This window comes from Argopecten irradians, chromosome 8 (genome assembly GCF_041381155.1).
Source record: "Argopecten irradians isolate NY chromosome 8, Ai_NY, whole genome shotgun sequence".
Classification (NCBI taxonomy): domain Eukaryota; kingdom Metazoa; phylum Mollusca; class Bivalvia; order Pectinida; family Pectinidae; genus Argopecten; species Argopecten irradians.
In genome coordinates this window covers 39,879,282-39,993,138 of record NC_091141.1, presented here as the reverse complement: position 1 = coordinate 39,993,138, position 113,857 = coordinate 39,879,282, and the positions used below count along the sequence as shown (strand labels likewise).

The window sequence follows — 113,857 nt, the reverse complement described above, 5'->3', positions numbered from 1 at the left end:
ATTCGAAGGGCTGTAGTCTATGCTATTTCTTTGTGGGCCAAGGGTGGGATTTTGTGGGGGATTTCGGAGGTCCTCAATTTCCTGGATGGCACCCGTACATTCTGTCTCCCCCTGTTACCTCTCCCATGTGTATATATTAGCCTCCCGCTAATTTTCATTCATTTTCCCTTCACAAATTGATTCGATGGCGGTAGTGCCTAAACACATGTTGAATAGATATGCGGTCACTTTTTCCTTTGTGCATTTATAGTCAAGCCTCTTTATACTTCGTTCCGTGGCATGCTTCAGTGTTATAGCACTATAAAAAGGGCAAGTGTTCCACTATACAAGAAGGGAACGCACAACACGATGTGTGTGTTTGATTAATTAACGTCATATTAGCAACCAGGGTCATGTAAGGACGACCTTCGATCTATGCGTTGTTTTTTGTTTGTTTGTTTGTTTGATTAATTAACGTCCTATTAACAGCTATGGTCATGTAAGGACGGCCTCCCATGTATTCAGTGTTTTGCGTGCATGTTTTGCGAGGTGCGTGTTTTGGAGCTATGCGTTGTGCAGCGTGTATGTAATGCAAGGTGCGTGATGTCATCGTATATGATTTCTGTCTCCCCAGTTATATATACAAGAACTGTTCTTGTGTCAAAAGGCAGTCTGACTAAAATATCGATCCTTATTATTAATACGTTTGATAAAAGGATCTGACAACATATCATTAGGGGTCACGTTCTGTTGAACTCTGGAAATCGCTAATCAAATCGCTGTTGCCAGAATCTTGGCTAGGGACGAAACTGTTTGAAAACGCTGTCAGAGTTATTTTTGTGAAGGTAGTCATCTTGCTCCAAGAACACAACAAAGCTTAATGTATGAGTAAACTGGGACGAATTGTCGTTAAGAATTGACGTCGCAGGGTGTAGAAGTATAGGAACGTGTCAGATCCTCTAATATTAAGTAATAAGAGTTTTAAATTTTAAGTTGCTAATTAAACAAGTAAGATTAGCATGTTATAAATCTCATATCCATGCATACAAACCATACTTAATTTAGAAGGCAAATAGGTAGTGGTTGCTCATGACATATATATTTCGAAGAATAATTAAATATCTTCAAGCGAATATGTCAATCGGCCGAGGCGGTCACACGGCTGAAAGTGAAAATAATGACGCATAATAAGGATAAAATGTTTTTATAATTGTCAACTAAATATGAACAAAACTATTTTTGTACGTAATAGGATGTTAACCATAATGAAACAAAATCAACTATTACAGATTCAACTACTGCACGTGTACCAATTTCAGCGATGTTCTAATTTTAGCGCATTTTCGATCACTTCATCAATGCAAGTCCAGCGTTAACATTTGACTGAAATGTCATTTGGTATGCATATATATTAGTAAGATGAATTGATTGCGCAAATTAAAGGCTGCGCTTATAACGAAATAGTCCTTCAGCGTGTTGATATTTGAGTGTGCTAATTGAGGTACACGAATTGTTTAATTCTACTTACATTTATTAGATTCATATAAATTCTGTATCACTAGAGCGAGCGGGAAAACGCGACGGGCGGACATTGATAATATAACTACATTTGTATGTGGAAATGAATGATAGGCGGGTCACAAAATGTTGTAAAACCCGAGGCCTTAAGAGGACTTACGATATTAAGTAACAACATTCTAATTACATAATTATATGATCATGACTTGCTTATATAACTTACAGTTTTGACAAGATGCACCTACGAAGCCTTCTGGGCATTCACAGATAAATGTATGTCCATCATTTGGGTAACAGCTGCCTCCATTTTGGCAAGGACTTGGTGCACAAGGGCTATCATAATCTGAATATAAAAAAAAAACAATATTCATTTAGATTTGGCGTGACAACAAATTTCACCTAGTACACGGTATTTATATATACCTTGATATCACCAGTTTAAAGTGATTGAACTGAACCAGTTTTAAAACATGTTATTGTAAAAATAAGAAAAAATGATCTGGCAAAAAATTATTATAACTTGTAAAAGCCCTCTCCTAACATAAAACTACCAATAGAGACAACTAAGATTCACATATGATCATGCGTGACAATTAGCCAATATATATGCATTCTCCGATAGGTTTATATCCTATTTTATTACATAATTTGTTTACACCAATCTATATATGAAGAAATATAATATTTTCAACTATTACACCGACCGTTCAATAAAAACCTTGTTATATTGCACGCTTCCATGGAAACGTTATATTGCACGGTTCGAGAGATGTTATATTGCACGGCTTTAGGAACACCTCGCTGTTGTTGTTTACTTTTGTAGAAAACTTCCGAGCAATTGCGAGTAACAGTGAGTTACGTTATTATGACGTCACAAAGGTTCACGCTCAATTTCGCGCTGGATTTATAGATCTCGAATCAAGCACGTCATGTAGACAATGTTTACTGTACCGAGTTAAAGGACGAACACGATGAATGTATTAAATCAAAAGGCTGCAAGCAGGTCTAATAATGTGAAAACAGACAATAAGACATCCAAACCGGAGTTACAACGTGACGTACGTGGGCTATACGTCAATCTTCAATAGGATATTAAGGTTTTTTTTTCCGTACGGTACGGTGTTGATGATTTTGTTAAGTGATTGTCGTATTCGTTTTTTATAAAAAAAAGATATTCAACTGAAAAACTGGTGATTATGTAATAAAACAAATATTCCATGGTTACTGTGCTCTAGTTCATAATATTTACCTCTCGGTGATGGTAATTAACAAATGTTATATTGCACTCGGCCTTTGGCCTCGTGCAATATAACATTTGTTCATTACCATCACCTCGGGTTAAATATTATGAACTAGAGCACAGTAACCCATGACATATTTGTATAATATCCGATCCCGCACTTAATTTATCGGAACAGATATATTATCCGTAGCGGGGTATATTGCAGTGACTTTATGTATCGCTCTTTTTGGGCTTAAGCTTATTTGTTTTGCGTGAACAAATCTAGGAACTAATTATGTTTTACTATAATGTTTCATAATTATGTGGCCAATTAGATGGTTACAAAGAAATATTTCATGTAGCATTTAGAATGATAAAACATACAGTAAAACGTATTTATAACAACACACCAACTAATGAATGCTTACAGCGTATAACTTCCATTCACAGTCAATGTTTCCTGTAAGATATGTCCAATATGTGTATAATAAACTATGCTTATAATGAAGTGATTTCGTTAATTGGTCCCGGAGGTTCGGTATAACCATGTTTTAGTGTATAGGATTAATGTAATATTACACGGGTCTGTCAAGTGGACAGGGATACCTAAACCTGAGTGAAAGAGTTTGGCGGCCAAAAACTTCCACGAGGGATGAGATATCCATGTCCAGCTGGCAGACCCATGTTTGATTACTTTTCTCCCATACTTTAATGAATTGTCTTTTCTCTAAAGAAACCGCGGGATAACCCTGTCAAGTATGGGAGATAATGTGTCATCTTTTGCCTACCAAATCGGAGTCCCAGAGCTGCCCCTTGTACGTCATGAATGATGGTTGGCGGGATTGCATATCCACCACATCCTCCCATGTGCATTTCGAAGAAAAGGTAAAACTCTGGTGGAAGATATCTAGACTTCGGAACAGCCGTAGCATGGGTAATCCAATCGTGCATTAGAGTTGTATCACAACATCCAGCGTAGTTGATCGGTACATTACGGTTATGGTTAAAGTAAAATGCCATGTAGCTGTTTGGGTTACTGTCACAGTTTGTAAACAGGTAGTCAACACCATTGGCTCTATAGCCTTGCTGGTTCCTATTCTGTGCTATACGCACTGGCAGGAAACCAAGATAAAGATACGGTCCCATTTGATTATGATTGTACGGCATGGCATAACCCACATTCGCGTTGTACTGGAGCGACAGAGGGAATTGCGCCTTGTATTTCGATATCTGTTCCATTCGGGTTTCCTTCTGCTCCCCATTTACATGGAGTTTTCGAACCATCACATGTTCTTTAGATGTATATAAATCGTCGATATCGATATGAACAGAAGTTGTATTGGCGATGTAGGTATAGCCGTAATCGGTGTAGAAATCACAGTACACCGTAAATGGTTCCTGTTTCCGGTTCATTATCTGATAGGTACCACTCGCGCTACTTGGATCATAAGCATAAATTTCCTTACATGATTCTGTAACATAAACATTATGCAAAAATTAATTTTCAATATTTGAAGTAAGTAATCATCTTGTGTTTACGTCAGCATTCATTGAATTTTTTGCTCTCCTTTTTCTTGTCTCTAAAATTTTGTATTTAACGTTATATAGAAAAACAATTTAAACAAGTTTTGCTAGATTACTAATTGAACAAGAACCACAAACAAAATAAACATTATATATCCTAATTAAAATCTGCATAAGAAGGCCCCAATGGGAACATTCAAATAAAATGTGACACGGATCTCTTCTGTATGTTCTTGGAAATAGCACTTCAACTACCAAAATAGATGATGGCTACATGTCAGCTACTTGCTGACTGATTGGTCCCACAATTGAATTCAATAAGCACAATTAGAGTATTGGAATTATGAGTATGAAATTGGAGGAACTGTAGATTTCTTCAGTCCATTCTGAGAACAAAAATGGTTAATGGACGGTCGGCCTAGAGGACCACGGACGAAAAGCGAGTTAAATATATAATGTACGGCTGGTCAGATTTATTTAAGGACGAGCTTCCTATTATATAATGCGTTTATGGCATACACAAAAGTCAAATTTGGTATTATACGTATAACATATTCTAAATATTAATTATACAAATACATAAATATCATATTTGCTATTTTTCAAAAAATGCCAACAGAAAAGTTTTATTTCTATAGATAATTATTATATACTCACGATAGAGACTTTGTACTGTTCCCAGAATGCAAACTGCCAATATGAGTAAAGTATGCATTGTGCTGGTCTAAAAGACAATACGATATTTGATGTATTGAAATAGTATTTTTTTTAATACCTTCATATTTCGAATATTATTGTTAATTAACAGTACGAAAACTGATGGCGTTATTAGGGTTTATAAATGACACTGGTATATCACCAGGATGTTTTAATGACTCGTACGATATGTATACACTGCCTCCTTCATTTGTCTGATGAAGGTCACAGGGTGCGCATCGTACTAGTCATTCAAATGTCACACATGCAACATTCACTGTTTGTGTAACAAATCCCAATTTCCATCATGAAAGAAAATGTTTAATTATACGATAATATCGTTTCATAGGGAATTACCGTATATCTCTGATATATAAGCATTATGATACGGCAACTTAGATGTATATATATACAAATCATAAAATATTGAATAGTCCTATGCCATGCAACCCTAAACACATCTTTACCTACTAGACCTATTCATAAATGTTATTCTTTGTAATTTTGTAACTTCAGAAACTACTATAAACACTATCTAATGGAAGACATATTTTTTTAGAAATATTTTGTATCCAGGGAAGTAAAATGTAAGGCTTATTTAACATTATTATTCCGTATAATGTATCTCGACATTTTACTTACCATTGTTTATGTAGCAACCTCTAAACCCACTAGACACACTATTCACTGTAAGCACAGGGAATAATCCAAGCTTATCTCTCAATTGATAAGCACCCTTCCGCTTCTCGGCATTGTGTGTAGATCTTTCGTATTGATTGACACTACTTTCGGGTCACTCTAGACGTGGCCACGACTTACGTCTTCCCACGTGATCCACCGCCGACAGAGCTTAAACAGCATATACCCTTTTATTGTTTTACTAAGGTATAAAGCTTTATGTCTAATTGACACCGAAATACAAATAAAATATCTAATTTTGCTTTTGGTGTCTTCAGAATTAATATATCTTTCCATATAGAACATAGTGTCATGGCTGTTTTTTTTAAAAAATTATTTCAAATACATGTACTTTCATTCTCAAATAAAATATGGTTTGGTTTATCAAATTAGCGTTCTATTAACAGCCAGGTCATACGAAAACAAAACTCAGCTTGAATTGATGTAAATCAATGGAAATTCAATATGGATTTCGCCAAGGTGGAATTTGTTTCCCTCTGCTTGAAGACAACTAAGATGTCGAAAATTTGCAAAACTATATAATATATTTTCATTATATACGGTGTAATTTTAGCAATGATTCTATAATCCGCTAATTGATTTGGTGTCTGTCCTTTGGTATACCATGAATGAAACCTATATGCTTTCCTCACCTGGGTATAATACCATATCTATTTTTCTGACTAATTTATTGAGACAATATTCCCTTTTACTGCTTCAAACAGGATAGTGACCCATAATTTTGTTTGTTTGTTTGTTTGATTTATTAACGTCCTATTAACAGCTATGGTCATGTAAGGACGGCCTCCCATGTATGCGGTGTGTTGCGTGTATGTTGTGCGAGGTGAGTGTACTGGGAGACTGCGGTATGTTCGTGTTGTGTCTTCTTGTATAGTGGAACTGTTGCCCTTTTTATAGTGCTATATCACTGAAGCATGCCGCCGAAAACACCAAGCAAGAGGCTTCTGTGAGGCAGCACTATAAACTTGCAGGATTCCACTATTTTGAATGAGAGTGTGAGTGAGAGTGAGAGTGAGAGATGGTTTGGTTTATTAAATTTACTTCATATACGCAGCCAGGGTCATGTAAATACGGAATTCAATGTATGCAGTGTATTTGAATGTATTGAGTGCGTGTGTTGGGAGAGTGCGGTATATTCGTGTTGTGTCTTCTTGTCCAGTGGAACTCTGGCCCTTTTTATAGTGCTATATCACTGAAGCATGCCGTTTCGTATATAAAACCATGATTGTAACTGTGTACAGTGTCACTCCATATTCATTAAACGTACTGAACCTTCAATTCTGCGTTTTGAGTTTTTACAGCACACCACACCAAAACTTCGACTTACAAGAGAAACTTACGGCGGCGTATTAAGGCCAATATATAATTTTGATTTATCTTGTACGTACAAGTTATTATCTTATATTTACATTTTGTGTTGCATTTGTCTATATGTCCTTAGTAAACTAAATTGTAGTTTACAAGACTATTTATTACAATTTACAGTGATGAGATCATCGTTGGAATACATCTGACCAGCTGGTCAATGTAAACAAATATGGCCGCCAGTGATCACCAGTAAAAGGAGGTGTAGCAAATGAGATTTTTGAAAATTTAATTTTCAATGAAAATTAATACAAAAATAAATTTATAAATAAATAATACATATATTATTAATATTATTTGTACAAAATGGATATTTGGCACCATTCCAGACACGAAAATACCATTTTCCTTTCAAAGAATATCGTCTGCTACTGAATTAGACGCTGTAAAAATAGTGTCACGGAAATGGAGAGCTCCGAACCAGAGGACTCCATGTCAATTCCATCTCCAGACAGGGGCGAATGCCATTTAGAAATGTCGGAGGATTTGTCACTTCTAAGTTCTGGAAGTGGTAAAGCAACTAGTATTCGTTCACGTCTTTTTAAGATGTTGAATATTTGGCAGCATCAAATGTACTGTCTGAAATGGAATCCAACAAGATGGAATTAGATTTTAATGGCTCAGCTTTGGAAGAGTTGCAGCCACAAGGAACACCCTGTTTAACGATATCCGCGACTGGATCCAGATTTTATAAGGCATCGGAGGAGAAAATGAAAAACCTGTTCGATGAACGGCAGTCAAAAACAAGAGCTGTTGGAGAACAGCAAAGCTCGCCTATTCAGAAGAAGTTGAAGCTTAAACAATTGACGAAACAGAAACTTGCTCGAAAACTTTAACGTGAAATGGGACGCCAACGCTGACGCCGGGGTGACAATATTAGCTCCCCCTATTTTACGAATAGGCGAGCTAAAAATCAAAGAACAACACTGCCTGGGGCATCAAAATCGTTAAAGGTATAGTAGTCAATATAAATGTACTAATGTTGGCTCTTGTTTGTTGTTAATAATACACAGTGTAACCGAGAGTTTTGTTTGTTTGTTTGTTTGATTTATTAACGTCCTATTAACAGCTATGGTCATGTAAGGACGGCCTCCAATGTATGCGGTGTTTGCGTGTATGTTGTGCGAGGTGAGTGTAACTCGGCTGAAACAGACAGAAAATTCACTTAATTTTACGAACAATCACATCATTCCAGCTTTACACATTATAATTAAGGACTAGAAGTAGAAGTAAATTCGAGATACCGAATAACTGAAAACTAAATCAAAATTAAAAGAGAAAAATAAACAAAACGAAAAAGGAATAAACAAATAGCAAATATGTGAAAAGATAAAAACAAGGAAAATAGACATAGGGAATGTGTGAAAGGAGACAGCGGTTTAACGTATGTGTGAAAGAAGGGAAATACCTCGATCCATTGTTTTGATTTTTAGACTGGAATATTTAGGTCAGCGGACGACCAATGGACCTAGTCAACGTTACCCTAGGTGATCTGACAGATTCCCTCAGACAATGTTATGCTGAAGCGCGGCCAAAGAAAACGGAGATGTCTGTAGATGAGAATGAGATGTACCACAAAAACACTCCGATAAACATTCGGGGGGCAATCAAAAGAAGTATGACAGACACTCACCGCGACATAAATATAATCAGGGATAAATAGTTTAAAAAGCTAACGAAGTGTTAGAGGGTCTTCTGAAACTACGTGCCAGATCTGGCACTTTAAAACCAACAAAGCACGAAGCAATCATTGATAAAATGCGCATGAAAAGAAGAAAATCCACTTACCTCTCAAATTGTTCCACAAATCAATAATACTCCACCAGAATGTCTGGTTCAATTGAGTTTCCACTTCGTCACGCGCGGAATGGAGTTCAACCATCAGCTTTCAACCAATTCGTTCACATTTCACAAAAAAATAAAACACTTGATAGTGAATACGTCACAATCAACCATTCTACACAACAGAAGAATTACCAAGGGGGGGGGGGGAGGGGGGGGAGTTACATTCTAATGAAGCACCGCAGGATATGAGAATGTATTGTACTGGTACAGCTAGATATCCTGTAAAAATGTTGAAATGGTTAATTTCAAAATCAGACACTGGTGTTGACAAAATTACACACCTCATGATCACTGCCTCCGGGCAACTGACATCCAGTTTATAAACGATCAAGGGCACGAAACACGACACATTATGCTTATGTCTTACACCGAAAATGTATGAGTTTCGTCAGCCACGAGTTTAGCTCCACCCACCATTCCATCTGAGATACCCTAATTGTAGTACTTTTTGTGTTACGGATCATCGACAACTAAGGTCATTTAGGGTCAAACTACAAGACAGCCATTAATATCAGGATATAAACAAAGACTGTATCTAAAGGATCTGGATAAGAAAAAGGCATGTAAAAACTAAAACACAAATCGTACATGTTTATTTAAAAAAAAGAAGAAATGCATGGAATAAAATAGTTTCGGCTAAAACACATGAAAAAACTCATGCACAATGTTGATGAAACGATGAGTGTTGAGTTGATATGATGATAAGTTGAGAAAAACGTTCATATTTTGTTCAAAATGCCGATCTCTTTGATTTTTGTTTGTTTGTTTGTTTGTTTAATTAACGTCCTATTAACAGCTATGGTCATGTAAGGACAGCCTCCCATGCATGCTGTGCGCTGCGTGTATGTTGTGCGAGGTGCGTGTTTTGGGAGACTGCGGTATATTCGTGTAGTGTCTTCTTGTATAGTGGAACTTTTGCCCTTTTTATAGTGCTATATCACTGAAGCATGCCGCCGAAGACACCAAGCAACACACCCCACCCGGTCACATTATATTGACAACGGGCGAACCAGTCGTCCCACTCCCTGTATGCTGAGCGCTAAGCAGGAGCAGAAACTACCACTTTTATAGACTTTGGTGTGTCTCGGCCAGGGGACAGAACCTAGAGCCTTCCTCACAGGGGCGAACGCTCAACTCAAGGCCAAAAGTGAGGCGGTGCCAAGGGAGGCATTAGGAAGGATAAAGTCAGTTAGGAAGAAGAGAAAAGATAAGATCCTAAACTTAGTCGCCTTTTACGATCATGCAATAGGGGCAGCAGGTACAATTCTTACGCCCTACCTGCAGGGTCACCGATCTCTTGGAGACAATTTAAAAATACGATTATGTCTCACGACATGGTACAAAGTGTACATGTCTGAGACATCGTAATACTCACCTCGTATGTGTTTTTAATCAATACAATGCAATAAATACAATGCAATAAAACATGCTCCACTGTGAGAGGATAATCACGTGCATGGTATGTAGGAGGATTCTCCCCTCTCAATAGATAGGAATGTGTAAAATACGTGTGTTCAATTCGGAACCGAGAGAGAACAACTGTGGTCTCTCCGACTGGACAGTTTAGGATTAAGTGTAGGTTGTTTTTTTAAACAGTTTAATGTTTGTTTCGGTAGACCACCTTTGTTGCCAATGTTGTTTGATGGCTGATTGAATTGAAGGTATGAAATCGGTGTATAGTAGCTTAAATCGTTTTACTAGATATAGAGCAGTATTAGCTACTTTATTGGCCTTTTCATTTCCCTTTATACCCACATGGCTGGGAATCCAGAAATAAGTAATTCGAATTTTAAAAGATGATTGAAATGTTCGGATCAAAAGATTTTGTGTTTCTAGGGTTTCTTGATTTTAAAGCCTGAAGAACCGAAATAGAGTCGGAACAGATGATTGCCTTTTCAATGCGGTGTTCTTCGATATGGTCAAGAGCCAGACCGATAGCAATTGCTTCTGTTGGGAAAATGGACCCAACATTTGGAAGTCAGGCAGAGGAAAAGTGATAAGATGTACAGCATGCTGCTGCAACTATATGACTAGTAGCGATTTTAAGGAAATGTTGACGGACGCCGCGCCATGGCATCAGCTCACCGGGAGCTCAGGAGAGGTGGGGTAAAAATGGTAACAGACTATACCTTTTGTTAAACAATGACATAAAAGCCAAACTAAGTTTTACACAATGCTCTTAAAAGGAGAACTATCCAAAAACAAAAATTATTCGGACCCCATTAAGAAGAAAACAATCTAAACAAGTTAAATAGACTATCCGGCTGGAAAAATGTTCTGAAATACCAGTCGGACAATTGTTGCATTGTGTCGTCGGTCACATGGTTTAGTAATATAGCACGATAAAAAGGGCAAAAGATCCACAATACACAACCCTAATACTGCAGTCTCCCAAAACAAGCACCACACGTCATATACGTTACACATCGCATACATGGGAGGCCGTCCTTATATGATACTGGCTGCTATTAAGACGTTCATTTAATCACACTAACAAAGAATTAGGAAATTAGAGTCCTGTGCTTTGTGAAACTTGTGTGTTTGTTTGTTTGTTTGTTTGATTAGTTAATGTCCGATTAACAGCTATGGTCATTAAGGACGGCCTCCAATGTATGTGGTGTGTTGCGTGTATGTTGTGCGAGGTGCATGTTTTGGGAGACTGCGGTATCTATATTCGTGTAGTGTCTTCATGTATGGTGGAATTGTTGCCCTTTTTATAGTGCTATATCACTGAAGCATGCCGCCGGAGACACCAAGCAGCACACCACACCCGGTCACATTATATTGACAACGGGTGAACCAGTCGTCTCACTCCCTGTATGCTGAGCGCTAAGCAAAAGCAGAAACTACCACTATCCATCCAATTCCTGGGCTACCTTTGATAACGAAGCTTTTGTTATGTTCCCTCATGCATTCCAACATGAGATCTGAAATTGATGTCAATAATACAGTACTAAACCCTAAATTAAATTATTCTCAAAAACTTGAAAAAATACCAATTAATCTACATGTATTTTTAATTATTCTGATAAAAGTGGAATAAATGAGTTAAAATCAACACAAATTGACTGATTATTTTTATACATATTACCAGTAAAAATAAGAAATAATTTTTATTTAATTCTAATGTAGTTTTTTCATGTGCAAACTATTTTAATACCTTCAATATACAGAAAGTCTTTAGGTGTAAGGTTTGTTTGTTTGTTTGATTATTTGAACGTCCTATTAACAGCCAGGGTCCTGTAAGGAGGGCCTCCCATGTATGCAGTGTGTAGTGTGTGTGAAGTGCGAGGTGCATGTTTCGGGATACTGCGGTATGTTCGTGTAGTGTCTTCTTGTATAGTGGAACTGTTGCCCTTTTTATAGTGCTATATTACTGAAGCATGCTGCCGAAGACACCAAGCAACACACCTCATGTGGTCACATTATACTGACAACGGGCGAACCAGTCGTCCCACTTCCTGTGACATGACAGTGATGCTTGTTATGGTCCATAACTGCCAACGGATTACGGCAGACATAACAGTGTCGTAAGAGAATTACAATCTCTTAGGACAATTACGAGGTAGCAGGTGTGAGTTGAAATTCTCCACTCTCCGTGTTTGTCTGTTGGTGGCAAAATATTTCAGGCTACCCAGCCATGTTCTATAAGATATTTCTATTTTGTCAAACGGAAAACTACAAAAAAAAATAATCAGAAGCTAATAAATAAATGCTTACCTCATATATGAGTATTGTACAATATCTAAGTTATCTTTGTATAATTTTGTTACTATTTCCATACTTGATAATTCCATAGGCTTCTGAATCGACTGTCAACGTCAATCATTTCTTGCAACAGGAAGAACAGGAAGAGGACCATGTGGGCATTCATACATTATTGACGTATGTACATTAGTAATATGTCTCAGTATTAATAACCACATAGTCCTCATTCTTTCCTTGAGTCCTCATTCTTTCCTTGCTTCCTCTACATTTTGCAAAACACCACCAGAAATGGTTGACAATTGACTTGATCCAGGGAAGGACATCCCTGCCACTGACTTTTCTGCCAGCCTCTCCAAAAACCTGCAGGATTTTCTTTGATTTGTGCCATACATCAAGACTGTGCTTGATAATGTGGTAGATGTGGATCGTGTTCAAAATAAACAACTCCTCAGATGCGTTCTACTGCCTTTATTACCCACATATCTTACAGAGATCTGTCATAAGCAACAAAACCTGTTTGCCCTATGAGGAATGATCTGGGTTCTGTCCCCAGGCCGAGACACACCAAAGTCTATAAAAGTGGTAGTTTCTGCTCCTGCTTAGCGCTCAGCATACAGGGAGTGGGACGAGTGGTTCGCCCGTTGTCAGTATAATGTGACCGAGTGGGGTGTGTTGCTTGGTGTCTTCGGCGGCATGCTTCAGTGATATAGCACTATAAAAAGGGCAACAGTTCCACTATGACTATACAAGAAGACACAACATACCGCAGTCTCCCAAAACACGCACCTCGCACAACATGCACGCAACACACCGCATACATGGGAGGCCGTCCTTACATGACCATAGCTGTTCATAGGACGTTAATTAATCAAACAAACAAACATATACAGACGAATATAAGTAAAACCATACATATAGCACTTTCATACAATATTTATTCACACACATGATAAGGGAGACAGCTCTTACAAACTTAACTTTCTCCCGGCCAGATTCACATGTGCATATAACTTTTAACATTCGAGATTTTAATCATTACAATTACCACATTCATTTGAATCCATTATCTGGATTCAAAATATTTTACAAATTACAACAATACAAAGACATAAAATAGAACATGGCATACCTGCGTGTGGCACAGAACCGTATAACAGATCTAGATATTGTAGGTACTGCAAATTATAATAAATAGACTTATAGATACAATATCATTACTCAATCAATACATATTATCAGATGAGAATATTACATAGGCTTGAAAAATACAATAAAGTTGTATGATTTTGAAGTTATTCAAAATCTTGCTCAAATATAATTATTAAAATACATACATTACGAATAATTACATTACTAGTCTAGTTTCAATATAAATTGAATGAAACTAATAAATAAAATCTCGAATATAACATACATGGTACATAAAATCAATAAGACACTTATTGTCATAAAAGTCGTCCGTCCTCTATGAGTCCACAAAGGGTACTGACGAGATAACTAGGGACAATGAAACACGCGCCAAAACTGACCACCCGGAACGGACGAATGAAATCCAATAAAACCACTTGCATAATTATAACCAATACGAATCACACCATAACGAGCAACGCAACGCATACACCTGTACACTTCGATCACAACATGGGATGCGAGCACGACAAAAAACACGGGACGGTCGGCGCGAATGACGGCATGAATATTAAAAACAAAATACAATTTATAATTTATAAATTTCATCCCTGCTACAATATCACAATATTTGTTTTTTTCTGTGTAAATCAAATGAAATAGTTTTAAAAATTATTAGAACAATACATTATTTTTTGTATTTTTCAACTGGTGTATTATTGTATAATCAACAAGTAAACAATATGTGCAGTAACTCTTCCACCAAATCAATAGCATTGGCAATAACTCCCATAACAAATCAATCTGATTAAAATATAGATCCATATAACCACTCCGTTAAATAGAGGATCTGAAAAAATCCCATAGGGGGTCACGTCCAGATGACCTTTACACCACGTGGAATTCATACCAAATCCATTTTCTACACCTTGCTACTTCAATTGAAAACGATATTTCTTACAATTAGCTTTGTTGTGCTCTTCGGGCGAGACAACTACGTAAACCAAAATTATTCTAACAATATTTTTCAAACTAGTTCGTCCCCTTAAATTCACTGTCAAAATTTTTTCAAGTAGCAATTTGATTGGCCATTTACAAAGGTCACCAGGACATGACCCCTAATGAGATTTTCTCAGATCCTCTTATCAAACGTAATGATAATGATCAGTATTTTAATCAGATTGATAACAAATACAATACCAAGGGAAATACCACATCTGTCATACGAAGGAAGTCCAGGTTATAACGAAGAAGATATGCTAATACATAATTATGTACATGTACAACTTACCAAAAAGAGAAATGACAGTTCCGACCAACCTCCCTTGAATCTTCTATTTCCATATGAATAACATCAACTCTCAAATACTCCATAAATACTGCAGTTGCTTTGTTTGCAGAAAAGTCTGTAAAACATTCAAATTTTATCTCTAAACAACAACACAAACTGGAAGACTGTTTTGTTATTTTATTTGCTGATAGATAGTATACTGAAATCTGGCATGTTAAAATAGTAGGTATATGTATACGTTAAATAAAACACCAAAACTAGATATGTCGTTCAGATAGGCAACTTATATCCCCCGTCCAACCCTCAGCCCTTTCCCTTTTTAAATAAAGGGGCATGACTCTAAGAACAAAGGAAAGCGTATCTTGTTATTATGCTATATTATGCTATACTCTATAAGGCGATGATTGGAGTAGAGTGTTTTAATCATTACAGTATTGATACCTGGTGTATTGTATCTAACATAGACGCCAACACATATTCTTCTCATGTCCTTGTATTTGTGTAATATTCCATTCATTTTTCTTTGGTTTGGTAGAATTGATCAATGCCTTGGCGATATAGTCTGATATCTGAAAACAAACTAAAAAGAAACAAACTTTTAAAAACAATAAAAACAAGAAGAGGCTTTGACGGTCACCTGAGTTCTGATACAGAAAGACCAATGCAAACATGGTTCAAATATGTAAAAAGTATTTACGAATTAGAATAAATTTTAAAGTTGAACCTTCGTAATAGAATTTTTATTTTTTGTTTTTCATTTTGATAGTTAGTGTATTATGTTACCAAACCTTATGCTTTAAATTCCAATTTGCTTTGCTAACGTTAAACAACAAAACCAAACTAGAAGTTAGTCAGTGTCAGCGATTTTATAAATTTCACTTAAATTTTATTTCTATGAAGATTATTTGGTTCCATCAAACCATTGAATTCAGAAGAAGATTTTTGAAATTTTAGCCTTTTTGATCCATTTTGGCACTGTCCCTCTGGTCCCAGGGGGTCAGTCAGGACCAATATGGATATGATGTTAAAATGCTATTCCAGGCTAATGATTCTAACCCAGTTTGACTCATTTCCTATTAACACTAAGCAAACAATATTCATTAACGTGTTTTTCCTATATAAACTATAGTAAATTTGACTCCCTCCCAAGGGAAAAATCTGAGATCCAAGGGCCATGAAATTCACATATTTTCTTAAGGGCCTAACGATCTTTCAATCTATGAAAAGTATTTGGTTCCATCGAATCTGTGAATTCAGTAGAAAGATTTTTTGATAAGTTAGCCAATTTGACACCTTTAGGCCCCGCCCCTCTGACCCCTGGGGGTCGGCCAGAACCAATATGGAAATGATGTTAAAATGTTTTCTCAGGCTAATAATTGTAACCCAGTTTGACAAATTCCCTTTAAAAACAAAGCAAATAATGTTCATGAATTGATTTTTAGGTCACCTGACCATAGGTAGCCTTTTGTCCGTTGTGCGTTAACTTTTTGTTGTGAACACGATAACTTGAGTAAATGTGAACCGAGATTGATGAAACTTTGTATGTAACTTAATATTAACAAGATCTCGGACGTGTTCGAGTTTCAGGGTTGCTGGGTCAAGTTCAAGGTCACTGCTTTTATTTTTTAGAAAATCCATATCAGCACTCTAGCGGCTTCATTCCTTGAGTGATTTTGATCACACTTCACACATAGACAAAGGATCATAATATCTCGGACAAGTTTGAGTGTGAAGATTGCTAGACTAAGGTCAAGGTCACTGTTACTATTTTTAGATAATTTCTTTGTCAGCACTCTAGCGGCTTCATTCCTTGAGTGATTTTGATCAAACTGCACACAAATACAAAGGACTGAAAAAGATAGTTTCAAGGTTTCAGGGTCAAGGTCACCGATAATATTTTTAGAAAATCCTTTCCAGTGCTCTAGCGGCTTCATTCCTTGAGTGATTTTGATCAAACTTCACACAAATTTAAAGGACCATAATATTCTCGACAAGATACAGTTTCAGGATTGTCAGGTCAAGGTCAAGGTCACTTACTATTTTAAGGTCACCTGACTATACGTCATAGTGACCTACTGCAATAGCCTATTGTCCATCGTGCGTTAACTTTCCTTTGTGAACATGACTTGAATAAATGTTAATCGAGACTGATGAATCTTTGTATGTAGCCTTATATCAACAAGATTTCGTACGAGTTCAAAAATGGGAATTATTCGACAGTAATGTACAAGTTATTGCCCTTTGTTCTAATCTTATCATTGTGCTTGTGAACAAGATAACTTTGGTAAACGTGAACTGATTTTAATGAAACTCTGTATGTAGCCTTATATCAACAAGATCTAGGATGAGTTTGAAAAAGGGATTTTTTCGACGGTAACTATATTATAGAGTTCATGTTCTTTGTAATAATGCTATTATTGGACCATGTGTTCTAAAGATATTGTGGTGCTTTATCAGAATTGTGAATTTTATAACCCTTGGCCTCTTCGAAACTACGTTGAACTTAAATTGTTCTTCGCAACTCTTTTTGGTATTTGTGATTGTCTGCGCCAATAATGTCCTGACGAATTTGCGCACGTTGAGCATTAGAAATATTAACTTGTAGCACAGGAATTTTAGACTCCAACTCCGTAAGTTTTTGCGTCATCAACATATCCAAACGTGAAAACATATCCGCTTGTGCTGAAGCCACAGCAGTCTCTATGTGATTTTGTAAATTTGGGTCAATGACTGATTGTAGAGGAGCGATAAATTAAAATAAAAAAAATCAGTGTCCGACCTGCTAGGAAGAGAGCTAGAAAATGACCCTACCCACGCAGGTACCGATATTGTACACGTGGCCCCGCTAACACGGAGCGCACGCCTACATGTAGCACGATAGTCATACGATGTTGGTTAAGACAAATAATTCCCGCTATACTGTCGAAACGCGGGCATATTTGATTCAATACGATAACGGTGACTCAGCGGACGGAGAATGCTTCTTTGACTAAGTCGGTAGAACCGCGGTTTTTCACGCTAAAGTCCCGGGTTCGATTCCTAGTAGGGACTCTAGACAAGAATGTGTATTTTCTTTGCTCTTCTAAAGTAGTATATATATGACTATAATTTACATCTTCGGTGTAGTTGAACTGAACTAAGTTGATCACACGTGTATATGCATCATACATTGTAGCTAACTAGTCTTTTAATATGTTGTGTCGACTGTACAGTTTGATAAAGGTTAGATTATAAATATGCTTATCAGGAAAAAGTCATCGAGCTGGTTAGGGATATATGCCTGTCACCAAATATCAATGTCATTGTTTACTAGTTGTCTACTAATTTGTAATTCGCTACCAAATGCACGATATCCATAGCCCAATGGGACGTAAATGAATTCACCAACCAACAACTAGGCTAACCCACCAACCAAATATATATTTTTACTTTTCTAGATAGAGACTGGTGTTGTCTAGGTACGATTCGATTATTTTATCGATAATGGGAGGCCCTGACAGAAAAAATGGAGATTTTTTAACCCTTGTGTAATTCGAGAAGATATGGGACGGACGGAACCATGTATATAATATAGTTCTAAATAATAGTGCTATAGATCATTTGTATTAATTATGACGCTGCATCCGTCTTTCACCAGGACCGGACATAAACAGGTTGTGTATCATCAGCAGAATAAAACAAATGTGGTCAGAATGACTACCCTGTGTATCAGTCGGGGAGTATAATACACAAGCTTTTAAATCATTCTTCATTTTTCCCTTTTGCTGTTTCAACAAAATTACCAGGAATACTTATGATGCGTAACATCCTCAAACAACTAAGATATTTGTTTATGATAAAGAGAAGGTTCATATAGAAATATTATCGAAATCTGCAACGAAAGACGTATTATCTAAATCTGCAACTATAGACATGTTATGTAAATCTACATCTATAGACATATTATCTCAATCTGCAACTATAGAAATTTTATCTCAATCTGCAACTATAGAAATTTTATCTAAATCTGTAACTATAGACATATTATATAAAACTACATTATATTAGCCAAACCTACGACTATACACATATTATGTGGTACAACTCTATAAAAAGAGAAATGAAATTGAATAATCTACCTCTTAATTCGATTGTTTTACTGAGGTATATGTGTGCATACAAATTTATGCATGAAAGTGTATGAAGACATCTGGAGACATGTGTATGTAAACATGCTAGTGTGGTCGGTAGGTGTATATAATGTAGATTTATGTATATGTGACTATATGTTTGTATGTCTGCTGTTTAGATATGTATGTATGTACGATGATACGTATATAAATGTTATCTGCAATAGATACATGAATAGTATAGGTAAGAATGGATATATTCCTGGTTAGATTTTTCAAGTGTGTATATAAATGGAGGTGTAATATACATAATACTTAAAAAAATAGTTTTCCTCTTCTACATAAGATGTTGCAGAAACTACATTTTTGACTGCTAGCACATAAGGTTTAGGTGTTAAACAAAAACGAGAGACATTCTATGCATGGGCTAAATATCAGAAAGGTAACATATTCCTGCCACAAGAAACACATTTTACAGCAACTAATGCCCCATTAATACAAGCAGAGTGGAATGGTGAAGTATTACATAATTTTGGCAACAGCCAGAGCTGTGGGGTAGCTATCTTTCTTACAAAACACTTTGAGTATGGGATAATTAATGTACAAAAAGACAATGATGGCAGGCTTTTGCTTGTTAATATTAAAACGTTTGCACAATAATAAATATATATGCCCCAAATGATAAAAACACGAAAATCTCTTTTTTTTTTAAATTTGAAAAAAAATACACAAGAACACAGTTTATGCCTAATTATCATATTAGTGGAGATTGGAATGAAATTCAAGACACAAAAGACTGTTGGAGAATAAAAAACAAACCACAAAACAGTTTACATGAAAGCGGAAAATTGATATAATGAGGCTAGTAAAATCGATTGTTTCCTTATACTAAATTAACTGATTAATAAAATTTCATCAACTGATATAGGACCAGTTTTATTTAAATATCCTGATCATCAAGCTGTATCACTTTATCTAAATGTTGAAAAAATAATACGTGGACCAATGTATTGGAAGTTAAACAATAATCTGCTAAATGATTATATGTAAGCATTTGATTCAATAGAATGGGGAATTATGTTTCATACTTTGAAAGACTATGGATTTAAAGAAAGTTTAATGAAATGGGTCCCAATCCTATACCGTGAGATATATTGCATAATAACAAACAATGGGTGGCTATCAGAACCAGTAAAGATTATGCGCGGAATCCGTCAAGGATGTCCTTTATCAGCTCTCGTTTTTTTTTAATAATAGTCGAGACATTATCAATGAAAATGAGACAAGATGTTAATATTCATGGAATCCAAATTAAAAATTCACAATAAAGACATTTTAAAACCTTACAACTAGCAGATGACACCACCCTCTTCTTGAAACATAAAAAGACATAACTGCTGCCCTAAATGCTATAGAAATATTTGGTAGTCTTTCCGGATGACATTATATTTTGTGCAAAATTTCATTGAAATTGCTTCAGCAGTTTTGGAGAAGAAGTCGAAAATGTAAATTGTTGACGGACATACGACGGACAACGGACGACGCACGACGAACGACGACGGACAAAAGGCGATTAGAATAGGTCACTTGAGACTTCGTCTCGGGTGACCTAAAAATCACTAGGTCTCAGATTAGGAATTAACAAAATGAACATAGAAAAATGACTTTGAAGGAATTGATTGATCACAAAGTGAAATAAAAGCACTAGGAGTATACTTTGGGTATAATGCTATTCAAAACATCTCAAATCAACTGGGAAAGTAAGATTTGGAGCAGATATGTTAATTTTTCAATGAATATAAAGCACACAAAACAACTAGAAGATTTCTAAAATACTCCACTATTCTATCAAACTATCATCAATGCTTGGGTAGATATAATGGGAGAAATGTGAACCCCCCAAAAACATAACATATTGGAAAAACATAATATGAAGCAATCAATTCATCACATATAATTATAGATCATTGATCTTTAAAAATTGGATCAAAAGTTATATCATCACTATAAAAGATCTGTTAGATGTTGAAGGATACATAAATGAAAATGTAATATTGAACATTTTACAGGATAAACACAATTGGATATCACACATATCAATACTTAAAAATGCAATGTCTAAAATATGGAAGGAAAATTTAAAAAATCAGATATATCAAAATACAACATAAATGAGAAATTTTATGAACTGTCAGTTGTTATGACACCCTCACTAAAAACAATACCTATAATTAAAGCTACAAATAAAATCATATACAACAACCTGATTGGGAAAATATCAGTTAGACCGATTGCATACATATCATGGGAAAGCACATTTATACATTTTTAAAAAAATCTGAGATAGAACACAAATTAAGAAAATCCCTTCCGTTCACTTTAAAAAGAAATTGAAGACAATAGAATAAAATGTTTAAATGAAAACTGATTAACAGAGTTCTGGCAAATAATTACCTACTTTATAAATGGAAAATAAAAGATAGTCCACTATGCAATACATGCGGAGTTGAAGAAAATTACAAACACTTCTTTGTAGAATGTAAATATGTCAAGCCATTCATTGCACATGTCAGCGATATGTTAAGTAAACTAGGTTATTGCAAAAAAAAAAAAAATACATGAAAATAAAAAATGATTGTGAAAATAATAAAAATAAATTATATAGGCTACGTCATTTACAAAGCCTACTACACAAGCAATTGTCAACAAAACGCAATAAACATAGAATATTCACTCAGACGAGAATTACAGTTAGTCATGAGAACTAAAAAAATACAATTTAACAAACCACCTCTCCCAATGTTCATAAAATCAGCTTATAAAATTCTCGGAATAAATCTTGACTCCGATATTCTGTGAAACTTTTATAGTAAATCCAGTCGGTTTTCAGTAAAATGATTTACACTCATATCTTCCTAATCCTTAGCCATAAGTTTCACTGTCCTTGATAACTTTCCAGGTAGCAGTCATTTACAGTACACTTCATCTAAAAAAAGATTAACAGAACGACACGTGTCATAATATATTTAAAATCATTTTTAATGGCATGATAATTCTGACAACATTTGACTCATTTCCTATTACAAATGACCAAATAATGCTCAAAATTGTTTTTTTTCTATATATAAACTATAGTAAACTTAACCCCCTCCCCAGGGGGAAACGAGATACCCCAGGGTCATAGAATTCACATTTGTTGTAAAGGACCTTAAGAATTTTCTATCTATGAAGAGTATTTGATTCTACAACATCTGTGAGAAGAGAAGATTTTTGAAATTTTAGTCAACTTTATCCCTTTTGGCTCCTCCCACAGCCCCCTGGGGGAGGGGACCATATAATTCACAATTTTGATTGGCCTTATGCCTTAGAAGCTTTGTGCAAAATTTCATTGAAATAACTTCAGCAGTTTTGTAGAAGAAGTCGAAAATATAAATTGTTTTCGGACATACGACGTAGGACGCACGACAGAGGACGCACAACGACGGACAAAAGGCGATTAGACAAGGTCACTTGAGACTTCTTCTCAGGTGACCTAAAAACTATGCAACTGTCGCGAAAATAAATAATATTAATTTGCTTGAAAAAATGTAAAAATAAGAAATAGATTTTGATTTTGTTGAGGTTATGAGGGTAAAATGGAGCACCTCTAAATATACGTTTGAGCTTACTTGAGCTCAGAATTATGCCTTGCTACAAAACTCGTATGCGAATTATCGAGTTGCCTTACTAACATGTATCTACATACAACTGATTTTACATAGGGAGTTTCCTACTCAAAACCTATATTACAAATATATGACTATTTACCAATATAAAACTATATCAACTGTACTAAAAAGATACAAGGAGTGATAACGCTCAGTCACAATGAGCAGTAACGCTCATCTACAATGAGTAGTAACGTTCAGTTACAATGACCAATAACGCTCAGTATTAATAAGCCGTAATGCTCAGCTTGTGATTCACTGAGCTCTATAGGGACCATATCATCCATGCGCTACTCACACATCGTGTAAAGGGGTGCAACCGCTATAGCTCTAACTCATTTACTCAGGCGAGTATTCCCGTCAGTGTCTTAAAACCCAAGCGGTGAGTCATGGCGCGTGTAACAGGTAACCTGCAGGCTGACGATAAGGCACTATTTCAGTCCTATCCCTCAACACTGCTCTCCTGCAAAACTGTATATCGTGCACGAGCTCAATGCTAACAATTATGAGCACACTTACCGATAGAGAACGTCTATTCTTGTAGACGGTCAGTGAAAAACCAGAAGTTATCTGCGCTAACTGTCCCCCTTTTACAATTTCTAAAATGGCGGAAAATTAGCCGGAAAGAAGCGCCATCTATATAATTTGGGTCGCCTAGTCACTTTCATTTTACGAATTCAACTAACGTCATAAGTCAAACACCTATTTGACATCGAGTGTAAACAAAACACAGAAGTAAAATACCATCGTAGGTAGTCTATACGTTACACTGTGGCGGTATGTCAGGTTTGCGTTACATCACGGGACGGTGTGACGGGGACTACTGTGATGGTATGCGGGGTTAGCGGTACATCAGGGGACTACTGTGGTGGTATGCGGGGTTTGCGGTACATCAGGGGACGGTATGACGGGGGACTACTGTCGGTGGTATGCGGGGTTTGCGGTACATCAGGGGACGGTATGACGGGGGACTACTGTCGGTGGTATGCGGGGTTTGCGGTGCTTCGGTTCGGTTCGGTTCTTTAATTAACGTCCTATTAACAGCTATGGTCATGTAAGGACGGCCTCCCATGTATGCGGTGTGTTGCGTGTATGTTGTGCGAGGTGTGTGTTATGGGAGACTGCGGTATATTCATGTTGTGTCTTCTTGTATAGTGGAACTATTGCCCTTTTTATAGTGCTATATCACTGAAGCATGCCGCCGAAGACACCAAGCAACACACCCCAACCGGTCACATTATACTGACAACGGGCGAACCAGTCGTCCCACTCCCTATATGCTGAGCGCTAAGCAGGAGCAGAAACTACCACTTTTATAGACTTTGGTGTGTCTCGGCCAGGGGACAGAACCCAGAGCCTTCCTCACAGGGGCGAACGCTCAACTCAAGGCCAAAAGTGAGGCGGTGCCAAGGGAGGCATTAGGAAAGATGAAGTCGGTTAGGAAGAAGAGAAAAGATAAGATCCTAAATTTAGTCGCCTTTTACGATCATGCAATAGGGGCAGCAGGTACAATTCTAACGCCCTACCTGCAGGGCCAAGGGGTTTGCGGTACATCAGGGGACGGTATAACGGGGGACTACTGTGACAGTATGTGGGATTGGCGGTACATCACGGGATAGTATAACGGAAGACTACTATGGTGGTGTGTTGGATTGGCAGTACATCATGGGACGGTATAACGGGAGACTGCTGTGACTGTATGGGGAGTTGGTGGTACATCAGGGGGCAGTATGCCGGGTTGGCGGTACATTAGGGGCCGGTATAACGGGGAACTTCTGTATTTGTCTGACTTATGAAATGGTTATTAAAATATTAAAATAAGTTTGGTATCAATTACTTCGTTCATATCGGGATATACATGAATTTTTTAAAATATTTTGTTGAGTACTGGTTCTATTGATTAGATTGTAACAAAACTTTTTTTTTACCGAAGTGTCATTATTTACACTCTTATGACGAAACATCAGGACAAGCTGTTAAAAATATCAATCGATATATATGTTACGGACCAGTAACTACTATTGTGATATTTGTTGAATATAATGAAACTTGATACATGTACATTAATTATATCCTATTTCCAGGATGAAGTAGCTTGGTTGTTTTAAGCTAATTTTAAAAATGCATAATACCGAACAAATAGCCATATCATACAGTGTTCATTTTTCACATTGTCTGCCGTGCTCCTGTTTACGGGGTATTGTTTGATGTTTCCGGCAATTAATCTTTAATTAGTTCATTCTGTTTGGTGATTGGCTTTGTGCTCAGCAAATGAAATACATGTTGTTATACCGATAGATGTTCCGACTACACTCTTTTATTTTCATTAGAAACGATTTATTTTTGATATTTGCACAGTTCAATGCATTCTTCGAATAAATTGACCCATTAAAGGGATTAATAGGGTAATGATTTGAAAAGCAGGAGATACATAGTTGTCCACCGCCGATTTTGATTTTATGCATCATATTGTGTTGGAGAATGTCAAGAACATAACGTAACCATAAACCAAATAATAATCGCGTTAAAACGAGATAACTAACGTGTGAAAACGAGATAAGACTCACATTAATAAGATATAACAAACGCACGAACACGAGGTAATAATCGCGTTAAAAAGAGATGAATAGCGCGTTAAAAAGAGATAGCCAACGCGTTGAAACGAGATAATACTCGCATTAATACGAGATAAAAACGCGTGAAAACGTAATATAATCGCGTTTAAAAAAGATAACTAACGCTTTAAAAAGAGATTAACAACGCGCTAAAAAGAGATAACTAACGCGTGAAAACGAGAAAAGTAGCGCGTAATTTTAGAAATAATTGTTATTTTTTGTTGTTCACTGGTGTATGAACGTCAATTTTGACAGATCATTTAAATGACGCGCGTCAAACACACAACGAAAATGTAAATATAACGAGATAATTAACGCATTAAAACGAGATATCTGACGCCTGAAAACAAGATGATTAACTCTTTAACTCGAGATAATTAATATATTTTTATCTTTTAAAAGGCGCCACGTGATTCTCCAATTTGCATTTAGAGTTTATTTTCTAAACCACCTCCAGAAGCGACAAAGGACCCCTTCTACATTGCGAAGCAGTTCAACATTATTTAACAACGTATACCTGTCTTAATGATCGATATTACGAAACTCCAGATATAACCAATGTTCCTTTGAAATTATGGCAGTACGTAATGGGTATTAACCTAAGAGTCGGTATGCATCGGTATACCAACCTATACACGTTTAGGTTGACCTAACGCAGAGCCGAAATATATGTATAACTTTCCTACCTGCCATTTGATTCCTCTTATACAAACATTGTGACGTGCTGAGACCGTTGCTTAACTACAGCTACATTGTAGCTGTTGGACTATGTGGCTGAATTCTGCATCCTCAATTAATGCCATTGATATCGTTAAACTTCCAAATCGTAATGGTATAACGTACGATTAAGCATGTGCAATATGTACGCTATAAGTTATAAATGCAGAGTTGATAAAGTTGAAAACGGTTTTCAAATCTACACACTCTCAGACGGGATTGTCTCTCTCACCTCAATTCAGATTATACTGGAATCTCCAAATGTACTAATGAGCTAATGAAAGTTAGAGTTGTTGGCGTAATTAGTGTCATATGGACAGAAATGTCCGCAGTGGTCACAGTGTATGAACTGTTACACGTCGTGGTCTAACGTCTTATACTGTATGCCGAACCCTGACCAGGCGCTTCTGAAGGATAAATATTCATTTCCTGCCTTAAGGGCGTAACAAAGAAACAAACATTCGGGGAAACTCATGAATCTATTCGGGTCTTGGAGGCAAACCTCAGGTTGGACGTTTATGGATCCCCGCCCCGGCCGGTTATCATTTTGTTCAGGTTGGACGTTTATGGATTTCCCCTCAGGTGATGATTTTGTTCAGGTCGGACGTTCATGAACTCCCTTCGTTGTCACACTCTCTAAGTAAAGAAAGATTATATTACTGTAAACCAACTTCTTTCGCGTGCGATTTATTTTCGCGAATTTTGTTATCAAAGTAAACTCGCGAAAAATTATCTCTGCGAAATAATGTCTTATACCATTATTCCACAGTTGAATTCAAAGACATTTTCATTCAATTTTAAATCCGCGAAACCTTATCTCCGCGAACTTCTTTTGAAATGGAAATCGCGAAATTTAGTGGCCGCGAAAGAATGTTGGTTTACAGTATTATTTTGATACATTTGACAATATCAGACAATATCTTTGCCACGCCTCTTTAGAAATAAAAAAAAAAAAAAATTAGCTGCGGGCATGTATGTGGCTATCGATTTAATTTCATAAGAACAGAAAATGCATCTAATGGCTATGGTTCATGATGGTTGTGATATGAGAAAAAAATATGAGCACAATCTGATTGAAATACGATTTTTTCAGGCGTTTGATAAATTATCTGGCAACATCCCATAAGAGGTCACATTCGGGTGACCTTTCGAATTGGACAAATTAATTCCTTCTTCCATCATCACACAATTAAATATTAGTGGACATAATATTTTGCAATAGCTGTTATAATCGTTTTCATGTACCTGTATATGTAGTCATCTCGCCCCCAAAACAACATAGCTAAATGACTGTTTTGTATGTGGTCGTCGACGAAATGTCGTTTTCATAAAACTAGCTAAGTGGAGAAAAATGCTTTTGAAATAAAGCTCAGGGAGTATGAAGATCAACAGGACTTGGTAAATTATAGGGTGTTGTCAGATCATTTTATCAAATGGAGACATAGTACAGATCTGTATTTTAATCAGATCAATATGAGTTAAACACAGCTATTTACGACAACGTGAAGCTGAGAAGAGTTGGTACAGCTGTACGTACAATGCCGTCATTACAAAAAACAACTTTTAAAAAGTGGTCCACGTTAATTACAGTTATTGCAAAAAATCGAAATGTCATTAGGAAGCCAGTTCCATCGATCTCTGCAGAGTCTGGAATTATTATCACGTGTGCATGTTATTGAAATGCATTCCAATCGAAAACATGTGGCGGTTGTGCCGGCATTGTTAATAATATTCTCTATTACATTTCAAATGTAACAACCCATAGTCGGTATCAAATTTATATAGCACATTGTTCTCCTTCATCATTGCATGAGAGGTTCATGCATGATTGGAAAAGAAAAACCAGAAGGTTTATAAATAATTCAAACGTATCATTGACATGACTGAGTAAACAAATAATATAAAATGCATATTTTTCATTTCCCCCTATGTTTGTGTAATTTGTATCGATTCGATGTTTTACCAAATACAATTTTAGTTATGGCTGTACATTCCCACTGTGCTTACTTAAAATAACCTATAAACAGGCAGCATAATGTCGTTATAACGCACGTGAACCTATTCATACTACACAATACCAAGTCACGTGTGATGTCCGGTAGCTTGATTGGCTGCTTGCAATCCGCCAATTATAAATAGGCTGGACGCATCAAATGACGATTCGAGCATACTAGATTGGCAGCATATTGGTTTAAAGGATTACGATCTATAGACACAACACACGTCAGGGACACCACACAGGGATGACCCCTGTATAAGATGAGTTCCGTTGGAGAGCGGTACCAAGGAAGGTAAATATTGATTAATGATTTGTCCAAAACTGTAAATAAAGAAAACATTATACGGTATAATTACTTTTATTCAAGGAGGATTGAAATTCGATATATTCAGTGAAATTCCGCGAACTTAAGGTTATATGTGCCGTAACTGGGAGAAAATTTTGACATGCTATTTTTTCTTCAGTAATCTATTGAAACCGTTACGTTTTGATGACTTAAGCTGTGAAATCATTTAAAGTCACAGAAAAAAAATATTTGTGCCTTATAAACAGCAGTCACAACACATAGGTTCTTGTTTTTATGCTTTCCTCAAAATCGCCTTGTCTATACTCCACTACGCTCAGTTTACACACTGTAACAAGACAAGGCAATCGGCGTTTTATGTCTAAATATATCAACCAATCATAATATTTCTCATATGTGCCGTTATTGAACCCCAAACAAATTAGCAGACTTAAGTAACAAAGTAACATCTAACGCCCTACCTGCAGGGCTCACCTTGAGCAGATTTCAACCATAATTGGTAAGAAACATTTGTGGAAGACAATCAATATATTATATAAACACCAAGTGATGGGCTCCAAAGGTGAACTTTGCTGAGTTTTTTTTTTTAATTTAAAAGCATACACCTCATTTTTAACCCTTGAGTGGATTACAACCATATTTGTCATTAAACATCATTAGGGGAGGACAATCACATTTTATATAAATGACCCATGTACGACCCACGAGGACAGAACGGTGGAATTCCAATATGGGAACTGTGCTGAAATTTGGCATTAAAATCTAACTCCTCCTTAATTCTTGAATAAGTTACAACCATATTTGTTGTGGAACATCTGTAGAAACTAAATATCCAAATGAATGACCTTGATAGCAATTCAAAGTCACATGGGTCGGTCAAAGAGGATGAACTCTTGAAACGACTAAGATGCCAATAAATCTGATTTAGTGTCTTCAGCATACTAGGATGAAGGGCTACCAAGTTTGTTGAAGTAAATGAAGGTCAAAGTCCTCAAATATTTCAGAAATTTAGAGCTTCAATGAAGGTGTTTCCTTGTATCCCCTTAAAGATGCTCCACCGCCGCCAGAGCATAAATGAGATTCATCATTTGAACAATAACTGGTGTTTAATCGTGTATATATATGCCTAATTAACACAAAAATTAATATAAAACAATTCATTTCGCCTTTGATGCGTGCACAATCAGTACTTCATTCCATATAGAATATAGTGCCACGGATTTTTTTCGGGATGCAATTAATTATTTTTTTATATTTTCAACTTGATGTAAAATTAGAAGCTCAAACTTTTCAATGGTGGTAATGGTGTAATGTAAGCATTTTTTGTAACTGAAGAAAAATACTAAATCGTCTGCTCCTGTTTTTGATATTGAAAAAAATACTATTTGTCGGCGGTGGAGCATCTTTAATTGTCGCCCGTTGTCAGTATAATGTGACTGGGTGGGGTGTGTTGCTTGGTGTCTTCGGCGGCATGCTTCAGTGTTATAGCACTATAAAAAGGGCAACAGTTCCACTATACAAGAAGACACAACACAAACATACCGCAGTCTCTCAGTACACTCACCTCGCACAACATACACGCAACACACCGCATACATGGGAGGCCGTCCTTACATGACCATAGCTGTTAATAGGACGTTAATAAATCAAACAAATAATTGTTAGCCACTACTGTATACTGTGACTATGTTGTAATACAATCATTTGTTATATAAATGCGCATGTGCGACCCATAGGGGCTGAGGGGTGGGACCCTAAAAAGGGATTTTTTCTTCTTCTGAATATTAGTTTTAAACTCCTAGGGGCACAGGGGCGGGGCTTAAAAAGGGAAGGTTTTTTTTCTTCTTAATTAAAGATTTAAAATCCTACTCCTCCCTAACCCTCAAGTGCACTCAGTCATATTTAGTGTGAAACGTCATTGGAGAAGAACAATCGCATTTTATATAAATGAGTTAGGTCCGGACCCATGGGAACGAAGGACAGGGCTCAAAATGGGACACTTTGATGAAATTCAGCTTTAAAATCCTACTCCTTAACACCTGAGTGGATTACAAACATCACTGGCATGAAACATCATTTGGATCAGTTGGGAAAGACATTTTTTTATATAAATGAGCCAAGTTTAACCCATAGTGAGAAAGGGGCGGGCCTTCAAAATGGAACTTTGCTAAAATTTTGCTTTAAAATCCTACTCTTCCTTACCATTTGTAATCATATTTGTGTGAAACATCATTGTGGAAGGGCAATCATATTTTATGTAAACGAGTTATGTCCGACCCATTGGGGACATAGGGGCTTGGCTTAGAGGGGGAACTTTGATAAAATTCTGCTTTAAAATCCTACTTCTCCATGACCAATGACTAAATTACAAACATCATTGATGAGGAACATCATTGGAGGAAGACAATCATATTTTATATAAATGAGTTAGGTTTGACCCATGGGCACAGAGAGGCGGAACTCAGAAGGGGTAATTTTACCTTAATTTGGCTTTAAAAACCTACTCCTCCTTCATCCTTCAGTTGATTTTAACCATAATTCATGTGATCCGATACTATGAGACAAAAAAGACGGGTCTCAGAAGGGGGAACTTTGATGAAATTTAGCTTTAAAATCCTACTTCTCCTGAACCCCTGAGTGAATTACAACTATTATTGGTAAGACACATCATTTGTGGAAGACAATTATATTTTATATAAAAGAATCAGGTACGATCATCGGGGACAGAACGGCGGGGCTCCAATATGGGAACTTTGCTGAAAATCTGACTCCTCCTTAATCCTTGAATGGAACATATGTAGAAACAAATTATTTAAATGAATGACCTTGATAGCAATTCAATGTCACATGGGTCAAAGAGGCTGAACTCTTGAAACGACTTCTAATAATTAAGAGCCCTAGAGACCTGATTTAGGTTCTGCAGCATACTAGGATGAAGGGTTATCAAGTTTGTTGAAGTGAATGAAGGTCAAGGTCATCAAATATTTCAGAAACTTACAGCTTCAAAGAAGGGGTTCCTTGTATCGTCTTAATTGTTAGCCACTACTGTATACTATGACTATGTTGTTTCGTGCTAATAGTCAGATGGCCGTTAATGCCCATGGACCTCTTGTATATAAACGTGTTAGGTCAGACACCTTGGTACAGGGGGGGAGGGGGGCAATTATATCTAATATAAGCGAGCCATGTCCGATCCCTGGGAACTTTGATGTAATTTGACTATAAAATCCTACTTTTCCTCGATTATGAGTGGATTTCATCCATATTTGTTGTAAAACAATATTTGGGAAGAGCAATATTATTATATATCAATGAGCCAGGTTCGACCGCTCGGGATAAAGGGCCGGGGCTCTATCATTGGGGAATAACACTCATATTATATATAATTGAATTAGGTCCGACCCCTGGAGACAGAAGGGTGGGGCTCAGAAAGGGTGATTTTACTGAAATCTAGCTTTTAAATCCTACTTCTCCTTAACCCTTGAATGAATTACAATCATAATTAATGTGAAACGTCATTGGAAACACAATCAAATTTCATATAAATGAGGTAGATTCAACACCTAGGGACTGAGGAATGGGCTCTTAAAGGGGAAGTTTGCTGCTAATGGCTGAGACAAGCAGTTTTATTAACATAGGTGCGTGTTTGACCCAACTACAGTAAATGCGTGCGCATCTGCTGACTTCCGCTATTGACGTTCGCCAGTCGATAACCATGTCACCAACTATTGATATTATTATACACATTACTTGATATTTTTCACTTATGGCCCGGCAGGTAGGACGTTAGAATTGTACCTGCTGCCCCTATTGCATGATCGTAAAAGGCGACTAAATTTAGGATCTTTTCTTTTCTCTTCTTCCTAACTGACTTTATCTTTCCTAATGCCTCCCTTGGCACCGCCTCACTTTTGGTCTTAAGTTGAGCGTCCCCCCCTGTGAGGAAGGTTCTGGGTTCTGTCCCCTGGCCGAGACACACCAAAGTCTATAAAAGTGGTAGTTTCTGCTCCTGCTTAGCGCTCGACCGGTTCGCACATTGTCAGTATAATGTGACTGGGTGGGGTGTGTTGCTTGGTGTCTTCGGCGGCATGCTTCAGTGATATAGCACTATAAAAAGGGCAGTAGTTCCACTATACAAGAAGACACAACACGAATATACCGCAGTTTCCCAAAACAAGCACCTCGCACTACATAAACGGAATACACCGCATACATGGGAGGCCGTCCTTACATGACCATAGCTGTTAATAGGACGTTAATTAATCAAACAAACAAACACACAAACAATTGAATCAAACAAACAAACAAGCAAGAATAAGTGATGCATTTTCCTGTATTATTTGCGTGGGACCCGGTCGGTATGTGGCTTCAGACGTTTAGTTGGCTCATAGAAGGTTTGTAGTACAATTCATGATTATAAGGCACATGATTTAGAGGGGTATTCAACGTGTTTCGTCGGTAACATCGGCTCTGTAGGATTATAGATTGTCCAAGAAATAAATACGATATGAAATATAGAGTCTATCAGTCATATTCATGCTGTTTCCTCGCTAGGAATAGAATGTCTATGAACTTGTATTTCACTGAAAATACGATGACATTGCTTGACAGAATCCTTGGAAATATGTTACATCTGTTGACCGATGGACGTCGCCATTCAAAGCATAATTTTATCGTTGTCGGTAAACTCTGCACATAAATTATTAATCTAAATATTACGTCTACCTCTATTTATGTGATATTTTATAATGTTTAATGGTTTAATTGATTTATTCTCGCCAACAATACCGCAAAAAATGAGCAGGCTACTGTGATTATAAACAACCACGGTTCCCTGAATTAATGCATTTTACGATTGAACATGCTTCTGTTACGTAATAATATTAATCTTTATTATATTTCAAATTCATACTATATCTTTTAAACACGCTTCCCTCGATTATTCTGACCGTTCTGATGTTGCCAAACCGACCATTTTCACATGTGAATCATGACGTAATAATGCGTCTCAAAGAAATGAATTACTGTCATATTATGATCATTGAACATGGATCTGATACGTACTAATTTTCCATTTTCCAATGGATATATCTTTTTAACACTTTTTCTTTGACTATTTGGTTGTAAAACTATACATTACCTACGTATACGAGAAATACTTAATTTTTTCAAAACGTCGTCTGATTTTCCTTTGTGAACAGGTTGAACGCATGGTAACATTACAGGTATGCATCACTTCAGTTTTTCAGCGAAAAATAGTTCGGGAAAATACGGAAGTTATTTCAGTTTAAACAAGAGGCCCAGAGGGCCTGTATCGCTCACCTGGTTTGAAATGACAAGGAATGTTCTGAAAACAGGTTCTTTTCTGAAGGAATTTTTACTTCTAGTTCCCCTATTGGGCCCCGCCCCTCCTGCCCCCGGGGTGTCAGAGCCAAAATTAATACAAGTTCTGTACCCCATCCTCCAAGGATGTTTGTGGCCAAATTTGGTCACAATCCATGCAGAACTCTAGGACAAGTAGCGATTTATAGGATTTACCGCTAATTTCCCTATTGGGCCCCGCCCCTCCTGCCCCCAGGGGTCAGAGCCAAAATTTATACATGGGTCAGAGCCAAACTTTATACATGTTATGTTCCCCATCTCCCAAGGATGTTTGTGACCAAATTTGATTAAAATCTATGCAGAACTCTAGGAAAAGTAGCGATATATAGGATTTACCTCTATTTCTCCTATTGGGCAACGTCCCGCCTGCCTCTGGGAGGTCAGAGCCAAAATTTATACAAGTTCTGTTCCCCTTCCCCCAAGGATCTTTGTGGCCATATTTTGTTACAATCCATGCAGAACTCTATGACTAGTAGCGATTTAAAAGAAATGTTGACGGACAGACGGACGGACGCTGCGCCATGACAAAAGCTCACTTATTTTGATAAAGATTTGTCAAATTTCTGCGCTTATTCATGCAAGTAAATAATTGCAAAACATCATGACCTTTTTGCCCACGATTGCAGAAAATGTGTAGAGCACTATTACACTTCAATGTTTGTTCAGTGCCATTCAGCGCATTTACAATGAAGCAATTAAAACATTGTTGTTGCAGCGGCTTTTAATGTAATGCCAACATAATTTAAGCTGTTGTTTTTTTAATTTAAAAACCTACTTCTCCTTAACCCTTTAGTAGATTATAATATTTGTCGTTAAACATCATTAAGGGAGGGTAATCATGTTTTTTATAAAGTAACCATGGGGACAGAACAGTTTCTGGAACTGTGATCCTTAAATCCTTGAATGAGTGCAACAATATTTGTCGTGGACCATCTGCAGGATTAAATTATTCAAATGACTTACCATGACCTTCATTCAAGTTCACGCGGGTCAAAATGCCTAAAATCTTAAACAATTTCTTGTAAATAATTAAGAAGCCTACAAACTTGATAATTGGCATGTGACATGCTAGAATGAAGTTCTACACAGTTCGTTTAAATGAATGACCTTGACCGCCATTCAAGGTCACATGGGTCAAATAGGCTAAAAATTTTAGTTACTAGTATTACCTTAATTGTTATAGGCACACTGTATACTACGACTATGTTGTTTTGTGCCAATAGTCATATAACCATTAAGGCCCAAGGGCTTCTTGTTTTTATTTTGCATTTTTTTATCATTATTTGTAAATTAAAATAAAATCTGAAACTTTACAATAAGAAATATAATATTACAGAAAGTTTCATCGTTACATTAAAGTGAATAGTCGGGCAAAGGAAACCAGTCTAAATGCGTTCTTTGGCCTTCCAAAAGTCATTGTATACCATAATGATGGTCAAGTTCTGCTTACGGTGTCCAGTTTTGACCATTGAAATTTTGGGGAAGCCCCGTGTAAATTTAGCACAGTACTAAATATAAATTCGCCAAACTCTTTGAAAACGAGGCTGCGTGGAAATGTCAACATGGACATGTGTTTCTCAGTGGTGTCGGTTTCGTTTCGTGTGATAAAACCACTAATGCGGTATGCAAATTGTTGTTTTGAGATGATACATTTGATGCAAATGAAGTATTCTTACATTAATGACAATGCTTTGTAATAATTTTTTTCGATAAAAGCATCTTGTACATGGAAATCGACACAAATATTCGGCCGATGCAGAGATGGGGCCCCGGCAAGGGGCAATTATTGCAGCATCACATTCGTCGTATTTTACATGAACCGAATCATGAAGGTTAATACAAATAATCGTAACATAATTTCCCATTTAAAACCACACGAAAACGTTCCATAAGAACGTCCATGCATGTAGCTGTCAAAGATGTGAAAATAAATTAGCTCATACATAGATATTTTACAAGTACAATATATGTGTTCAATATTATTCGTGTAGTTTTTTGCAGAGATTTAATTAAATTATCTATGTCTCTGTTTTTGTTTTTTTTTTTTTTTTTTTTTTGTAAACAATATTTGAGTTCTGGAGAGAGATGACATGAATGTCCAGCTGGAAGGAACGAAACTTTTATGATGTATATGTATCGTACAATGTATATATGTAAAACGTACATTCCATGTAGCTGCTATAGAATTACAACTAGGAAATTCTCTCAAACATTGATAATATTTAATTCTTCACATTCATGTAGGCCTATGCTGTGAGAATTAACACATCATATATATTTCCAGAAAACATATAGGCCTACATGTATGTTACTTTCCTTTTCTGTTGTTTCCTGTTCTTTTTTGTGCTCTGGAGAAAAAGATGATTGAGTTGAAGAAAAGTAATTAATTAAGAGAAATGTGTACCACAGTACTTTGTCTGTAGCCGAGGGGTTCTTATTCTGTTTTTAATTGTCCAGTTTATTAATACTTTAAAATGTATAATTTTCCAATTATTTGTTGAAAATCGCCTCTAAATTCAAATTTTCTGTTTGAAAGTAGCGCCTTCCCCTCCTTTGAGGAGCTATACCTCAGTTGGTGTATACCACTTCCTTGGTTTTCTATGGCTTTAATCCCTGAATACCGCGAAAATGTACATAAATTGACAATCAACTAGGTAATGTGTGTGTTGGGGGTGGGGGTCGGCGGTGGGGTGGGGGGCGGCCCCCCGCCACTCCGCCTCATCCTAACATGACAGAAGATTCTTTGAGGTTGGGATGTTAGTAAACTTGCAGTGGGGGGGGGGGGGGTCGAAAATATAGGAAGAAATTAGCTACAGATAACTGGAAGTTGGAAAGGGTGCTTTAATCATTGATCTCGGTTCATCTGCATATTTGGGGTTTACATGGCTTTTTTTTGTTATTTAGTCTCATTGATTTTGGAGCAACTTTGAATCCATATGGTACTGTATATCTTTCTTTTTTCCATGTGTAGCTATTTCTTCTGTATTTCACCCTCCGCCCAAGTCACAACTTCCCAATAGGTACCACTTTTTTGTTTAGAACTCAAATCAAAGACAGATGTACATAGTACTACATGCTACATTTTAGTCTATGTGTTTGTAATCACTGTTACTACACTATTAATACATAAATGGTCTATGTTCAAGTTACACATAGACAATAAATGTGAAATTTGGTTCAGACAAAAAGCTTTTTAACATTTCAGATAACTTGCTAGTTTTATGGTTTTATTTATATGTTGAGTCTACTCTCTTGTAAAGTAGAATTTAGAAATGCTAAGACAATGGTATCTATATTGCTATATGTAAAAAAAAATCCTTATATTTTTAAAAGTAATTGAAAAGCTATCTCACAAGCCCTGACAAACAAATGGGACCGGCATATGGATGCAAGAATTATAATCACTGGATCTAGAGGGACTAATATAAACAAATATTTCTACAAAGTTAAACAATGAAAAAAGTATTGCATCATATTTTTTATTTAATGATTACAGTTGAAAGGAACATTTAATAAATTAATACTGTTTAAATGTTCTGTTCATGATCTTCTAGGTCCATATTGGAAAAGTTTACTTTCAAGAGCACTCATATCAACATTCTTCAGTCTTCATATGATGCTAATTGTATGTATATGTATACATACACTTGTATACAGGTCCAAGGGATGAACTTTCTGTATTCATGTCACTATGCATGCATGGTGCCTGAAAAAAAGAACACAACATTTTTTTTATATCTGTTGAATATGACAAAAATTGAAATTATCAATTTCAAATATATATAAATGAATAAATGTAGGTTCATTCTACAGGTTTTTATTTTTTATTTTAGAGAAAAACATTTTATAAGTTGTGAATGTGTCACTGATGCATTTGATAGAATCAAATATTGTTTCAAAAAAAAGATACAAAATTCATTATCTATAGTTCCAACAAAAATTCAGAATAATTATAAATGATACATGGCTGCAGTACATTTCAACTCTGTAAAGTTTGTCATATACACATGAACCAGGTACAGTTGTAATAAATATACAAACACTATTTATTATTATGACCAGAAATAATACTGTATGTGTCCTCCAAATATATATCTAAAGAACAAGCTAAAACCTACATGTACATATGTATATGTGTATATCAGAACATATACAATACAATTTTACCAATTAACCTACAATGTAAATCCTATATACAATGTATGTGTATAACACTACCAGAACATGTACAGAACATGTACAGAACAAAAATTTACAAATTAAAAATCTATAAATATATACATCAGAAACTGTATGAATTGACCGGTAGCATAATATTATAGATTAATTGAAACAAATCTTAGCTTGATAATGCACTAGCGGTTACATTCTATACTGTACATGCATTACAACGGTACATTTTATAAATATACAGGGCATTCATTACCCTAAAGAGGCCCCACGAAAGAACCGCTATTTACCCCAGGGTTACGTTTTACGCGACGTTTGGGGAACAGGTATGAAACATGTGACCATATGTGACCACTCATTTATGAAAAATTACTGCTAGGGACTATTTACATAATGATCAAAAATACGAAGACTCACTCACTATCCAGCTGAGCAGGGAGTACCGGGTACGTAGTAGGCCTAGGTACGTACAGTAGCGGTCCGGAGCCGCGTGCTCGTTTGAACTGTTCTCTTCACTATAACAAGTTGTATTAACACTCTCCATGCGTCGTAATGTTTACCGAGTCAGTTGTTGGGATTGTCGCTGCTCCATTGCCTTTCCTTTCGCATTTTAGGTGAGTCAGTTGGTTGTTTTGGCGGAAACATTTTGGTTCAAAACTACGGTAGCCATGTTTTGTTTACTACGGAGAGTGGTGGGTGTTGCGCATTGCGTTAAGATTGAACTGCACTCTTAGCCGTCCGGGAGGACTTTTAGGATTCCCATAGATATTATTATTTTCTTCGCATGTACAGCGATTTTGACGGAAAGTTTTATTTTTCTAATTCATAAGAAATTATACCGGATATATTAATACCATTTTTACCGATTTTACAGTCACTTGCCCGACTATTCGCTTTAATCAGTACTTTAATTAAGTCTTTTCCAAAGTGCTATAAAGCTTCATTCTGATTGGTCAAAATTTCCGTTGAGACTTTCTTCGACGCAGATCGTAAATCTGTTCCGGAGTCCATTGCCGTCCCCACAATCAACTCTGCCAATGGCTCACGGAATGATCGTCTGTTGACCTCGGTTCACAGAATATTACGACATGACGACTGTTTAATACCTTGCGACCCCCTTATATATGACGTCAAAGTAATTGTTATTGAAACGACTGACGTCGTATGGAAATCGTGACTATTTACCTATTAATAAGGCGCCGGATCAATCCAGGACGGTCCGTGGCAATTCACCATCACTGTGTAAAGGCCGTGAATGCATCCGGCAATATCCAGGACTCTCCTTAATGGCAAAGCTTGTCCAGGAGAAAAATGAAACATGTTTAATTTTTTCGCTGGACCTACAAAGATAGAAATTGTCCATACCGATCCGTGTACGATCTGTGTATTACCGTGTAACATTCGAGGTGTCCATGTAGGTACTGAAGAATCCTTGTTGGTACCGAAGTTTTCTTGTTAAGTCCAGGGCTATCCGTGTACAATTTGTTCCTTCCGGAGAACGCTGGTATCTACGGATTGCACACGGAGTGTTCCCGGAAGTTAAACGGACCTAAACGTTTGGAGTGTCGTGTTTTCAGTGAATATCCGTATCAACACCGGGTTCCTCTGTGAAATAATCTTGTGGAGACCAACACAAACCATAGTGCTCCGGACTGTCCGTCAATCATCCGACACATTCCGATGGATTGTCGGGAGACAACCGGATAGTAACCGTGATTAATTGTAGACATACCGGCGTTGTTCGTGTCGGCAACATATCACGACCGCGTTAACACCAACATTATGACATAAAAGAGCCTTATGACGCCGGATGTTCCCGGAGGATCAAAATTGCCAATTCGTGGTTATCCGGCGCCTCATTCTTGAATGTGTAAAAGGAACCTTTTAAAATAAGTGTTTGGTTTAATATAGATGATCAAATTATAATATACTGAGAACAAAATGAAAGGTATTGCTGTATAGAGTCATCAATATTATTTGGATTTCATTAAGATGTCATCAAATTTGATTTAATTTTATTTGCTAATGTATCTTTGTTATAATCTCTGCAGATTTACTGTCCCTGTTGTGATAGGGGGGTCAAATTCAAGTCACACACATCAATAAACCGGGTGTGACCACCCTGGGCGTTCAAAACAGCGACACAACGACGCCTCATTGAGCGTGTAAACGTTCTCACGACATAGTTTAAGATGTCTAGCTATTACTAGATGAGAGCTTTGTCCAGTTCCTGTAATGTTTATGGCTGGTTTTAGTGGGAACGCACACGCTTGCCAAGATTTATTCTTTAGCAGCATAACATTTACTGCGCCTTCGCCAAACTCGAACGCTCCCATCAGCTTGTCCATTATACCACAGTCTCCCAGAACACGCACCTCGCACAACATACACACAAGAACTGCATACATGGGAGGCCGTCCTTACATGACCATAGCTGTTAATAGGACGTTAATTAATCAAACAAACAAACAAATCGCGATTCATCACTAAACAGTGTCCTTTACCAATCATGTAGCGTTCAGCAGCGATGAGCACGAGCACAATTTACATGGTTTCTGCGATGATGCGCAGTTGGAATCTGCCCTCCGTAAGGTCTTCTGGCTTTGAGATTTGCGGCTCGGAGACGATTTCGGACAGTTTCTGCACTAATTCGACGTTGGATGACAGTGCGTTCTGTTACAAACCTGCCGCTCAGGTGAATTAGTCTGATATACGGATCTTCCTGTTGAGGAGACCCGGAGCGCAGTCGGTCGTCCATTGTCCCAGTTTGATTGAATCATCTCCAGAGAAGAAGTTGGGGGGACATATTGTTTTTGCTCTGTTTCTTAGTATTATTATTATTACAAGCTAACTGATATTTACATAATATATAATTCATTTTTCGATTATGTGGACATGACGTACATAGCAACTATTTTACGTAATGAATAACTTGCGTGCCCCAATGCTTGGGCTGATATGACCAATATTGCATTTTACTGTACCGGAATAGCAGTTGAGATGGGTTGTTTTTATCTTGTACACACTTTCCTTCCACATATTCATAGTTCTAAATATAACTGTCGAAGACAGATATATCTGGATCAAATTATCGATGAAAAGTTACATAATACATATGTATAAGACCACAATCGAGTGCATTGTGGGTAGCGATAGGCCTAGGACGTCTCCTTGCAGGCGGTATATGGAATTTTCAAATTAGTATTTGCCTAGATGAAATAAATTATTTGTTTTAATGTCCAGGAGACTGGAGTCATCTCGTCTTTCCGTGTCAACACAAACATGAAATTAACAGGCCTATTCAAGGATACGTCCTTGGCCTACTGTAAGATACTGACCGTGTATCCGATGTACATCCTCAGATATATAATTATTTATTTTGTAGTAATAGCTACATGTACATGTAGCCCTCACCAGATTTTGTGAATAGTTTGAATAGGCATGTTTGCATGATGTGTTAAAAAAAAACGAAAAAAAAATGCCGCCTGTGGTGAGAATCGAAAGATCAGAAGCCAGATTTCTGCTTTTTTTGTATACAGCGATTTTTTTTATGAGAAGCAGATAACATTGTTATTTTAATCACCTATCTTTAATAGCAAATATTTGATGATGTATGATTTAGTATTTCCTAATAGGAAAACAACTTTTGTAAATGTAATGTGCGTGTAGCTGTTGTTAAAACATGAAGAAAAGTGAAAAAATGATAATAACACATTGATCACAAATCACAAAGATTTTTGTTATTTCTTTGTTCGTTTGTTATTTTATTGATTTTTTGCCGAAATGCTCGAACGTCGAATTAGAGTTAGATTTCGCCGAGACAAAGCACAGGCTAGTGATACGTTGATACGGAGAAAACGACATTATTTTATAACGTTACCATGGAATATCAAAGTTATATGCAGTGAGAAATTGTATAATATTATCTTTTTTTAGATTATATCTTTCGATCGAGCCTACTGCGTATGCATCGTAAAATTCTACTAAGTTGCATGCGAAATCACGATAACTGCAGGTAGGCCTATACAGTCGATGTCGGAAACAGATCCGATTTGATGCATTCAACTCAAATAAAAAATAAAAAATGAATGCCGAAACTTTTTGGAATAAAGATAGTTCATGTGAATATTTAAGTCTTCAAAGATCTCTTCTTTTTTAATGAATAAAAAATAACACGAAAAAATCACGATAGCTGCTTGCAACCCAGTACCGCGGTTTCATCGGTTTTCGACGGCGAAAGACCAAAAAAGGTTTTTTACACACAATGTCAAACATATTCAATTCAAATCATTAATTATATGTTTCAGAAGCATGTTAATGATGTTTTTGTGCTATATTTCATGAAATTCATCTACTAAACGAAGCATTATATCTACAAACGCTGTAATAGTTACATTGTAGCCTAGACCTACTGTTGCGTTTTCTATTTTACTACCGTGGGACATATGTAAGCGACGTCATTCCGATGATTGTGACGTCACTGTTTGGCGGGACTGACTGAAATTTCATTCACTCCTACTAAAAGTGACATCATTGGATGTTCGGGATCAAATCGTCAAATTTAGAAATGGTAATCAGAATAAAGAAATTAAAAATGTATTTACTCACATCGCAATATTTTCTTATCGTAACTGTTACAGGAAATTCTTATTACCTGGTATCGAGTCTCTATGTCTGATTAATCTCGATATTAGTGCTGAAAATATCTGGTTTATTGATATTGTTCCGCTACTTTTGTTGTGTTTGAATTCGCAAATCCGAAGGCGTCAAAATGCTTGTTTTCAACCGGAATCAACACCGTAGTGATAAAGACCTTCCAAGTGAATTTTTGCATCGGGGGAACAGGAACATAAAAAGTTGATTTTCTCAAAAAGCAAGAAAAATAAAATACTTTAATTTTGCTGGAACACTTAAAAAATAATTCTGAATTCGTAACAGCTGGAATTATGAAGATATTTCTAACAGTATTTTTTATTAATATTATTATATATTATGTAAGTTAATTATTATTATTTTTATTCTTATTTCTTCCACTTTCTTCCCCCGAAATGGTTTCCGACACTTTTCTCAGAAACTACAGGGCCGGTGATCATGAAACGTGGTAGACAGACCCTATAGTGTGTGCCTATAGGAATATTTAGGGATGGCGAACAACATGCAAACGTTTTCGTAAAGATTTTGCTATTCCAAGATGGCCGCTGGCTCATTTCCTGTTCTTCAGGTTTCGATCACCGATCTCAATGAAAATTGGCGAACTACATACATTTTCGTAAAGATTTTTGGTATTCCAAGATAGCCGCTGAGCTAACTTCCTGTTTTTTTTATATTTTGGTCACTGATTTCAATAAAAATTTTAAAAGACTGTCGCTGGGCCAACTTCCTGTTTTCAATTTTTCGTCAGTAATTCATTGAAAATTGGTTAATGGGGGTTTTAACTTAGATTTTAAGGGATGCCATACAGTCATGATAACTGCTAAATCAATTCCTCTGAAAATAGCTTTGTATTACCGTATTTTTGCGCGTATAGTGCGCACTTTTTCATAAATTATCAAGTGAAAAGTTGGGGTGGGCACTATACGCAGGTACAAGGCATGGCCATGTCCTGGGTCATGATCACCGAGTTATGTAGTTATGTAAATTTTAGGAGACTCTGAATTCCTATATAAAAGTACATCAAAATTCTCTCAAGATGTTCATATACACTGTGCAACTGCATTCTTGATTTGTTGCAATTGGGGATGCGTTTTGGGGACTATGTAATGGTGTCCATTACAATGAGTACTTGTTTCTTTTGTGACGCACCAACACGGCCTGCAGCAACTCTTTGGGTCAAACCATATTTCAACAAGCCGATTGCCCTTTCCCGACGTTCTTTCGACAACCATCCCATTCTTCTTGCGTTGAAACAGCATACGAATAGATGGTTTTCCACACCCTGGATATCTGAACAACACTTTAGGAGTGACACGTAAACCTTCCATACAGTAGAATGAAAGCGAGTCTAAAAAAATCTCTAGCACGATGTGGGATGAGAGTTCCGTCACGGATCAATGCACGTGGTTTGAACCACCCGTGATTTGCACCTGGACCTTACCCAATACACATGCAGCCTTTCAAGACTGCAAAATACTATTTTCTTTCAGCATATTTTACTTTAAAAAAGTCATACCTTTCTTTTTATTCTCAGTATATGTCAGAACTGACAGTCGTTTACAAGAAAATGATACAAAAGTAAACTTACAATAAGTATTAAAGAATTAAGTATGCGTCCGAAATACGTTTTTGAATCTTGAAACTGTGAGCCGTTTACAGAGGTGAAATGTGGGGACCGCAATGCTAGTAGATCGTATTGTGTAACCCACGGTATCAGACCGCAACGTATAATGTAGGCGGATTGTATAGATAATCGCTTTATGTATGTTTAGATGAAAAGTACAAGCAGAAGTCATTTTACAATTTGAAATAAATTTGTATACCAGTATTGGAAATGTGTTCCAGTGGAAACGTATCAAAAGAACTTCTTTTGTCGATTTTTTTCAGAGACGTCACGATGCGTTGCGTCTGTGTGATATTGCTAATCCTATCATTTACAAGCCTATCTGTCATGAACCGTAAGTACATATTAACTAGTTACATGTATCCAATGATGTACCCTACCAACTTCACACTAATTAATACCTTGTGTGTGATTCGTAATACATATAGATTGCAGATAACTCTGTAATATACAAACACAGAAAACAAAGAGAATATAAACTGCAGAAACTGACGTCAGGTTTATCCGCATGGTTCTCGGCTTTTCAGTATATTAATTTTAAACACATTTTTACCGTTAAGCTTTACTATTCTTTTATGGTTTGATTAGATACGATTATTCTATGAAGCTGATATAATGTTTGTTTGTTTAATTAACGTCCTATTAACAGCCAGGGTCATGTAAGGACGGCCTCCCATGTTTGTAGTGTGTAGCGTGTGAGTGTGAGGTGCGTCTTTTGGGAGACTGCGATATGTTCGTGTTGTGTCTTCTTGTATAGTGGAACTGTTGCCCTTTTTATAGTGCTATATCACTGAAGCATGCCGCCGAAGACACCAAGCAACACCCCACCCGGTCACATTATACTGACAACGGGCGAACCAGTCGTCCCACTCCCTGTATGCTGAGTGCTAAGCAGAAACTACCACTTTGGTGTGTCTCGGCCAGGGGACATAACCCAGAGCCTTCCTCACAGGGGCGAACGCTCAACTCAAGGCCAAAAGTGAGGCGGTGCCAAGGGAGGCATTAGTAAAGATAAAGCCAGTTAGGAAGAAGAAAAAATATAAGATCCTAAATTTAGTCGCCTTTTACGATCATGCAATAGGGGCAGCAGGTACAATTCTAACGCCCTACCTGCGGGCACATCAATTTGGAAAGCAAAAAGATCGCTCTTTAATTTGTCAGACATAGATCAATTTCTGATGGGCGCCAAGATCCCTCTGTCAATATTCCCTATTGTGACGTCATACCCGAGTCGATATTCCTATTGTGATGTCACTCCCAAGTTGTTATTGCGATTATGACGACACAATATTCGGACGTCGAGTTCTTCGGTAAGAAGTAGTCGAACAATTCTCCATGCATTTCTACACTTCATACCACGAAGCAAACATTTAAAATAATTACCATATTTAAAGTGAATAGTCGGGCAAAGAAAACCAGTCTAAATGCGTTCATTGGCCTTCCAAAAATTCTCACATATCAATACGACGGTCAAGTTCTGCTTAGTTTCCCAATTCTGACCATTAAAGTAAAGAAAAGTTGAAAGCATTGAAAGCGAGGCTGCGTGGAAATGTAACCACGGACATAGTGAGCCGGGAGGACGTTTTAGAATTCCCATACTTTAAATTAATTTCTTCGTACGCAGACAGATTTTGACGAGAAATTTTATTTTTCCATTTCATAAGAAATTATACTGGATACAGTCACACCATTTTTACCGACTTTAGCCATCCTTGCCCGACTGTTCACTTAAATATAAAAATAAAGCACCTTTGTTGAGGTCCGTATGGTATTATTCATTGGCTAACACATGGTCACATGACGTTCAGTATATAGCATATTAACTCGATGTTTCCATTTTTAGAAACATCGAGTCAATATTCCCTATTGTGACGTCACACCCAAGTCGATATTGTCTATTGTGACGTCACTCCCAAGTCGATATTGCGATTATGACGTCACAAAAGCCCGACGTCGAGTTCTTCAGGAAGATGTGGTCGAGCTATTCTCCATCAATATCTATATTACTTTGCACGAAGCAAGCATTTAAATAATTATCATATCTTATATAAAAATTAAAAATGACCTCGGGCTGGAGAGATACGTCGGTGAAAGTTGTGAAATACAGTAAGATGCAACTAATAAAATAAAAGTATTGGGTTGAATAAGGAGATGTTTTTGGTACGTCAATGCTTTATTAGACCCTATGGCTAAACTGTTGCGTGTTGCTGTATCATTAATATCATATGGAATGTTTGTATTGTTCTTGGGTTCTCCCGTTACAGACAGTACAACAGTTATAACCCAATCCACAACAACGTCACTTACAGCAGTTACAACTACGCAGCCACCAACAACTTCATCAACATTAACGCTGCCTTACGTATCAACGTCTCCGTCCGAAACAACGAGTCTGACTGAAACAACGAGACCGTCCAAAACAACGAGTCCGACAGAAACAACGAGTCTAACTGAAACAACGAGTACGACTGAAACAACGAGTCCGTCCAAAACAACGAGTCTGACTGTAACAACGAGTCCGTCCGAAACAACGAGTTCGACTGAAACAACGAGTCCTACTGAAACAACGCATCCGTTCGAAACAACGAGTCCAACTACATCATCGACTACTTCGGCAGTGGCTAGCACAAGTGCAGTGCCTACTACAACTAAAGGTAACTAAGAACATGGTCATCTCAAACACGTAAACTACATATGTCTACATTTCCCCTCCATAGTATGTATATAAATATGACTGTATGGAAAATGGCATTATAAAACAAACCAGTTGTGCGAAAATGAACGAATCATTTGTCATTAGTTATGAAATACATCTCAGTGGATTACAGATGTGTTTAAAATCATACTACTAGCATGTCTGTTTTTGATAGCAATGTTTATTTTTTAATTGAAGGTGGATTCAATATACTAACAAAACCAATCATTGGTTATTTTTCAATAAACGTTTTATTTGGCGTATGAATATATCAGAAATGGAACCATACTTGGATTACCTCAACCACCCCCACCATCGGCACTAAAGTATTTGTCCAAATTACTTACTAATATGATATGAATTTCAAATAAAATTCAAATTATCAAGAAGAAAAAAAAAACACATTTGGGAATGGTTCACTATGTGTCGTCTTCTTTGTGCTAGTCCATGGAAATGGTGTTGGTGACTCCAAACCACCGGATTTCAAAGTATTCATGGAATCTCCAAAGTCATCCCCGTCTCGGAACATCTCGGACACAGACAGTGACACATACTTTTAAGTGTTTTGTTGCCAAATGCTACATTAGAGCAGACAGATCCAAATGAATAAATTACTTGGTGCAAGTTGAAATAGCTGGAGACCTAGTTTCCCTATAAAATATGGAATCACGTATTGAGAACGCCAACAGCCAGGTCCTTGGTGTTCCAGAAACACCTTCAACATCGATATCTGATACTAGTACTAGTTCAAGCAGATTCATAAAAGTAACCAATGAAGATTCGAAAAAAAACACATATTCCTAGCTAGGTTTCATAATCATGGTAGGGTGAAATTGTAGCCATTTGTAGATACTTACACAATGAGAAATACAATCATTTATTTTGTACGACTGCAAATGTATAAACACTTCACATGGGGCTAAATTAATCCAATGCCATGGGTTCTATGCTCTCTGTCTAGAACAAAGATTTTCCACACAGAATTAACACAACAGTGACATGAAATAAAAATAAACGTTTATGCATTCTGAATATAATTTATACTTCATGGAATGAAGCATGTGAGAAATAGTTATACATTTTCTTGTTTTATCAAACAAAATCGGTTAAATTTCATCAAATCCAGTTGTATCCCACATGTTACTAGCTGTATACTTATCATTTACAGACTGGCATACAGAGACCGCAGAACCAAATGATTTCTCTATATACGATATATTAACGTTTGCCACTGTCACTGTCCAGGTTAAATGGAGTTTTTAAGTCTGGTCACCTGTCACTAATCTTGAAGAATGGCATCTCGCGTACCTGTGAATAAAAAGAAATTAAGATCTACCATCTTGCTAAACTTTTATGTGGAGGGTGCCATCTTCTGTTGAATTCCGCACCAAAAAATGATCAAAATATTCATGAAATTCCAATATTGATTACTCCCCCCTGTCAGACACACACTTGACAGAATTTTAAAATTTCTTTACATATTTTACATCTACATGTATTGCCCAACTCACACATTAAACATCTGAAACTGATGCGCCCTGTATACCCAATCAGCAGGCTCCGAAACATTCACCTCTCTATGAAATCTTGTGCCCAAAAGGGAATTTCCAGGAATCTATTTTTGGTTTGATTTTGCGGTCCCTACATAATTTAACATGGTCAACTTGATATGAATACATTTACAGACACCGATATTGGCTGAAAAACTAGGCATCTTATACTGTGAGCCAAGACCTAAAGCTGGGGAAATATCAACACCTTTTTGTTTGTTTGTTTAAATAATTAATCTCCTATTAACACCTATGGCCAGGTAAAGACGGCCTCCCCATGTATGCGCTGTGTTGTGTGTATGTTGTGCGAGGTGCGTGTTTTGGGAGACTGCGGTATATTCATGTTGTGTCTTCTTGTATAGTGGAACTGTTTCCCTTTTATAGTGCTATATCACTGAAGCATGCCGCCGAAGACACAAAGCAACACACCCCACCCGGTAACATTTTACTGACAACGGGCGAACCAGTCGTCTCACTCCTTGTATGCTGAGCGCTAAGTAGGAGCGAAAACTACCACTATTAAAGACTTTGGTGTGTCTCGGCCAGGGGACAGAACCCGAAGCCTTCCTCACAGGGGCGAACGCTCAACAGCTACAAAATATCACAAAAAAAAGATGTAATGAAAAACATCAGAGCAGCAATCGCGTGGATAGACATCAAGCAGCCTAATACATATAATATGTAAATTACTAGATGGGCTGCTTAAAGACAGGTTTGCAGTCAGGAATTTCCAAACCCACTCAACATAGAGAAATTGTAGAGGATGGAGACATCGAGAGAATTGTAGAGTATTTCAGAAGAGCCAAATATTATTTTCTTTGTTTAATTTGAGACATTGCATTTGGTACACCATTTCTGTACATGTTGTTACACGGGGATTAGAGTTTCACCACCAACTGAAACTAAATTTGAAAAAGGGACTGTCAAACAATGAGGCGATATGTGAAAAAAGAATGTATGGGACTGGATATAAAAAAATGTTAGGTAAAATTGTTGAAGATGCTTTTTAGAAAAAAAACTGACCAGAATGCACGTTCTCTGTTTAATGGCTGCATAAAAGATGGCATTACAAACCCAACTGCTTTCCGTTTACCGCAAAAAACATTGGCGAAAACTAGTTTTACACACTTTATGCCAGACATTTCTAAATATGCTGTCAAATTTCGATGATGCCGCGCCACCGAAATGAAGCGTCGATCAGAAGTTACAGTAGAAACTGAACCAGTACTCAGAAGAGATCAATCCGTAAAGCACTTTCAACAATCATTAGCGCCGCCAGCAATACTTCTGAGAAGAGATAGCGTTTTGAAGTGCTATCGGACATGCCACATTATCCTGAAAATGGTGATCAGCGGGCCCGCAGAGAGGAATATCGTGGTCATGATCAACTCTCAGTCAACTCTCAGTCACTTACCGAGATGACAGCGACCACTACGTTGACAGTTAAGTCAGTGCACTTGTGTATTCAATGATACACGCAACACACCGCATACATGGGAGACCGTCCTTACATGACCATAGCTGTTAATAGGACGTTAATTAATCAAACAAACAAACAAATCAATGATGTCTGCCTTGTTTTCTGAAGTAATGGCTGGATTTCTGTCAAATCAGACATTTAACTTTTTTTTTTTTTTCATTTCGTAAGTGAAAAAGAGATGAAGTGATTCCCACATGCACATGGGTCGATCCGAAATCACAGTCGCCATCTTCAAAACACATTTTGAACTCCTTCTCAAGTTCTACAAGTGCGATTTAGCTGAAACTTGCATGAAATGATCCTGATATAATCGAGTTGATCCCACATCGAAGGTAGCTACCATGACACCATATATGATTAATTTGTCTATTGCCGAGGTAGGCAGATGACCGTTAAGGCCCTTGTGCCTCTTGTTTTAACTTACATTTATTGTGTACATATACGTTTGATTATAAACCCTAGGTCTAGCGGTTAGGTAGTTATGTTTCACATGTAGATATCTCCGGAGCAGGTCCTCGTACCCGTTTTATATGTATATATCAATGTGGACACTCACCTGTAGCATTTACCTGACCCAGTCAGAGGTCTAATATTTGCTTTATAATTCACAGACAACACAACACAACACCCTACCCCTCCCTATCCCCACTCCCCTCTCGATTTACCTGCTGTCATAATCACTCATATGCATGTATACCATTTGTTATTTGGCAGCGGCATATTTTGATTTTGTGCCAACTTGTATCACACCTGGTCAAGTGCAGTGACGTATGAACAATGACTCGCTGACAGCCTCAGAAGCGCACTGCCCGGCCCTCACATGTTTGTGTACGTTACAATGTATAATAAGTGACCCCGTGCATGTATACATTGTACGTACATGTACCAAAGCATTACCACCCTAAATTATTTAAATATCACTAAGTATATTTTTAAAAAGATATTTTATCTATTTATAATGCCTGTATACAAGTAATTTCATTTTAATACTTTATGTGGTTACTTTTTAGGTCATCTGACCCGAAGGGTCAGGATGACCTATAGTCGCCATGTTTCGTCCGTCGTCATCCACTGTTCGTTAACTTTTCACATTTTGAATTTCTTCTCAAGTTCTACCAGAGCGATTTAGCTGAAACTTACATGGAATGATCCTGACATAGTCCCGACCAAGCGTTGTTATTTTTCGTGTCAATCCGAAATCCAAGCTGGCCGCCACAGCCGCCATCTTGAAAACACATTTGAACTTCTTCTCAAGTGCGATTTAGCTGAAACTTGCATTAAATGATCCTGACATGGTCCCGACCAAGTGTTGTTATTTTTCGGGTCGATCCGAAATCCAAGATGGTCGCCATCTTGAAAACACATTTTGAACTTCTTCTCAAGTTCTACTGGTGCGATTTAGCTTAAACTTGCATGAAATGATCCTGACATGGTCCCGACAAAGTGTTACTATTTTTCGGGTCGATCCGAAATCCAAGATGGCCGTCACAGCCGCCATCTTGAAAACACATTTCGAGCTGCTCAAGTTCTACTGGTGCGATTAAGCTGAAACTTGCATGAAATGATCCTGACATGGTCCCGACAAAGTGTTGTTATTTTTCGGGTCGATCCGAAATCCAAGATGGCTGCCACAGCCGTCATCTTTGAAACACATTTTGAACTTCTTTTCAAGTTCTGCAAGTGCGATTTAGCTAAAACTTGCATGAAATGATCTTGACATGATCTGGTTGATCAAAAATCGAAGTTGGCTACCATGACACCATATATGATTAATTTGACTATTGCCGAGGTAGTCAGATGATCGTTAAGGCCCTTGTGCCTCTTGTTCTTTAACAGGACTGAATCTTACTGGACCGATAGAGGTGAACTTCCAGGAGACATTGGTATTAACATGTACGACGGCAGATTCTTCACTTATACCATTGAGATGGTTCCGTAACATGTAAGTTGAGCAAACTTGGTGAACCCGAATTTCTAGACATCACTTTCGACAAAGATAGCATATGTCTGGCTGAATGGGTTCTTTGTAGCGCCAGAGAGCGAAAATAAATAACACCTTGCATAAAACCATACCGTCCAAGTTTCCCCCTGTCCAAATTACACCATGGCACAACGCATACATGCCGTTTCGGCGTCATACTGTCAAGTGACTGTATCCTCGCTTCGCAGTTGCTACCGACGCCGGAAGTAAGCATGCCTTGACTTTGTATAAAATCACGTGACTTCCAGTGTGCATAAAGTCGGAACCGATTTAATCCGGACTCAACCCGTAACAGAGCTATTGCAAATGTTGTGTAGATAAATAGAAATATATACTTTTGTATAGGTGTTATTTAAGAGGCTAAAAAATTGTGTGTACATAATTAAAGCCTGCACTTCATTTTGCTGAATTTTACAAATCTACTGTACTACCCTCACAAGGGACTGAAATTCTCGTTTTTTTTTTAATGACTTTCATTATAGTTGATTTTGCTAAATTTTCATTCATTTATCTAGAAAGCACAATCTAACAGTTTGAAACTGTGTAAATGCATATATTTTTCAATTGTTACAACTAAAGGGAGGTAATTGACTCAGTTTGATCAGTTATTTCTATTAAAGATAATTTGTATGATTTTCGAAATCTATATCGCTTGATTCTATACGATTTACCATAAATAATTCATGACAATCAGGCTATAAGCTCGATGCATAAATATTGCAAGGTGCAGGTTGTTCCTCAAACAATACCTTGAAGTTGATATGATCTCGTAGTATATCTATTTGAAATTCGGAACATTGGTTCCGGACCATGCATCTCATTGCCTAGATAATATACAAACACTTTGGTTGATAAAAAATCTATGATTTTAATATTGGAAAGGGAGAGTTACAAAGAAATAAAAAAGGATACTGAAACTATAAATGGTATAACTGGTCAGTTTACACAAACGTTATGGTAGCTCTATCGACTACTGAAATTGATTTTTAAGTCACCTGACCATGGTCATGGTAACCTACTGTGAGTCTTTTGTCCGTCGTCCTGCATCGTGCGTCGTCCGTTAACTTTCCCTTGTTAACGTGATAACTTGAGTAAATACAAAACCGAGGCTAATTAAACTTCGTATGCAGACTAACATTGGAAAGATCTCAGACGAGTTCTAAAAGCGTGATTCGACAGTAATTTACGGAGTTATTTCCCTTTGCACTAAAGTAAATACTTTGTGTGTAGACTACCATTTGAAAGATCTCAGACGAGTTTGAAAATCAGCTTGATTCATAGGTAATTTACGGAGTTATTGCCCTTTGCACTAATAATTATTATTGGACCTTGTGAACACAATAAGTTGAGTAAATATGAACCGAGCTTAATGAAACACTGTAGACTAACATTGGAAAGATCTCGGATGAGTTTGAAAATCAGCTTGATTCATAGGTAATTTACTGAGTTATTGCCCTTTGCACTAATAATTATTTTTTGACATTGTGAACGCGATAACTTGAGTAAATAAAAACCGATCTTTACGAAACTTTGTGTAGACTAACATAAGAAAGATCTCGGACAACTTCGAAAATCAGACTGATTCGACTGTAATTTACGGGGTTATTGTCCTTTGCACTAATAAGTATTATTGGACATTGTGAATACGATAACTTGAATAAATATGCCTTCAGCTTCATGAAACTTTGTATTTATACTAAAAGTGGAAAGATCTCAGACAAGTTAGAAAATTGATCTGATTAGATCGTAACTTACAGAGTTATTGCTCTTTGCAATTATAATTATTGAATCTTGTGAACAAGATAACTTGAGTAAATATGCACCGATCTTAACATTGGAAAGATCTCGGACGAGTTTGAAAATCAGCTTGATTTAACAATCACTTACGGAGTTATTGCCCTTTGCAATGATAATTATTTAACCTTGTGAACACTGTAATATGAGTAAATATGCACGAAGCTTAATGAAAATTTGTATATAGACCTATTAGATGTATGTTCCTATTTCGTGAACAAACGACATCAGATGGCTGGAAAAGTATGTAACTAATTTGTATCAAATATCAGCTGACCGTTAAGGCCCATGGGCCTCTTGTTCTATCAAACAAAGAATTTGATAGAAAGTCATCGTGCAAGGTCACTTGGATTGCATTATTTTTTACCATATCCTGATGTTCAGTGACTTGGAAGATTCTGCCGCTACTGGAAAGTAAGATAGCTCCTAAAACAGTGTTTGTTTGTTTGTTTGATTAATTAACGTCCTATTAACAGCTATGGTCATGTAAGGACGACCTCCCATGTATGTGGTGTGTTGCGTGTATGTTGTGCGAGGTGCGTGTTTTGGGAGACTGCGGTATATTCGTGTTGTGTCTTCTTGTATAGTGGAACTGTTGCCCTTTTTATAGTGCTATATCACTGAAGCATGCCGCCGAAGACACCAAGCAACTCACCCCAACCAGTCACATTATACTGACAACGGGCGAACCAGTCGTCCCACTCCCTGTATGCTGAGCGCTAAACGGGAGCAGAAACTAACACTAAAACAGTGTACATGTACTTTTTTGTCCAAAAACGAATATGAAGCATAGAATATCGATATGAAACAATCTTCCTAATGAAGGATTGAAAACAATACCATTTGAAGAGAAATTTCCTTGATGATTCCTGACTTTATTACAGTGGTAAAGTTTGATATTTATCCTCCGACTACTAAACACACACATATAACATTGTAAGATATTTAAAGATGCTCCACCGCCGACAAAGCATAACTGATATTCATCATTTGAACAAAAATTGGTGTTTAATTGTGTATATATAGGTCTAATTAACACAAAAATTATTGTATAAAATAATTAATTTTGTCTTTTGTGCATGCGTAGTCAGTACTTCATTCTATATAGGATATAGTGCCATGGAATTTTTTCGGGATGCAATTAATATTTTTTTATATTTTAACTTGGAAGTAAAATTAGAAGCTCAAACTTTTCAATGGTGGTAATGGTGTAAAGTAGTTGTAAGTAACTTTTGTAATTAAAGAAAAATACTAATCTAAAATTGTCTGCTCCCGTTTTTTTATTACATCTTTGTTTCAATAAATTTTAATACGTTCTACATATTTCGATTATACGTATCATGCAATGTACGGTCAAAATAGGAAAATCGTGATTTTAAATAGTATAAGCACTGAAACTCGCCTGAAATGATCCTAGAAAAGTAATGAAATAACATTGTCCTCTGACAAAGTGTTTGTTATTTTTCGGGTTGATCCAAAATCCAAGATGGCCCCCCACAGCCGCCATCTTGAAACACATTTTGAACTTCTTCTCAAGTTCTACCGGTGCAATTTGGCTGAAACTTGCATGAAATCATCCTGACATGGTCCTGACAAAGTATTTTTAGGTTGATCCCAAATCGAAGATGGCTTATATATATATCTAATTAATTTCCTATATGTTAAGGCCCTTGGGCCTCTTGTTTGAAATATAATTTGTTGAAAGAAATTGAAAATGATCCTGACATGTTCCTGACAAAGTGACACCATATACAATTAATTTTACTATTGCCAAGGTAGTCAGATGACCGTTAAGGCCCTTTGGGCCTCTTGTTTAAGTGAAAAATACCTTTTTTCAGCGTTGGAGCATCTTTAACGTAGTTGTGATGCGCCATCGTTTTCAAACTTTGCGTTCACTTGAGTTCTAGATTTATCAGTTCATGTTTACTTATCTGAATATACGGATGTTGACCGAATCGGACAAGTAACATGAACAACAAAAGATAGGCCTACAGTGCTGTAAACGAACCGGCTTTACAACTTATTACATCTTTGTTTCAATAAATTTAATACGTTCTACATATTTCGATTATACGTATCATGCAAACTACAATGTGTTCCTCGATCTAGTAGAACGGCATACGGTCAAAATAGGAAAATCGTGCATTTTAATAGTATAAGCACGAAACTTTTTCATGCAAGTATTCACGACTATCTAAAAGCGAATAAGGGTGGGAGCCATCACAAAAAGTGCCTGTTTCCGTTATTTTTCAAGATGGCCGCCATTTTCGTGTTGAAACTGAGAAAAGTAATGAAATAACAAGCTGCACATTTTTATAAAACCATGAAACTTGGCAAACTATGAACTACAATAAAGCAAAACATATTGGCTAACTGACTCTGTTAACAAGGTGGGATTATACATAATAAAAGTATTATGAAACACATTGCTTTATCAAAAATACTTAAGCTACTAAAAAGCACTTCCGGTTATACCAAATGTTTTGTTCCGGATGTTAATGCAAAGCAAAATATATCAGTAAAATGACCAAAAAAAAATGAAAAAAAAAACCACACACACACACACAAATGTAAATGCTTCTAGTTTCGAATTTTTATTCCCTGAATGAAAAATCCAAATTAAAATGATTACTTTCATATTAATGCAACTGTGCATAAGTTATCCGAAATATATACGATCAAAGATTCCAATCTTGACAGTATCGATCGCAAGTCTGATTTAAAGAGTACATGGAATAAAGCTGAATAAATTGATATTTATCATATTTCTATTGCCTACCGGGAGTTAGCAAACTTTTGCTTAATAACAATCATACTCATTTTAAAGTTGTTAAAGTTCTGTCAAACCTCTTCAATGAAGTATTTCAAATGTACTATGACCTTTCGATTTTACCACCACGTGATAATACGAAGTGACCAGAAATGGATGTCTGTTATCTATTAATTTTTCTTTGTTTTTAATTATATGTTATTTACAAAATTTAGTATTGTTACTTAAAATGCGAATAAAAATATAAAGAATGTAAACGTATCAATACTTCAACATGTTCTTTTATTCATATTTCGACTTTCGCATAGTCGCCATTTTTAAAATACCGGAAATAGAATAAAATTACGAATAGGTTTTACCTATATATGTTAGTTGTCTGATAAAAAAAACTATACATTTGATATTTACGAAAATACCGTGTAACACAAGTCATGCGTTTTTGTAAAGACAACTGTACTGTTCAACTGTTAATAAGGCCTAGCTATTAACATGCCGAGTTTAATGCGTTTATTTAAACGTTCAGTGTATTGTTCATTACTTCTCATAGTTTCGATGATTCATTAGGCGGTCATCTTGGAAATACCGGAAGTAGGTATATTTTTCAATGGCTTCCGCTTTAAATATTATTTTGGCTGTCTTGGCTATTAACATGCCAAGTTTCAAGTTTTTATTGAGATGTGCAGCATGCTATTGCATTACTTGTTAAGTTTTACCTGCGAAAATGGTGAAAAATAAACGGAAGAAGGTAAATTCTGCAATGACTTCCAGTTTAAATATTGTTCTGGTAGTCTAGGCTACTCGCATGCAAAATTTCTATTAAGTTAGATATTATAATATAATGGTCAAAAATTAATAATTGCATCTCTTAATTATACATACATATACATGTATCTCTATTTATGTTTTGAACAAAATGTAAACATATATGTAAACAAATCATATGGTTAGATGCTTTGTTGGTGTTTAATTATATATATAACAGTGTATACGTGAAAGAACATCCATGTTGATTCAAATTTTGTAATATGTAAAGCAAATCATACCAGTGCCGGTTGAATTATCACTTATACGCGATATACATATATATACACTTTGTTATCATACAATGTAATTACAGTTTCGGTTTAATTATGCAGAGAATAACAATCACTCTCGAATTCCAAATTATCGACTGTCCACTACAACAACATAATTCTTTTCCCTAATTTAAGAAACTGGGTCAACCTAGATGAAAATGTTAAATTCTTACCTTTTTCTTCTTTTAAACAATATCTTTTCTAACCTATTGCTATTAGTCTACCATGTTACTTTATCTACAGAAATGACCTTTTTCGTGTACATTTGGCACCAGACTATATGTGTATCATTTTGGTAACATTTGTGAAAATGACAATCATTTCTTTTTGAGTGTCAGAATTGTGCTACCGCCGCCCCTGCTGATAGGCACCAAGGTTTTAATGACTTAAACATACAAATAAAATGAAATTTGTCACTTTAAGGAAAAGAAAACTTGGTTTTGGAAGTACATTGTCATGTATTCGAACTTGCGCAGGCATTTTTAAAGTCTAACAGAAGATTTTGAACAGAATATAACTGTATACCTTTTTAGTGATATGTAAAGTATACATTTAATTCAATTACTATAATTGTACCTATGTCATCACTTGTTAATTTGAACACGTTGATTGGAGAAGGCTTCATAATTTGAAATAACTTGTGCCTAATCCAATTGTGCTTATAATTGAATAATATATGCTTTAAACCAAACAATCACTCTCTTTTATCATATACTTTATATTAAAACCATGTATGTATGTTTGCATATTGGTCGCATGGTCCATGGAATGATGAAACTTACAGTACGTTCAACTACAGAAACTCTATTAAAGAGATACGTCCAGGGACTGACCGATGGAGGTACCGAACGACAATTAAAACAACGACCAGCCCCGATAATGTTACAGCAAGTGTTCTACAAATCCAGTACAGCTCCATAGGTGATGCTGGACTCTACATGTGTTTTGGCAATCAAACAATACAATATAGATTTGTGAAAATCAAATACGGTAAGTTGAGCTGTTCTATGTCGCTGCATTGTATCTGTATGTAGAAATATCAACTTGTTATTAAAATGCATATACATGTATATACATGTACATGGGGTTTTGGTTTTACTAGTTAAATGTCCTATTAACAGCCAGGGTCATGTAAGGACGTGCTAGGTTTATCAGTGGATGAAAGCCGGAGTACCCGGAGAAAAACACCGACCAACGATCAGTATCTGGCAACTGCTCATATGGGTTTCGAACTGGCGACCCAGAGGTGAAGTGCTTGTGTGCTCATGTGCATGTATAAGCCATCAGTATTTATGTTAACTACTGCTAAAGGTGCTAACTCGCCGACGAGGGGTATTTGTTATCTATTAAAACAGTAGCAAATTGATATTTTATGTTCAATAATAAAAGTTACTTACTTTACACTTTTACCATCATTTACAAGTTTGAGCTTCTTATTTTGCTTAGAAAATTATAAAATAATCGATTGAATTCTGAAATCGGGAGGTCGAAAAGTTCTATTTCAACATGGGCATTTTCTTTGATACAGACAGGTGTACGGCAGGCAACGACAGTATTTTTGTGCCCGGGTGAGTACATGAACTGTTCTTAAAGTCGATTTGACACATTAATTTAAATTCTTCACTTTTATTTAAAATGTTCTCATTGTGTTGCTATTCTTTTAAAGTGTAATTCAAAAGTATTTCTCCGTGATTTCATTATCAAGACATCAACAAATCCACCGAATTTGCATTGCTTTACCAACTCCCAGTACAACTGATTGTGTTACAGGTATAGCCTAAGTAGGATGTAATATGAAAATTACAATAGAAAATATCTATCAATTATTGGCAACTCCTATTGGGACTTAAATCTTTGTTAGCATGCCCCGAATCTTTCATTAGAAATAAGGCATTTTGAATAAAACTCCATTCTCAAGTTCAAATCTACTTAACCTTAGTTTATTGAAAATTATAAGAACAAAAACAATAATAATGATACACTTGAAAGCAAGGTTCAAGGTTTATTTAGTCACTCTGTCACACAAGAGGTCATTTAATTGTAATACATAAATGACAATTCCTCGGTTTGTTTGTTTGATTATTTTAACGTCCTATTAACAGCCAGGGTCATGTAAGGACGGCCTGCCATGTATGCAGTACTCTCACTATACGCAGAATACTAAGCCATATTCCTGATTATATTGATAGGTCAAAACTAACGGTTCTAACTTTAAACATATTTGGTTGCTGTAGTTAGAGTAAGTCTTTCTGGAAATCGTTTTAAATTCATTTTTTTTCAATGTTAGTGAATGTTTAAACAGATATTACCTTTTCGGTTTCTCGGAATTTCACGAGACGTTCAGAATCTCGTCGCGGTTTCGATGGCTCATTTTTTTTCGGGACAGGAGCAGAATGGATGGGCAGTCTCGGACGCTGATTGGTTTGGGGAAACAAACGTTTATAATACAATATCCGGTTCGAACAAAAAACATCTTCGATAAGTGGCCAATGTTTCCAAACCGGAAACGGTTACATCCGTTTGCCGGACAACACATCAGATGGTTTGGTGGCTTCTACATCTATTGCATGACACCATCCTGAATAGTTACCGTCAAAACGTTGACGAACACAGTCTTGATTGGGATCCAGTCCATGTGATTCCTAATATAGTTGGTTCTTTTTTGAGTCACTTAAGGGAAATACTTGCTTGGCAGTTGAGGTATCGGGAAATCGTACCCAGCATAGAAATGGGTTCCACCCGAATTAACTCCACCAATAAACGTATAAGTAATGTCACGGTCGCATGAGTCTCTATTATAACATATGAATGTTATATGCGGTTTTATCTGTATGTCGTTTGCAAGTATATGTATGGCACGTATATGTTTGTTTGAATATTTTAACGTCCCATTAACAGCCATGTTCATGTAAGGACGGTCTCTCATGTATGCAGTGTGTAGCATGTGTGAAGTGCGAGGTGCGTGTTTTTGGAGACTGCGGTATGTTCGTGTTGTGTCTTCTTGTATAGTGGAACTGTTGCCCTTTTTATAGTGCTATATCACTGAAGCATGCCGCCGAAGACACAAAGCAACACATCCCACCCGGTCACATTATACTGACAACGGGCGAACCAGTCGTCTCACTCCCGGTATCACTTTTATAGACTTTGGTGTGTCTAGGCCAGGGGACAAAACCAGAGCCTAACAGGGGCGAACGCTCCATAAAAGGTCAAAAGCGAGGCGGTGTCAAGGGAGACGAGAGGAGAACAAAGTCAGCTAGGAAGAAGAGAAAAGATAAAATCCTAAATTTAGTCGCATTTTACGATCACATGCAATACAATTCTAAAGCCTTATCTGAACACCAGTTTTATTGGAAGGGTATACAAAATTATCTAGGCATGTTTGTCCAACTGAAAATATTAAAGGTAGGTCTCGCCCAATGAAATATACAGACTACGAAATTGAAATTTATCCTGTACATACATATAATCTTCAGATCCTTTCCAATGCATACAGCGAACAATATGGGTGGTCAGTTGCCTAGCATGACCAGGAAAACACTCCTCTAAAATAGAGCGAAGTCAAGCTTTACATAGAACATGACGTATTTTTTTTTTAAAAAAAACGAGGCCGAATCAACAAACGGAATCGTAGTGCGATGGACTGTTTGTACATATAATATAATCTAAAACACTTCAGATTACTTACATATGCTGGGTAGCTTAGTACATCAAACATACATATGTATGCAGTTAGTCTGCCGCTGTGTGCGCGCTGGCATATGTGTTGGAACGTGGTCACGAGTCCAACAGAATCCGAATAAGTTCCGCTTGAGATGTGGCTTCTGTTTCTTTTATTGCCACATGCCATCTCTGAATTTAATTCCCTAAATATATCTTAGGGTGCTACCGATTCCATTCTAATTTCCTCCCCTGTGTTGCCGATTCAGATACATTTTTTCTCTCACACGCTTTCGTTGAGCCTTTTTGTTTACTTTAAGTGCGTAACAATGCGCATGCGCAAAACTTCGACAACACTATCCATCGCAGCTTCATTTGCATACTATCCTGTCAGGCTGACAGCGTAATAAATCAAAGATTTCCTTCAATTTTGTATTCAAGACAATTTTGTTTCAATCTCATACGCATACAGAAATTAAATTGAGGTATTTTTAATGTTTTTTTTCATCTTTTCTTCCTTTTATCGGATTTTGCAAAAAAATATTTCTTTGGTTGGGCGAAACCTACTTTTAAATTCACTTGTAGTGCCAGTTTTATTATACTCATCAGAAGCATGGGGGTTTAGAAATACCCACAATGCTGTAAAAAAAACTCATTTGCAATTTTGTAAAATAATCCTTAAGTTAAGAAAGGTACCCAATTGATTTTGAAATAAAATGTAGAACTTTTTGGCATAACCTTATGACATCAAATAAATTATCAAGTTACATTTATGAATTGAATGGTTGTAATATGTTAAAGGTTTTTTTTTATCTAGAGTTGGTTAAAGTTATCTTTCGATATATCAATCAACTTGCTGTTTTATAAAAGATGAATTAAAAACTTGTTGAAAGTAGACTAAATAGAAAAAAAATATGTGTAAAATTAGAACCGCTAATACTAACCTATCAATACAGATAAGGTACAATACATACACATTATTTTGTATAGTCTTTATTTTATTTATCCTTTTCTGAAATGATGGATAGGGGTTTATTAATTGTGTACTAAAGTTAAATATATACAACATGTATATATGAGACATGCTTCGAAATAATATTGGACTTTCTTATACCCTAGGCCCACCCCAAACCTACCTACATTCATTTGTCGCTATCATATGTGTATTTCGCCACTCTAACACGTATTCTGCCCCCTGGCCGTGAATTGTTTTACCTGTGATTTAACTAACATCCTGGCACAGGTACTTGTAAACATACTAGTCCAATGTAGAAATTGATGTGATTACCTGCATGAACGTACGTAAAACCAGATATTTAGCTCAGATACGATATAAATGTCTGGTAAAACCTATACTCTAGAGTAGATTTTGCGTATAGTTCAGTTTGAATATTTAAATGTAATTTCTTAATGAGACAACATGACAATTGATTTAATCAATGAAGTTGTCCTGCTTTGAAATGTTTTTATGATTTGTTTTAGTTATTTATACATAATCAAAATTTAAAACTGACCTATTGTTCAAGTTTTCAATAGGAAAAAAAAACGAAGTTTGAAGATGTTTATTGAATACGTAGTAAATCAACAAAAGTCTAATTAGCCGGTGCAGTTGACCGTTTAGCAACTTCAAGTACATGTACGTAAAATGTCAAGTAAACAAAACAAAACAAAAACATAGTGAGTTAGGCTCTGGGTTCTGTCCCCTGGCCGAGACACACCAAAGTCCATAAAAAATGGTAGTTTCTGCTCCTGCTTAGCACTCAGCATACAGGGAGTGGGACGACTGGTTCGCCCGTTATCAGTATAATGTGACCGGGTGGGGTGTGTTGCTTGGTGTCTTCGGTGGCCAGCTTCAGTGATATAGCACTATAAAATGGGCAACAGTTCCACTATACAAGAAGACACAACATATTCATGTTGTGTCTTCTTGTACCGCAGTCTCCCAAAAACAGGCACCTCGCACAACATACACGCAACACATCGCATACATGGGAGGCCGTCCTTACATGATCATAGCTGTTAATAGGACGTTAATTAATCAAACAAACAAACAAACACACAAACTTTTCTAAAGCACACACCGCACATCATGCGCACATCGTGTAACGTTGTGCGGCCACACAACTGTAGAATCATGAAGATGGCTTGGTATTCTGCGTATAATGAGAGAAAGTTTAATTGATGTAAATCGGATAATGGCGTTGAATTCCATTATATTTTTTAAATGTGAACGCGAATCAGTGATGTTTTTATCCCCCGCCCAACGAAGTTGGCGGGGGATATACAAATGGGTTCCGTCCGTCCGTCCGTCCGAATGGTTTCCGGAGCATAACTCTGAAACCAGTAGAGATATTTCCACGAAACTTCATTGGTCTTATGGTCTAGTAGTGCCTTTTGCTATTTTAAGGTTTTCACTTTATGTACTTTTTCTGTAACCATGGAAACATTGCTGAAAATATCATATTTTTGTACCAGGTTCGTTCCCGCAGCATAACTGGAAAGCCGGTTGAGATATATGCACGGAACTCCATAGGCACATTAGTCTTATGGTCTAGTAGTGCCTTATGCTACTTTACGGTTTTCACTTTTGGCATGCTTCAGTGATATAGCACTATAAAAAGGGCAACAGTTCCACTATACAAGAAGACACAACACGAACATACCGCAGTCTCCCAGTACACTCACCTCGCACAACATACACGCAACACTCCGCATACATGGGATGCCGTCCTTACATGACCATAGCTGTTAATAGGACGTTAATTAAATCAAACAAACAAACAAAGTACTTTTTTCTGTAACCATGGAAACATTGCTGAAAATGGTAGATTTTTGTGTAAGAATCGTTTCCGGAGCACAACTCTAAAACCAGCAGAGATATTCCCATGAAACTTCATACACACATTGGTCTTATGGTCTAGAAGTGCATTTTGCTATTTTTAGGTTTTCATTTTTTGTACTTTTTCTGAAACCATGGAAAACATTGCTGAAAATATCATATTTTTGTACCAGGGTCGTTTCCGTAGCATTACTGGAAAACCGGTTGAGATATGTGCACGGAACTCCATAGGCACATTAGTCTTATGGTCTAGTAGTGCCTTTTGCTATTTTAAGGTTTCCACTTTTTGTATTTTTTTTCTGAACCATGGAAACATTGCTGAAAATGGAAGATTTTTGTAGCAGGTTCATTTCCGGAGCATAACTCTAAAACATGCTGAGATATTTCCACGAAACTTCATACACACATTCTTTTTATGGTCTAGTAGTGCCTATTGCTATTTTAAGGTTTTCACTTTTTGTGTTTTTTTCTGTAACCATGGAAACATTGCTGAAAATATCATATATTTGTAGCAGGTTCATTTCCGGAGCATAAGTCTAAAACCAGCAGAGATATTTCCACGAAACTTCATAGACACATTCTTTTTATGGTCTAGTAATACCTTTTGCTATTTTTAGGTTTTCATTTTTTGCACTTTTTCCGTTACCATGGAAACATTGCTGAAAATATCATGGTAAATGGTAAATGTTACTTTGCAAAACTCCACCCATCTTTGTGTATATAGTCTAATATAAATGTCAAGGCTGTATACCTGATTCAACAATTGCAGCCCCGCTCTACTTGAATTATACTCCATCTTTCTTTAGCTCAACTTTTTCCTGGTTTTTTTCATACACATAAGTCTCCACAATCAAACTTACTTCAGCTTTGATATCTCCATTGGTGGGGGATCTGAATGACTATGTCCTTGTTAAAAAATAAATTTATTCCAAAATACTATTATACTTAAAAAATACAAGGAATATTCAATATATTTAATGCTTAAACCTATATAACGATTGCAGATTCTTAGAATAAATATGTTTATTACTTCGAAATTAATCTTTATATAAAGTCATGTTTCTGTCCTAATTAATTCCCTGTTTAATTTTCTTGTTAGTTTTTTTTTCTGAACATGTATGTATTGCTTAAAGAGCTCTAATCATTTTATTATTGTGCGCAATGTACCATACACGTATTACAACTATGTGACCTCTTGTAACAAACCTTGCACCTTGGTACCAATTTTATAATTTTCATTGTACTTTTTTCTTAAAATTTTCAATTAACTAAGATTACGTAGATTTAAGTCCCAGTATGAGTTGTCAATAATTGATAGATATTTTCTATGGCAATTTTTATATTACACCCTACTTAATCTATACCTGTAACACAATCAGCTGTATTGGGAGTTGGTAAAGCAATGCAAATTCGGTGGTTTTGTTGGTGACTTGATAATGAAATCACGGAGAAATATTTTTGAATTACACTTTAATAGTGTTGACTATAAAGCAAGAATCGCTATTCACTTCAAAGATTAGGGATAGGCAACAGTTTTTGTTGACATAAAAAATTGAACACAAATAAAATATTTTATTTGAAAACCGAGCCTTTAGTACTTTGAATGTTGTTTGTAGCATTTTTAGGTCATCTTACAGAAGGTCAGGATGACCTATTGTCATCGTTTTTTGTCCGTCGTCGTGCGCCGTCCGCCGTGCGTCAGACTATTTATACAAAAGCCTACTCCTCCTTCATCCTTCGATGGATTTCATCCATATTTGGTTTGAAACATCATTGGGGAAGGACAATCATATTTTACATAAATGAGCTTGGTCTGACCCCTAGGGGCTGAGGGTCGGGGCCCCAAAAGGGCAAATTTTCTTATTTTAAGCTTTAAAATCCTACTCCTTCATCCTTGTGTTTATTTCATCAATATTTGGTGTGAAACATCATTTGGGAAGGACAATCATATTTTATATAAATGAGTCTGTTCTGACCCCTAGGGGCTGAGGGGTGGGGCCCCAAAAGGGCAGATTAAATTTAGCTTTAAAATCCTACTCCTCCTTCATCGTTGGATGGATTTTATCAATATTTGGTGTGAAACGTTGTTGGGAAAGGGCAATCATATTTTATATAAATGAGCCTGCTCCGACCCATAAGGACAGAGGGGCGGCCCGAAAAAGGGGAAATTTTCTTAATTTAAGCTTTAAAATCATACTCCTCCTTAACTCTTTAGTGGATTTCATCCATATTTGGTGTGAAACATGGTTAGGGAAGGACAACACCTTAAAATAAGTTAGGTCCGACCCCTGGGGACAGAGGGTTGGGGCTCAGAAGAGGGAACTTTGATGAAATTTGGCTTCAAAATCCTACTCCCCCTTTACCCTTGAGTGACATTCTTCCATATTCAAGGTCAATCATATTTTATATAAAGATTTTGGTATTCCAAGATGGCCGCTGGCCCACTTCCTGTTTTCAAGTTTCGAACTCCGATCTCGATGAAATTTGGTCTATAGGTGTTTTAATGGATGACAAACAACATACAAACATTTTTGTAAAGATTTTGGTATTTCAAGATGGCTGCTAGCCCACTTCCTGTTTTCAGGTTTGGGTCTCCAATCTCCATGAAAATTGGTCTTTAGGGGTTTTAATGGATGACAAACAACATACAAACATTCTTTTAAAGATTTTGGTATTCCAAGATTGCCACTGGCCACTTCCTGTTTTCAGGTTTCGGTCTCCGATTTCAACGAAAATTTATCTATAAGGGTTTTAAGGGATGCTGATCAATATGATAAAAATTTTGAAAGATTGTCGCTGGACCAACCTCTAGTTTTCAAATTTTCGTCGGCAATTCATTGAATATGAAAATACCTCAAAAATTCGTTCAAGATGTTCATACACTGAGCAACTGCATTCTTGATTTGTTGCAGGTGGGGATGGGGAGGAGTGAGAGGGTCGTTTGGGGATTATGTATTGGTGTCGGTTACAATGAGTACAAGTTTTAGCTTAAAAATCCTACTCCTCCTTAACCCTCGAGTGGATTTCATCCATGTTTTGTGTAAAACATCATATGGGAAGGACTGTCATATTTTATTTAAACAAGTTAGATCCTACCCGGGACAGAGGGACGGGGCTCAGAAGGGAAATTTTTGATGAAATTGGCATTAAAAGCCTGCTCCTCCTTAACCCTTAAGCGGATTAATGCATCCATATTTTGTGTGAAACATCACTGGGGAAGGACAATCATATTTCAATATAAACAAGTTAGGTCGGACCTTGGGGACAGAGGGGCGGGGCTCAGAAGGGGTAACTTTAGGGGTAACAGTCATATTTTATAATTTACCGAGGTAAGACCAATGGGGATAGAATGGCGGAGGTCCAAAATGGGAGCTTTGCTGAAATTTTGCTTTAAAATCTGACTCCTCCTTAATCCTTGAATGGGTTACAACCATATATGGATGAAGGGCTACCAAGTTTGTCCAACAAATGACCTTTACCTATTTCAGAAACTTACATATTCAACAAAGGAGTTCCTTGTATTGCTTATATTAATTGTTAACCACTACTTTATACTGTAACTTTGTTGTTTTGTGCCATGAGTCAGATACCGTTAAGGCCCATGGGACTCTTGTTATCGTACATATAACATAGAACAAGCTCGACTGACGGTTCTTTTTTATAATAATAACTGATGTTTACGGCAATATTGGAAATAGCATATTGACTTGTTTATCAGTGTCTTGTGCGTCTTTATAGGCTGGACATTTTAATTTATTTTATATGTACATATGTGATGTAAAGTATTATTGCGTTTACTATGTGTCACATTATTAATATGTCCTGATTTATAGTTATTATTCATTAATGTTATTTCTTTAATTGCTATGCATCGTATCAATTTGATCCTTTACTTACCTACGTTTCTTTTGTTTTTTTCTGTTCATTTAACTTGTGAATACCATATATATTGGAGGAATAACATCAGGATTTAAGGAATGAAAAATACCGGTATAAACCATCCTGAAAATGGAGGTCATTGCACGTCATTCTGAGTTCGCTTTGGTCTTTTTTCAGAAAAGGGTGCCTTTTCGCAGGTTATACACGTTTCTGTAATGACGGTGTTGCGATATCCGAATGGAAGGATCAGCTAGTTGCGTCTGATCTCATTCTTATGAATACTGAGAAGCTAAGGTTTATGCATTGGCTTTCTGGAGATGTTAATTTAAGTAAGAACATAGTATAATGTACATGTTATAACTATGATGGCTGATTTCTGCCATCTGCCATCATAGCGTCTGCGCAACAATGCGACAAAATCAAGCCGCCAATGCAACAACGCTAAAATCATGTGTCACTACAACAAAATAATATGTCGCAGTGTCGCTTTATTTAGTCCCATTGTTGCGTTGGTGGGAAGTCAATATGATCCCGAGGGTTTGGCTTGGTTTAGTTTTATTAACGCCCTATTGACAGCCAGGGTCATGTAAGGACGTATCAGGTTCGTTGGTGGATGAAAGCCGGAGTACCGGGAGAGAAACCATAGACCAGCGGTCAGTACCTGGCAACTGCCCCACATGGGATTCGAACCGAATACCTGAATCTCAGAGGTTGAGGGCTTGTGGTAATATGTCGGGATATCTTAATCACTCCGCCATATCCTTCATATCCAGATATAAGAAAGGTCTTATGTTTTGGACTCAATTCAGGATGGCTGTCATCACGATAATTTAATGACAGGAGGAACATATAATCTTGTGATTTTTAAGCGATGGGCACCATTTGTCATTTACGTCACCTTATCCCTAAAATAGATGGCGCTCTAAACGTTACGGTCCCAGTCCATTTCCGGTATCCGTAAAGATGGCATAAAGACGCCAGTAAACAATGCAGTGTGTATGTCAATGAAACTAATGGGTATAGCTTCCTAGAGTTGCCCGACATAGGGTAAACTTATTTCTGCTGTCGTCATTCGAAGGAGAGAAGGTTTAACCGATGTAAGACGACGGCAATTGGCATTGAATGTGGCCATGTCTGATGCGCATGGGGTGCTGAAATACAACCGATCGTAGTTATCCTGTCATCAGCTTGTCGAATAAAATATACATAAATTTGATTAAATGTTACTCGAACGTTTGTTGAATTATTTATAACGATATATTTGCTTTGATGATGAACGAATCACGTTAATGCAACATAAATGATGACTAGACGTGTCTCAACTTTAGTTTATGCATACAGGAAACCGTTTAACGGTTTATTATTCTCACAATTACATAGTGGGAATATCAATGATTAACGTGATGTGCATTTTTATTACACGTACGTTTATAATATTGTTATTATAACGTCAGATCTGACATGTGTAACTACAAATTAGTATGTACAGTTGTGAGAATAAGCTGGATGGTACATTTACAGAAACGTTTGATATGCTGGTTTAAAGCTCATAATCAGAAGACTGGATGATCATTATTCATGTTTTTTTTTTTTAAACAAATCAGAAATATTTATTCTTGATGCTTCGCCTTTGGTTACAATTTTTGGTTGAAGTAATTTCCATTTTTTCCATAACCCATTATACTTAAGGGAAATCATGTATTTTTATGTTAATAACACCTAGCCATCATCAGATATACATATTTTAATAAATGCCATATAAAAGAGCAATGTTTTAAAATTTGGCAAAGAATAGTATGGATGGGATACGGAAAAGCAACTGGAGGGTTGGGGTTAATTTCAAAACACAAATAATAGTCCAGTCATTTTAGCTTCAGAATAAGGCTAACCTCAAACTAATTGCAACAGAATTTATTCCATGTAATTCTGGAAGTTCATCATTTGTAGAAACTTATATTAAAAATCTACATCTCCAAAAATTGTGGAAATTTGAGAAAATTATTTTTCAAATTACAATGTCGAGAACAACTATTATACACAGAAATTGGGGGTAGGGGTAACATTTTTTGTATAATTAAAATATGGGCTGAATCATTTTATCAAATTATGCACTCTCATCTTCACTTTGAAGCGGTATTGCAAAAATCTTACATGTAAGCATTGCATGCAGTGTCGTATCAACTAGCATATGTCCTCTGACAGCTCTTGCTACAGCCTTTCCAGATAGCATCCTAACAACAGCATTTGGAGCGTACACCCTTTCCAAAACCTCTTGAAGTCCGGAGCCATTCATGATGTTCCCAGTTGCGCCGAGATAGCTCATCTCCAAATGAAATCCTCCCAGTCTTAGCATCATAGATATGAGATCGCTGTCTTCGTTGTCGTTAGAAATGATTGTGAACGCTTTCCAGTATAATGGCTGATCAAATGTGATAACTGGTGTCCTGTTATGCTGACAAGCAAGTTTTGAAGCGTACTGAAGCGTAGAATAGACACAAGTCATGTCGCTAGAGTTGAGATCTATCATGGGTAGATATGTCACAGTTGATTTTCCCGGATAACGTCCTTTCATGACCATATGCACAAGTCCTGACCAACTAGGCATAGGCGATTTTAATGGCCTTAGTATTCCTGTCAACTGGTCAAACTTTTCTAGTGGATACTCCATATCCGTGATCTTTCCAAGCGTGGGATATCGCATAGAAGACATGTTATTGGTGAGTTGCCGATAATGAAAGAGGTCGATTTTCCCGAGGTTTCTCAAGTCATCTGAAATGACAGTCATCCGACGGATACGAACGCTTGTGTAGCTACCTGGTGTAACACTGGCTATGATTCCATGCCGTGGAAAGTATCGTGACCATCAAGAGTACAAGAGTTGTGATCAACGTTATCTGCCACAAACTGTAAACTTGTGTGCTGCTGCTGAAGACCGAGCAATGTGTCACTCTGAGCGAGAGCGGAACTAGACGCAAATCGGCTGACATCATTATATGATACACAAAATTCCAAGGCATTACAAACGTCTATCAAAAATCTGGACCCGTAGTGATGGTTAAGCTGAACACCAAGGCCGACCTGTAGAGGTGGGAGGAGTCCGCGCGGACGCACAGCCTGCATTATGGCCTGACCAATGGATGAAATTTTTCAAGTCCGAATCTTTCCCGCTAAAGAGAATCTTGATGAATCTTTGCAGACCCTCAGTGACATATTCCAAGTTTTTCTCTCGCGATGATATATCAGATGAGTCTGGATAAAATCTTTTTGAAAAAGATAACGACTTTATTTCATTCTTGATCAATTTAGCAGCTGCTTCTATTACGGCTTGCTTTTCTAGATCAGAGTTGTTTCTGGGGTCTGATAGAAATCTCTTAAGATAGAGTTTGCTGTTCTTCTGAGTGTAATGACATCGGATTTTCCAGTCATATCTGAAACAATTATATCTTCCTTGAAATGATCCATAAGCATCATTTTCATATAAACTGGACTGTACGCATTTTCTCCACATATTCAAACCATTTTAGCTACAAGATCAGAAACAGTCAGTTGATCGTCTTCATTTTCCTGTAAATAGTCCACAACCTCTAGAAAATGTTTGGATGTGATGCTTGGTCGTCCAGCTTTGCCCTTTTCCTTCTTTGGTCGCCCGTCCTTGGGCTTCTGTTTCTTATCTGGTGTGAATGCTTGAGGTATGGATCGATTTGTTCGGAAACTGACACTGCATGGGTTATGGTATAGTGCATCAGCTGCTACCAAATCATTGACGGATTTAGGCGCCCACGAACTTCTGCAGCCCATTCATCATCTCTCTGTTCGCACTTCAACAAAACCTCAGACTGAAAATCTGAGGTACGTACAGGATACACATCTATATCTCTCTTCTTACCGTTGACTTTGGCTTGTCTTGTACAAAATAAGCAATGGTCAGAAAAGCTGAATACTCCATGGGAACGCAGCGATGGTGTTTTGCCTTTATTCTCACTACTTGTCTTCGATGGATCAGCATGGCTACTCTTAATCAATATAGGTTGGTATATGTTTTTTCTGCAATTAATATGAACAGTCCACCGGCTTTAGAAGTTACATTATCCCCACGCAGAATACTGGCCTCGTTAATGCCATCGCTGCCTTTTTTCTTTATCCTTACAGCCTCAGTATGGTCAGTGATCTGTTGATGACATATGATACAGCTGACTTCACATTCCATTCTCCTCCTGAAACAAATAATTCCATTGCTTCGGGTCTTGTTGTTTTACAAACGAAAAAATAATATTGCTAAGACTATTAAACAAATCAAAATAAACCGTTTAACTAAAACTAAAACTAAAACAAATCAGGAAATACCAAGACAATCTTTTTGGTAGGCCTTCATGATGTAACTGAAAGAAAACGAAAAACCCCCACAAAAGTTAACTAAAATTAAATAAAAATGAATATACCAAAGTATGAAAACATGAAATAAACGATGTAAAAACTTATAATTATCCATAGAATTCAAATTTATTGCTTTTAAGGTTAGGTTTTTTTTTGCTGATAATTAAATATCAAACCCTTTAATTTTCTTTAATGATCAACACGATATTCAGTATTATACTAGTGTCCGTCCATTTGTTTCGTCTATTTGATTACTATTTCAATTGGAGTCCATCGACATTAGGTCATATCGTTCAAAATTTTTATTACACTATCTTCAAACGAAAAATCTAAATATGTTATGTGTAAAACGGAAGCCATACTCACAGATACGTCAGACGAGAATGTGTAAGACACCCTGCAAAACGATTTGTTGTCAAATATCAAAATATTTTCATACTGACAAATCGGTATTCAAAATGAACTAGAGTCTACTAACTGTATTAAAATTATAATGTGGTCTTTAAATTATTTGTTGTCTACATGGTTTTTTTTTAATTAATTAACTAGGCTTATGATGTTTTCCACAGGTATATATATCTAGTTAATAACAGAAAAGTAGACAAAAGTTAACATTTTTTGAGATATAATATAATGCTGGATTTTGTAGATAGTGATTTTTAAGATTTTAAATAGCATTGCTTTACAACCCCACACGCCTAATTTTATAATACACAAAGGTTCTTCAAACAACTTGTTCAATTGACAAAACGTATCGCTAAAATAACTTACGCTTGTGCCCTAAACAGCCATTACAGTGTATAAGTTCTATACATGTAAATACTGTACGTCCAATGGTAATGTTCGCGGGTCGGCGTACATCTGTAATAAATGTATATGTGTATAAGGATTTGTGCATTTGTTTTTAAATAAACTAATAAATTATATACCTCATATTACATGGGAAGTACAAAACTCACTAAGAGATGAATGAGGTGTGTAGATTGGTTAAAAACACGAAAAATATTGCGTACCGCCACGACAGTGTTAAAGACGACAATATCCAGTGCCGCCGGGCTTCCATACTTTTAAAAAGTAGGCGGCGTCTGCTTCCGTTTTCTATTCGTTATTTCTATGTAATGGATAAAGTTATACACACATTTTGAATGAAGATTACTTAAATTAGGACTAAATATCATTTCTATAAAGTCAAGCACGAGTGTTTATGTCAAGAAAGCCGATTTCCGTAGTCAATCGTGCTCCGTGTCGTGTAAACACAGTATGTTTACATGTACAGTACATCAAGTCTAGTAGCAATCGCTCCTTTTCGTTGAATGAATGTAAAATAAAAATCAAATATATATTACACAACATTTTCAGTTTAGAAGGGATAAATTAAGATAAATTTACTTACCTGCGACACGAAGGAAATTACTTTTAACGGTGGAAATATCCGGGTATGCATAACGTTCCTAGCTATAAATATATCGTAGTTATCCCCCTTGTGTTGTACGGCGACCTGTACACGTCGTACAGCTACCGCTCCAATATGTCGATTTTCAATCGCTTATTAGGAAACTTTCCCAAATTTAGATTTTTGTAGATTTTTAGTATTTTGTTCACTTGTCGTAGTACTTCATAATATATTTCTTATTTATTCTGTTGCAATTAGTTTGAGGTAGAAATGTATTTTGACTGGACTATAAATGCTTTGCTATGTTCAAAAGTAGCTCAAATATTACTATGTTTCTGCATTGAATCACATTTGAAAGAATGTAAGTATATATTATACAATGCACATTTGACATATTTACGAAATCATTATTGCATTTCAAAATGTTATAGTAATTTGGCCCCTGCAGGTAGGGCGTTAGTATTGTACCTGCTGCCCCTATTGCATGATCGTAAAAGGCGACTAAATTTAGGATCTTATCTTTTCTTTTCTTCCTAACTGACTTTATCTTTCCTAATGCCTCCCTTGGCACCGCCTCACTTTTGGCCTTGAGTTGAGCGTTCGCCCCTGTGAGGAAGGCTCTGGGTTCTGTCCCCTGGCCGAGACACACCAAAGTCTATAAAAGTGGTAGTTTCTGCTCCTGCTTAGCGCTCAGTACACAGGGAGTGGAACGACTGGTTCGCCCGTTGTCAGTATAATGTGACCGGGTGGAGTGTGTTGCTTGGTGTCTTCGGCGGCATGCTTCAGTGATATAGCACTATAAAAAGGGCAACAGTTCCACTATACAAGAAGACACAACATAAATATACCGCAGTCTCCCAAAACACGCACCTCGCACAACATACACGCAACACACCGCATGCATGGGAGGCCGTCCTTACATGACCATAGCTGTTAATAGGACGTTAATTAATCAAACAAACAAACAAACAATTTGAACTAGTTTCTCACCCTCTCAACATAAGCAAAACCTGTATTGGTATTTTAAAGTTTAAAAAATAAAACTTCCCCTCACCGGCTCCTGCTCCACCTCCCCAATTCCATCCCATCCATAATATTATTTGCCTAAGTTTAATGTACCAATTTATTGCTCAGTGCAGTATAATATGCTATATTAATTTTTTCTCTCTAGTATGTTACGGCACCAGATAAACTTTATTCTTGCATCATTGGTATTCCGCACTTGACATCCAGTCAGTTATGACTCATGGATCTGGATTCCGTTTCACAAAGCTTTGTAACTTACGAATTTTCGTAACTTTTGCGTAAGTCATATTTACGAATTACTAAGCATTTCACAAAACTTCATAACTTGCGAACGTTCGTAAGTTACGTAAAAAATCTTGCGTAACTTTACGCTAACTCTACCCTGTCATAACTTCTACGCATTTTCATGTCGGTGTTGGAAAACTCGTCATATCTCCTTCATTCTTGGATCTATCGATATACTATTTACGTTGTAAAACCACAGATAAAAACGAAGAACTTTTGTTCTAAGAAACAAATCATTAGGCAATGTCCACTTTCTCTTTTAGTGAGTTAAAAAAATCGTGTCAAGTTAGTCTAATTCTGGGTATTTTTAAATTGTTGATGTCGGGCGGTGTAATCGCCGGAGCGGAAATTACATGAAGACATTGAGTTTCGAAATATTAATAGGTAGCGAGAAAAAATGCTTGTATGTCACAGGTTTAGTAGTGGATTATTTCTATTTAATGTATGACCAATATACACTCTAAAAGTGATTTTCTCGTAGAATAAATACATGCAATAGGTACCCTGTGCACTACACATAAAACCTAATAAAAAACAAATTTTAATATAAGATAATCAAGAATATCAATTAATTATACATACCATAAAAGTCGAGAAAACACTGGTCAAAATAATTCATTTTACAATTCATTACGTACCCAAATAAGTTATCTATTGATTCCACAAATCAGCAAATAACTTCAACGGAAATCGCGGTCTTGTACAAATTTTAACTTTGACCTCATCAGTATAAAATAAGAACCTATTTGATGGAGATGGACAAAGATTTTAGCGAACATTTACAAGGGATATTTATTGCCCATAGAATAATGAATTTTAAAATATGTTTTGACATATGTAAAAAAGAAAGAAAAACAAGTATACCATGCTAACGGTCCAACGATATCTATTTATAGCAGTAGGCCCAACCGGAATGCATGGATGATCACTTTCGATTTACAACACGTACGGACCATGTGCAGATGCATGCGGTATATTTTAGCTATACAAAGTAAATTTGTTACCAAAATATGTGTGATCCACATCCTGATGTTATTTTAACAAACAATTTCGAAGTGATATTGGCGTTGTTTATGATACAAGCCTGCATAGTACATGTAAAACTTAGTTATTAAATATGAATATGTACTGCATGCCAGTCCAACATACATGTAGGCCATAATTGTATGTTGGGTAAGTACATTTGAATTTCTTAAAACACCATTTAAAAACATTATAATATAAGAATGAAATGCAGCGATACATGTTATGTCTATATGTAAAAAAAAGTCACGGCTAAGTGTGGTGTCCCCCCTCCACCCCCTTGTTCAGACAGACAGATGATGTATGAGCTAGCATGTACAATGCACATTGGTTCACATAATACAGGTATGATCCCCTTTTTTGTTTCTGTGTGTCATTGTTTTTCTATAGAAATATTCAGGGCAAATCTTATTCCCTGTTGAACCCCATTTCTCTCTCCCAAGTGAGTTATGATTAGGTATCAAACCTCTCTCTAACGATTTCCTGGTATTCTGAGAACGAAGTTACAATATACTTCCTTTTAAATTGCTAGTGCAATTTACATAAAGTTGGATCATTACACTAGTGAAGAAAACCCATGCACGGGAGTCTATGGTAGCTACATATGAACGCGCCTAATCTGACGCCTCTTCCTTGAATGCGTGAAGGGGGCAAATAAAGATTATAGACACGTTTCATTGAAATTCTCAAAATCCACTAAAAGATGTTCCAGCCCCCAAAATATTCCCCACCCAAAATAAAAATTACAAAAAAGCCAACATTCTTCGTACATACCTAAGAGCACACACACTCTGTAAAGCCGTTTGCTGTCACCAATTGGTTTACAAACCTCCTTAGGAATGGCAATAAATACATTGTGCATTATGTCCTCATTGTATCATTCTATGGACAGAGGTATCGTGTGACATCACAATATGTGTATATATTTTATGCCACAAGATGAAAACATGCAGTTCAAGTTTATTTATTTAAATCTATTTAAATTTAAATGCACATTTCAAGAAAGATTATATATTTTTAATAACATATTTCTCAACACTTGATTTTAAACACTATTTTTTCAATAATGTTCAAGTGAATAATATCATTTATGCTCTGAAAAAAATATCGTTTGTCAACGGTGGAGCATCTTTAAACTATGCTGTCAATTTGTCATTCAGGGTTCCTAATATTGGAGATATTGTATATTTTATTTATCTTCACTATGTGTAAGAAGAACTGTTATGCTCAACATGAAATAAGGTTTAAATAAAGTCTATTATTATTATTAGGGTTTTCCACCTTTTGTGAAAAGATCTTTTGTTTTCGTAAAGTTTCTTATTCTTATTAGGGATTTTCACCAAAGATGCTCCACCGCCGATAGAGCATAAATGATCCTCACCATTTGAACAATAATTGGTGTTTAATCGTGTGTATGTATATGTGTCTCCAATACTTTTAAATGACATGCGTATCGATTTTCTAATAAATGTTTCTATCGGTATATTACACTTCACTTGAGTTTACTGTGTTTATTAAGTACAATCTACTGATAATGTTGACATGATGTACATAGCGACTATTTACATGATGCATAATTTGCGTACCCCTGTGCTTGGGCTGAGGTGACCAACTTAACATTCTACTGTCTCGGAATAGCAGTTGAGACTGCTTGTTTTATGTTGTACATATGTGACTTACGAATGTTTATGCGAATATAACTGTTGCAAACGCATATCTAGATTTAATATCCGATGAAAAGTTGCATAGTTGACCATGATCGAGTGCATCGTGAGTAAAGATAGGCCTAGGACGTCTCCTTGCAGGGGGTGTATGGAATTGCAATGTATTATTAATCTAGACTAAGTAAATGTTCTGTGTTAATTACAGATTTCAGTAATAATGAATGTACAAACGCAGATTTCCAACTTTGGACACCTTTATTTTGCTGTCATTAAGATCGGTGCTGGTATCGACGAGACCGCGCGGGGTACTGATAATCACAATTCTGTAAAGTCACTGTATGAACTACCTAACTGTTCATGATGACATTTAAAATTGTTTTGATCAAATATGCATTATTTTCGATGTTTGCTTTTTGTACTCAAATATGTACATGTAGGCGGATATATAGAGAATACATGGTTACATACAATGCTGATTTTGGTGCGAGACTTAGGAAAACCGATATGACGAGGTTCTGCTGAGTCATCGTGGCTTTCTGTGCCGAGCAAAATAAAACTTGTATTGCAAGATACTAACCGTGTTTTTTATTCATCTTCCCAACCATTTCCTTTTACATGCAGATGACATTTAAAACGAACGTAAATTGCCGCTTATTTTACATGATTTCGCTGGCGCCTTCTTTGATGACTATGAAAATATACATTCAGTAAACCAAATGACGTCACTGTTTTGCGGGACTGACATTTCATTCACTCCTACTAAAACGTGACGACACTGGAAAGTTCGGGATCCAATTATCAAATTAAAAATTGGGAATCAAAATAAAATAAATAAATAATTTATCGACATCGTCATAATATGGAATAGTTAGAATTATGAAGATACCTTGAACAGTATTTTAATTAATGGGAATTAATTAATTAATTATTACTTGACATGTGACCAGATTAGTATCTACAACGAGTTTTATCTGTCAGTATATTGTATGTACACAGATTTGTTTGTTTGATTAATTAACGTCCTATTAACTGCTATGGCCATGTAAGGACGGCCTCTCATGCATGCGGTGTATTGTGTGTCTGTTGTTCGAGGTGTGTGTTTTGAGAGACTGCGGTATATTCATGTTGAGTCTTCTTGTATAGTGGAACATTTGCCCTTTTCATAGTGCTTTATAACTGAATTTTGTTTGTTTGTTTGTTTGATTAATTAACGTCCTATTAACAGCTATGGTCATGTAAGGACGGTCTCCCATGTATGTGGTGTGTTGCGTGTATGTTGTGCGAGGTGCGTGTTTTGGGAGACTGCGGTATATTCATGTAGTGTCTTCTTGTATAGTGGAACTGAAGCATGCCGCCGAAGGCACCAAGCAACACACCACCCGGTCACATTATACTGACAACGGGCGAACCAGTCGTCCCGCTTCCCGTATTCTGAGCGTCAAGCAAAAACAGAAACTACCTGTTTTATAGACTTTTGTGTGTCGCGGCCAGGGGACAAAAGCCAGTGCCTTCCTTACAGGGGCGAACGCTCAATTCAAGTCCAAACGTGAGGCGGTGCCAAGGGAGGCAGTAAAAAATAAGATAAGATCCTAAATTTAGTCGCCTTTTACGATCATGCCCACACTTACCTTGTATCAGGTGTACATGATTGGATTTAGCAAAATGTTTGTTTTTATCTCTTAAATATATCAATCACACATCGACAATTACCGTTGCGAGAGACGACACTGGCGGATCAAAACACAAACATTTCATTTTGCTTTTATTTTGGCCAACACAATCGAGCACTCATCGGTTCCAAGTATACCTGGGGATACGTTAAAGACAATGGAACTCGCATGCCAACTTGCTTCGTTCATGTTTGCAAAAAAATATAACAATAATCCAGATTATCCTGGCAGACATATGCACTTTCGGGACCGCAACGTGTTGCGCGCCACCTATATAATAAGGCGCGATAATCCCCACAAATGTTCTCATTCTATATGCAATCGAGAATCATTTGAGAGATAATTTGCCCATCCCATCGAAATATTAAGCGAATTAATGTATAGTTGTAATCGTGTTTTCATTGAGTACGATTGACGGATTTTTTCAACTATTTTCTGAATTAATTTGAGTAATTATTTAAATACCTCCTTTATCACACTTGTTCAATAATGAAAAAAAATGTAAATTAAGTTTTCTTTTTTGGTCAAAATGTCTCATTTCTGTCTTGATATTATATTAACAAGTGTTTGTATTTTGTGATACGTCATATGAATTGTAACTTATTTATTTTGTATTTAGAGCTGACAAATGACGACAGGAATTTCTTATGGAAGAGTTTTAAACGGGACAAGTCAAAAAGGCTTTCGTTCACTGCCTGGTACGAACATAGAAAATAATGTCCTTGCTGTTCAGGTGATATCACCACGACTTGTATAAGGACAATGCATTATTCTGATCTAGTTTTTAACCAATCATCTGAGTTATTTTCAGCCACCTACACTCCCATATTACAGTGGGTTCTCGCTTAAGTTGAGCTCAAATGCACTTAGTGGATAAGAAATACGAAAACAAATTCCCAGTGCCTAAAGTTATAAATTTTGTGTTAGTAATCAAATACCAAGTAATTCAAAGCATTCATATTCATATTTGTCTTTGATTTATTAGTAAAAATACTTTATTGTGGATAATATATTTTTATTGCCTATTGCTATTGCTCTTTGGGTCTTTTGTTTGTATTTATTTTTTTTCAGGTATAATTATACGTTAGGGAATGACTATCAGACGTGCATATCTATAAGCACATTAGCGAGAGACATCTTCAGAAATTGGAAGTATAGTAAATGCAACGATATGTTTTATATCTGTCTGAATTCTACCGGAGTGGAACAACCAATACTACAACAGCGTAAGTTTAATTAAAAATAAAGATGTAATTATTTAAAAAAAATCCCAAATAAAAGAATACAGAAAATATAAACTACACCCAACGTTAATATCGAAGGGAATGGATTATCATCACACCATTTTCCATACACTATGCATGAGCGCAACCTCCGCTGCAATCTCATTGGCTGACTGAAATGAAAAGTTATTGATACATTTTGTGTATGCTCCTTTCGGGACACCACGTCATTTACCTTTGGCGTAACCCAAGGAGAAAATGACATGATGATTTTTTTTTGATGAAACGCGGATGAAACATCGCTCTTTTCAACGGTAGTAACCGTTGTTGTGAAGACGTGCTAGAAATATGATTTTTAACTGCTGTAGCTAGGTGAATTAGAAGTTTTGAGTCGGTGAGCTTAACACGATTTACGCAAAAAGTACATATAGAGTATGAATTTTACTGATTTTTGATTTAGACCCATAAAACGCCGGGCACTCTGGTGGGTCCATAATTATATAAACTGTAACTTATTCTCAGATCCTTGTGGGACATTGTACATTTTATTCTTCTTCGGTAGGCAATGATTGTTGCACGACTCAAACGATAAATATGAGTCAGTAAAACTATAAAAGGACAGACCCATTCAAAGCATAACTAAACCATATAATAATGATTTTGGCCTACAACACCCCTCCCCTATAGGAAAAAGTGACACGTCTCGCTCCTCCTTTGCTGACGACGTGAACAAAACTAATATTAAAACTGCAAATTGGGAGTTCAGTTTTTTCTCAAATTCTAGAAATATCCCTGTAATAGTTGTACTTTTTTCAACCACCATTGTTTAGATATAAGCCTAGTAGGAAGCTACATCTTCTACGGCAAAAGTACAGATATAGGTCTAGATACAAATTTTCTTGCACGGAGGCCGATGTTTAGATACCCAAGTTCATGAGCAAATGAAGTAGGATTTGTTAGTAGTCTCACAGAGTCCAACGTCAGTGAAAATTGAAATATTTAAAAATAAACATTATTCTCGCTGAAAGAGAAATGTCACATCTATGATACAAATATACATATAGTTTTAAAATTAGGTTTTTTTTCGTTATTACCCACTCGGCATATCGTGTCTCGTTTGTTATATCCTAAGAACTCGTAAACTATGGTGTAATCAATACGTGTTCATGCGATGCTCTGTAATAGAGTTGCCCAATGACTTCTCGGATGCATCGATGAAAGAAGAGCAAGTGACGCATGCCATTTTGTAAATAACCCCACACTAATTGTCTATCTTAGTTTAATCCTTCGGAGAAAAATATCATTAATACTACAAATAAACATTGTCAACCTTTTTAACCAGGCCCCAGGATCACGAAACAGACTTAAGTTTAGACTTAGCTAATCACAAATGACGTTATAAAATTTTACGGCATATCTGATTGGCTAAGGTAAAGCTTGAGTCTACGATTGTTTCAAACACTGAGGCAATACATAACATTGTTTTGAGACTGGGACCGTACATAACATGGAATATTCGCTGTGTTGAAATGTTCGTTGTTGTCCTGGTTAAAATGAAACCAAGGATACACAAAAAATGAATTATTATTATAGTTGAATTGTTGTAATAAAGATTAACTCCAGATATTTCTATCTGAGCAATGATTACAATGGTCCAAACCACGAAAGAAAGCATTACGAATACTCCATGTTATGCAGTATGGCCTCCAGAGTAAATAAAATATAAACTCACATGACTGGATGCTTTAAACTATACGTTTAATAACTTGTTTGAAGGGATCTAACGTTTATCACAACATTATAAACATTAGTTTACACGCATTTTATTAACTTCCAAAGTGGTGAAAAAGTGTTAAGGTAGACCGTCCCTTCTGGTTTCCTCTCAAGGATTTCGTTCATCTTTGATAGTTTGATTTTAGGTATACCCTGATCAGAAAAACCGCATAAAAATCATATGTCACCAGGTTATTTTGTCCGGGGTTGCTTAAAGATATGGATTTTAACAAAATTTTGCCAGAAACATCCTTGGTGGAAGGGGAACAGATCTTGTATAAGTTTTGGCTCTGATCCCCCGTGGGCAGGAGGGGCGGGCCCAATAGGGAAATAGAAGTAAATCCTATAAATCGCTACTTGTCCTAGAGTTCTGGATGGATTGTAACCAAATTTGGCCAGAAACATCCTTGGGGGAAGGGGAACAGAACTTGTATAAATTTTGGCTCTGACCCTCCGGGGGCAGGAGGGGCGGGACCCAATAGTGGTAATAGAGGTAAATCCTATAAACCGCTACTTGTCCTAGAGTTCTGCATGGATTGAAACCAAATTTGGCCAGAAACATGCTCGGGGGAAGGGGAACAGAACTTGTATAAATTTTGGCTCTGACCCCCCGGGGTAGGAGGGGCGGGCCCAATAAGGGAAATAGAGTTGAATCCTAAAAATCGCTACTTGTCCTAGAGTTCTGCATGGATTGTAACCAAACTTGGCCACAAATATTCTTAGGGGAAAGGAAACAGAACTTGTATAATTTTTGGCTCTGACCTCCCGTGCCTCTTGTTTATGAGACAAATAATTTGCTCTATGTGATACTGTGTTAAAATTGATTATTTTCCGTTATAGCATCTTTCAAATTATATGTAAAGATTTAACAAAAACTAAAATGAAAATATTTTCCAGCAATTTTATTTCAGTATTTTGTTTGTTCGTTTCCCGATGAAAATCAGTATACCGGTGTCTTACGAAGAGAGCCTATTGAAGCTCGAAACTCAAATGTTTCCTTTCAAAACACCACTAACTTCCGTCGGCATCCATATACTGTGTTAATTTATTTCTATTCTGGAAAAAATAGTTATACAATTATAATGATAACGATCAATCATTTGTTTGATAAATATATAATTACCGGTTGTCACGTCTTTACATTGATACACTTCAAGTAAACACTTGAAAAAGTTATAAACGAAATACTTGCTCTAATGCCGATTTCAGAAGCGAGTTGTAATAGATGGGTAAGGAGAAATAAAATATGTTTGTCGAGATCCGGATAGCGACGTTACAAACGTATGACGTCACAGAAGGGACGGTCTGCGTTAAATCATTTATAAGCTCAATATGGAAAATAACGTCTATATAACTTGAACATCTACGTTACAGCCACATACATACCAGATACCCCTGGGTTGGATTTAGTGCCCCAACATGTCTTGGACCGCCTGTTCCGTTGTCGGCAGACAGGAGAATACATACTTCATTATTTCGTGTGCGATAATCGTCCAGATTGCACGGACCATTCTGACGAGGATGCGTGTGCGAGGTCAAATCGTAAGTGTAGTATTTATTAAAGGTGTGTTTGTTACAAACATGTATTATTAAGTGTGTAGTATTGATATCTTACACAGTACTTTAGTTTGGCCAATGACTGTTCCGAAAGACTTTTAACAAATAGACTGAATGACTGGAAAATAATGCATTTGATCAGCATTACAGGTTATGCAGACAATAAAAGCAAAATAGATCAATGTACATGTATTTGGTGTTAATTAGACATACATGTGTGTTATACATGATGAAACATTAGTTATTGTCCTCCGATATTGTAAAGTATGGACGAAACCTGACGTCACATTGTACGATAATAAATAAATCCGTGTTTGTATATTACGGATATTTCTCCGTTGTTATAACATGTCTAGGGATATTTGAACAGCAGCCAAGCCATTACCCAAATTAAACTACTGTATATACGTAAAATCGTTTATGCAGTACTTCCCAAAGATATTTGAAAGAATCACAAACATTATTATCTTGAATATATGTTGGGTTTATTAAAGTGAATAGTCGGGCAAAGAAAACTAGTCTAAATTCCTTCATTGGCCTTCCAAAAGTTCTCACATATTAATACGACAGTCAAGTTCTGCTTAGTTTCCCAGTTCTGACCATTAAAGTAAAGAAAAGTTGAAAGCATTGAAAGCGAGGCTGCGTGGAAATGTAACCACGGACATAGTGAGCCGGGAGGACGTTTTAGAATTCCCATACTTTAAATTAATTTCTTCGTACGCAGACAGATTTTAACGAGATATTTTATTTTTCCATTTCATAAGAAATTATACTGGACACATTCACACCATTTTTACCGACTTTAGTCATCCTTGCCCGACTGTTCACTTTAAGCGTTTATTAATGTCCTGAAAGCGGGGGATGGCAATTCCACGAATTTGCTTGTAAGTAGCTCATGTATGTTCACATAAATGTGAATATAAAAAAATAAGATCTACCATCTTACTGATTTTTTTGTGGGGTGCCATCTTGTCTTGAATTCCGCACCAGAAACTGACCACAATTGTCATAAAGATCCAATATTGATTACCTCCCCCTGTCAGAAACAGACTTGATAGAATTAAAAAAAAAATCTTATCGTATTTTACATAGAGATTGAACAGTGTTTTGATTCGTTAAAGGTAGGTTTCGCCCAATGAAATATAAAGTTTACGAAATTGAATTTATCCTGTTCATGGATATAATCTTCAGATCATTTTCGATGCATATAGCGAATATGTCAAGCTAGGCAATATGGGTTGCCTAGATTGACCAGGAAAATACTTCTCTAAAAATAGAGCGAAGTCAAGCTCTAAATAGAATTACATGACGTATTTGTTTCCAAAACGAGGCCGCATCAACAAACGAAAGCGTGCAACAAAATGTCAGATAGAAGTGACAGTCTTGCCACGGCATGTTTAGTTAAAAAACAACAACAACTCGATGAATTGTTTATTCCCTGCATGTCTTATAATCTATAACACTTCAAGTTACTGACATACGCTCGCTAGCTTAGTACACTAAACATATATGTAGTTAGTCTGCCGCTGTATGTGCGCTGGCATATGTGTTGAAATTTAACTCACCACGTGCAACACGACCCAACATAATCCGGGCGAGTTCCGCTTGAGATGTGGCTTCTGTCTCTTCTATTGCTACATGCCATCTCTGAGTTTCATTCCCTAGAGATATCCTAGGATGCTACTGATTCCATTCTAATTTCCTACTCTTTGATGCCGATTCTGATAGATGTTTTTTTTCTCACAAGCTTTCGTTCAGCTATTTTGTTTACTTTTAGTGTGTAACAATGCGCATGCGCGAAACTTCGACGACACAATCCATCGCAGCTTCATTTGCATACTATCCTGTCAGCCTGACGATCGTAATAAATCAAGGATGTCCATCAATTTTGTATTCAAGGCACATTTGTTCAATCTGATACGCATTAAGAAATTAAATTGAGGAATTTTTAATTTGTTTTTCACCGTTTCTTCCGTTTATCGGATTTTACAAAATAAATATTTATTTGGTTGGGAGAAACCTACCTTTAAAGGAGATATGAACGCAATTGGATACAGATGTATTTAATGCAGCGCTTTAGCGCTTCATGCAGAATATGTCTGTATCCAATTGCGTCCATACCACCGAAGTGGAGCAAACCACCATATTTGATTTATTTTCAACCGAGGAAAGTTACTGTAGTATAGCCTGTTGGTGGTATGACCGTTGAACTGCTGAATGTTTATCATGTGTGTTTCAGTCTACGAACGCGATATAGACTAAATTCTTTATAGTCCTAACTTCAATTTGATTGTACGGAGGATACACATGTGTTTGCATTGTGTGTGCAGGCCTCTTTTGAATGCAAAGACGGAGGATAAAGAAGATGATACTGTTTTGGATATCTGTAATGTTTTTTTATCTGGAAACATGTACATGATCTGTTAACCTATTCTTCACTTATTTCATTCGATCTAATAACAACTCTTCATTGTTATTTTTAAAAAAAAGATTATCATATGACGCAAAAATCTTACCGAATTGTGAGCTAGAAGTAGTACGATCCTGCACGGTTTGAATTCATATTTCATTACGATTACGTTACTTTAAGCTCCCCTCCCGTTGACTATATAGGAGCATATGTTAACATACATATATTGCCCGACTCACACATTTAACATTTGAAACTATATATATTTAATTGTATACCTAATAAGGAGACTCCGAAACGTTCACCTCTCTGTAAAATCATGTGCCTAAAGGTGGTTTTCCAGAAATCTAATTTTGGCTTGATTCTGCAGTCTCACTTTTATTTGCTTATGACTTTCGGTTGTGAACATTTCCTGTTCTTGATATTACAGCACAACCAGGTAAATGCATATTTTCATGTATAAAGATTTATACTATTAATGTATAAAGAATGATTGGATAATTATAATTGAGACATAAATCTAACTTTACAGAGGGGCCAAGTGCGGTGACTTTCTTATGTAACAATGGGAAATACATATCACTGAATCTGGCGTGTGATTTTTATGCCGATTGTCATGACAACTCGGATGAAACCAATTGCTGTAAGTTTTGATTTTTACTGACGATCACATTTCGTTTGACAACAAGAAATCATCCTTATTTACGTAAAATTAATTATTTTTTAAGCTGTTGAAAGCGGATATTGTGAAATTCATGTTAACCATGATGTGAATGAAATCGGTTAGTTGTAATACACTTGCATAAAAAGAAACAAAGCATCTATCTCAAATGTTCGTTTAAATGACTATACTTCAATTAGGACAAAACAATTGTCCGAAATAGTATGTCCTGTGTGAGATATACAGCATATTGACCTCGACGCGTAAAAAGGAACAAATGTGCTATTTCACAAATTAATTCGCCTTCTATGATCATATAATCATTGGCTGTAACATCGCACAGGTTCACATTTAGAAAATGACAACGAAATGTTCCTACCACAAATGAGAAAAACCGGTTTTACTCTCACTTTCACCAATACATATAATAACCTAAAACCTATCCGAATTGACACTACCCTTAACTGATGTGAGATATGTTTGATATATATATAAGAAATGCGGCTATCCATTTTCCTTAGATATACATCCATGTCTGTCAGGACAATGGACATGTAACTCTGGCCAGTGTATCGCTGACTACCAAGTTTGTGACACTGAGGAAGAATGTGCAGACGGATCGGACGAATGGTCATCCACATGTACTGGTAAAGCGTTTTACGGTCTTCTTACATTGTATTTAAACTCCAATGGTACGGGAATATAGCTGTATTACTGTATAATATTTACATTGTATGCATCGACAAGTGCCTGTGTATTGATGATTCGTTTCATTTTATTGCTCATCACTATATTCATGTAAGTTATACGTTGTTAACAGTGCTATACATAGATTATTTTTCATTAGTATCCTATCGCGTTTATTTTGTCTACACTCCCCTCAATTTTCTGATTACAAGTGTCTTTTCCTATTATATTTACTCTGTCTTAGCCTAGATTACTCTCCTATTTTTACTATTATCCTAAGATTTTTACTCGATGTACTGTATAGTTGTAAATATTCGCTGGGATTTGAATTTCGCTAATTCATTCATCCATATAATTTCGCTAAATTTATTCATCCATATAGTTTCGCTAACTTCATTCATCCATATAATTTTACTTGTTATAGTCTGTCGTAAGAATGACGCGTTCAAAGACTGACTAAGATAAAAAAAGTGAATATTTTACAACCGGGAAATTTCATTTCTCATCATCATTCTGTTATGTTGATTTAACCTAAACTTTCCTTCTATTTCTCATAGTTATCATATTATTTGTATTCTGTATGGACTAACCTCCTATCTCACATGAATATCTTATTATGTTTATTCTATTAGGCTACGCTAAGAAGATAGACAGCGTATGGCAATGTTCTTCCAGTCGACATGTTCCTATTCATAGAACGTGTGATCATATTCCTGATTGTCTTGATGGAAGTGACGAAACGTTCTGTAACCTAGGTAACCCCACGTTTTCCTGCACGACTTATTGTCCTGACAAGCTGTGTCCAGATTCGGCAGTGAGGGTTCATATTGGAACCAACGGTAAGTCAAATTCTACTAGCTTCTTATAATCCCAGCCCCTGCTGATTGTTACGCGAAATTCAAAATTGCTAATGATCCTATTTCGACATGCACATTCAATTTTCAAATTATAAGTATAGGATTTTAAATGCTTATCATCTATGATCTGAAATGAGTTTACATTCACATGAGACGTTATGAAACAAGCGTAAGAAGTTTATTTTATATGTTTGCTAGTCTTGGAGAGCAAACAATAAAACTTCGAGACGAGTTTTATAAAATCTCAAATGAAATATACACAAATTTAAGATACTGGCATAACTATAAAAAAAAAACTTTTACATTTTGATGCATTTTACGTCAAATATATTGTGGATATCCATTAGAGGCGCTATTTTGTCCCGACGTCCTCACTAAAATATCCTTTCATTTTGTACGTAACCTCCAGTTTTCCTGAAATAAACAAATTACGTTGCCCGATATATAAATTTAATTTTAGTCAATTTTCCATACAAACAAAATGGCATCGTTCTGCCATTAGATGCTCCATATATATGCCTTTCCAGGCATTAGATAAAGGGTCGATTTCATTCGTGTGCGGTTTAAGAGCATTCCTGCAACAGCACATTTATCAAAATTCAAATCTAGCTGAAAACAACTTACTTGATTTGTATAACAGTATTTATATTATTAGCTGCAATGTACTTGCGGAAGTATGATGCTTTATAGTTTACTGGTAACTAGGGGATATGTATAATGATTGTCAATTACGTTGTAATACTGTAGCTTTAGAAGGTTAACTGATCCTGCCCGAGTATGGTGGTTGACTTCTTTCGTATACTTATCTTAGATCATATGTCCTTATTGCCATTAGGTTATGAAACTGTCGGCTGCTCCTTCCCAAGTAAGAACGTCACACAGATGTCTTGGCCATTCTCCACCTTTATAAGTACACCACCAGATGATACGAACTGTTATTTTAGAAAGGGACACAATGGTTACATAACTATCAAGCTCGTTGATGATCAGCCTGTACCTATACGGTATAGAAATGAGCATATGTTGGATGTGTTGAGGTACCGCTCACGACAGTGCTACCAACGAGTGCAGATGTGTTTCAACGACTTCAATGGTGCAGTTCCGCAAATCTTTGTTAGTAGTGAATTGGACAGTCTTCAAATGCGCAACATAACATTATGTGGATTTTGTCTAAAATCCGTTGGGTATGCATATTCCGAAACCACGCTAATTCTTGAGATCTTATATGTTATGTGGGGTAAAAAAATTGAAGGAATGATTAAGCAAAACTATCATAACGGTTTTATGAAAATACATATTACCGCATGTCTTTCAGCTCACCTGCGCCAAATGATCGGCAAGAGTATGCCGTAGCCAGGCGTCCGTCATCTGTCGTCTGTCCGTCGTCTGTCTATCAACGTTTCCCTTTATATCGGTACTACATAATGTAGTCACACAGTTGTGCATTGATTGTACCAATATGTGTCCAGAAACGTCCCAGGGGAAGGGAAACACAGTTTGTCTAAATGTTAGCTTTGGAACAAGAGGGTGAATATCAATGCGGGTAACAAAAGGTAAATCCTTTAAGTCGTCACTAGTCATAGAGTTCGAATTCTACATGAATTGTAGCCAATGGACTCTGTACGGTGTTTTTGCTCTTTTTGACCCCCAGATGAAATTTCAAGCTATCATTTTTTGATTAGATTGTTGAATTCCAAATGTCGATTGCATCCCTCATACAACTATACTTGTTGTGTATCGTTACAAATGTAGTTGCCATGGCATTTTGGTAGGTTTTTCCTTTAACCCTTTAACAAACTTTTGATTCCTTCTAAAGATGCATTGTAAGTGCTAGCACATTAACCATTAATCTTGAGTTTGTTCAAAATAGCGATCTATTGTTTCTTATAAACAAGCCTTTGCAAAATAGCCCAATTCATGCATATTTCTGATGGTTACCATAGTAACTAGAAGAATGTAGACTATTATCATAGATGCATGATGGATGTAGCAAATATTTCAAAACTACAGCTTAATTCTGTATGACTGTGTTTGTATAAATAACCAGGGAGGGGAGGGTCCCAAGAGAGTTAGCAGAGGTTAGTTCATTAAAACATTGATCGTACCCACACTTGGCCAGACACATCCTAGGGGAAGGAAAAGAGATTTTGTATACGTATTGGACGGTCCCAATAAAATGAACAAATGTAAGGCTTTTCAAACACTTCTTGTCATAGAGTTCTACATTGATTGTCACCGGATTAGCCGACAGAAACATTCTTAGGGGAAGAGGGAAAGAGTATGTATATATATTGATTCCGAATTAACAAGAGGGGCGGGACCCAATATTGATATTAAATGAAGAGAAAAGAGCGAAACGAAATGTTTACACGGCTAAATAAACCTACCAATACACTTAATTTAACCGCGATTTGGGTAATAAGGAAACGGTGTGGACGACTTTTGCATGCTGATCAATCTTGCCGTGATCTATTGATTGACATCTTGATAATTAGAAAATTCTTTAAATGGTCGAAATTTCGGGTCAAACATGCACAAATCGGCATTTTCATCTAAATTGACAAACCAAAATTCTACACATTAGAAGTTGAAGTAATAATGGACAAAGCAGTATTTTTGGGTTTTAGTAATATCACGAAGAACGACCACAAGACGGTTTTGGTAGTATTTCGGAGGTTTGCAGTAAATTTCCATGGCAGACGAGTATTTCGGACCGCCTCCCTTCAAAGCTATTCTGACCGATAAGATCGACGAGTGGACCATTCACAAATAGGTCGTATTTATGAAAAAAATATGTTTTATTTTATGATATAGTTACTTGAATATATAAAACGTTGTTTAAGTCTTGCAATGATATCCAGATGTTTCTTGGGGATTGCGTGAATTGGGAAATGTATGCTATTTGGGCCGTCTACCCGCACAAAAAAACATGCCATACGACAAGCGCCACCTGGTAGGAGGAATATGTTGTTGGTTTGTTATATCACTATCGTTGGATGTAAGTATTATTCGTTATCTAATATTTGAGATTGCTGTTGTCTATTGTGATTGTTTTTCGTATGCCTACTGCAGTAGACTATCGAGTCTGATCATTACAGCGACTGAATCAAGCGTTAGGCTATTGGATTGAAAACTACTCGTAAACTGACAGTCTAAATTATTGTACAGACTCTGAGACAGGTTCCGTTGGAAAATGATTCCCCTATAATGATTGATTATATGATTATATTGCTATCTACTACTAGGCTAGTATAGTTAAACCATATTTATGTATCCGTTTTCGTCTGCAGTCACAAAAAGCACCGATATTACCGTGGTGAGATCAGAGTAAGATCATAGTTGCACAGGTTTTTGAAATTAAATATAATGAATACCAAACACTCAACCCGCCTCTTCGATATCGAGCATTTCAAATACCATTTTTATTTTTCATGGATTTTTTTTGACATTTTTTTTTTATATTAAAAAAATGTTTTTAAAAAATGTTCTCTAATTTGTCTAAAAATATTGTTTGAGTAGCCAAATTTCTCGGTTCGGTCAACTCCGGAACACACAATTTTTTACTAAATTAATAAGTTTTGGGATTAAATCATATATCTCTCATCATACAGTTGAAATTTTAAAAAAGTTAAGCCATTTTGGTTAGGGTATTGTACATTTAAATATGATTTGCCTTTCATACTTTTTTATGTGTAATAAATAACACCTTGACACATTACTTACTTTGAATACTAGGTAACGTCATCAATATCATATCTGTTTGCTTTACATCTATTCATACATAATAAAGGCTAAATAATAAAACATATAAATTAAACAAAAGTACCAACGTATCAATGAGGTTCATTTCTGTTTCTTATGAACCAACAATTTCGTTAATTGGTTTTCATATCCTACAGCTGTATCAGGTAATCCAATTACAATATATATCATTATATGTTTCGACTTAGGATGTATAGTAGAATTCCTACAGAATGGAAAACATTAATCAACAGTCAGCGCTCGGAAATGGTCTTGAAAATGTCATGTTCGAGAGAAGAAAGAACAAATTTAGAAAGATGGACACCTAACCATCCCCACCTCGAACATTGTTCAGTACAGTAGCATAATTATACATTATGGCATGTGCCATCTGATAGACAATATCTGCTGTGAGCTGCAAAGGGTTTGAAAATGACAGCTGACTTTGAAAGGGTTTGCTTTTAATTAAATACTTCATTCTTTACATGTGTACATAAAAAGTTTTCACCGGGATTGAATAAAGGGAGGTAATTTGCCCATTTGTTCATTTTCTAGCACAATGCTAAATACAATTAAAAGAATAACCAAAATATAGAAATGTATGTAATTGTAACGGATCTCTTGTTTAGCCAGACCGATAAAATAGGATATGAAATAACTTATTTAATTCTAACCCAGAGGTGGAGCAAGGCTTGTGGTAATATGTCGGGACATCTTAACCACTTGGCCACCGCTGCCCAGACTTTTACATGATAGTTATTCTAGGTAATTTAGGCATAATGCTAAATACAATTAAAATAATTGTCAAATTATATAAATGGAATTCTTGTTGAGCCAGACCGATATTGTCTATTATTACCGTTTTTAGGTCATCTGAGACGAAGTCTCAAGTGACAGTCACACGCCATGGTAACTGCCGTACCACTAGACAATTTTACATTTTCTACTTCTCCAAAACTGCAAAAGTGATCTCAAGAAATTTTGCACATACCTTCGAAGACATAAGGCCAATCAAAATTGTGAATTATATGACCCCACCTCCCAGGGGACTGTGGGAGGGGCCAAAAGGGGTAAAAATGACTAAACAATATTCTGCTCCATTCGCAGATGTGGTAGAATCAAATACTTTTCATAAATAGAAAGGTCTCAAAGCCCTCTACAAAAATTGTGAATTATATGACCCTGGGTTCTCTGGTTTTCCATGGGGAGGGGGTGAAGTTTACAAATAGTTTATGTAGGGGAAACACAATTTTTGAGCATTACTTGGTCATTTGTAAAAGGAAATTACTCAAATTAGTCAAATGTTGTCAGAATTATCCCTATGGAATGGCTATTAAATCTTATTAACAAATTTTCCATGAATGACCCCCAGGGGCCATAAAGGCAGGGCCAATAGGGGTCAAATAGGCTAAAGCTTCAAAAATCTTCTGAAATTCTGGAACTGGTAGAATCATTCCATGTATTTAAATCATCATCATATATCTTGATTGTAACATTTGTTTCCGTCTTCTCTACACCGTTGATCAATAACGTTTATTTTTGTGATTGTTTAAACACGTTATACACGGTTATCTCGGTTATCTGTATTGCGTTTATTTGGTCAGTTATTTTCAGCTTTTCAATACCATTTCACACATCCTCATGTTGTATCCCCTGAAGAAAAAATGCACCGATCGATCTCGCTGAAGTTCCATAATGCTAATATGTTCACGTGAATTACATACGCGGCGAGGTATTCAGGAATATTGTCGGTACACACTGCGTTGATGTTGTTAAGGCTGACTGAGCGCTAACAGCGCAACATGGTGGGATATAGTGACTACTGACAGTGAGGTGATGTAATGGAAATGTCAAATAGAGGCGAATAACAGTAGATGTACCTGAATACTATATGACTCTTTCATATGTGGATATGAAGGATAGGGATATTCTACCCGAGGGTCACAAAATTGCCGAGGGTTTTGCAACATTTTCTGATCTCGAGGGTAGGATATCCCTATCCTTCATATCCACTTATGAAAGGGTATTTTTCTTTCATACCTCGAAATTGTATTTCAATTTTACAACTATAATATGCCGCCATTTTGAAATAAATTAGAAGAAATCCACGACTGGAAGTCTATTTTCCATACATGAAAAGTTGCGTGATATTTTCAACACAAATTCCGTTGTTTGCATCTTTTATAGTAAAACCAGTCATATTTGTGAAAAAAAAGTTAAAATTTTACCAAGGAAATCGAAATTTTGTTGACGCCGTGACGTCATGAAGCTTTATTGCATGGGTAGCCATGCAATACAGCCTCAGGCGGCATGAGTGTATTGCCCTAGACCAGCCAGTATTACACCCGTAGGTATGAAAGAAATTACTATATACCTCACCAAATGCACCAGCTGCTTTTAAAAATGATAGACCGAAAACATTGGAGCTCTTACCATCGCTTATCTATCTCCTCAGGGGCAGGTCACTCCTATTCCTGCATTGAGTATCTCTAAACATATAGGTTTAGTAGAAAAAATAGGATTCTATAGCAATTACCTATCGTTATATTACATTTGGATTCTATCAACGGCGGCCATTTTCATACACAAGATGGCTGGCAACAGCCTTTACCAATTAGTAATGTTCATATTTATATTCTTTTTTGTAACCCTGAAAATGGAGATAATTAACAAACATTAGGATTCTATATCAATTAGGTTTTAGTTTTATAGGTATATAACAAAATTCAGGATTCGACATCGTTTAGTTTTCAAGTTATTAAACTTTAAATATTTTATGGCGGCCCTTTACAAAATGGCCGCCAAGGCCGTCAGCAGCAAGATCCGCTTGGGGACCGTTCTCAAATACCTTGTACAAGGTCATAGTAATGGTGTAACAAATTTCACACTTGTATCACAAAGTGCATGATTTGGCCAAAATGGGACTTAAGCCTCCGGAGAACAACCCCATGACCTCAGAAAACGGAACAGACATGGGGAGATTAGTTTAATTGTTTTTTTTATTCATTTTCACAATAAGTTAAAAAATAACTGACCTATCCAAGCGGCAAAACACTGTTTTCTTCCTCACCTTAACTGTTAAATGATTAAGCTTGACACAACTCTTCTTATAAGCAGCAGAATCTTTTCAGAAAGTTTTAATGATATTCTGTACATTACCTTTGCATTAAAGTTGTGTCTATCTAACATCACTTTCGGGAGTCAGTCATTTGGACTGCGACGAGTGGACGACTGTCGTCACAGGAGAGGACGTTCCAATCCGATGGGTAGCCAAGCGAAACTACGATCATGCTGTTGTAATGCATATTGGGCCACCTTCCTGCATAGAAGGTTACTAGAGAACACCAAACCTTAATTTACATAGGAGTAACTATATCATGTGAATAATAAACAAGTTAAGAATTACAATTGTTTGTGTGTTACAAATGCAAATTAAATTCATAACATTTGCTCCTATGCATGGTGTTAAGTTATACCTGTGGCTTCTTTTACAGTAGCTTGCTGATTCTTGAATGAATAGACAAGGGTAATTTAAAATATAAAAATAAAATTATTGTTTTTAAATTGTGTTTATAGTTATGTCATACAAAATTTAAATCGCAATATAAACTATTATATATGACTGATGGAATAGTTAGTTTCGGAATTCATATTACATTTAATCTCCTTCGAGATATGATATAGCAATACATCTTAACACGCGCGGTTATACATAGAAAAGTTGATAGTTGATTATTTAGTAAATAAAGATATAATGATTAATGACATATATATATTACGATTATTGCAAATCTCCACGTTAACAAACCGGTTATATTGTTAATATAAATCTTAGTCTTAATTTTCAGTTGCATTTTAGTGTATACACGAGTTATATGTATTGACAGCTGAGCCAAATTAGATTGGAATGGAAATGAACATGTGTTTAATAATGTGCTTACCAGGTAGTTTACGATTGAAAAGGGTCAAAATGTTTATTTATAGATGAAGATTTCGTCGATCCAAAATATTTAGAGCCACAACTTCTTTGTGAGAACGGAATGAGTTACTACCCACATCAAATCTGTTTGATGGAGTTTGATACCGCTGGTGAGCCCACAGCTTGTCGGGACCTGACACATCTACAAAACTGTGGTAAATATGGGGTCGACAACCTGCACTCTTAAACACGTGATAATTTCTGGACTTCAGTTTATTTCTGGAATAATATAAATTGTGTTTCCTTATATGACAACTGCTATTGTCATATTATCTCAGTCCTATGTATGACGCTTGTGCTAACATTTGCAATGTAACATCTGAATGCTTAGCTAGTTTTGCTATCAATGTATGCATTGGTTATATGATATTTTCAGTAGTATTGGTTCTTTGAGCCATCGTATGTAAACTACATAATACAGTAAAGCCAATCCATTGGGTGGTTCTAACAAAATCTGTGTTATTGCAATCTTCAAGGCATTTGCTTTAAATAGTTTTATTTATGTATAATTTTATGCCTATATATTTTCTAACTTTTGTTTTACATGATTCATCACTCTATAAAATATCCTGCCATTGCTTTGGAACTGCTTGCTTCCTTTATTTTCAGTGTTTCAAAAATCCAATCTCTTTTATTGTCTAATTTATTATAGTGTATAGAATCTCTTCATCAATTTCACCTCGTTCATTCAATATATCATCTATAAAAAGTATATCACTATCTGACGACGATTTATTAATCAACGATTTTTTGAGTTGAATGTCTTTATTTCCCCATAGTAATGATTTACGTATATCAATATACCCATTTTTAATTACAGTTGTAGGTTTAATTTTTACCCACGCTTCTAATATATCAAAATAAAACTCCGAGATACAAATTTTAATGCCAGATATATTTTTTTAAGTCTCCTAAATTCATTTTGAAAATTAAAAGATCTTTTCCATATTCTTCATACATTAATTTTGGTAATAATTTCCAATTAGCGGAATTTCTATCGTTTAATCTCTTTATCCAACTTAGTCTTAACATATCTATATGGGATTCTATATATCTAACCTTGAGTCCTCCATGCTCATAGTTTACAATCACGATGTTTCTCTTTACTTTTTTCCTCTTTTCATGCCATATATTTGTTCTTTTGTAATTGATTGTGTGCTAGCGAGGAAAGTTAACTTTGGTATAACAAGCGAATTTACTATCAAAACTCTGCCCAGAATTGTTAGTTTTCTTTTTTTCCAATTTTTCTAAATGCATCGATTGATGTTTTCTTTCCTTCCCAATTTAAGTTATTATATACTTTTTTATTCGTTCCAAAGTAGACCCCTAATGATTTTACTTCGCCTCGCGTCCATTTTATTAGCTCACCTGGTCCAAAGGACCGAGGTGAGCTTATGGGATACCGCAGCGTCCGGCGTCCATCGTCCGACAACAATCGACTTCTCCATAACCGCTGGTCGGATTTCAACAAAAATTTGACTGGTAGCATCCTTTTGGGCTACTAACTGAAAATTGTACAAATGATGGGGCTGACCCCCGGGGGCCTGAGGGGCGGGGCCAAAAGGGGTCAATTTGGCTATTTCCATATAAACAACCTCTTCTCTGAAACCAAGCATGGGATAGTACCCATAATGCAATGGTAGAATCCTTATAGGCTGGGGATTCAAAATTGTACAAATGATGGGGCTGACCCCCGGGGGGCCTGAGGGGTGGGGTCAAATGGGGTCAATTTAGCTATTTCCATATAAACGACTTCTTCTCTGAAACTTAGCATTATATATCACTCATAATGCAATTGTAGTATCGTTATAGGGTGGGGATTCAAAATTGTACAAATGATGGGGCTGACCCCCGGGGGGCCTGAGGGACGGGGTCAAAAGGGGTCAATTTGGCTATTTCCATATAAACGACTTCTTCTCTGAAACCAAGCATGGGATAGCACCCATAATGCAATGGTAGCATCCTTATAGGGTGGGGATTCAAAATTGTACAAATGATGGGGCTGACCCCCCGGGGGCCTGAGGGGCGGGGTCAAAAGGGGTCAATTTGGCTATTTCCATATAAACGACTTCTTCTCTGACACTAAGCATGGTATAGCACCCATAATGCAATGGTAGCATCCTTATAGTGTTGGGATTCAAAATTGTGCAAGTGATAGGGCTGGACCCCCCCCCCCCCCCCCGAAGCCTGAGGAGCGGGGTCAAAAGGGGTCAATTTGGCTATTTCCATATAAATGACTTCTTCTCTGCAACTAAGCATGGTATAGCACCCATCATGCAATGGTAGCATCCTTGTAGGCTGGGGATTCCAAATTGAGCAAATGATAGGGCTGACCCCCGGGGACCTGAGGGGCGGTGTCAAAAGTGGTCAATTTCCATATAAATGACTTTTTCTCTGCAACTTAATATGGGATTGCGCTCATAATGCAATGGTTACATCCTTATAGGGTTTGGATTCAAAATTTTGCAAGTGATGGGGCTGACCCCCCGGGGGCCTGAAGGGTGGGGTCAAAAGGGGTCAATTTAGCTATTTCCATATAAACGACTTCTTCTCTGCAACTAAGAATGGAAGAGCACTTATAATGCAATGGTAGCATCCTTATAGGGTTGGGATTTGAAATTGTACAAATGATAGGGCTTACCCCCTGGCCTTAAACGGCAATATATGCGAGGTCAAAAAGGTCAATTAGGCTACTATTTTCATATAATTTACTCTGTCTCTGAACCTATGTATTGGATAGCATATTTGTATGGTATCAATAGCATCATCGTATGGTTGTGATTCAAAATTAAACTTTGGGAGTCAATTTTGCTTATTTTTCTAATTGTCAGAGTCTTGTGATAATTACTAACAAAAAAACAGGTGAGCGATACAGGCCCTCTGGGCCTCTTGTACCTTCATGTGATTTGCGTTTGTTTTTATTAGATCCCAGCCATAACCCTTCTGTTTTTCCTTTATTCAGTTTTAAACCAGAAACATCTCCAAATTCTTGTATTATTTTTAAAGCTTTAGGTATATCAAGATATTTTAAAAATAGTGTTGTATCATCAGCTAATTGTGCAATTTTAATCTGTTTTTCTGGTTATTTTGCCCTGATATTTCAATATCATTTCTGATTCTGCAAGCCATCACTTCTACTGCTATAACAAAAAGACATGATAATTGACAGCCTTGTCTGATACCTCTAGTTATTTCAAAATTTTCTGTAATCCAATTATTGTTTTTGACACAGTCCATAATGTTTGAATAAAAAGTCTTAAACCAATTAATGAATGAAATCCCAAACCCAAATTTTGAAGGAAAAGGAAACATGAAATCCCTTTCTATTGTATCAAAAGCTTTAGCAAAATCAAGAAAGAGAATAAATACATGCATCTATATTAATTTTTTCTGAATAATGTATGAATTTGGTTAATATAATACCCAATAAACCTATTTTTTCAAATAACCCTCTTGATCTGTGTGGATGATATTTGGCATTACTTCTTTCGGTCGTGTAGCCATAACAAATGCAGCAATTTTATAATCTATATTTAATAAGGAAATAGGTCTCCAATTTTCAAGATTTAAAGCTTTATTCTTTTTTATAAATTAGTGAAATTAGCCCAATTTTTTTGTGATTCGCTTAGCTCTTGATCTTCATACCCTTCATTTAAGGATTCTGTTACCAGTTTACCAATCTTATCCCAAAAACATCTATAGAATTCAACAGATAGGCCATCAGTTCCTGAACTTTTATTTAATTTCATTTTACAAATAGCTTTGGTGCGTTTCTCGTACGTAATGTATCCTTCACATGATCTACTTTCACTTTCTGATAACTTAGCACCTACATCTGTGTTGTGCACATATTCATCGATCTGAGTTTTATTAAGATTTAAAGACATGTATAATTTAGTATAGAAATTATGTATAGATCTTAAAATATCACTAGACTCCGTTAAAACATTTCCCTTTTTACCTCTACTACTTCTAATCACTCTTGTTGTCTGCCTTTGTTTTTCAAGACTTAAGAAATATTTTGTTTTTCTTTCGCCCTAATCTAGCCAATTATCTCGCGCCCTAACCTGTGCCTCTCGTGCCTTTTCTTCATACAACAGTTCTAGCTTTTTTCTAAAACCTCCATATCTCGTTCTTCTGTAGTAGAAATTTAATTTTTGTTGTATATGTGTGCTAAATTATCTTCTATCTGGTCTATTTTGGATCTGTTTTCATCGTTACTGTTTTTGCAAAATTTTATTGTTATCTTTTTATCGTAGCTTTGCAGTAGTCCCAAGTTTGTCTTTTGTTGAAGCCTGCTTTACTACTTTCTTCTATTGTTTTCTTCAATACAATTGCACATACTTTTCTTGTATTCTTTGTTTTACAAAACGCTATCTTCTTTCTAGTGTTTCTTCAATAAAATTGTTTATACTTCTCTTGTATTCTTTGTTTTTCAAAATGCTATTGTTCATTTACCAGACTCCTTGACCAGCTACATTATTTTGCTCTAGCAGTGACTTCATTGATATCTTGGTGATTTAATTTGGGCGGGTCTAATATCTACTTGTTTTACAAAAGTTGAAATTTCTTCATTTATCAAAAAGTAATCAATTCTACTAGCTAAATATTTGTTTCGTCTCAATGTGTATTGATATTTTTTGTCTATTTCTTTCTCTCCAGATGTCTATCAATTTGTACGCATGCCTTATTTGTTTTAATCCATAATTAAGTAGTTCTTGTTTTGAAACTTACTGCGTTGCTTTTTCTGTCTTTTTCGTTAAGAATTTCATTGAAATCCCCTGCTAATATTACTAATCCCATTTTGAAGTTTTCTTTTTCTGTATTAAATTTTTTGAAATACTAGTTTCGGTTTTTCTCGTCGCTAGGTGATAAAGCATAGAGTAATTATTGTTTTATCATTTTCCATATTCATTAAGACATATCTTCCTTCATTTGAAACTTTACAATTTACAATATTGTTGTGTAGCGATTTTTTAACTAAGATAGAAACTCCACAACTTTTACTACTACCATAACTTATAGCTGCTACATCCATACTCATGTAATTCTCCGTGAATCGTATTGTATAATTCATCATTGAAATGCGTTTCTTGAAGAAAAGCAATATGAAATTTTTGGTTTTTAAACCATTCATAACATCTTTATCTTTTCTCCCGGTCTCTTAATCCTTGCGTATTCAAGGATATTATTTTAGTCGTTACCATTTATACCATTTAGTTACATTATATATTCAAGATATTTTTTTTTGCTTTTTTCCCTTCCCCCTGATTTTGAGGAGTGGGTGGAGATCTTTGCTTTGATTTGCTCCGATCCCTTGATTTAACAGGAGTCTTAGGATTCATTTATCTCATGATACCGAATTTTTTCAAAGATTTTTGTGTTGAAGTGTCCATTTCAGAGTCCTTAGCTGGATTTTTTTTTGCGTCTCTCGCCCTTCGTTCTTTCTTTTTCTTCTCATATCCCTTCTCTTCCGTTTGCTCATCTTCTTCTTCAGATTTTTCTTCCTCTTCTTTTTTCTTTACCTCCTCATTCACCTCATCTTTCTGAGTCGTGTGGGAACAGTCCATTTGTTTGTGACCAGTTCCATTACATCTGTTACATACCCAGTCGTTTGTACATTCTAACATTCTATTTCCTTCTTGTTCGACTTTGTGCACGCTCTTGTTTGTGTCATGCTTGGGTTGGTTGTATTATGGTGCTAGCCATAGTACCAAATAGCACCATAATACCTTGTGCCGACTTTGATTGATTTCGGGAGATACGTTGTCAATTTCTGTGTTATGACAACGCGACCACCCGTATCACAGTTGGTAAGTTTGTTGTCTATTTGGAGTTTTTCTCTGTACATTTCAATTATTGTACAGCCTTTACCTTCCAATGCTCTTTTAATAACCCTGTCATCAACTGAGAGGGGAATGTTAGATACCTTTATTCTTGTTGTTGTCAGGGGGTCATATTTTGGACGATGGGGGTTATCTGGTAGTAAAGTCACGTGTTTACCTCTAATCGCCACGCCTTGTGAAAGTAGGGTTACACGATCACCCAAATTATCAACATATATGCGTCACACATCACCAATTCTTTGAATACCACTCAAATGGTCCGGGAAGATAACCTGAGCGAGACTCTGGTACACTTCTATGTTGTTTAACCATTGTTTATTGTTGGTAGTGTTTTGTATACCGAAAACGTCAGTTTCTTTAATAAAAACTGGTTTGGCTGAACTATAGCCTGTTGGAGGTGGATATATTTCAATCGCGTCTGAGTTCGTACTGCCCTTCTGTACGTCATAAGCGACAGTTCCCTGTTATTTGCTTAGTTTTCATAGGAAATTAGTCAAACTGGGTTAGAATTACTAACCTTAAATAGCATTTTAACGTCATATTCATATCGGTCCTGTCCAACGCCCAGGGGCCAGGCAAAAACGGGTCAAAATGGCTAAAATTCCAAAAAAATTCCTCTGAAATCACAGATTTGATGGAACACAATAATTGTAATAGTTAAAAAAGTCAAATTTATAAAATCACTGACTGACTCCAAGGGCCTGATGGGCCAATATATAGTGTTTATATGTCTTTGTTTCATTCTGTATCCGAACTCAGGTGACCGTTAAGACCCATGGGCCTCTTGTTCCTAATACGTAAAATCTGTCTCAGTAATCATATAGTCAACAATTTCCCATTCTCGAAGCTCCAGGGTTGATATTACTGACGTAATATCAACTGGACTATCTCACAGTAAAACTGGAGACAGTTCAGGAGAAAAAAATCAATCGCATTCATACACAGACCTTCATTAAAGATTACAGAAAGAGAAACGCCCAACTTCAAAAGCACACAGTCAACCAGAGTACTGTTATTCGTTTGTACATCAAAGGACCAAATTACTGATGTCTTATCTTGCCTCCAGTTGTAATATGAGATAGTCCAAGGATGGATATAACGTCAGTAATAGTAACCTCTGGAGTATCGAGGATGCCGTCAGTCTAAAAGCCCCTTGTTTTTACCTCTTTTTAAAGCGATTGAATATCATCAATATTCTCGAAAACTTAATAACAAATTTAAATCGATTAACGTTACAAATGATCCGGCTATAAAGGTAGTACACTGTATAGTAATACCTATAAATGTTTGATATTATCATAATGGCGAACGTTTTCCCATTTGAACATTTGAGCATTAATATGTAGGTGTTATTGTGTTATTTTGTGATTTTGTTTTTTCATTAATTTCTATATATTCATTTCGTGATTTTAGTTGCCCATGGATTTTATATTCCGACTTCGTATTTTAACATTTCATTTTTGTTTTGTGAGTTTATGGTACTAACGCGATGACGGTGTATGTTGTCGGTGATATTGTAGAGGCAGACAGGAAGGCTTATACATCTTAGCATAGTGTTTATTACTTGAAACACTTTTTATCCAAACCTAGTTGAAAATCTAATTATTGAACCGTCAAATTAAACGTACATTATTTACACCATTTCATGAAAATTTGACGTAGAAATTAATTACAAAGACCGTTAAGCGGCTTTAGAATCCGGACATTTATATACTATTTAATATTCAAGATCTAAGTTATCATTGCATCAAAACATATCACGTAACAATATTCTGGAACTCGGTCACTGCTGTGTCTGCTCAAAATACAAAGCAATACCTATATATATATGAAAAAGTAATATAAATATATTTAAATATAACAAACACGGTTATATCGTATGTCTGGGGAACAGCACTATTAAATAAATCTTAACATAAATCATGTACATGTTACAGGTATCTTATAGGAACTTTGACAGGAAATGAAAATCGTTGTAAGCGTGATCGTTATATGTGCTTTACTGTATAATGTATGTAAAGTCTATTTTGATAATATTAACAGTTCGACCAAATAATTTGTCAAACTATCCCTACATGTTTCTCTACTTTCAGAAACGTTTTCTTGTCCAGAACATTTTATGAAGTGTCCCAATTCCTATTGTGTGCCCGCACGGTTTCTGTGCGATGATGTTTCCCACTGTCCGAATAGCGAAGATGAGCAACAATGTGGTTTGTATACAATTTATTAACTACGGCATATCATTAACATCTGCACAAAATTGTATATTTTCTATTGATTCTCTAAATGAATATGTCGGGTGGTCGGGTGGTGTATTGGTTAAGCCGCTCGCCTTTCACCTAGACGGTCGGGGTTCGATCCCCGGCACGGACGTGAAAAGGTTATGGGTCACCTGCCCGATCACGTGGGTTTTCTCCGGGCACTCCGGTTCCTCCCACACTAAGACCCCTCGCGCGCTTACATCCGGGTCATCGAGAGTGATTTTGCATAAGTTGTATAACTTGTTTCATAATCAATGTAAAACAAATAAAGTTTATATCTATAATGAATATGTGTGTGTGTAGAGTTTAAATATATTAAATATCAATTTCTAATTAATTTGCAAATGGAACGTTTAGTAGATTATTATCTCCTTCTAAGTAAATTATTTCTATGTTCAGAATGAGGTTTGAGGAAGGCAAACAAGCAGACTGGTTTTAACGAGATTAAAATAATATTTGTTAGTATACAGTTGTTTGTTTTTGTTTGATTTGTTGGACCCGAAGACAAACTTGCCCGAGGATCCAGCAAATTATCTGTTGCCCGAAAACCCAGGCGGCAACTGTTTTGTTATACCCCATTGTGACGTGACTTCGGTCCAACAGCACATTTTAACAGTTCTTTGGACCGCTCATATTTGGACGGAACAGTTCATTTTCTTTTTCAATAGAATGTATATAGAAACTGTTTTATAGGGGTATCACAATCTGTCCTATTATATTTAAAATACATAATGACCCACATCGGCCACCCTGGTGTTTTAGCCATCGTGATGTTAGCTAGAGATCCCCGTGAAATAAAGTTACTGTAGTTGTCAAAGCATCTGCTTGACTCATGTTTATACTTATTTGTATTTAAAACGACACTTCAAAAGCAAGGGTTTTGTTTGGAGTACTAAAAATGGCAAAATTCATCTTTCTCCGAGTACGTTTAAAATAAAGCAGATGAGAAACATACATTAGATATACCATTTACCATTTTGTTCTAATTGATTCACAACATGGAAATTGACCTACTCGTGCAACTAATCATAACTTCAATCGTGACCAGACAAATTGGCAAACGATGCCTTGATATGGAGACTGATGTTTAAACCAATGACAAACTAAATTGTACAGTTGTATAAACGTTCTGTAGTCAGTGTTACAGATTCACTTACTTGTTAACTTGATTAGTTCACTCTGAGAAAAGTGGAACTCCTGTCATAGTGACCACATGATATGTGACGTAAAGAGTAAATTACGTAACGGGCTTCTTAGATTCAACATGGAGTCATCGTCATGGATATACAGTGGATATGAAAGTATTTATCGTTTTCAGAAGTACTCGCGCGCTGTAATGATTGAAAGCTGACAAGGTGTTACCAGAGAAGCAAACAGATACTGTAAAGTGCTTATTTTAGTAGTAGTCTTATTAAAGCAGTTTTCGCGCTGTCTTTGAAACACTAATCAATGTGCAGCGCTGAAAGTTTTAAAATGATATTTCCGATATTGAGTCACAGAATTACGCTTATATCCGCGCTAATAGAATATAATTTACATGAAGATTCGACTGTGCTACAGTAGGCTATGTCTGTAAGTGTCTTCTTCTATCAGTTGCCTCGACAATTACAGTAAACATACATTTATAATTATTACGCTATGTTACCGCCAGGTATGAGGTAATTGTAATCGTATACTCGTTATCGACTGTAATTTACCAGGGCGAATTCTTGTGAGTCATCATAGAAATTTGAACATATAATATGTAAAATAAGTTATTTTTAATTCATTTAACAGACAACTTCACTTGCCCGGGGTATTTTCGATGTCGTACCACTAAAGCTTGTGTGCCATTAGATCAGGTTTGTGACGGAGTCGCCCATTGTCCACAAGCCGACGATGAACGAAATTGTGATGTCACCTGTCCGGACAGCTGTTCTTGTCGAGGGCTAATTTTCCACTGTGTACAGGACAATGTCAAGAACACTAAATTATTTAGTGAACTTCCAAGGACAACCAAAAGGTTGAGTGTTCAGGCAAATCTATCCGATTGGACAGGACATCTACCCCTGGCGTTTCCGGCGATGTTTGTTCTTTCCATGCAACATTGTCGAATCAGATCACTTTTTGACGGCAACACTTCGGTATTATCAGATCTGAAATTTTTACGAACACTTGACCTTAGTTATAACGACATCGCCACTATACAGACAGACTCATTTTCGATGCTTTTGGTTTTGCAATATCTCTTTGTGAATAACAATCCCATTGTCACCATCGAAGATAATGCATTTGCAGGATTACGTTTACTAAAAGAATTTAGTCTGACAGGATCCCGGCTTCACACTCTCTCTTCAAATGTATTTGTCGAATGCGATGGTCTAATCTACTTGAACCTCAGCTCAAACCAGATTCAAACATTGCAGCAGGATACATTTACCAATTTAGCTGATGTGACGACCCTGGATCTGCGTAATAATCAAATAAATCAGGTGTATGAGCATATGTTCAGAGGCTTATCTAGTTTGACCTTTCTGTATGTTGACTCGTTCACACTTTGTTGTGCCAAACCTGTCTCGGTTACTGATACCAACTGTTTTGCACCACGTGACAACATCTCTTCCTGCACTGATCTTATCCGAGAATCCTTACTGCGAATTATTCTGTGGATTATTGGAATAATCGCACTACTTGGGAATATATTTGTATTAGTTTATCGATTTAAGTACGACAGGTCAAACCTAACAAAGAGTTACTCTATTTTCGTAATAAATTTGAGTTTCTCCGACACCCTGATGGGGATGTATATGATGAGCATCGGCGTTGCTGATGAGGTCTACAGAGGGCGTTATGTCTGGGAAGAGAACAGCTGGAGACACAGTTTACTATGCACAGTTAGTGGGGTTTTCTCAACCATTTCAAGCGAAGCTTCAACTTTCCTCATTTTGTTGATAACACTTGACAGAACTCTGGCCATTGTATTTCCATTTTCAGTACGCAGATTTTCTAAGAACTCTGCTGTAATAACCTCTGCTATTGTCTGGGTCATTTCCATCTTGTTGGCAATCCTTCCAGTTTTAACCTTCAAGGACTACTTCAAAGGGACATTTTACAGTACGTCTGGCGTCTGTCTTGCACTTCCGTTATCAGCTACAGCCACGCCCGGCTCTGAATATTCCAGAGCTGTTTTTGTCTGCCTCAATCTTACTATTTTCCTGGTGATCGCGATTTGCCAAGTTGTAATATACAAAAAGAGCAAAATTCACAGCTCATTGAGGAACACGACAACTAAACAGGCTCGGGATATCGCTGTAGCACGGACCCTGACGGCAGTAGTAGCTACAGACTTCTTCTGTTGGTTTCCAATAGGCGTTCTCGGTAAGTCAAAATGTTCATTTTCAATGTTTTATACTTTCTTCAATTCAACAGTCAGATAAAGCGTTTTCACTGGCCAACAATAGGACTTCTGAATGTTCCGGTTGTGTGCACTTCATCAAAAGCAATTCAAAGTTGCAAATTTGATCAGGGCACCGATATAGGAGTGTCCTCCATAGGATTAATCTGACAAACTATCGACTAAACAACGCCTAGCAACACTGGTGTTGTAGCTAATGTTTCTTTTAATTGATCCATAATCGTATAGTTAACTGACAGATGTTAAATGTATTGGACATCACAATTGTTTTAGTTTGTTTCTCTCTTTTGGCTATTGAGACTGTCCAAGTCAATATATTGTCTCGTGTACAATGACTAGAATATAGTAATGGTTTGGTTTTAATTACAGGCATATAAGGACTACCAACCTCCATATACATTATTCTGCATATGGTATTCTGACTTAATGTTTGGGACGGATGCCAAAATATCGTTGTTGGCAGTGTTCTAATTGTATTATCTAAACATATGTATTCCCTTTATGACTATCTAAGTAACGACGTTGGCTATGAGAGGTGAACACAGTGGTATTATTTTGTGTGTATGGGAGACCGTATAACCCACAGGTTAGTTTTAAAGAGGTCTTAATTGATGTTTATCTGACTTCTATCGTAGGTGTGTGGACTTGGTTTGGAGGTACGTTGTCGGGGGAGGTGTACGCCTGGATAATGGTTCTGGTGCTGCCAATCAACTCGGCACTAAATCCTCTCCTCTACACATTCGCGAACATCAGGAAACAAAGAAAGGTATCCACTTCTATAGATAATAAACCGCCATTATACGTCAGTGCACAAAAAATGGTAGAGCAAGAGTAAATCAAATTAAGAGCGGACAAATCCCAACATTCGTCTTACCTACCACATCCGAAATTCCCTGTTCTAACCTACCATATCCAACATTCCCTGCACTGACCACCACATCCAACATTCCTTGTAATGACCTACCACATCCGACATTCCCTGTACTATCCTACCATCTAATTGAAAATACAGATCCTTATAACCACTCCGTTCAATAGAGGATGACCTTTGTAACACATGTATTTCAGATCCGATGTATGTTCTACACATTGCTACATCAATTGACAACGTCATTTCTTATCTTTGTTGTGCTATTTGGGCGAGATGACTTCGTACACGAAAATATTTCTGGCAGCATTATCAAACAATTTAAAGCCGCATTCAAGATTCTGGCAGCAGCAATTTGATTGGTCATTTCCAGAGGTCACATGGACATGACCCCTAATGAGATGTTGTCAAGATCCTCTTATCCAAAACGGTGATAATAAGGATCTGTATTTTAATCAGATTGACCACATCTGACATTCCCTGTTATGAACTTCACATCTGACATTTCCTGTTACGAACTTCACATCTGACATTCCCTGTACTGACCTAATACATCCAATATTCCCTGTACTGACCTACCGCATCCGACATTCCCTGTACTGACCTTCCGCATCCGACATTCCCTGTACTGACCTAACACATCCAACATTCCCTGCACTGACATACCACATCCGACATTCCCTGTACTGACCTACCATATCCGACATTCCCTGCACTGACCTTACACATCCGACATTCCATTTTCTGACCACCACATCCGACATTTCCTTTACTGACCTACCACATCCGATATTACCTATATTTACCAACCACATCCGACATTCCCTTTACTGACCTACCACATCTGACATTCCATGTACTGACCTACCAAATGCAACATTACCTGTACTGACCTACCACATCCGACATTCCTATGCTGACAATATGGCCTATAAAATCAATAAATCAATTCCTTTGTTCCTCTGTTAAGAGATTTAGAAACAATAAATAATAGAAAATTTATTTACATCATGAAAATGAAATTTACAAATTATTATTTGATTCAGTCCTTTTTTTTGAGACAAAATATGTTTTCACTCTACGAAAGCTTTTAACAATTTCAATTACTTCTTAAGTTATCCAGTGTTTTTATTTTGGCTGTACTTCTCACATATTCTCACCTATACGGAATGAGGTACTTACTGATCAGACCACAAAAGCAAAACTATATTTTGTAAATAAATGATAATTTATTGTTAGTTTTCTGTCCGCGGAGTTTCAAAGAAGTACCCATAGAAACAGATAGTAGATAATTTGATCAGCGTTTCATTTCAAGATATCACAATCCATGTTTAAATGGCATTAAAGCAGATATTCATTATCAAATTTCTCGCATTTTAATTTTTTCTCATTTTACAGAATCGACACAGATTACCAGCTAGTGATAGGAGGACAAAATCGGGTAAGTTGAGGGGTCGTGTAACTGGCTAATAATAATTCTTCCACCTAAAACTTAACGCTTGTCCATATTAACATAGTTTTCAGGAAATATAAATCAACCCATAGAACAGAAGGCATACATGGGAGGCCGTCCTTACATGACCATAGCTGTTAATAGGACGTTAATAAATCAAACAAATAAACAAAACAAACATGTTGTAAACTTAACTTTTAATACTTGTTTGCTTGATTGATTAATTAACGTCCTATTAACAGCTATGGTCATGTAAGGACGGCCTCCCATGTATGCAGTTTGTTGCGTTTATGTTGTGCGAGGTGAGTGTTTTAGAAGACTGCGGTATATCCATGTTGTGTCTTCTTGTATTGTGGAACTGTTGCCCTTTTTTGACTATGCAATTTCACTGAAGAATGCCGCCGAAGACACCAAGCAACACGCCCCACCCGGTCACATTATACTGACAACGTGCGAACCAGTCGTCCCACTCCCTGTATTCTGAACGCTAAGCAGGAGCAGAAACTACCACTTTTATAGCCTTTGGTGTGTATCGGCCAGGGGACAGAACTCAGAGCCTTCCTCACTAGGGCGAACATTCAACTCAAGGCCAAAAGAGGCATTAAGAAAGATAAGATCCTAAATTTAGTCGCCTTTTACGATCATGCAATAGGGGAAGCAGCTACAATTCTAACGCCCTACCTGGAGGGCCGACTTTTAATACAGGTTTTACGATTAATGGAATGTGAACGGTGAGTCCACGTGTACAATTAATTTAATATATTATATTTTTTATTGCTTTACTTGTTGTCCAGACACGGAAACCTCTAACATGGTTATGGCCGTTCTTAGAAAATTTCGCTTTAAGAAAGGAAACACCATCCTGAAGGATTACCTGAATAGCCCAGGGACAGAGCTAATGACATCGGATGCTTTCCTCATCACCCTTCATCTGTCTCGGAGTCTCGCCTTCCTTCATAAACAAGGTCTCGTCCATGGAAGCATTTCTGCAGATGCTATTGAAATATATGTGGAAAATAACGTAAGGACAGCCGTTTTATCATTATTTATATGCAATATTATTTGACACTTCCCTCGATTGAAGAATTTGAATAAATCGATAGTTTATACTGCCGTTTGATATGTTAACATTTTGGATCGGAGTTTCGTCTGATAAAGATCAAAGAGATATAATTATAGTTTACATCCTTGTGATATCCATAATGTAATAGTCATCATTTCTGAGAGAAATTATAGTGTACGCTTGAAAAAATCAAAAGTTAATGTTTCGTGACGTAATGACATTTACTAATGTGTTTTTACAAATTGTAACGAACATTTGCATATTCTCAATTCAACACAGCAAAGACTGGAGTCTTTAGATAAGTGACTGTTTTATGAATAGAAACATATAATGAGCTGTGATGTTACCAACACATCAATTATCATGTAACGTGTTCGTGTTTATTCACAGCGGGTGAAAGCTGCAGTTTTCCTGATGGACCACCACGTCCATCCTGAGTCTGACCAGTTAAAGGATATGTACGATCTGGGTAAGGTCGTCAAGGAGCTCCTCAGGAAGGTCAAACTTCCATGACAAGGTCATGCAGGAGCTTCTCGGGAAGGTCAAACTTCCATGACAAGGTCATGAAGGAGCTTCTCAGGAAGGTCAAACTTCCATGACAAGGGATTGGGGCTCACCAACAACAGTTTCTACAACAGACATTGATGTATAGATGCTATCATCAATGTTACTTCATAGCAAACAGTGTTGACTGTGGCAAACTGAGTTGGATACGTACATGTGTGAAACTGTAGACACCGTCATTGTAATTTTTTTTATTCGTGACTTAATTTGTATCACAGGACATATATATATTAATGGTCATGTACTATATTTAACTGATATGTAGCATTGAGTCTAAAGTTGTTTATATAACATTATATAACCCCATCTTACAGGGAAGGGCTGAGGCTATGTATAGAGATTAACGTTTTAGTTGAGGCAGAGTTATCGTCCCTTGTTTGCCAGACCACTTGTTATGTCCATATTGATGATGTATATTGTAAAATATCTCATTTTTATCTTTTGACACATCAATCTTTTATGCAATATGATTAAAATACAGATTCTTATAACCACTCCGTCAAACGTAGTGATAATAAGGATCTGTATTTTAATCAGATTGTCTGTTATGTAAATATTTATCACTTTACAAACAATAACATATATATCGTATTCGATCGGCATTAGTGAGTATATGGTCGTATTATATATAACCCAACATAATTAAACTAATTATATTGCTATTTTACACTTCAGTTTGGTGTATAAGGTAGCCACTCAAGGTAAACATAAGATTAACAGCCATTGCCATTTACGGACCGTCTCCCTTGGGTGCATTGTATGGTGTTGTGTGGATGATTTAGGAGAGAGCGGTATATCCGTGTTGTGTCTGCTTGCGATAGTGGAACTCTTGCCCTTTTATAGTGATATCCTACTGACGCATGCTGCCAGCGACAAAGTACTAGCTCAACCCACCGGTCACATTATACTAACTTTATGCCGAATGTTAAACAGAAGCAGAAATCACATGTACCATTGTTATAGATTATGGTGTCTGGGCAATAGAATAGAACCCAGAACACTGGGGCGAACGCTCAAACGAAGGCCAAAAGTAAGGTTGAGTAAAGTGATACATCAGGGAGACAACAGTCAGCTAGGAAGAATAGAAAATATAATATCCTTAATTAAGTAGCATCTTTACGATCATGCAATAGGGACAGCAAGTGCAATTATAATGAATGCAAAGGAGACTGGAAGTCTGTAATACCTTCTGCATCAGTAATTATTATTTTGAAAAGTATTATATATTTTATATATTATTAATTATTATTATATAAAAAAAAGTTGTCATCCCTTTATTGACATGCAGTATGACGAACTATACATGCATTTTCAAATATATTTATTTTATAGTTGTTGTACCGTACAACCCTACGTCGATAACATATACAGATAAGGAAATAGTTAACATTATTGGAGCTTTGAATTCATTTATAAGTGATTATTTTGTTAAATTAAATCTGTAAACTTACCTTATTGATTGACAAATTGTCAATATAATTCTATGCCGATCTATGCATGTGCGCTGGTTTTGTTTTTCATGTATTTTACTTTTATAATTGTGGTAGTGTACGTATTCATATCGTTCTAACGATTTCCCCATGTTTTATAAAAGCATTTTTTTTCCTAGCACTATTACATTGAATCACAACAAATACTCGATGAATGTTTTATTATTTTCTCTAACTGTATAGGTTTATATGAGAAAGTAAATTGTTTTCAAATAAATATATTATGAAAATATAATTTTATTTCAAAATTATATGAATTTTGCAATAACAAGACTACAACTAAAGTCATAATTGAAATTAAAACACGTTTTGTTAGCTCACCTGGCCCGAAGGGCTGGTGAGCTTATGTCATGGCGCGGCGTCCGTCGTCCGTCTGTCCGTCAACATTTCCTTTAAATCGCTACTAGTCATAGAGTTCTGCATGGATTGTAACCGAATTTGGCCACAAACATCCTTTGGGGGGGTGGAACAGAACTTGTATAAATTTTGGCTCTGACCCCCCGGGGGCAGGAGGGGCGGGGCCAAATAGGGGAAATAGAGATAAATCCTTTAAATCTGAACTAGTCATAGAGTTCTTTATGGAATATAACCAAATTTGGCCACAAACATCCTTTTT

At 36.4% G+C, this 113,857-nt stretch overlaps 2 protein-coding genes and 1 pseudogene across 4 annotated transcripts; 1 reads left to right on the top strand and 2 right to left on the bottom strand.

Annotated features, from left to right (window-relative positions):
• Positions 1 to 1,059: 1,059 nt before the first annotated feature.
• On the bottom strand, positions 1,060 to 5,806 carry LOC138330347 (uncharacterized). Its single transcript, XM_069277913.1, has 5 exons — positions 5,582 to 5,806; positions 4,901 to 4,967; positions 3,508 to 4,191; positions 1,721 to 1,840; positions 1,060 to 1,141 (listed from the first exon to the last, which is right to left on the bottom strand). The coding sequence occupies exons 1-5, from the start codon at positions 5,582 to 5,584 to the stop codon at positions 1,134 to 1,136; spliced, it is 882 nt and encodes a 293-aa protein (XP_069134014.1). The 5' UTR covers positions 5,585 to 5,806; the 3' UTR covers positions 1,060 to 1,133.
• A 5,839-nt stretch (positions 5,807 to 11,645) lies between these two features.
• Positions 11,646 to 15,637, bottom strand: LOC138329905 (uncharacterized; annotated as a pseudogene).
• Positions 15,638 to 28,280: 12,643 nt separating this feature from the next.
• On the top strand, positions 28,281 to 113,412 carry LOC138330346 (G-protein coupled receptor GRL101-like). 3 transcript variants are annotated; one of them, XM_069277911.1, is made up of 22 exons: positions 28,281 to 28,414; positions 44,519 to 44,589; positions 46,520 to 46,909; positions 51,817 to 51,922; positions 58,401 to 58,591; positions 59,130 to 59,169; positions 68,157 to 68,308; positions 80,034 to 80,112; positions 80,486 to 80,640; positions 83,785 to 83,952; positions 86,910 to 87,020; positions 87,560 to 87,685; positions 88,358 to 88,564; positions 89,418 to 89,766; positions 95,496 to 95,653; positions 96,308 to 96,457; positions 104,242 to 104,358; positions 106,186 to 107,766; positions 108,439 to 108,569; positions 110,070 to 110,112; positions 110,919 to 111,145; positions 111,578 to 113,412. In XM_069277911.1, the coding sequence occupies exons 1-22, from the start codon at positions 28,383 to 28,385 to the stop codon at positions 111,698 to 111,700; spliced, it is 4,707 nt and encodes a 1,568-aa protein (XP_069134012.1). In that variant the 5' UTR covers positions 28,281 to 28,382; the 3' UTR covers positions 111,701 to 113,412. The 3 variants fall into 3 exon arrangements, with proteins under 3 accessions (XP_069134012.1, XP_069134011.1, XP_069134013.1); XM_069277910.1 differs by having other exon boundaries at positions 58,386 to 58,591; XM_069277912.1 differs by lacking the exons at positions 89,418 to 89,766; positions 95,496 to 95,653 and having other exon boundaries at positions 58,386 to 58,591.
• The last annotated feature ends 445 nt before the right edge of the window (positions 113,413 to 113,857 follow it).

Excerpts from the sequence above, each read along its gene's own strand:
- LOC138330346 (XM_069277910.1), top strand. The coding sequence starts at position 28,383 with ATGAGTTCCGTTGGAGAGCGGTACCAAGGAAG. Across the intron at positions 80,113-80,485 it reads AGGCTTTCGTTCACTGCCTG|GTATAATTATACGTTAGGGA; the intron begins GTACGAACATAG and ends ATTTTTTTTCAG. Across the intron at positions 104,359-106,185 it reads CGAAGATGAGCAACAATGTG|ACAACTTCACTTGCCCGGGG; the intron begins GTTTGTATACAA and ends TTCATTTAACAG.
- LOC138330347 (XM_069277913.1), bottom strand. Across the intron at positions 4,192-4,900 it reads AACAGTACAAAGTCTCTATC|AATCATGTAAGGAAATTTAT; the intron begins GTGAGTATATAA and ends TTTATGTTACAG. Across the intron at positions 1,841-3,507 it reads AGCTCTGGGACTCCGATTTG|ATTATGATAGCCCTTGTGCA; the intron begins GTAGGCAAAAGA and ends TTTTATATTCAG.